Source organism: Cimex lectularius, unplaced genomic scaffold (assembly GCF_000648675.2).
Source record: "Cimex lectularius strain Harlan isolate CLEC.00 unplaced genomic scaffold, Clec_2.1 scaffold341, whole genome shotgun sequence".
In the NCBI taxonomy this organism is placed as follows: domain Eukaryota; kingdom Metazoa; phylum Arthropoda; class Insecta; order Hemiptera; family Cimicidae; genus Cimex; species Cimex lectularius.
The window spans coordinates 1-140888 of record NW_019393064.1 but is presented as its reverse complement, the minus strand read 5'-3'; the positions used below and the strand labels follow the sequence as shown (position 1 = coordinate 140888).

Here is a 140888-nt window from a genome sequence, read left to right as displayed (position 1 = left end):
ATTTCCAAGTAGCGGAATGCTACAGAGGTAAACAAACAATATCATTTGGAAGAGGATTAATAAGTGTTGACATTCATACAAATGAGTAATCCTGTAAACGTAAACAGAATATTTTATATAGATTTTTTTTAATGAAAACTTAAAATCCTGCATTATTTTCCGGACAACCCAATACTTCGAACCTATATGAGAAACAAATATTAATTTAAATGTAAATAATTATACCATTTAGAGAATATTAGGCCTATTTATCTGACAATATTTAATTTAATCCTATGCATAAATTATTTGATACATTGAATTGCAGGGGCGTTTGAATTAGGCGTTGACACGGCGCCCATCACTATAAGGTACAGGTCCCGGGTTCGAATCCCTGCGTTCGAACCCGACATACTTACAAATGGGCTTTTTTTTTAAAACACCGGCAACCCGAATGTTTATATGACCTCTGCTGTTGCGAACCCTCGTAAAAAAAAATGTATATAAAAGAATGTAAAAAAAAATATAAAAAATTGCAACTGATGTATTGCTGTAGGTTAATAGGAGAGTAGAAATTCCAAATGTTCTAAGTGCCTTCGGTTTTTTTGGGTTTTTTTTTCCAGGAAAGCAACAAAACTACCTAAGTCGAATGGTAACTCAAAAACTTTATTGAAATATAGGAGTATATTATTTCGCAGCTAGTAGAGAAAAAAAATTAAGAAACGTTCTACGTACCGTGGTACATAGAACTCTGAATGAAAAAAATTTTTTTTCTTACTGGGACTTCCGACATCTAGGTCATTTCAGCCCCCAACTAAGTCTATATTCTATTTACCCTACACATAAATACATCCATACAGTACACTCATTCCGTTTGGTCGGTGGAGTACTTGATATTCCTCCACCGACCTATACTCAAACTAATCTAGATCGATGGAGTACTTTTATAAATATTCCGCCATCGACCCCGAACACACACTCATTCGTTCCAGGGGTGATGATGACGTTATATTTCACCCTCACCCCTCGCCATTCACGCTAATAAATACTATAGCTAATAGACAAAACCTATAGGCACACAACACATAAGACATATTACATACAATAAAAAAAACCAATTTCCCCTAAAAAGCGGACCCAGAAACCCGCTGCAGTGCTCGAGTACCATTCTCAGATTGGATGGCATGCTTACACGCTCCCTGTAGGGAGCCAAGGCATGACATTTTTCCAGTATGTGGGACACATCGAGCAATGAAAACTATATTGATACATAGAACATGGTAAACCTAAATAATCCAATAGATGAAATTAACGTATAAAGATAAATTAAATTTTTAATTATTTAGCATGCTTTGATAATAGTTTTTAGCAGTTTCTGGCAAAAAATCCAAGGCAGAAATATATTTTTTCTTACCACCGACAGGAATTGCTTCTGACACAAACATTTTTAATATAATCAGGTTTAACCCTTTTTTTTAGTAAATTAACACGATTCCACAAGTCTGTAGCATTGAATATGGACTTATACTGGATAAAATCAGGATCATCATTGGAAACTTTTATCATAGTAGCCTTTGAAATTGGAAAATTTATTTTTAATATAGAGTCACAGGCGTGTTTTAAGTCTAGAAAGTACGAATGTTTCATGTTAACTAGCTGATACGCCATGGCACATAGCCTGGAAAAATCATGTCCCAAACTTAGACCAGGACCATCATTCAGGACCGTAACAAACCACTTTTAAAAAAGTTTAAAGTATGACACTTAGAACAGTATTAAGGTTATTGGCGATGGTACACAGAACATATTAAGAAAAAAACCTGTTTTGAAAAAATTGGCAGTTAGAACGTTTGGAATTTCTACTCTTCAATAGATCAGTAAGGTTCATCAGACTTAATACTTAATTTAATTTCTGCAAATATCAGCTTTTATGGAGAAAAATATACGGTGATAAAAACAGTTTCTCGAGATTTCTGCAGTGAATCGTTTCTCGCTATAGGGAAACCTTAAAAGGAGGATAAACAGAGTGTGAGTGAGTGCAAGGATAGACCAACGGGTGGAGGGAAGTGAGAGAAGCCCTTCAATAGACATATTGATTTACGTTGAAACCCCTGTCATAAGTTAAAAGTTACTGAATATTTTTTTGACGAGGGTTGGGGTGGGAAGTGAAAAAATTTACAACCAGATCGACCAATCGGATTACTTTGCCATGTATGTTTATTGGTGATTCGCCGATTAATTGGCATTCAAATTAAATTTGTGTATGTTTTTCCTACTACAATAAAAATTAAATCTAGACTTGAGATCCTTCGGAAAAACGTATAATTTTCTTTTAAAAAAAAAACATATTGTAACCTTATTTTCTACTAATTCAGCTCTAGGAAGATATTGAAATACATAATTTGTAACAATTTGTAGCAAAGTAACCAAAATATTTTTTAGGGAAAAAAGTTGATATTTGTTTTTACCTCGCTACAAACTTCTGAACATAAGTGTTTGTAAAAAATTCCCTCAACTTGTTCTCCTTTCGATTATTGTCGAAAATTAAAAAAAAAAAAAAAATGACGAAATGACTCCATCTATCGACCATAAACTTCACAGGAATTTTGAATCATGTTATCTATTCGTAATGATACAATTTTATCCGTAAATAATATAAAGATAGAAAATGAAACTTATGAGATATTTTTGTTTATGTCATCCTCATTATTCTCATTTACAATGATTAATGGCATAATTTAAACATTCTTGACATAACCCGATGGTAGAAAAATCCATCTTCCTAACGGTTGTCACGACTAATCTTTTTATGTAAGGTTTTGGTTAAAATGAAAAAGTTAGTGCCACGAGCGGGATTCGAACCCACGACCTTCGGCTAAATACGTCCCTGCTCTGCCACTTGAGCTATCGTGACTTCTATTCACTCGGAGTCCAGCTTTCCATCTCAATCTACAACCTTTCTAATTTTCCCTCCTTTTTGACATTTTTCAAATGTCTTGTAATCAGGATTCGATTTTCGGCGACATATGAAGTGGCGACGGGGAACTGTTAGAGATGATATACTTCGTTTTACATATGAAATCCATTATATTTCGTGGTCCGATTGACCAAATAACTTCTTTCAATTAATTAATCTTTATGTAAGGTATTGATTGAAATGAAAAAGCTAGTGTCACGAGCGGGATTCGAACCCACGACCTTCGTCTACATACGTCGCTGCTTTAACCACTTGAGCTATCTTGTCATCTATCCACTCGGACACCAGCTCTCCATTTCAATCTACAACCTTTCGAATTTTCCCTCCTTTTTGCCATTTTTCAAATGTCTTGTAATTAGGATTCGATTCTCGGTCAGTCACTAAACGTTTGCTAACTACGTAGTTCCTGTCCTTTGACTTGATCGTCTCTAACCACCGCAAAAGGACTTCCTAGACAATAGAAAGCGCCCTTTTTCCGATATATATGAGCACTGAAAAGAGCTTAACACAAATCTGCATTGGTTTTCAAAAACAATTTTTTTGCCGTCTTTACTGGAAGCGTCCTTTCGTTTTATACATTTGTGTCAGGAAGTCTTCATACGTCAATATGCCAATTGTAAGAGCTGCGTGCCAGAGAGAGAAACAATTAAATTTTTCCAAGCAAGTTAAGTGGAGGCTCCAACCTTGAGTGCTGGAAGGGTCATTAATGATTACTCACTATTGAACTATAATCTAAAATTGTATTTATTGCAATAAAGCCATAACAAGTTGTATTTCGGTTTTATTTCAATTTGTTTTTAATAAAGGTTTGTTTTCTTTTGAGGGTCGTTGTATTTTCATGACCCTTAAAGATTACTTAGCAGTTCATTTTTATTTAATTTTCCCAGCGATGGCGTAATCTTGACCAAAACGTAAGATATTCTTAATTTTGAGGATTATCGCCCAGAAATGTCTAATATATCTAATCTGATTTAATAAGATATGTTCTTTTTCTAGGTAAAACAAAAACGGATCACCTTGAAATGGGCATCAAAGGCAGAGAACAATATTTACAAAATGTGTTTGTATTTTTTATTGAAATCCGTGGTTCAACGTCCAAAGCCAACCTTTGTGTTAATGAATCACGACGGCAATAACAAAGCAAGATAAATTTAAAAATTGTCGATACAAATGTTCATAAAAGCAACGAAGACACCATAGAAATTATATAAATCCAATGATAGAACTAGTTTTAACAATGAAATCTTTTATTCGTTGTTGTCTTTCGCGACGTCTGGGGGTATTGTTTGGATGTGTGGATGACATCAATGACAGGCATCTAGCAAAGCACAAGAGCAGCACTCCTCAAGAGAAGATATTGGGCTGGTGCAAAAATAATGCAGATTTTGTAAAACCAGTCGAAACTATTTTTAATTTTTATATAATAAAGAAAATTTATTCGAAATATTTTCCAACACAATCTATACATCTTTGCCAACGTGTAATAACTGTTTTTATTCCCCTGACATAAAAACCTTTAATTCGAAGGAGTTTTCGGCTTCACCGGGTTCTCTCAAAATTTTATCCCTCTAGAAGTGATCAAAATGCTAAAAAAAAAGTGAAGTCTATAGGCGGAGGTCGGATGAATATGGATGATGCGATAAGTCCTAAATCCTTTTGCTTCCGCATGGTTGGCATTGCGACATATAGCCTGGCGTTATCGTGAAGAAGAATCGGCCTCTTACCGTTTACCAATGCTGGACAAAGACGTTGCAGTTTTCCCAGCATTTTGTTAATTTCTTGGCAGTTGTGATAGTTTCACCATAATTCAGGAAATTATAGTGAACAACCCAGTACACTACCAAACATTCACCATAATCATTTCTGGGTGCAGATTTGGTTTCAAGAAGTTTATTGGCACTTCATCCTTGTCCAACCACTGACCCAGTACGCCTCCTGTTATCGTACAATCGCTATGATTCGATTGAGAAATGCATCGTTGTAGTGGCATCAGAAGAGACATGCAAATTTCAAAGCGTCGAATTCTTTTGGCTTCGGTTAGTTTGTGCAGTACCACTTGTCGAGCTTCTTTCCTTTGTGCACCAGTTTGCTCCATATAGCGAACAACGGTTGAGTGGTCGACACTAAGTTCCTCTGCAAATTCCTTGGCAATATTTTTCTGCTGAGATAGCTTCAACATAATTCAAGAAATTATAGTGAACAACCCCAATTCACCATAAACATTTTTGGGTGCAGGTTTGGTTTCAGGAAGTGTATTGGCGCTTCATCCTCGTCCAACCACTGACCTGCACGCCTCCTGTTATCGCACGATCGCGATGATTCGATCGAGAGATGGATCATTTTGGAGGCGCAACAGAAAATTGTTATTTTTATTGGTGGCTCTTGAGAGAAGTCAACCTGCATTAATTTGCACCATCGCAACATTTTCTCGAGAAATGGATTTTTGTAAATAGCCCAGCAGGAACTAGAGGCAAAACGACTGCTAAAATGTAACCAGCCCTATCACATATCGGTCGTAAATCTAAAAGTTTGATGGGAAATAGCATTCTTCGCGACTAGGAAAACAACATATGGAGGGTGAAGGAAATAAAGGAAATTGCCTTCATTACTTTTTACCGGGGACAAGGGTGGCTACAGGATGGCGAGGGGGGCGAAGAATGGGGCAGAGTTAAAAGGAGAAGCAGTTCCCGGTAAACGTAATGATCCAGTAATTCCTAATAACATCCTTGATCTGTTGAATGTAAAGTGTGGGCAGGTTTACGTTCTGTTATTATAGTGGGCCGGCGCAACGGCGAGGACGGCGCGTAGAGGGGCAGGCCAGGGCGCCCTTGAACTTGGCCAGGAGAGAGACGGAAAATGAAACGGGGAAACGCAACGCAGTTCGGAGGGGGATTGATAAAAGCTGTGGAAGGTGGGATAGCAGTTACGTCGAGGGGAGTCTGGTGGGAGATCGTCGAGATGTTGCGTAACTACGCAAAACGCGGCACGGTGTCGGTGTTCGTTCGTTGAGCATCTCCCCGACCCGATCGATCACTGAGAATAGTCCCCGAGGGATGTATACAAACAAAACGAGCAGGCGGACTACACGCGATTATGCCTTCGCTAGACCCAATTTCAAAATAAAGAACCCTTTTCGAAAAGTCACTTACAAAATAACATCCCAATAAAAAAGTAAAAGCCAGCTAGACACTTGGCCGATATTGTATAATTCATCGACTTTTCGATGCATAAATCATCATCCCCTTCGTGACCTCAAACAATGTTGCGTAATTTCGCAAAACTTTGCCCCACGTAACGTCTTATACGACAATAGATATGGAGAATTTATGCACTGGGATATACTTGCTTAAAACTCATACAATTTATTATATATAACTCTGTATTTCTGTCTTGTAGCTTTCTTTATCACGCCCTCTCTGTTTCTGTCTCTCTCTCTCTCTCTCTCTCTCCCCCTGTTTCTCTCTCTCCCTCCCTTCCTCTCACACTCTCTCTCTCTCTCTCTCTTTTTCTCTTTTACACATTTCTTACACTCTCTATGTATCGTTCTATCTACCTCAATGTCTACAAGGCTTAAAAGGAAAATAATATATTGAGCTGTTCTTTGTACAATAACGATTCTAACAGAGTATGTGTTAGAAAATAATAAAATAACCGTTCAAAAAAACCTTTATAGCGTACATTTTTTGAAAGACATATCGAGTTTTTCTGTTGTTTGTTTTGCTTTAGGGATGATCAAATCAAACAATCGTCAACAATTCGGCTCGACGGTTGTTTAAGCCTGCAAATTAATTTTCTGTATTACACCGTTTCGAAAAAAAAATAAAAAGGCATAGGGAAAAGCTTTCAAACATTATCTAAATATATAACTTTTTCAAGACAAGATATTTTTATTGACAAAGTTTTTGTTATTTGTTATGTTTTAGCGATGATCCAACAGCAATTCGGCTCGCCGGTAGTTTAAATCTGCAAATTAATTGTCTATATTATACCGTTTCGAAAAATATAAAAAGGAGACGGGAAAGCTTTCAAACCATAGCTAAATATATAATTTTTTAAGGGCAAGATTTTCGGTTTTTGGTATTTGTTGTGTTTTAGCAATGATCCAACAATTTCAAACAGTAATAAAAAATATAATTTTTTAAAGACAAGATATTGAGTTTTTAGTTATATGGTGTGTTTTAGTGATGATCCAACAATTTAAAACAGTAACAAAAATATAATTTTTTAAAGACACGATCTTGCGTTTTTAGTTATTTGTTTTGTTTTAGCGATGATCCAACAATTTCAAACAGTAACAAAAAATATAATTTTTTTAAAGACAAGATATTGAGTTTTTAATTATTTGTTGTGTTTAGCGATGATCCAACTTTTCAAACAGTAACTAAAAATATAATTTTTTAAAGACACGATCTTGAGTTTTTAATTATATGGTGTGTTTTAGCGATGATCCAAAAATTTAAAACAGTAACTAAAATATAATTTTTTAAAGACAAGATATTGAGTTTTTAATTATTTGTTGTGTTTATCGATGATCCAACTTTTCAAACAGTAACTGAAAATATAATTTTTTAAAGACACGATCTTGAGTTTTTAGTTATTTGTTTTGTTTTAGCGATGATCCAACAATTTCAAACAGTAACAAAAAATATAATTTTTTAAAGACAAGATATTGAGTTTTTTTGTTAATTGTTGTGTTTTAGCGATGATCCAAAGCAATTCGGCTCGTCCGTGTGTTTAAGTCAACGTATTAATTTGTTTATAATATCACTAGAAAACATTAAAAATAACTATGAAAAGGCTCTTTCATAGCCTACATTTTTAAAAGACAAAATATTGAGTTTTTGTGTTGTTTGTTGTGCTATAGCGATGATGGAATCAAATGACCGTCGGCAATCGTGTATAAGTCTACAGATGAATTTGTAGATACATACTTTTATCTACAATAATGTACAATTAAAAAAAAAAAAAAGAAAGTATAAAGAAATGGATAAAATCTATCTGCCAGAGGTCGTTTCAATAGACAAAAAGAAATAGAGAAAAATGTTGCTTAACTTTAACCATAAAATATGCCATACATAACAAATTAACCTAATGCCCCTAAAAATCAGAAGACAATAAAATCACTAACCGGATTAACCTATTAACAAATGAAACGAGAAATTGGAGGCGACGCGGACGCTGAGAACAAACAGCCGAGAGCAATTGGACTTATCGGTGTGTTAAGTCTTCTAACTAATTGTCTTTATTAAAGCTATTGGAAAATTTAAAAAAAAAGTAGAAAAGCAATCAAATCGTAGTTTGACATATTTTTTTAAAATTTTTCTGTCGTGTCTTGTATTTCAGCGATGCTCAGATCAAAGAAACCGTCAGATTCGGTTCGACAATGTGTTAAGTGTACGAATTAATTATTATTATTATTATTTATTTATTTTTTTTTTATTTTTTTTTTTTGAAAGGCCAGAGATTGTGTTGTAAGTAGCAGGTTGGTTTGTCGGTCTGTTTAACATTTTTAAGATTGATTGAAATATATTGAATCAGTCGCTAGAAATTTGTGAAATTGTTATTGTAATTCAAAAAATCAAATTTTTTGAAAGACAAGATATTGAGTTTTTCGGTTGTTTTTTGTGGTTGATCAATAAGCATTCTTACCCAAATGTGAGCTCAGATCAAACTTCTTACTGTGACCTAAAGCATCGACGTTTCGTGTTTTAAGTCTAATAAGTAATTTGTTTATATTACTTGGTGAGATATTAATAAAAAGAAGTTCCAAAATCCTAAAATTCATCGAAAAATTTTTAAAAAATAAATGATTGGAGATTTTATGTTCGTCGTTTCAGCGATGCACAGATCCGTAAACAAGTCGGTTCGTCGATGTTTAAGTTTAAAAGTTCAAATTCACCAGATCAACATATTTTGAAAGACAAGATATATTGTTTTTCGGTTGGTTGGTATGGTTGAACGATAAAGATTCTAACCAAAATAAGCTAGTGTCAGCCAATCATAGACGCGTAGTTGTGTTTAAGCCTACATATTTTTGTATTTTACTGTGTGGTGATTAGTGACCGTTAGTCGATGATTATTCAGAAATCATGAGATGCGGTCTGGTGTGATGTAGGTTTCAAACAAACATTTTCTTTATCGTGCCAACGTTTCGATCTTTATTGAGATCATCTTCAGGGCTCAAAGTGTTTGTCTTCTGTGTAATTGTGCCATTCTTGCATATCCTATTGAGAGTGGGCACTACATCGATTACATTACATTTTATTTTTGAAAAGAAGTATTTTGTGGTGTTTTAAAATGTAGGGGCGAAAACGCTACCCTGAGGAATCAACACGAATACGGTAATATCCGGACGTACGATGTAAAACACTACACCATCAAGTGCGTATATTTTTATTAATAAAAATATATCTGGTGGTTTGACACTGCCATTTGTATGGCAATAAATGGGAAACTCCAATAGCGATTTAGTAAACAGGTCTTAACATTTTGTTTCAAAATTCCATTAATTAAACTGTGTTGAATAAACAAATTCTGTCCTAAAATCTCACACCACTTATAAATAATACTCTTCGGTATAAAAAGACTTAAAATACTGCGCAATTCGGCAAAACCGACCACGACCCGATCATGTTCAGGCCACTTGTGAAGAACGATTGATTCCACTGTTCCATTCCTTAAAAAATTCGTAAAATTTTAAATTACAATATATATTTCAAGATTTAAGATAGCAATCTCGAAAAAAATCAGGTTCCACAAATTAAATGTTAAACGCACCTGAATTTATTAAACTAGACGATAAACTACCTGGAAAAGCCACGATATGAATATTTAGTCGGAATTGTGCTAGTTCCGGTATGTCACGATTGATCATGTTATCGATGAACGTTACAGTATTCGTGGAAATGCATCTTCGTGTCTTCAAAACCCTATGCCGGTTTTATTTCGAACAAAACTATGTGAAAAACAGCGAAGCTCGTCGGCCAACGACCCTTTCTTATATGAATTGCATCATTTGAAATAAATAAATTTTTTCTTCGTGAATTAATTTAACGAGGTGGTAAGGAATAACAATACAGAAACATTGATCCTAAGGTATATTTAAATAAAACGTTTAATCCTACAAAAATAATTAATAAAGCTTAAAATAGCATGAAGGGAATTTATACAGATAAATTTTTAGATTGCATACAGAACCACATAACTTATTGATAATACTAACATTTCTATAAGTTGTAGTTTGATAAAATCCACATTATTATGTTAGTTTACAGAATTAATTTTAGTTGAAAAATTCACTAGTTTTCGTGGTCCGCTTGACCAATCAATATCTTTCAATTTATTAAGGTTCTTAGTTGGGATAAAAAGTCAGTGTCAAGAGCGGGATTCGAACCCGCGACCTTCGGCTTGATACGCCGCTGCTCTACCACTTGAGCTATGTGACTTCCATCCACTCGGACACTAACTTCCCATCTCAACCCCACCTTTTGGATTTTCCCTCCTTTTTGCCATTTTTCAAATGTCGTGTAATCTATTTGATTCTCGGCGACAAATGAAATGGCCATTGAGAGCTTTAGTGAGTAAAGCTTATTAAATTCACTAGTTTTCGTGGTCCGCTTGACCAATCCGCCGAAGGACGTGGGTTCGAATCCCGCTCGTGACACTGACTTTTTATTTCAACTAAAAACCTTAATTAATTGAGAAAGTTGAGGAGAGCGTAAGAGCAGACTTTTCAGCCAAAATAGATAAAATATATTTAAAAAGGAATATCACAGTTTACTTCTTTGATTTATAAATTGTATTTTGCTGTCTGATTTTTTGAAAAACCCAAGTGACATATCAGACATCCAGAACCGGAAAGCTGTTTTCTTGGGGAAGGAAAATCTTGAGAAATATAGATCAATCGAGCCGGTCTTGGTTAAAGTATATAATGGTTTTTATGGAAACGAAGGAATTGAAGCTTATACAAAGAAAGTATCTTTGGATGAAAATGAAACGATTGTTTACATACAAGTACCGGTGTCATAATAGAAACACGAAATAAGAAGGAAAGCAATAAAAGAATACGAACAAGAATGGACCAAAGTTACCAAAAGCTTATCGACAAAAAAGACTTACATAATGTGTCTGTCGATTAAGGACTTCCTTGACTCACAAAAGAAAAACTACAAAAGCAACCTGAACACAGTGAATTTAAGCCCCTACCTTGGTTGATTTAAAATTAAATGCAACTACCACCAAATACAAATCGTGGAAAGTCAAAAATAAAAAAATAAAAAATCCAGCGTACATAAACATAAAACAGCAATATCTCACTGGCACTCTCAACACGACATGAAGAATGGCACAATTACGCAGAAAACAAACACTTTGAGTGAGTAGAAATGCTTCGATTGAATACAAGAAATTTTTTTTTCATTGTATAAATTCTCTTTTTCCACATCCTACAAGTATTTGTTAAATGTAAACAATGTTTGTAAATCCCAGGCCCTGAAGATGATCTCAATAAAGATCGAAACGTTGGCACGATAAGGAAAATGTTTTTCTGAAGCCTACATCAACCAGTCCGCATCTCACGATTTCTGAATAATTAAATAAAAAAAGAACAATCACAAAATACTAGCAAATATTTGTCAGATTTTTAGACAGCATTGCTTGATATGTATTAATACAGTTATAAATATTTATGTATAGAATGTTTGCTGAAAAATCATACACATATACAAGCGATCTTAATGTCAGTTTGGTGGTGTAGAAGTGATACGAAACTTTTTTTCACTGAATGAAGTATGAATAAAATACAATGTAAAATATATGAAGTGAAAATTAATGATAATAACTAGAATTAAAGCATGTATCTGTAATCTTATAAGGAAAACAGAGAAAATATCTAAAAAAAATAAAATGATATTTTATTTGGTAAATCTGCTACAAACCGCGTATTGGTTACAACATTATCGATGCATTTTCGTGTACAGTAATGTTTTAATAATAATTAAATAATTAAGCTTTTTACTTTTCTGTTTTTACTGAATTATTTGCTTATAATGCTTAAACCTATCGGGATGGCCGTGATCGTCTAGTGATTATAATGCTTAAACGTTTCCTTTCACAAATACATGCCGTAATGTCGTTTTGACTATTATTACCCAAAGTTATTTTGAAAATATAAATGTCGTGCAACATGGTCAAACAAGGAATAATTTAAAAAGGCAATCAATAAACCTTTAGCAACGCGGGAAATTCCTCTGTAGTGTCTCGCAAAAATAAAGTAAAACGATTCTTAACAGAGCTATTTATAAATTATAACATCTCAGCATATAAAATTTAGGCCGAATAAGCACCTATGTATTCTTCTCGATTTTTAATTCCTTATATTTGAAATTTTAAAAAACATCGATTTATTGGCATTAATGAATCTCAATTGTTGTCCTGCAATTTCTTTCTAGGAAATGGGGAATTATTAATTTTCCAAGACGATTTTGGTTTTATCACGCTAATGCATAAAGTGTTAGCGTTAATTGTTAAAGTGTTAAAATGTGAACGGGTTTTTCCGTTTGTTTTCAGAGATTTTAACGAGATCTAAATTTTGTTTTAGCTCAAATCCAATCAATGGGCAGTGATCACATAAGGTTAAAAATATTGAGTTTAATATTACGTGAATACCACTTTATTTAATAGTTCGTTGTTCGAACTTCTCACGTTGGTATGATCAATAAAGCATACGGACAACTTGCGAAAAACAAAACGGATTTAAAAGTTTGGAAAAAGTTATACCTTTTATAAACGTTTTATGTCTATTTTTAATTTCTCTTTAAACCTGCCTTAACTAAATAACTTTCCATTTATGCAGTAATTTAATACCCTGACTTTATTTTTTTTATTGTTGAAACGAAGTAAAGTTGAATTCCATCAAATTTCCAGTCGAGTATAATTTATTAAAAGGAAAAATTAAATATTAGCACCAATAACACAAATATTTCCTAACCTTAATGTTACACTTTTACCCTTATAGCATAATATGTATTTTGTCAAAACCGAACCTCAATTACAGAATTTCATTATACATAAAAAATACATGTCTGCATAAATAATTCGGGCTGACAATGAAACAACTCCCATTTGTAAATCAACTAGAACGCTTGCAATATACACTGTTCACACGTTTGTAAAACTGTATGGCTTAAATTACCACACACTGATCGAACGCCTACCTTTCCTCAGTTATACATGGAATTAATAAAGATTGGATTAAGCCGAACCGATTAATCAAAATGCAGCAGCAACGGGATCGTTAAAAGAAAAATCCTGGCCGGTGTGGGCCGTCGAAATTTTGACACGCCATAAAACTGTTTTATTTCTAGGTTTATAAATATTTTCAATTTAAATGTCCCTGCACTTGTTTTCTAAATCTTACGTCTGATTTATGCCTTTTCGGTCGAACGACAAATATTAACGTAAGACGTTTCGTCGGATTATTTTAACTGAGCTTGTCTGACTAAAACTGCAATAGGTTTGGAATTAGTCTTGTAAGATTTTCTTGGGAGATTGAATAGAAAGAATGTGAAACAATTTGTGAAATGTTTCCGTGTTGGCTGCGGGGTATTAAATATAAAATTTGGTCATTACTGATCATTTTGGTCTGCCTGCCTTCGTTCGATTGGTATATCAGGATAGAAGACCAAAACGATCGGTAACGATCAAACTTCCCTTCATTCACCTAACCTTGAAATAGGCAATGAGATAGGACATAGACAACAAAAACTATCGGCAACAACCAAACTTCAGGTACAACAGTTTGTTTTGGCAGTTTTTTCTAGAAATAACGAATATATTTGTATCTTGTAATTAATTATCCTTATTAAATATTGTGCTAATAAAGGGGAGATAGAGAAAGAGAGAGTGAGAGAGATGGGGCGAGAGGGGGAGAGGGTGGAAGGGGGGAGAGAGATGGATAGATAGATAGATAGAGAGAGTGTGGGAGGGGGAGAGAGAGAGAGAGATAGAGAGAGTGAGGGAGGGGGAGAGAGAGAGAGAGAGAGAGAAGAGAGAGGAGAGAGAAGAGAGAAGATAGAGCCGTTATAAATGGACAATGGCTTAGTATCACACGTTAAAAACAACCAGGAAATGAAATCTACAAGATCGTGTAGAGAGAGAGAGGGAGAAGAAAAGAGTGAGGGGAGGGGGAGGGAGAGAGAAAGAGAAAGAGAGATAGAAAAAATATTAAAGTACCTATATGTTTTGACCATAAAAACTGGTAATGCTTTAAAATTGATTTCAGAAGATATGTGAAAATTGAATAATACGATAACAAATCTGCTTGATTTTATTATATACCTTTTTTCAGTCATATGAAACTTTTTTCAACCAAATGAAACTTTTTTTCAATCAAATGAAACTTTTTTCAACCAAATGAAACTTTTTTTTCCAATCAAATCAAACTTTTTTCCAACCAAATGAAATATTTTTTCAATCAAATGAAACCTTTTTTCAATCAAATGAAACCATTTTTCAAGCAAATGAAACCTAAAACCTAAAGGGTTTCTACAAACACCTCTCTCGACATGAATTGCAAAAGTGAACCCGCTGATACCCCCGCCAACGCGAAAACGCCCTTCAACCTGATGATGAGCTAAAGGGCTCGAAATCCGGATTGTTGCGAAACAACATACTGTTATCTTTTTAAAAAGAATTGAACTCCACACCCACTCCATCATTCATAATTTCTATCATAGAAAGCTGTTGCTCGCTCAAAAACAGTTTTCTATCGTACTTAATTAAACTTCGACGGGGTGTATGTAGAAAAGTTTGATGAATACGGATTTTCACAAGAAACGTTCTTGTACCTAACCCTTACGATTCAATTATTGTAATATTAATATTCTATCATCATAAAAATTATTGTTACTATAATGTCATTTATTTATTCCTCTATATAATTATTATCATTAGATTTAGGTTTCATTTGCTTGAAAAAAGGTTTCATTTGCTTGAAAAATGGTTTCATTTGATTGAAAAAGATTTCATTTGATTGAAAAAAGTTTCATTTGATCGAAAAAAGTTTCATTTGATTGAAAAAAGTCTCATTTGGTTGAAAAAAAGTTCCATTTGGTTGAAAAAAAGTTTAATTTGACGGAAAAATACTATATAAAAAGATTGCGGGCAGTGGTAAATTTTAAAATAAATATAAAGCCTTTAATAGAGAGTAAATTTTCGTTTTAGTAACATAAGCAGAATTTGAAAATGATGGAATTTTTCCTGATTTGATAGGATTTCGGAAAAAATATCTATTAGACTAAATTCACGAATGTGCATAAAACAGGAAGGAAAAATTGTGAAATATTTTTAAAATTATACGACGTGTTGAAAAAATTAATTTCCATTTCAAGCTTGCAAAGGCCGTCGACCAGCTCGAGAATCTGTCGTGAAAAGGAAACGCAGGGAAACAATTGAGATTCACTATTGACCTTAAAAGAAAAGCCAATTAAAAAAAAATATGCAGTGATGCTTATTTTGACCAATCAATTTGCATTACACGATTACATTAAAATGACGTTAAAAAGGAGAAAATTCATAGGACAATTATTTTACTTTCTGTTGTTTGAGTATATTATTTATGCCAAAAACCATGGGTGGAAAACGGTTTTGATAGAAGTTCGATAATGACGCACAACATATTACATATTTATTGTATAACACTTATTTAATAGATATAATTATTTGAAAAGATTGTATGGCAATTTTTGTCGATCCACCATTAATAAACAAATGATAGGGGCGTCGGTGGCCGCAACGGTTTAGGCGTTGACACGGCGCTCATCACTGTAAGGTAAAGGTCCCGGGTTCGAATCCAGCGGCCCTGCATTCCAACCCGACATACTTCAAAATGGGCGTTTTTTTTTTCAAAAGCACCGGCACCCCGAGGGTTGATATAACCTCTGCTGTTGCGAACCCTCGTAAAAAAAAAATTTTTTAAAAATAAAATTAGAACAAATATAAAAGAAATAAAAAAAGTCATACAAATCTTAATAAAACCTTACAATATATTTTTCAATTATAAATCTTCTTTTTATCGTGATTCGCAACTTATCTTTATCCCTTGAGGCTACGCATTACAATTTGAGATATAATACGAGGCTAATTTCTTCTTATTCTTTGACTCGCACATATTTTCCTCCAGCTCTGTTTCACAGTGTCGCATCGCCCATTGATTTAATTTGAGAAAACATCTGTAAAGAATTACGATCTCCCCCGTCCTTGACTAGTAAGACGGTCATAAAGTTTTGTTGAACACAGAAATTACGTCCAATTAATGTAGTCCGGATGGGTTGGCGTGTTCTCCGCCTTCTTCTGCTCTCCGTACAACCTTGTTTGTTTTCTATCTCCACACATCTAAACCAAATTGCCAAGAATCCTAAACTAACAATAAAATATCCTAAGCAGTGTTTCGATTTGTGCGGCAAACTTCGTGCAGCACTGGACCCGAACTTTCTTCCCTCGATCGATGTATGATGACACTTCAATAGTACCAAGAACTGGTTATAACAAAATTACATCCTGTAACTATTATAAAAATCAGGACATCATCATAATTATAGTTTTAAATTTCGTCTAGTTTTTCTAAAGCAAACAAACGGTTAGCAACTGAGAGAAGTATTCGACGACAAATTAACTACTTTCTTATCTAAAAATCTGAAATAGCTGGAATTTTAGAGTAATACGATCAATTTAGACGATAATAAACGAACTTAGGGTGTTGAACATTTGTTACTCCTTAAATGAAAATTTATTATTTTTTTAATGATTAGAGATCGTGAGATGCGGTCTGGTGTGATGTAGGTTTAGAAAAACATTTATTTTATCGTGCCAACGTTTCGATCTTTATTGCGATCATCTTCATTCAGGGCCTGAGATTTATAAACATAATTTAAGTTATACAAATACATGTAAGATGTGAAAATGAATTTATACAATTATGTACACAATGCAGATATTTTAGGTTTAGTCAAAGTATTTGTACTCACTCAAAGCTTGTGATTTCCGTGTAAATGTGTCAATGTTGTCATGTGTGTTTTATGTGTAGACACACTGTGACACATCTACACAAAAAATACACTTCGAGATGCTTTCATTAAACCCAAATTTTCTCTATATTGTATACACCATAGTATAAATTCATATTCATATGTTTTACATTATATACATAATACATATATACATTTTACATATAAACATGTTTTAATGCACAAATATATAACTATTCGGAAATCGTGAGATTCGGTCTGGTGTGACGTAGGTTTCAGAAAAACATTTTCTTTATCGTGCCGACGTTTCGATATTTATTGAGATCATCTTCAGGGCCTGTGATTTACAAACATTGTTTACATTAAACAAATACATGTACGATGAGAATAAAATTGAATTTATACAATGCAAAAAAAAATATACGCAGAAAACAAACACTTCGAGTGAGTAGAAATACATTGATTGAACATAAAAAATACTTTTTTGCATTGTATAATTTCATTTTTTTTCCACATCCTACGTGTATTTGTAGAATTTAAACAATGTTTGTAAATTCCAGGCCCTGAAGAAGATGTCAATAAAGATCGAAACGTTGGCACGATAAAGAAAATGTTTTTCTAAATCTACATCACACCAGACCACATCTCACGATCTCTAAATATATATTGATTAACGGTCACTAAATTTTACACTCATTTATTTAATGTAGTCAGCTTTAAAGAAATATTTAAAAATAAATAAATAAACATAAACCGTTTATAAAAAGTATAACTTTTCAAAAATTTTAAATCTGTTTCGTATCTGGCAGGTTGTTTCATTTATGTTTTATAAATAATTACAACGAAATAGGTTCAAACGATAAAACGTTCAATAAAGCTGTATTTGCATAATATCAAATTTAATTACACATTTTAGGAATTTTTCTAAGTGGTCGGGTTTCGGGTTAAAACAACAATTTATCATCGTTAAATTTACAAAAACAAACAGTTTAAATCATATGAACCAGACAAAACCAAAACCTTTGTAGTAAATTATTAATTTATGTATTTTGTAAAGGATATTAAAAGAGATGATCCACTGATTTCAGTCAATAAATCAATAGGCATTTTGTTTTGACAATATAAGCATTTTAAAAATAAGGAAAAAAATCAGAGCTCCTCATCGTGACAGTATTATGTGGTCTCATGTAATTTATTTAATTATGAATAGCACAGCGTCAACGAATCTTTTTACATTCTTTTATTGGATTTATTATTTTTCGCGAGAAACCACGGAATAGGAAATAGGACTTTGCCGTGTTCGTTGATGTTTATTGATTGACCTTCTCAATTATTCTTTGTTCGACGATACTGCACGACATATATTTTTGAAATTGCGCGGGGTTATTACTATCTTAATGATAGTCAATATTGGTTCATATCAAATATTTGTCAATGGAAACGAATAGAAAAGTTTCAGCATTGTAAACAAATTCAGAACAATGGGAAATGAAAACGCAGACATTTTTAAAAATAAGTCAGGAATTAATCAGTTAATAATTATCTTTTACAAATCAATCGATTTTTTAGTATAAACCAATAAGGCTTTTTAATTTATAAAATGTTACCCAGTTTTTCAAACGTAAACCAAGAAGAAGGTGCTTATGTTGTAAGTATTTACCAGAGAAACTAGAAAAAAAGAGTCAGGGCTTAATATAAAAATGAGATTTCAGCAAGGCAAAGTCAGTGTAAAATGCTTAATAATGAACAATCAATCTAACAATTCAATATATCAATCGCGCTCTCATTTTTTCAGCTTATTAACCTTATTATAACTTATAAAAAAGGATTGGGCCAGGTGTTACATCATAGATAAATCGATTCGGTGTAACAATTATAGTTTAAATTGTAAAAGGTTGCTGGAATACCGCAAGAATGCATCGCCGGTCCATTCCTATATTTTGTATATATTACCGATGCTATCTCGAACAGTACTGCCCCAACTCAAAGGTGGAGTAGATAATGTCTTCGACAAGATGGAGGATAGATTGCGAAAACCAAATTAAAGGTCAGTAATTATATGTTGAGAATTTAAGATTGGAATAATTCTTTTTAATATGAGATTTGGGAAATTTTACCCAAAATGGGCAGTGGACATATCGGCATATATATGACATATGGCCTATGAAGTAGTAAATTTGCTGTTTTGGTTTATGGAACATTTGGATGTAGAAGTGTTTCCAAGCTATAGGAAAGTTAATATGCAATGATTGTGATGGCCTTATTGAGAAGGTAATGGAAGAGTTTAGGAAGTTTTTTTTATTATTTTAATATATTAGTACGTACTATAAATGTGATCATAAAATTTTTTCACACGGTCACAGCACTAACTTTAATGCAAGCTCTGTAGCCGGAAGAGCCATGAAAAACAAGCCAATAGTGGCATCCAGTGTGAGGTATTAAGGGACAAGGTCTCGAGGCCATCGTCGATTATGGCGAGATGTGTTGTAGGGAATGTGCAGAGAGGGCTCGAGTAGTAGGGTAGGGATGGATCAGGAGATTGGTGTGAAACTTTTGGGATCGAGATCGGATCAGTTATCGTCAAAAGGAGGTCATTGCGAATAGTGAGGTTAGTAGTTAGGAGCTTTGACGATTTTTCTAAGTACTTTTGATTAGAACGATTGGATGCGCTGGATGTCAGATGGATAGGCAGAACCCACAGTTTCTCTCCGTACGCTATTGTGGTCACAGTAAAGTCTTACAAGGTTAGCTTAGTGTAGACGGCAAAGACAGATCTCGGTCCTTGAAGACTTCCTAGTTGTCCAAGTATTCTGTTAAGTTCTTGCCTCTTAAGTCTTGTATGAGGATTCCACGTCAGTCTACGTATAGTCCTTAGTATTTGACACGAATGGAAATCGGTATATATTTGTCGTTGATGTATAGTGAAGGGAAAAACTATTTTTTTTCAATGTGAACGTACATTGAATAGATTTTTATTCATTCACTCTTCTCCTGCTCTTTTTGCACCAGTCTCTGATAAGGTCAAGGTGTTCTTGGATTTAGGAGGTAGATTAAATAAGATGAGTTAGAGGACAAGTGCAATAATTAAGTTAATAATTCATTAAAAATAAAGAATGAGGAATAAATAAGGATAAAGCCTGGAACATTTTTTATTTGAGACTTTAACGTCAGAAAGTAAAAGTTTTAAAAGGGTGGAATAATGAAAAAAAAATGTTAAAATTTAATTTCTGAAAAATCTAAGAATTTTTGAGTTTTATGTGGTGATGATCTCAATAAAGATCGAAACGTTGGCACGATAAAGAAAATGTTTTTCTGAAACCTACATCACACCTCACGATTTCTGAATAATCATTTTTGAGTTTATCAAAACTGTAATTATTTATGATTTTTCCTTCTTGAAAGTGGGATAATAGGCCATCTCAAAAAAACCACAACCATTTTTTATCCACAACATTTCGGATTTATTTTAATCCTTCCTCAGGTGAGTTAACGCCTGTACACAGAACAAATATTTTTTACATTTTTAGATCAAAATGGTTATCATTGTTTCTTCACTACTTACAAAATTGTAAGTTGTTGACCTATTATCCCACCTTCAAGAAGGAAAAATCATAAGATTAACTGTTGAGGCCGAATATAAGAAAACGTTACTTTAATCATGTAATTATTTCTAAAATATCAGACCAAATATTGTGTATAGAAAAAAAAACACAACTATACACGTTTGCATAGTTAATCAGATAAAAAGAAAGAAATGACTTAGTAAAAATAACTTCCATATGTCGACGTGCGAAGGACTCTAAAGAAGGACCTGCGAAGGAACAAGTGAGGTTCACTGACTTGGGCAATGAACAAATTCAATGATTGAAGGCAGCGGGCCAATCCAGACTTTCAATCAATCCCATCTTTAAAAAAAACACCTCGTAGGCCTTTCCTGCCTATAATTTTAAGTTACTCGTTAATGAAAGCAGACAAATAAATAATACAAGATGACTTTCATAGATTGACTAATGAATAAATGAATGATAAATCGAGAAAGGTGAGCTCGATCCCGGATCATCCTGAATTCTATCTAGTTATTGTGAATTGATATAATAGAATCGACTGACAATAGCGATATTCCACGGCTGGAAGGTAAAGGTAAAAACTTGAAATCAATTGTATCTGTACGTGAACTTCGTCCGACAAGCAATATTCGCTGGTTGTGGACTTTCATGAAGGTTGTAATTAAAATTAAAAGATTAATTATTAAATCTAATGATAACTTAGGGCATGACTATCTACAGGGAAACTCCTAATTGACTAAACCTACATTGCTGCCCACATAGCTGCATATAATAGAAGTAGCAATTTAAACAAAAAAGCCATACAAACTCTCTTATATACAATAGAGAACTTACAAAGCAACCTTTGAAATTGTGATAAAGAGTTAAATAAAAGTTTCCCTCGTATTTTCATAAATAAAATATCCAGATAGAGTTTGAACAATTAATTGAATCTACCCGACCTTTTTAAAAATATAACGTAATTTATGAATACAAAAAGGCTTTGACCGTCGAAATATACAATGTCAATTATATAATTCGTCCAAGTCAACAAACCTTACAGTGCATGTTAAACCAGAGCCGGTGTCCCCATTAGTAACCAACGCTGTCCCGCGTACGTACAACAGTCCTAACGAACCGTTTTTACGAGCCCGTTCCTTTCGGAATTGACCTCTGACAAAATAACACTTAAGAAAGTCAGTCAGCATCACTTCTGGCCATGTAGCATGTACATGGTTCTTAAAACCTTTATTAAAAGAAAGAATTTTATAGATTTAACTGGAAGGAGGGACCATCTGCTTTCTATTAGGGTGGAGCAGCTGCGTGAGATTATCGTCTGGTATCTTTATTTAAAAAAAAATAAAATAACTAATAATGCATAGTTCTAACAAAAAATGTTTCATCGGAGAGATCAAATGGTTTAATTAATACTGTTCAATATGCTTGATTTCTTAACATTTGTGATGATAATGAATCAACTTGCAACTTTCGCTCGCGCGCTTTTGTTTGTGTGCATGTGTACTGATTTGATGGCATTTTAGGTCTGGAAAATAAACAGAAACCACTACCCAGGTGTAATAAAAAAATTTCAAATCTGAAATATCCACGGCGAAATTGAATAATAGACTCATTTGAAAAAATTAAAAAAAAAACAGTTGGCACAATACAAAAATTGTACGGAAAATTTCGGTTATCAAGTCGTGAAAATAGTTACTACCCGATACATACTACCGGCTGGAGAAGTTTTTTGTCAGCTTTAAGGAGCGAACTCGGTAGTACACAGCATCTCAGCGGGTGTTCCTCAAGGAAGTGTTCCGGGACCCCTCCTTTACATTCTATACATGACTTTCCAGCAGATAGCAACATCGAAATAGCCCAATTTGCCGATGACAAAGCTGTAATCGCTCAGTGATGCAGAAACGAAGATTGATGATTGGGCATCCAAGTGGAAAGTTAAGCTGAATGCAACTAAGTCCAAACTCATCAACGTCACTTATAAGAAGACCTCAAGGCCTTCACACATCGTACTCGATGGAACTAATGTACCTCAAGCGGACTCGTATAAAAAAAACAGGGCTGCACTTGGACTTAATCTCACCTGGAATGACCACATATCCTCATGTGTATCGAGAATTCGCTTGCGTATTCGCAGTATCAAGCCAATCCTCTCTAGCAATTCGGTCCAAATTCCACTTAAGCGACTCCTTTATCTAAGCCTAATAAAACCAATAAGGTTTTATGGCTCGCCCAACTGGTGTTATGCATCCGCCTCGCAAATAAAAAGGATAAAACGCTGCAGAACCGTGCGTTACGGTTAATAACAAACGCGCCCTGGTTCGTAAGGAATGAACAGTTCCACAATAAAATATTGTTGACATCGGTAGAAAACGAACTAAAGAAGAGATACCTGATACTGGTTGCCAAAGCTGACTCCAATCCGAATCCGGCAAATGCACAAATTCCAGCGGATATGCCTCCACCCCGCCAACAAAGACGGGGGACAACAGATTGTAAATATGTGTTAATGTAACCGCGGTAGCCGAGTGGTTAAGGCGTCAGACTCTCGGCTAGTAGATCCCGCGGTCGTGGGTTCGATCCCCACCGACGCCTCTGGACTTTTTCTGACGCCTAAGGGGACTGGTGGCCGCGATTGAAAGAAATTGACACGGCACTCATCAATAGAAGGGGCGGGATCGGATCTCAGCGACCCTGAATTTGGTCCCAACTCCCTTCAAAAATGAGTTTCTTCGATGGAAGAACACCGGCACAACGGGGGCTCAAGTTNATATATATATATAAACAAAAAATTAGGTTAATTTATTTATTAATTCTCAAATTATTATATTCCAGTGAATTATTGTGTAGACTGCCAAAGGACAGGACCCCACCCTCAAATGCCATGTTAATCACACTTTTTGAGTGTGCTGTATATCAGTATGTATTAGCAAAACATAATGTGTATGTACACAAAAGTTAAATAAAATAATTTTTAAAAAAGTCGTAAAAATAAATCAGAGAAAATAGGAAAAATAATGAAATTCTTAGTAAATAATATATACATCTTCACATTTTACAGATTCTTTATTTTTTTATTTAATATATTTTTTGTAAAATGTATGTATACATATGTATATTTTTTCCTCCTTTCTTTATATACCTATAAAAACAGACAGAAAAACTAGATCGAGACGCTCAAATGACTGCAGACTCTGAAAAATAAGCATGGACCGCAGCTGTTTATCGACCAATAAACTATCCATTTTATATTTATAAACTAAAAAGAATAAATGAAAATGAGACGTACATAAGAAGTCATCACGTAAATAACAATTTTTAACATTCTGGCAATGGGTCCCTTCTGTGTACGTTTATTTGTGTTTGATTTATTTATTTACTTTTCAATTTTTTAACAGCAGTTCAAATTAACCCCCTGCGTGCCGGTAGTTTTGAGAAAAATCCTGTTTGTAAGTATCTGTGGTTCGAAAGCAAGGCCGCTAGATTATTCGAATCCAGAACTTTTACCTTCAGTGATGAGCGCCGTGTCGACCGTTGGGTCCGTCTATTCTCGCGTGTTTCAACTTTGCACCATCTTCAGTATAAAAAACCAACTAAGTCGCAAAATGTTCACTGATGATGGCTCGACATGTGTACACCGATCAACAACAGCTTCAATTTTTAACTTGTCAAACGGTAACCGTTTTCATTTTTCTTGTTGAAAAAACAAACACTTCAATATTTTGACAAGAAATGTAGTCGGAACAATAGAAAATTGGACAAAAAATTTCTTGTCAAAACGGGGAACTTTGTCCTTTTTCTTATTGGTTTAGAGTTTTGAAATTTAAGAGAGATTATAGATTTTGACTACTTAATTACTGAACTTTGGCGTACCGCAGGGCAGTGTGCTAGGACCAATCCTCTATATCTTTATAGTGCAGATGTCCCCAACTGACCCAACGACACTTTTATTCATCTCAATTGATTAAGAAAATACACGCTGTCCACTGAGTCCTAATAATCATATCATAATAATCAGTCAGAATAATCCTTCTCTCAAGTTTCCATTTTTATTCTTTTATTTATTTTTTTAAGGTTTTTTATTAGTATGAATAAAGAAACAAAATGGCTAAAATTAATAATAAACAATGTACTGTTTAGACGTCACACTATTATAGACATTAAAATCTAATCTATACACGAAATCATTTTAAAATTGATAAATGCAAAAAACGAGTTTGCAAATTGATAACTTAACCAGGTGTATCTGTAGATTAGATTGAAGGATCTCTCTTGAGAAGGATTTACAAGGGATCAATTAAAGCTGCGAACGTGGCAAACTTAATGCCGAACTTTCAAGATAAAGAGCTTGGTGTGGCAAAAAATAATATGCAGTTTGTTCTCATGTGTCATGCGCACTGATGACGACGGAATTTATGACTCGCACATTGAATAGAGGGTGTTTTTTTTCAACGTATCATTTTCTTTAGATACCACTGAGAAAAGAGAAGTTTATTGATTCGCTTTCTCAATTATTAACTAATTCGATAACATTTTCAGATTTGTTTTTGTCGTGGGTTATTTCGGTGGGAGGTTTTGGTTTGTATTTCTACCGATATTTTATAGTATTTACGGCGAAAATAATGTATTATTTAGTAATTAATAACCAATTTAAAATAGTTGTCAATATCTTGATTTGGCCAGTGTTTTCGAAACTTTACCTGCATATTCTGAATATATAAAAACGGTGAATTTAACCTTTCAAAAAAATTCAGTAATAAATATTAAATGTTAAGTACATAATGGTCGTTGTACTTGATAATATTGTTTAAGGAAAGTAAAATGGGCCATTTTGAAAAAATTCTGCGAGGGATCGTAAAACACCCCTCTGCGACAACACGACGGCAAATCTATCCATAGGACGTCCAAATAACTAAAGTAACTGATAACTGCTTACTTTCGGGAGGAAACTAGAATCAGTAGAGAACATTGGAAGCATAATAATGTCATTGATTAAAATCCATTATATTTAGTGGTCTATTGATCAAATTACTTCTTTCAATTAATTAATCTTTTTACGTGAGGTTTTGGTTGAAATTAAAAAGTTAGTATCACGAGCGGGATTCGAACCCACGACCTTCGGCTAAATACACCGCTGCTCTACCACTTGACTATCGTGTCTTCGAATCCCGCTCGTGGCACTAACTTTTTCATTTCAACCAAAACCTTACATAAAAAGATTAATTAATTTATTAAAATTTTGAATGCACAGAAAAAAACAAGACGCCTCTCTGACTCATCATTACTCCTAATAAAAATAAATAGGTCATTAACATTTTTAATAAGTAAATTAATTCTAACGCCACTAGAATCTGCATAATTTAAAACGGAAAGTAACAAAATTTTGTATATCAATTTATTTTACTTATGATTAATTAACGTGTATGTTAAACTTGTCTATGTATCCCGGTTTTATAGAATTTCATCTAGACTTAAGTTACTACAAATATCACTAATTTTTAATCATGACTAGATGAAAAGGAAAATTGCTATATTTTAAGCCTATTATAAGAAAAACGGGTGGCAAAATAATTTATGCCCATTCTGTGTGATGATGAATGAGCTGTGAAGATATATTCGTTGATGTCTTTATTATTTCTAAAAAATTAAATTCGCCGTTGGTCTGAGCGATAAATCAGAAATATAGAGTAATTTAGAAGCTGTCTATGCATAAAAAGTTTATTTAAGTACGTTGTTTATAAGTTAAAGCTTATAACTGTTGAATAAACATTAGTTGGACGTGAAACGCTTCGACTAATAGTAAGTAATAAAGCTCACTGAGCTCGATTTTATAACAGTACAATACTTTGTTCTGAATACGAGAAACCCGACTCGAGATAAAAAGCTCGAGGTGTAATCAAAAATTTATCTGCAGGAGAGCGCATGGTAAGGACGCATTTGAAACTTCCAGCGATGATAACGACTCGATAACAATTCCATGGAGGAAGTGGGAGGAGAGAAAAAAGTTAAATTAAAGCACGTACAGTTAATAATTTTCTACTCTACTGAGAATGAAAGCGAACAAACATTGCTGGCAATTTATGTTGAACGAGGTTCACCATCTGTCGGAGCCTTTTCAGAGAGACTTATCATAAGTCGTAGTAAAGGGGGAAAGGGAAAACAGAATAAGTGATGCCATATGTCCATTATATGTTTCAAATGGGATTGTTTGCTCTTTCTTGTTTATTGCCGTGTAAAATGAATCTTTGAAAGCGACGAGTGACGATAAATAACAAACCTTATCTCAGAATGAAATCTTCTTCAGGCTTTTCTTTAATACCTGGAGTGCAATGGGTGTATTGGCAAGAATTAATGACAAAATATATTATACGTTACATATTTGTCCTTGTTTTTAACGTATATACTTAAAACCAGAACCAGAGTGGGCGCTTTTGAGAGCGAGAGAGACAACATGCAGGACGTTCACAACATCCAGCCTATCTTCACGTTAAGAATAATAAGCTTGATATTTATGAGAGTCTGGATAGAAGAGAATAAGAAACCTGAGTAGAGCGAGAAAAAGAGGGACATTCACTGACGTAGGCACATTTCAAACAAAACCCGAGCTAGAATGAAAAATATGCGTAGAGCGAGAAATTGAAAGCGAACACGAGAGAGGCGCACAATAAAACAGGAACAATATTTAAAGAAGTTCCCTTTTTTCAGACTTGGATACACTTATTATCAATATTGACAAGAATTACTGAAGAAAAATCTGCAAGATATGTGAGGCGACTTGAGGGCTTCTGCGTGTGAGAACACACAGACGTTCACTGAAACAGATCTTACGCCAAAAAAACATCCAGCGTATTGCGAATAATAAACTTGATGTTAATGAATCTCTAAGCAGAGGAGGGCGGAGGAGGGGGAGGAGGAGAGGGAGAGGGAGAGGGAGAGAGAGAGAGAGAGGAAATAAAGAAAGAGAGAGAGAGAGAGAGAGAGAGATGGANAACAATGTTTGTAAATCCCAGGCCCTGAAGATGATCTCAATAAAGATCGAAACGTTGGCACGACAAAGAAAATGTTTTTCTGAAACCTACATCACACCACACCGCATCTCACGATTTCTGAATAACTTATTTTTTTAAATCAAATTGTTTTTTAACCAACAAGTCTTGAGAGTGTGTGAGAGAATGTGTGTAAAAGAGATAGAGAGGGGGAGAGACAAAATTCCAAGATGGTTCACTTCTTCCTAGGGTGAACTTGCACAATGTTGGCACTGACAAAAATATACACAAGTTATGTGGGCTTGATTTGGGTAGGCGCATATTCCATTAAAAGCCAAACTTATCACAGGCTGACTTTCTCTTTTTTATTAAAATTATTTGATACCCTTGCGAACTTGGACGAGGCCTACTTTAATATTTAATTTTTTAATTTTTGGTTTTTTAAATAGTAGGCAGAATTTGAGATGTATGAATTTTATATATACATAGTTGATAGAAGGTCTATAAATTTGGCAATGTTTTATTGCCATTATTACGACGTCCAGTTTTTTGATATTAACACGGTCCCAATAGACACTGTGAATTTATTTTAAAAATATGAGTCGTAAAAGTAATAATATGATTATCATCAAAATTGATATGCCAGTTTGTCAGAACCAATAAATATCGCTTCGTGGTGAGCGTTTGACTCCGGTAGTGCGACGAAGAAGTATTCTGGGCACGTATTAATCAAGCTTTTTGGGATTAGAAAGAAGTTGAGGAAATAGGCTTTCCAGCATCGAAAAAAAGCTTTGAAAACGGTTTTAAACTGGCGAAAGTCCTTCGTTCTGGGCGGGTCAAAAGACAGCTGAAATCCTCTGCCTGTTTTTACACAACGGAGGTATAACTTCTGAATCCGACAACGTCCTCGATGCCGTATAATTCAATTTATTTTCCATTTCGCGTGGAAACTGATTTCGTATAATATCGATTCCTGTTGAGTCACCTTAAATTCGAGGAAAGAGTACAATTATAACATAATTGAGGCAAAATGCGCCGACCTGCCTACGTTTTGAAGACTTAAGAGCTCCGACAACACCATTAATATTGTCAAGGCTTACAACTAAGGTGTGGCATGGAAAACAAATTAAACCGCAAAAATTTGCAAACAGGATATGCAATAAGTTACACTTAAAAAAAGAGTAAAAATCAGGCTTTGAAACATTTTAAGATTCCAGCGGAGCAATAAAAAGTAAGCAAAGCTTTTGGAGCTTGCAAATCCTTTTGAAAATATGTAAAATAACGGTTTCTTTTTTGTCAGTCAACTTATAAAATACATAATTGGTAAATACATAATTGTTTGGGATGTTAATTTAGTATATTTGCAAAAAATTCCTTGCTACCAACTTGAAAGTGAAAATTGTAATATTTACTTTCCGTTTGCCTAGACGTTATTGTATAGAGTGTGGAGAGAAACAACATGCAGACAACCATAAAATCAAGCCCATTCCAAAAACCCATCCGGTCAGAGGGAACAAATGAGAGACAGAAGAGGAGAACAAGAAAGTGAGTGTGAGCGAGAAAGAGCTAAAGAAAAAGAGAGAGTTAGTATAGGGGGCGGGAAAGAAAGAGGGAGAGGGAAGGAACGAGAGAGGAAAATAATGAAAAGAAAGAGAGAGAGAGAGAGAGAGAGAGAGAGAGAGAGAGAGAGAGAGAGAGAGAAGAGGGAGCGAGTAAGATCGAGAAAGGGAGGGAAAATGAAGGACAGGAAGAAAGAGAAAGAGAGAGAGAGATAGGTGACGGGTAACGGGAAAGAGAGAGGGATGGAGGGGGAGATTGAGAGAGAGATTTAGAGAGGGGGGAAGAAAAGCTAAAAAAAGAAAAAGAGCTATATAGGAGGGAAGAACAAAAACAGGGAGGGAAAGAAAGAAAGAGAGGGTAAACGAGGAAGGGAGAGAAAAAGAGATAGAGAGAAAGAAAAAGAGAGAGTGAGAGAGTAACAGACAGATACATTTCAACATGGCACGCAATTTAGGCGAGATGCACACTAGTGTGAGAGGCAACATACAGACATTCACTGAAGCTAACACAGGGTAAATACGATCTCTCTCTCTCTCTCTCTCTCTCTCTCTCTCTCTCTCTCTCTCTCTCTCTCCCTCTATCTCTCTGTATTTACTTATTTTTATTTATATTTCTCTCTCTACTTAGGTATGCATAAACAGCACGTTGTATTCTCAATGTTTATGTAAGCTCGAGTGTTTTGTGAGGTTTTGAGCGGTTGTGCAGTTTATTTAATACTGACCCGAGTTTAGGGAAAGTAGAGTACTCACGAACATAATTATAAATAAAAATGCCCGTTCGAAATAAATAATAATGTAACTCAAATTTCCTTTCTTATTTTGATATTTAGGAAAGGAGCACTGGATTAAAATATTTCAAATGAAACAGCTACGATAAAAAAGAAGCGGGAAAAAAGATGAAAATGCGAGAAACTGTTTTAAATGGACAGGAGGGCTGGGGGAATTTCCTTTAAGAAAAATGCGTTAAATTGGATCCAATCTGTTTTATATTTACATTCGCAAAATATCAACTTCGCCGTATTCTTTCTTTTCTAAAGCAGGGGAGGGAAGAAAATGAGTACGAGGAACAATAGACACGGTGGGAGGGCAATGTTTTATGCAGGGCATTATGCATAGTCCATTTCTTCCTGAAAAACATCCAAGGTCCTCGACTTTCCTCCCTTGTTCGCATTAGAACGTTTTTATAATTGTCGCGGATAAATAGCATTTTTCTAAAATAAATTCACAAAATAAAAATAAATAAAGATCAAGTCCACCGTCGTGACTTTTTCTTCTCAAGCGTTCCCTTTGAAACGAGCCTAATAACATAAAAATTGCTGGCTTAAAAGGGTTTCGAGTGAACGCGAGATGCGAACATTAATTTTGTGCGTGTGCAAGGCTTTCTAAGAGGACTTGTTGGTCAGATAAGTCCTTTTCCCATGTCCTTCTAACCTCTATTAATACATTTTAAAATTCCAAGGTTTGATTTTTATCTTAATTACTGCCCTTTGGAAGAGTAATATTTTGCGATTCGGCCTCTGCTTGAAAACAGCGCAACATTTCACTCTCTTTCCCACACTTTGCAATTTAAAAAAAAAATTATTAAATCAAAACCCGTTTAAACTATAATTTAAACTAATGCTCTGTGAAATGTCTAACTATCGTACGATAATTTGACCGATTGTTCCCAATAAGGTGCTAGCTGCCAGATACCCAGAAGGTACCAGTTGAGCTTCGATTTGAAAGTGTTTCACTTCATTTTCTACTTGTTACGTCTGTCACGTTTTTTCTCTCTGGAAAGATACCCGGAAGTCCACAAGAGTCGCAAGGTCCGCGCTATATAACGAAAGAGAAAGACGAGAATACTGAACTCTTCAGTTTTTTTAATAAGGGAGTTATGAGACAGTGAGGTGTCTGCAGAGTGAAGAACATGCAGTTCGTTCGTTTCCGAGCAGTTCGGCTTATAACCCAACCTATCAATGTCATTTACATATTAGAAGTTTACTTTGAAATTTTAGATGTTTCTTATCAATGTCATTTACATATTAGAAGTTTACTTTGAAATTTTAGATGTTTCTTTATGAAGATACCTACCAAAATAAAAGTAACTACAAACTACAAATTGCAAAATTGTAAGATATTTCCTTGGGGATATACAGGATAAAGAAACCGTACTTTGTTAGTTTCACCTTATTTATGCTAATCTTCATGATTTTTGTCTGTTAAACGCGTTTCGGCTCCTAACCTGATATAAATTAACAATCTTTAATGTTACCTACATATCAAAAGTTTATCTTTAAATTTAAACTACCAAAATAGGAAAAAACAACACATTACAAATTGTGAAGTTTCGAGATTTCCCCTTGGGGGTCTACAGTATAAGAACATGCCTGCTTATTTTTGCCTGCTAATCTTCACTGTTTTGCCTGTTAAACGTGTTTCGTCTTCTTTCATCATTTAAATTGACCGTGTTATTTATATATTAAAAGTTTATCTTATTTTTTTTTCTTTGTTAAGATGTCGAAGATGGTCAATTTATGTCTGGGGTTGATGGACCTTTGGTAGTTTCAGATCTTTTCAACCCATCCTCGTTTTTCAAGTTCAGCCATAATAGTTGACAATGTTATTTATATATTAGATGCACTAAAGGCGATGGATGTCGAGAGTCGGGTGCCTGTCAGACATTGGGGGAATAAACAAAATTACAATTGTTTGGCTACACAGGGGGCAACAAGAAAGCGGAAAATTGGCCAAGAAAGGTACGATGAGGACATCTATCGGCCCTGAATCCTTTTGCGGCATATCAAATCGTCAAATATGAAAATCCGTCAGATAATAGGTTAAAAGTAAGTCCTTGCTTCGATCGTATTGTACTGCATGACAGAGGGGCATGGGAAAAAGTTCATCGTAGAAACTAACGGCAGAATTATTTACTAAACAGAATAAAGAAAGGACTGCTAATTAGGCACCGCACACTCCGAAGGCATATGAATAAACTCGGAGGAGTAGAAATCAACCTATGCAGATGTAAGCTAGAAGAAGATTCGAGAAATGATAAAAAGTCTTAACGTTAACGAAGAAATCTAGATACTAATTGAGATTACTCAACAGACCTATATTGGTCGCTGGGCGTAAAGGCCAACTCCGTTTAACTTGAAGAAAATAATAAACAAGTCCGACATGCCAAAATGATCGGAAACGACCAAATTACAAATAAGAAAGTGCCTTGTTGAAATCACACTCGCTTTCCATTCGCAGAAAATGATACAGATAAATAAAACTCACATGGAAGAGAATCGTTCCGAAAGGTCTTTTTCAATGAACTCACAATGAATTAATAGTAAACCATCGTTTAAGTCCAAAACATTTTTGATTTTAAAGAATCCACGATGAACATCCTGCCAACTTGTAACTCGAGCTAGGCGGACTTGGTAAAATCCCCTTTCACGTTTACAGACTTATTTGACGGCTGGGGATTTATTAACAGGCCCGGACGAAACATAATTGCCTGTAAAGATATGCAGAGAAAGCACCGACTTTATTCATGGGAAACTATCGATTTTACATGGCCACAAACACAATCAGCAATAATAAATGAATATGTATAAATAGAAGCATCAACATGAAAAAATGAAGCTAGTAAATTATTAGCCTAAACTAGTAAATTATTTTTTAAAAACACACGCAGAAGACATAGAAAAATTGAAAGCCCAACAAGAAAAAATCAACTTTCACAATAGACACAAGAAAATATAAGGATTTACCCACCCCCGCCTGGAAAACAGTTGCAAAAACGAACAACTATCAATTTGGCCACACCCATTTATTAAAGCAGCCAACTAAACCACTCCCATCCAGTGAATTAAACCAACTTTGTCGACTTTTAAACATTCATTTGAAGAAGATCAACAGAAAACACGATATCAGTAATACTGAAACTTTAGTGATTTAAACAGTTAAAAACGAAAGTGAGTTTGAGGCCCTGAAATTTTTTATGGTCACAAGTAATGGAACTTTTTTTTATTAACTAATGTAAGATGTTCAAATGTTACAATCTACATTGAACCTAAAATTAGAGCGTTCTAGCCGACATTCGACGATGGACGTGCGACAACTATAGTTGAAATATTTCTCCACCTACTGCAATAATTTTCTAACTTATCACTAATTTTAAGTTCAACTATGAGGAAGGTTACACCGAGAAAGAGATTCTACAACCATACCTACAAATATAAGGCGGAAAGATCCTGCCAAAAAGAAATGTGTAAAGCACGTCTCACGATTTAGAGAAAAACAAAAAAGTCACTTTTTGCTTTTTAGTCCTATTCACTTCGCTCAGCTCAGGTTTTCACATGTATCATTCGCTAGGAAATTCTTTTATGTGCAAGCAATTCGATTCGCTGGATATCGGCCAACAACCCATTGATGAGTTCATCGCCCCAAAGGATGACAGGATTCAAGGAAATAAGGAAATAGAAAACAAAAGGGAAAGTGGCACAATATGAATGCAACGTATTGAGATGTAGTATAGCAAGAGTAAAGCAGGTGGTACTAATCTGTTTAGGCGTGTTAAAGACAAGAAGTTTTGTGACTCTCGACACTAAATAAGTGTTCACAAAAATTGAATCAAAAAGGTGTTCAAAGCAGGAAAAAATTTAATTTTATCAAACGATTTCCATATAGGCCCTTTTAAACAGATAATCCTGTTACTCTTGCTTTGTGGTCTTCATTGTCTAAATCTTCGATATTAAATAAATAAAAACAAATTTCCTAAAACCTACGAATAACCTACCTGGACAAGATACCACACTGATCACGTGAAAATCTCAAAATATCGTTCATGTATATTCGTACTTAATATGCACGACATATTTACACACGGTTTCATGAATAGCCTAAATATATCACAGATAAAGACAATTAAGAAAAATGTAGACCATTAAACTTTAGAGACATAAATTACAATGCCTGGCCTGATTGTAAATGAATACACAAGTTCTAAATTTAGTTTCGAAGGGACAGAAGTAGATCGATCACGTTTCGGCTTCTTACCATCTTCAGCGTTCAGTACTCTATATGTTAGTGTCGAATCGAAAATTTCAGTGAACTGTAACCGGGTAATTAAGTCGTGGTCCGGAGTTGGTGTGGATGTTGTTGGCTCGGACGCTTTGAACTTTGGATGGACCTGGAGCGGGCGGAGAGGAAGCCAAATCAGCACGGTCAGGATTCCACGAATCGTCCTACGAGCGTGTTCGAAGATTTTTCATCTACCGGACTATCGTTTCCTTTCTCGTCACCGGATACCGTCTCGTGTCTGTCTCAGAGAAGATAAAGAGTGAGTGCTCACTTCAGACATTTTATTGCATGTTAAAGGCCTAAATGTTATGTTTGTAGTTTAAGTTCAGTTAGGATAAGTACCTTAATTTCTTTTCGTTATGTGTAAATATATTTAGTTAACCATCACACTTTTATTTCTTTGTGTTTTCTTTAATTTCTTTACTTAACAAATAGTCAGGTCCATTGCGAATCCACCCGTCTCACGCGGAGCTATCTCCTGGCCGCCAACATTTGTTCCCACCCCCCTTGATAGTTAAAAGACTATCTGGCGCCCGTACAAAATTTTCTTTTGGTCTGGACAAACCAGACCTGGGGTTACAGAACAAAGTGAATTTTAAAGATAGTTCATTTAAGAAATCATCGCTGTTTTCGTCTGCCTGGTATTTCAGCTCACTTGAAAAAGTGAGCTGAAATACCAGGCAGACGAAAACAGCGATGATAGTGAGACCAAAATATCAACATGATCGGTAAAGAACAAATTACAGAATTTTTATTTTTCTCTTCTTTCTTCTTGGTTGTTCACTTGTTTTAAGATCTTTTTAGGCGTGTTTTCAGGGACTTACAACCATTTCAAAATATCCTTTTGCCCCCGAAATATATATGGACATAATGCAAGGATATTTTGAAATAGTTGTAAGTTCCTGAAAAAAACACCTAAAAAGATCTTAAAATTACAGATTCGTCACCCCGCAGGCAATAGGAAGAAATATAATTTTTATTAATTATTTGTGTGTGATATAATGCTTTTATTTATTTATTATCTTACCTTTGTTTAACAAAAAATATCTTTTGTAAACAACAAAAATAAAAAATTCCCGAGGTTAAAAATAAAGATGGTTAATATACCCGAGTGTATTGGGTAGCATTTATAAAAATTTTAGGTCCGATATCCATCAGGATTGACAGAGTTGTCGGAGCCAGAGTAATAAATGTCCTTGGGGCCCAAGGGCAGGGAGATAGATGCCCCAACAGCCCTTTTTGGTGAATGATAACCCAGTAGAATTTAAACTATGTAACTTTATTTTTATTGCTGGAAAGGCGACCTGTTTCATGTTGATTTCAATCATTTTTAATTAAATTAAATTCATTAATCAAGATTGTCATTACAAAAGTGATAAGTGTTTCGAAACAGAATTACAATACACATGAAACATGTCATAGGTAAAACAAGGACTAGAGAGCAATTATTAGGTCTATTAAAATTATTTTGAAATGTGTAATATTTAGTGACCGTTAATTAATGATTATTTGGAGATCGTGAGATGCGTCTTGTGTGATGTAGGTATAGAAAAACATTCTCTTTATTGTGTCAACGTTTCGATCTTTATTTAGATCATCTTCAGGGCCTGGGATTTGCGTGAGTACAAATACTTTGAATAAACCTAAAATTTCTATATTGCGTACATCATTGTATAATTCATTTTTACATCTTACGTGTATTTGTATAACAACCCACCTGTTTGTAAATCCCAGGCCCTGAAGATGGTGGAAATAAAGATCGAAACGAAAAAGAAAATGTTTTTCTAAACCTACATCACACAAGACCCATCTCACGATCTTCAAATAATCACTAACTGCAATGAATAAAGGAGTTTGAAATAAAACGAAAATAAGTGAAATATGGAAATATAAATAAAAATTAAGAAAAAATATTGAAATCGATGTATAAATAACCAGACAAAAGCTCGGTGAGCTATATCATTGGTTTGTAAATTAAGTTCCTAGCGTTTTTCAATAGATTTTATCCCTTTTGGGTTCTGAAACAATTTTTGTCATTACATTCTCTGAAAAGCGATTAATTAAGGTGTTTTATTCGTCAGTTTCATATTTTTACTAGGTGTTTTGCTAATTAAAATAGATGAAAAAATAAAACAAGCTCAGAATACTAGGAAAATCTGTCCTTGCTACTCAGACAAAAAAGGGGAAATTTTGGAATAGATGTGTCTTCTAAGCTGCCGTCATGTGTCGACAGGAGATCATCATCACTAGGTGACCGTGTCAAGGATGGTAGTGTTGATGTTAATAACGCCTTTTCTTTTTGGATTTCTTCAATCTAGCCCATTAATAAGGCTTCTTCGTCATCGGGCTTTGAAATAACTAACTCCTCAGGTGTAAATATCTTTGAACTACGAATAGATGACAAACGGTATGTCGCTGTATGGCATGCGGTGTCCACTGTGTCGATATCAGCCAGTGTTGAACGAACTCTAGGCAACCGTTCAGATATTATGACCTCAATGCAAGCTGTTTGTCTACTTATATTATGTAGCGAATCTTGCGCTGGTACTACTTTATTAGTCCTGAGACTACAGGGGGCAAAAACAATTGCCAAAGCGTTTGAACTCATTCTATTGACATCTTCACGAAGTGCCACTCTGGCAAAGTGAAATATCAATCTTTCCATCAAATCAAAATTGAAAGATGGCAGCTTTTTCAAAAAGGTGAACATTGTTGACATACTGTTCACTGTTAGATTTGCAGCTCTTAAAATATATTCGTAACAGTCAAAAGTAAGTAGAGGTTCTGGCATTTCTCTTAAAAAGCTCTTCAAAACACTTGCCAAAACATGTACCTGGTATTGTTCAAACTGGACCTTTTCAATTTCCCTCTCTTCCATTATAGTTTTCAATTAAGCTTACTCCTGAATTTCTATATATGCCTTCTGTATAAAGACCATACATTTCAATGGTTGTGATAAGTCGATCGACAACGACTGGTATTTTTTCTTCTCCAGGTGTCAATTGATAAAGAGGAACTCCGAAGACTGGATTAGGGCACTGTTTAGGTACAGTCACTTCTTTACTACACATCACTATGACTTTTATGTAACACTTTTTGTGACAAGTGAGTTTGCAATTATGGCATACTAAGCCTCTTTCTAAAGGCCATATGAAAAAAGAATTGCAAATTTCACAGGCAGTCGAGATGTTAGTGATTGTTAGCACAAAATTATGCCCAGCGTGTTTGATAGGATCTTCTGTCTTTCGCTTTTTTCCTTTTTTCCTTTTCAACTTCCTTGGTTTCTCTTGATCCATTCTTGTTTTCGCCATGAATTCATTCATAAATCCTCTGAAAGCGTGGATTTCCAGGGTCACAGGGAAATCCTCTGCTCTCATGTCCTCCTGTTGCCTTACAGCATCCATTACATGTCAGAAGTTAGCAATCAAGTCTTTATATTTTATATTCAATGCTACTGGTCCTTGCTTATTGACTACGCTATATGTTGCTATAAGATTATCCTTGAATTCTTTTAAAGCTTGTTTAAACACCATATCTGCTTTGGAAGGTGTCTTTCTCCCTCTGTTGATTCTATTTTATAGATCTTTTTTGTAATGAAATTTTGCATTTGTTCCTTTATACCAGAAATAATTTTTTCAGTGCTGTCAGTGAACTCTGATGTTCCTTGCAGGCTGAATTTGGCTTGGGATTGTTGTAGGCGACCTGATTTTTTTTCAGACTGTTGTACTCTCTATGATTTCCGTGATTGTTTTCCTTTCCTTGCACTGCCCGAATACTAATGACAAGGAAGCCTGAGTACACCTACCAAAACGCTTTGGATAGACGATATAAACTTCTTTCTTGACTTTTACACAAATTATCCCTTAACAGTAAAAGACGAATCACCGGCATGGACTTACTGTATGGAAATACGTGGCTCAACCAAAGTATCCACCTATCGAATCCAATCCTTCCAGTATTGCAATTACTTATATTATTATTACTACCCTCCGTATTACAAATGCACCTTTCTATGTGTCCAATCGTACCCTTCAACATGATATCAACATCCCTTATGTTTCACACAGTATCAAATCAAGGTACAACAAATTCCACTCCTCCCTCACATGTCATCCCAATAACCCAACTTTCCTCTACCACACTTTCATATACTCCACACCGCAGACTGAAATGCCGAAGGCCTCGTGATATTAACTCAAGTGTTAGCGAGTGGCAAGAGTTTACATAGGTTTATCTATGTCCGAGTGTCACTACTGAGTTACTCGGCTCATCACAATACAAGTCAATTTTTTTTTTCAACATGATATTTGCTTGCTATAGTTAATTCTACAATTCACTAATTTCGTGGACCGCATGACCAATTAATATATTACAATTAATTAAGGTTTTTTTAGTTGAGATAAAAAAGTCCATGGCACGAGCGGGATTCGAACCCACGATCTTCGGCTAGATACGCCGCTGCTCTAACACTTGAGCTATCGTGACCTCGATCCACTCGGACACTAACTTCCCATCTCAACCCCACCTTTTGAATTTTCCCTCCTTTTTGCCATTTTTCAATTAGAATTCAATTAATTCTACAGTTGGAAATTTCAAATAAAACGAAAGAAAAGGAAGACGTAAAGCGCTCCCCGGTTGTCTTTTAACCGTTGATGATGACCTTTTGTCACAAATAACCTCTCAACAACACGCAACATTGCAGAGTTACTTAACATAGCTCATATAATAAGCCTTTGAAAGCATCTGATAGCAGCTGGATATGTTTGTTGGAACATAGATTCCTCCCACGTTAACTAAGAATCTCAATCATCTGCTACTTCCTTATATATCGCAATGTAAACCCATTTTTAAAAAGATTAATGACGGGATGAAAATCTGCTCCTTTACATCAATATTAAGAGAAGAAAATCCGGTGAAATACGCAGCGAACCTCTGTTAAAAACTCCAAAAGCCGGATTCTGAAGAAGGTGATGTATATTTGATGGGATTTGAAGGGGGTGCTTTATTACGAGCTTTATCCACCCAGCAAAACCGTTAATTCTAGTATATACTGCCCACAATTGGAGGAATTAAAGTCAATAATTTACAACAAAAAAAGTGTCTGGATACGCTCCAGAAATTGTTGGAGTTTGGCTGGGACTTGCTACCCCGTCCGCCTTTTTCATCTGACATAGCCCTTTATGATTTTTACTTATTCCGGGCTCTGCAAATCTCTATTAATGGGAAAACTTTACTTCACTCGGGGACCGGAGAAAATACACCGAGTTCATCGTTCAAAAACTTGAGAAATTCTGTGAGGATGGAAAACACGGAAAATGGCAACAGGTAGCGTAATGAAATGGTTCATATTAATTTTCATAGAATTTACCACCAAAAAACACCATGGACTTATTTTTCGACCCGGGCTCGTAACTACATTTCATCCCATCGGGCGAACATAATCATAAGCCAAAAAACTTGTTTTTTTATAATTGAAAAAAAAAAAAAATTATAAAAGCAATAAATTATCTAACTGAAAATGAGAAATGCGATGTATTTCATATTGTTTATGAGATGTATGTAATCAACCATGACAAGTAATGTTACGGCATTCTATCCTCAACCTTGAACACAAATTTTCTATCAATTAAATTTGAATAAATAAGGTTAATAAGGTTTAAGAATTCAATTACTATTGGCTTGAATTTTTATTATGCCCCAGGCCCAGGAGGTAGAAAATAGTACTCAATGAAACAGTAAAAGTGATGATTTTATTTTATTCCCTGGTACAATACTAAGTAAATCAAATAGCTAAACTCTGTCTGATAGTAAACTCAAGAAAAAATATCCAGCCACTACTGGTAAAATCGAAGTCAGTGCTTCATGGTCGCAGTCAATAAAAATATTACTAGTCCAGCCGTTGTGTATGGAGAAAAAGTGTGTAGCTAGCGTGAACCGAACCGCAGGTAGGGGCGAGCAAGAAGGCAAGGTCAACTCCTATTTATGCCCCATTGTGTCCCAACAGCCACTTCTACCTCAAATGCTAGATTACGGCCGCTTTTCGCATTTCGTCTTCTACTTCTTCTTTTTTCCCCCGGCAAGTATACCCGTTAAAAGCCAGTGGGATTTAAATTTGACTCCGACAAAAGGCGAATCCCGTATAAATGAGATGTTAGGATTTTTCTCTTTTAATCCACTCGTACAAAAAGAAAGTATATTAACCTTGAAATTTGATTTACAAGACGATCAAACACATCGTAAAATAAATTGGCAGTGATAAGATTCCGTTTGTAAGTAACTAATTGTAAAAGGGCATAAATGACTAGTAGAACAATTTAAATACACTGTATACAACGTGTGGTGAATAGTGACCGTTAATCGATAATTATTCAGAAATCGTGAGATGCGGTCTGGTATGATGTAGGTTTCAGAAAAACATTTTCTTTATCGTGCCAACGTTTCGACCTTTATTGAGATCATCTTCAGAGCATGGGATTTACAAACATTGTTTACATTTAGGATGTGGAAAAGTGAATTTATTCAATGCAAAATATATTTTTTATATTCAATCAAAGTATTTCTACTCACTCAAAGGTTTGCAACATCAGAAGTAATATCAACTCTCAGAGTGTCTGTGTTTAAAAACAAATAAAATAAAATAAAACTTTATAGTAGTTAACATTAATAAAAATATTAAAATATTATAAAAATATTAACATTAATAAATAATTAAAAATTAATATGCAAAAATGAAAACTATGTCGGGTTCGAATGCAGGGCCGCTGGATATAAATATTGATATACATACTTAAACTGTTACGGCCACCGACGCCCTCATTCTTAATAACTTTTTTGTTAATTTTTAATATAATAATAATAAAATTTCATTAAAATTTACACTTATTACAATTTATAATTTTTTAAGCAATTCTTAGCCGTCTGCTGAGTTTGTTGCAACTTAAACAAAAAGTAAAAACTATATAAAAGCGCAAAACTAAAAAGAAAATTGGTCTTAATTAGAGGATATTACCAGATTGATTTAATTTTTTTTAAATTTATTATACATGAACAGCAAAGCAGGGATTATTTAAAACAAAGTCAATGCAAGGATGTTACATATCTTATATCCTTACATATCTGATAACTACTCAAATCTCACTCTCCAGGAGATTAATTAAGGGGCAAACATCAGTCTCTGCCCAGTTAGAAACGAGAGACTATCTTCCCTCAGTTTTTCTTGCCAAAATAAGAAGCTCTTACTTCACTGAGTTGTAGGCATACACCCAAGAAATAGTGTGTTTAGTTAAAAAAAAAAAAAAAACATCTTTCTAGATTTAAAATATTTTTACCACCAAATTAAGTCTAAATTATATAAAAAATAATTGAATTACACAGCAAGCATATTTCAACAATTGAGTCCTTTTTTTAGTAATAGTTCATTCAGGTGGATTAATTCACCCCGGTGTTTAAGAAACCATTTTAACTCAACTAGAACCAGGTTCTCTTTTACCACTGGCTTGTGATGAACTAATTATAAATTATAATCATAATGTCTTATACAATGTGAACTGATCAGAAGTAAATTGTTTCGGCACGCTGCATACCTTCTTCATCATAAATGGTACCTATTTTAGATAGAAGCAGTAATAATTGAGCGAGCACCTCAAAAAGACATTTGTTCTGAAGTACTTAAGAAATTGTAACAATGGTTTTGGGACAGTAGTTCTCTAGTACTCAAAGAGCAGTTATTTTAAGGGAAACGGAAATCTGGAAGAGATAGACTTTTTTACGAGGGTATTTCACCTATGAGTGTTAATCCTTGGGGTGCCAGTGTTTTTGTAAAAAAGTAATTTGTCAGTATGGTATGGTATGGTAGAAAAGGATACTAGGAAGGGGAGTTTGTACTGTACCCAGACACTGCAGCCTTCTGGCTTATCGTACCTTCCTAGTTCCTTAGTTCAGTCAATAGACTCAATCCTTATTCTTAGAAGAATCAGGTCATTGACTGTTGCTGCTGCAATTTGATTCCCTAAGCCTTTTCCGTACGTTAGCTTAAACCTCGATTGAGCTGTTGCTTCGCATTCGAAGATGATATGAGTGGCTGTTTCCTCCTCCTCATTACATAATCTGCAAATGGGATCATCGTTGTATATACGTATGTTGTGTAGATGTTTTCTCAGATGCCAGTGACCGGTTAGTAGTCCTACCACTCCTCTGAGTTGGCCCTCTCCAATTGCAGCAGTGTTTTTGCCAGTCGCGGTGAGGGTTGTTTCATCATAGGTTTACTATATCTAGCACCGCTAGAGTTTATCCACTTCTCCTTTTGTATTGCTTCGATCCATTCTGCGATGGAGGATTCTATATTTGTTCTTGTTTTCCCAAGAATAGGTATGGGGCCTATGTATGGTCTTGTAGTTCCTCCTCTGGCCAGTCTGTCTGCTTTCTCGTTACCCAAAATTACCCTGTGCCCTGGCATCCAAGATATCATCAGGTTGTTGTGTTTCCCCAGGTTTTGGAGATTTTGGATGCATTCACTGACTCGTTTTGATGTGATTCTTTTACATGCTAATGCTTTAATAGCTGCTTGACTGTCTGATCTTATGAGGATTTTTTATAATAGTGATAACAGTGAGCCTGATGTCTGTAAATGGATGATCGAACTTAATAAGTGGTTCATTCAGATGTTTGTAAAAGAAAGATAGTCCCAATTTGTTTTGCACTTTTATCTTGTTCCTAAATGGCATGATTTTATACTCGCTTTCTTTATCGTTTGACCGGGTGTAATGAAAATTGAGCCAGTCAGTCATTCCATGCTTATACCCTGATTTAGGGTCAATTATGAAATTTGCCGGTCAATGGCACCAGACACAAAGGCTTGCACGTTGAATTCAACGATGATGTTCACATGGTTCGAATCTGACATTGGCGAAATTCGTAGAAAAAGAATAGCACCTCGCCTCTCCATGCTTATAACACTGACCATTTATGGTTTTATACGGTCAATGGAACCAATGTTGGAAAATGTGATATAAAAATTATTTTTGTCAAATGTTTGTCATGGTTGGAAGAGAAGATCGTTTACACTTTTATGTTGTTCCAAGATGGCAAGATTTCATACACAACAATTTTATCGGCGAACTAAATAGTTTGGACTTGCGAGAATAAATGCATATCCTACTTAAAGAGAAAAAAAAAGAACCCAAACGGCAAATAATTAGCCCTTCGTGGCCTAAAATTTGTCGACATCATTTGTCATTAAAGTTGGGTAAACATTGGTTAGAAGAAATATGACTATCAGAAACATAAATACCCAGAAATATCAAGAACTCTGGAGTAGCGTGATTGAAGTCTGATGTGCGAATATAATTTATTAGCGCGAATGGAGGGGCTGACACCTAATTACCTCGAGGAATATTGAATACTCTAGGATAGTGTGAACGAAGTCTGGTGTATAAATGTAATTTATTAGTGCGACTGGAGGGATTATCCTAAATTACCATGAGGATTATAGATTACTCTGGGGTAGTGAGAATGATAATCAGACTGGTTTCTGTTTCATGTATACATATACTTGTTATTTGTGTTATTTTATCCAAAATTGGCGAATTACAGAGAAGCTAGCGACAGGATACAGGAAAGACAGTAGGTCTGAACATAACTTGAGAGCAGAAAGAAAAGAAATTAGTTGGATTAATACGCAAGAAAGACAAGAAAAGAAAACCAAATAAGAGGGCTGTCAATGACAAATGTAGTTTACCTAAAACATTTTTAAAATCTGTTTTTGTTTCTCTTCAACTGATTGACAGAATTTGACAAAATTGGGCAAAATTACTGAAACAGTTCGGCTTCAAAGTAAAATCGAAAATTTCACAAATTTATTTGACCTCTGGGCCTGAATATCTTTTGATTTTATGACGACCCGTTGATGCAATGATCACCTTAGCCTATAATAGCTTTATGATTCGAAAGACCCTCATCGTTCAACATTTCGATAACAGGGACAAGAGGGCTCCGGCATGCTAATCCCGGAAGAGCGTCACTAATCTTATCAGTGAAGATACGTCCTTTAAAAGGGAGAAAAAGAAAGAAAATAAATAACTGAGATCCGTTCACACCTCAATACACATCGAATCGGGCTTTAACTCGATGTAGACGATCAATAGGGTTTTCGAGTAGAACGGACTGATTGATCGATAACAAACACCGACGAAAACCGGCCTGCTGTCCGATTCTCATGGTTTATCAATTTATTATCAAACTCCTTGGATAAACACTGCACTTAATTTGAGTGGACGTAAAGTTTGTTTTCGTCTCTCGGTCAATATAAAGCGCGAATAATCCCACGGAATAATAAAGTGAAGAAAATATTTTAATATTAGTTGGGTAAACTGTTCTTTAATGTCAAAGATAAATGTAATTATTTTTTATTTATTTTATTATTACATGAATATTTTCATTTACTTCATTATTTCCATCTACGAATCAACAAGTCGATTTTGAAGTATTATTATTTTTTGAATAAAGTGGGTTATTTTTATTATTTGGAGATCGTGAGATGCAGTCTGGTGTGACGTAGGTTTTAGAAAAACATTTTCTTTTTCGTGCCAACGACGTTTCGGACTTTATTGAGATCATCTTCAGGGCTCAAAGTGTTTGTTTTCCCTGTAGATGTGTCATTATTACGTGTCGTGTTGAGAGTGCCAGTGAGATATTCTAAATATCAAGCCGATATCATTAATCTGTCCAAGGTTTTAATACTTTTTAATTCTATTTTATAGTTAGCGGGAGTTAATGGGAGTTTTAACATAAGGTCTATGAGCCAAATGAAACCAGCAGCTTTTTGGGTCCGTGGGTGAGAAGAATCCGCTGGTATCATAGTGTCTGTAGTTGTGTTTTTAAAAAGAATAATTTAATTAAAACGTGTTTTGATTAAAACTTTTTCCCACTGTTAAGGAAAATAACAGATCACAGAACGGAATTGGTTTCATGACCATTCATAGATGGATGAAAAAAAGATTTTTTTTCTTGAAATAAAGTTTTTTTATATATGTTATATTATTGTTGTTATATTATTATTGTTATGTCATTATATGTTATATATATATANATATATATATATATATATGGGATGATGACGTGAGAGTGCGATTGGGGGGGACGTGTTGTGATGGATGAGAAAGACTGGAAGGAAGGTTATAGACAGTAGAAAAAAGAAGAAGAGCTGAAAGACGGAAAAGACGTGTAAAGTTTAAGTTGTTTAAAATTAGAGAATCTTGGAGATACTAAATTGTGGTACATTTGTTTATGTTTTAATAAAAGCAAAGTTTAAACTTAACGTCCTTTGCACAGTCCCCAAACACAAACACACACTCACACACGCACACGCACATACACACACACGTTTTCTTATATTTCAACCTCAACAGTTTAACTTATGATTTACGACTTATGATATGTGACGACCTATTATCCCACCTTCAAGAAGGAAAAATCATGTATATGTGTATATATATTTTTTTAAATTATTTTTTAAAATTGTAATTATTTATTTTTTTATATTAATATTAATATATAATGGGCACTCTCAACACGACACGCAAGAATGGCACACTTACGCAGAAAACAAACACTTTGAGCCCTGAAGATGATCTCAATAAAGATCGAAACGTTGGAACAATAAAGAAAATGTTTTTCTAAAACCTACGTCACACCAGACCTCGCATCACACCGCATCTCACGATCTCCGAATAATCAATAACTAACGGTCACTAAACACCACACGTTATTTTTATTTGCAATACAATACGGATTTTCCAAATGGTGGAGAAGTTATCGGCAAGTGTTACGTTTTCAAAAAATTTATGGTTACTGATGTTACTTAGAATATAATCTTGGCAAACTTCTCAAGTTTCAATAGCTGGACGTGGCGCTAATTTTAGATATTCAGGAGCCGTTCAAAATGTTAATTGTTTAATTTTGGAGACCTGTTTCTTTTTAAATGACCTCAAGCCGATTCAGTTATGAATTGGAAATTCTGTATAATTAAATCAGATTTAATTGAGTAACCCTTCCCCCCTTGCGAAAGGTTCTTAGAAATTAACCTCACTTTAAACGGGCTGGCGTTTTGAGAAAGAATTTTGAAGATAAGATTATATTTTACTCATTTATTTTATTTTATTAATTATTTAATTAATTTTTTCTTTGATTCTGACAGATAATAAACTTCTTCTGCCCTGGCAGTGGGCGTCGTAGGCGAGCAGGAAGCTTTTCCGCGTCCCAAAGCGGTTCAGACCCGAGTGAAAGTCAAAGTGCTTTCACCTTCACAACACCAGATCTTGCCGGCCGGGTCGATAAATTACGATTAATCGGCAGAAAGAGAAAAAGAAATATCATGTTCAAAGATAAGAAATCCAAAACATGCGCTCCTTGTTCAAGGACGGCTATTATTGGGTATGAAACATTCCCGAGGGATCGGACGCGTTGGAAAGGGAAGAAGCTAATTTCTTTTTATTCTATCATCAACCGTTTGGCGATCGATTCTCAGCCTACTTGCCTTTCTACATATTTTAAAAGTCACGCGACTCAAATCGTTATGCCCAAGCTCCAGTTTTTCTGTCGAGCTCACCAGAGGCAATTAAAATCATCATGGTAAAACACATATGGCGAATAAAAATAAATAAAGGACCGCCTTATCCTTAGCGCGACTTCCAAGGACGGGGAATGTCTATCAATAATAAACACTTTCTTGTACAGTAGTATCTAATATTTTTAATAAAATTTCATCTTACTTAATAAAGCATTAGTTCAATTATTTGAAGATTTACTCTTGGGGTCTGTGCGGTGACAAACCTATAGATTTTGTCGATCGGTTTGGTCTGCAAGGCACGTACCACTACGATAAACCTAGCCAAGAACCAGGTTTGAACGAAGATGACAAAAAAAAAAAAATTATGCATCTCTTAACTAATTTCAACGTCGTTTATATTTATCGAACAATAATTTTAAACGCAAATCGACCAAAGATCCCAACGACACAGCAAAACTAAAAACAATTTCACCATCATTTTACCGATACCGATTATTACATTATCTACAGGTTGAAAACTACAAGAGTATGAAAATAAAAAAAATTCAAATTTAAATGTTTATCAACTGGAATTCAACAATAATGGAATAATACACTTATCTTTATGGTGTTACATACAGGGTATAATGGAAATAGAAAGAATCAACGCTTCGCCTCTCCCTGCTTATAACCCTGATATCACATTACTTAGTCCAATGGCAGCGGCAAAATACGATGAACATTGAAAACAACAAGGGAATGAAATTTACACGATGATACTTGACATTGCGAAATTCGCAAAAAAAGAATGTCAGTGTCTCGCCTCTCCCTGCTTATAACCCTGACATCGTGTTACTCATGGGCTTTTCAGCTCTAGTGCACCGTCAAATAGCATTGAACATTAAGGACGATGTGAAAATTTTGGTTTGATAAACAGTGTGTCCAATCTCTGGACAAATAGATGACCAAACTTAATCCAACCAAATGTTTGTCATGGATGGAGAGTATGAAGATTTTTTTTTTCATTCTCTAAACATATTCCTAGATAGCACGGCTTTATGCTGAAACGTTTGGGCGGTAAAATAGTAATAATAAATTCATCAAACAATACTCGAATCACGTTTTACGTAGGTGCAATTCGCCGAAATCGATTATCTTTGCTCTCCCTGTTTATATCCCTAACCTCGCGCCATCTATCGTGTCAATTACACCGGCTAAATATGAATGAACTTTGACAACTTGCGAGGATGTAAAATTCACATGATTCGAGTTCGACAGGGGCTAATTTCACTGAAAAAGAAGGTTTCAGAGTTTCGTCTCTCTCTGCTTGAACCCTGATGTTATGTTCTTTTTCACTCGATGGCACGGGAAACGCACGTTGAAAATAACTAAGATGCGAAATCCACATAATCTCGTTTGACATTTGCTAAATTCACAAAAATAGAAAGATCAACATTGGCGAAATTTGCAGAAAATGTGCTCTCCCTGCTTATAACCCTGACATCCTTACAGTCTTCAGTTCAATAACACAAAACATAGGTTGATCATCGAAAAAATGATGTGAATCATGGTCGTGTTTGTCATTGGTTAAATTAACCGAAAAAAATTATGTTAGCTCTCGACACTCCCTGGTTATACCCTAATGTTGCACTAATTATAATATCCGCCGATCAATAGCTCCCAATAAACTGCTTACTTATTAATAATTTAAAATAAGGGGAAGATTAATTTCTGTACATAATAAATGCTCAGTATTGAATTTCTCCGAAATTTTGAAACCCCATTTACTTACCGATTTAATTTTGATTATTTTGAAAAATAATTTATAATTTTATATTAATGATGGTTTAAGAACAAGGCCTGACGCTAAGAGATACTAGTCCACAGATAATACCATGCACATGATTTATGATCAACGGATCAAACTTGAGTCAACTTGTTTTGTAGCGGTGCCGCCACCGTGTCTCGCCGTTTTACACTATACGCGAAATACTTTCACTGTGACAGTGTCGTAATTAAAAAACACGACATCGAAGTGCGAAGTGTTGCTCAATAAAAGGCAGATTTAACTCAAGATCAACGGTTAAGCGCTTTTTAAAATAGGATTTTATATTCGGTTTTTGATCCGTTCTTATGATCCGAAGAATTACTCAACCGGCGTTTCAATCCTTGAATGGAAAATTGATAAAGAAATTATCGCACTAAATACAGAATAATAATTATAACGTAAAAACATAATTGTAGTTGTTGTGTTGTAATTATTTGATCGTTACCAACCATTTTGGTCTATCCCCGGTGGGTTCGGCTGTCAGACTTGTATCGACTTCTCGCCACCTTCAGAGTTACGTTATTTTTATAAGTTTGTGGTACCCTCTCAAGAAGGCAAAACAATCAAAGCACCTGACAGGACAATCCAGGCAGACTGAAATGATCGATAACGGCCAAATTTCAGGTTTATCACCCCGCAAGCAACAAAGAAATATCACAATTATCTGTCTGTCTGTACTTTGTGAGTTGTAAAATTTACCATAAATTTGTCTAGATATGTCAGTAACACCTGAACATTGTGGTCTCCCTATTCTCGCTCATTTTTATGGGCCAGAACGATTAAAAAATATAAACTAGGCGGATGTAGCACAAATATATATGAATATACTAAAGTAGTTCAATAAAAATAAATAAACAAAAAATAAGATCGTGCTCGATTAATTGAAAACGAAAAGTCATTTTAGTAATTATGAATTGAAAATAATAAAATCACTTACCTAGTAACGATTCGAAATTCAAAATCAACCCATCTAAAGGTAGGGTGGCGGTTTTAAATTCCGCCACTCCTAGTTTCCTCCTCGCTGCTCCACCATGAAACCTAAATCAAAATAGACAAGAATAAATACAAAAAAAATATACACAGGATATATAAGAGTTATATACCACAAAAAACTTATATATAGGGTGTTCGGCTACTCGTGTTACAAATTTTGCCAGTACATTCTATATTTAAAATAGAACCAAAAAGTCCTAACAGTGGTCCGAATCTCAACAGTTTCGGAGTTATTCCCCTTTTTCTGATTTTTTAAGATTTCAAGACCTTGCATCAAATAAACAATGATAACGCCAAAGCAGAAAGGTTTTGGGCAAATAAAGGAAAAGAAAAAACGTGGTTGAAGGTTGGTAAGGTGGAAAGATTTTTAAAAAAAATGAAAACCTTAAGAAAATTATGAATGAATTTATTAAACTTTTTTAATTTTGGTTCGAAACCGAAATTGTGCAATTTTTTACTTATTTACCAAGACGATTCCAACCTTGATTAAAGGATAATTGTATTATTGTATTATTATTCCCCGGAATAAAAGAGTTTTAAGATTCAAAACCTGTTTAGTTCATTCATCCAAAATTTCCTTAAGTTTTTTATTATTTATTATTATTAATCTTTCCACCTTACCAATCTGTCAAACACGGTTTTTTCCTTCCCTTCAACAATTTCTTCATCTTTGAAAAAGTAATTAAAAAGCAATTACACCACTAAAAAGGATATTAAATGGAGTATGTTTTCTGAAATTTGCTGATCTCTATGTTTGGAAATAGTGGTTTAAAATCACTTTAGTAAGTTTTTCAACTTTGAAAAAAAAAACTTTTTTTCGAAGTTTTGGCTACTAAAACGCTTATTTCACCAACGTTTAGAGTTTAGTATTGATCACATCTTATTGAAAATTTAACGTAGTTTTCAATGGTATCAACGGATTTGTCCAAAACCTTTTCGTTTTGGAGTTATCGTTGTTTATTTGAAGCAAGGTCGTGAAATCTTAAAAAATCAGAAAAAATGGAATCACTCCAAAACTGTTGAAATTCGGACCATAGATAATTAGGACTTTTTGGTTCCATTTTGAATGTAGAAGAATCTACTGGCAAAGTTTGTAACACGAGTAGCCCTATATAAAAAACAATACACTAGAGGTTAAGATTGTATCGTACTAACGAACAAATTAAAGTACATTCCTAAGCATTCTTTCGTCAGAAGATCAACATGTTTTTTATAATAATATAAATACGAGAGATATTTTATAATTTTCACAACACATAGGACACCGGAAGACGATGAGCTCACGTGATGAAAGGGTTAGCCTTGTTTTGGGTCACATGAGGAGTTACGCCTGGTTAAATATGCAAGAGCTGCTATTTTCGGTACAACTACGTATTCCCTGGTAGGAGAAGGACAAAATAATACTGGCCGACTCGAACCGCAGTAATGAGCGGTTTCCCGTATATTATTTACCCTCGTTCTTTCTGAAAATAACATTTACCATTTCCATTGATCCGTCAAGCCGGCCGTGAAAATTGATGCCATCGTTGATATTTATTCACCGGGAGCAACTGGTCTTTTTTTCTCCAGAGAAAATATCGTTACGGGCGTTTATAGTTTCAGGTCCCTGGGCAGGTTGTTGAGGGACTTAACAAATGACGGCCAATAGGAAATAACGATGAAACGTTAATCACTCCTAGACATTTTTTCAATGTTTGAATTGAAAGAAATCTCATTTTGTAAGAGGTAATAAACAAGGAGAAAAATCTTCCATCACTAGACAAAAAAAATCATATCAATCTGGAGATCATTATATTGAAATCGCCAACAGGTTTCTTGGGAGCACCTGCCGCGCGCCATGACATCAACCGCTTCCTCTTTCGTCTCAACATTCATTGCCATTATTACGCCGTGGTAAAAATATAAAATTCACAACAGTTGGCTGATCCGGTAAAGTTTTATTTATTAATACCAGAGATAGTAAACAATACTATTTTGTAGAAAGCTCCAACCTCAATGTAACAAATTCCCTCATAAGTGTCCGCAGCTTGTGTGCGCTTTAAAAAATGCTTCATTGCTAAGGACAAAGTAATTTTAGTCAAACCTTTTATGAATATAAATATATGAACCAAGAGGGTTCAACCGATCATGACTAGTATTTAATATGGTCCGTCTACTATCGATGTTGTTCTCTTAAATGTTTCAGGCTGACCAAACCACAGCGAAAACATGCGGGCCAGAGAGATCGGGACATTAACAGACCAACCGAAAAAGTTTTACTTGAGCTCAACTTTTTAACATTCAACTCATTCCCACCATTTTGTATACTATATTCATTAAAGAAACCAGAAAGAATTAAAGAAACCAATTTGATGTAATGAAACGCGTCAGGCAAAGCGAATACAGCGAGATTAGACGGGCCAGAAATATGAAGGTCGATGATGGTGTCTAATGTATCAAATCATACTAAGAATAAAATAAAAGTAACAACTAGCCTTCTTTACCTAAATGTACGATTTTTTTAAGAGTTCTGTCAGGGCTGTGATTTTTATCAAACGTTTTGTGGAAAAACGCCACGAGGGTTTTTCACTCAAAACCATGTAAAAAAATCTAATCTGTCCAATTTTGTTGGAACGCCAGGAAATTAAATTTTAGCTTATAAAATCACGTGATGGATAATTTCGGAAATACATTTATGAAGTTTGTCGTAGGGCGAGTTAATGAACACTTTTTATAGTTTGTTCGGCCGTAAACGTTTGGTCCGTCTTGTCTCACTATGTTTTCGATTCACGTTCAGTCCTTTTCGAAAGAACGCGAGTAGCCGAGAACCACAATTGCACAAGTTGAGCTTCTTTCTTCTTACAAATAATAACGTTTTTGATTTAGCTTCTTGATGTAACTTGAATTGATGTAAGAAAATATAGCGATGGGTCAGGTTGACCAAAAGCTTATTTATTAAATTTTTTCGAATTTTGTTTTTTTTAATCATTTGGATTTAATTTAGTGGTAAATATTTTAAATCAAGAATGTTGGTTATTTATTTGAACAAAACATAACATTTATTTTTTTTATGCAATATTGCAATGTAATAGTTGCTAATGCATTTCGGACCACGTCCCTGGTCCCTCTTCAGAGCTTCTATTAGCTATTATATTATAATAAATAAACACTTGTTTTTATATTTAAAAAAAAAAGTAGGAAATCTTTGTTTTTTACATACCTCGCTATATAATTGAGTTCGATATAGCTAAATAGCGAGGTGAGTACATAAAAAAAGGTTAATTCTTTTATTAATTATTTGGAAAACGTGAAATGTGGTCTGGTGTGACATAGGTTTTAGAAAAACATTTTCTTTATAGTGCCAACGTTTCGATCTTTATTGAGATCATCTTCAAGGCTCAAAGTGTTTGTTTTCCGTGTAGATGTGTCATTCTTGTCTATAGTGTTGAGAGTGTCCGAGTGTGGACAAGAATGACACATCTACTCGGAAAACAAACACTTTGAATCCTGAAGATGATCTCAATAAAGCTCGAAACGTGGCACGATAAAAAAATGTTTTTCTAAAACCTACGTCACACCAGATCGCATTTCACGATTTTCAAATAATCATTAACTGTGTCACTAAACATTACACACGTTCATTTTTTTTTACAAAAAGAAATGTTTATTCATTATAATATAATATTGTAGCTGGAGGTATCAGGGACGTGGCCCGAAAAGCATTAACAACTGAAATATATTGCATAGCAAATAAATGGTGTGTTTAGTTCAAATAAATAACCACCATTCTCGATTTAATATATTTTTTAATTATAGTATATACTTTATTGCACCAAAATTAAATTCTAGTTTTTCTAAATTTACAATAAGCAGGATGCTCATGTTACGTGTGACATGATGTGGTATTATGTCCGATGACAGAGCCACCTTTTTTACCATTATAGGAGCATGTACATATTAATTTACAAATTATATAGGAAAATAAAAACACTTGATATTTTATTACACTTTTGAATATTGGGAATAAATTAATCAAAATAGAATGATCCTCGTGTTTTTTTTCTTAACAAATTGACTGGCTTTGAAAGATAAGGGAATTTATTGATTTGTCTCTTTAAGAAATGATTAAAAATTACATAATCACCTAGTTAATATCAGCTTTTTCATTTAGTCCTAAATTGTAATCTTCAAAATCATACGAGTCGACGGGCCGAAACTTTTGAAGACCCGCAACAGCTGTTTTCTATTTAAAGTCGTCCTATTTTTATGTTATACCAATACAGGCACTTTTTGGCACCCCGGTTCATTTTTAACCGGCTAGGGGACAGCGGTATTAAGTCCGTCGTCGGGGGGGGAGCATTTCGTAACCAGGCTTTAATTTCGTTTTCAAAAAGGATAAGACATCTGCAGGAGTTATTCACGTTTAAAGCCACCTGGCCTGTTTAAAGGGTTGATGGAATTTGCTAATAACCTCTGCGTCATCACTGACAAATCCAGGGGGAGAAAATATCTACAAATTTCTTTCCCAAACAATTGTACCTATTTGGATTCAACTTTTATTTCAAAAAGCCATAAGGGTCGTTTTCCTGAAAGAATAAATTTTCATTAGTGTAAGGTGTTGTCAAAAAGAGTAAACTCGGATCACGTTATTACTATCTATGATGCTGACCGCAACTTCCGATTTTCCTCGTTTAATATTCTTCCCGATGAATAATTGAGGAAATTCTTGATTAACCCCCGCCGACCTTGGTTGATGAAATTGCTATTTTGCTACCTTTGAGGCCACCAATGTCATGAATAAATTTATTAACGATCCGAGCTGATTTTCGGAATGGTTTGATGTACGAATCAACTTGCCGTTTTATTACTGAAGGACCCACCTCCCGCCCGTGAAAGTTTTCTCGTTTATCTTATCAACTGATCAATTAATTGTGGAATTTTGATTAAATCTACTTTGTAAATACTACAGAGCCTTGACGTGGCGAAGTTGGAGTGGCGTAGTTCGACAGGCAAACAGCGAGGGTTGACGGACCGAAAACGGACAATATCGATCAAACCTATCTCAACTACTGTTATATTCTTAAATAGCATGCCAAAAGATTGTGCCACGTGGCAATTCCTATATAAAAAACAAAAACAAATGTATATTTTTAATATCAGAAAGTAACGAAGAACAGAAAACTCGAGGATAATAAATAATATTGAATTTACAAGGGAGAGGGAGTGGGAGAGGGAGGGAGAGAGAGAGAGAGAGAGAGAGGGAGAGAGGGTGAAAGGGAGGGAGGGAGAGAGAGAGAGAGAGAGAGNAGAGACAGAGAGAGCGAGAGAGATAGAGAGAGAGAGAAAGTGGGAGGGAGGGAGGGAGGGAGCACTTACTACAGACAAATTTTATTGGACAAATCATAATTAATTTGACATTCATTTTTTAAAATCAAATTGTTTTTTAATCAGAAAGGTCTTGCGAGTGTGTGAGAGAATGTGTGTAAAAGAGAGAGAGAGAGAGAGAGAGAGTGAGAAGAGTTGTAAGTTTAACGAAACCATAAATTTTAGCTTTTGTAAATTATTTTATAAGAATCAAAGTTTTCCATAGTATCAAAGAACTTTTGAAGATTTTTTGATTTAAGATTAATTATAATATCACCATATTGAATAGCAAGAACCGCATAATGACTATAAATCGTTAAAAAAATTCTTTAAAGAAATCTTAAATTTAACATTTCATAATTTTAAAAAAATGCAAAGAAAAATTCCTACGCATAGGAAACATGAATATAGGAAAGTCACCCAAATACCTACTAGGAAAAACAAGTCGAATAAAGTCGGTTTTGTGTGGGGCGAATAAAATTTTATATCGAGTGATAGTTTACGGAATGAATTGAGTTAAAAAATCCTGTTGGTGAACCTGCATGTTGTTCAATGACAAATAATGCATCGATGTTTTTTTTTACATCCTATCCTAAAGAATCTGCATTTATAATCTGCCCGATCGAGCCTTTATCTCGCCACATGATCCGATGTGAATGTATTTTTTTTAATGTATACTTGAATAAATTAAAACGGATATTACTACGGTTTCAAATTTATGTGGTTTTTTCTCACTAAAACGATATTTTTTCACATTTTGTACGAAAACAAGTGAGGTGATCAAACGAGCTTACTCGACTGTACAATGATACTTTTTAAACGAAATAAAACGTTGTAAGTAATACAAATGAAAATATTCCATTCAGCACGTTTAACATTTATTACAAGATAAAAAACATGACCTATCACTTTGCTAACTTTTGCTTAACACATTGGCAAAAACGGTTATACAAGTGCGTATTTAATTTCTTAAAAATGGAAATGACTTACTTAATTGAGCTTCAGAAACGTGTAAACATCTGAGAGATAAATGGAAACGATTTTTCCCCAAGGCCATGTAGAAAATTTGCTAGCATGGTTAAGTTTATTTTGTGATATGGATCACAAAGAGAAGAAAAAAATATTTGTTATACTGATTATTGCAGTTTCGCTTTGGATTTTTAATTTAAGTTTTCCTTAGTTATCCACTTTTTTTTTTTTTTTTTTTTNTGTAGGTGAGATCCACAAATGCCGTGATTTGTTCTTAAGCGCGTTGAGGCAGAAAAAAATTTTTTGCTTCCGTACTCTGTCGAAAACCATGGAGCGATATTTATTTCCGGAAACGCTTATGGGAGAATAAATTAAAAGTTCCTTTCTTTTCAACGACACTCGAGCTTTCTGGATGAATAGCGCAGATGGAAGGGGCTTCGCTCAGCAGTAGTCCATGGCCAACGACTCGAAAGCATTCTTCGAACCATTTACCGGCGATGGATTATCCTTTTATGTTTCAATGACCGGAAGCAGGGCATGCAGATGGGGAATATAAAACGTATTGATGACGTTCACATTACAAGGATTTCCCTTCAAGGTTGAAAAACATAAGCAGGGAATAATTCGCCTCCTGAATTTATTCCAGACCGGGTTTTTAAGACGAAATGGAAACCGTGGTAAAATGCCGGAAACGGAGCAAGCCCTGAATTTAGAAGAGTTCTTTTTAAGCGACCCACATCAAACGATTCCTTTTTCGGCCCAGGCAAAGACCTAAGTCGGTTCAAACATACCGCTAATTCTTCTTTATTACTTTACAGCTTGAAAAGGTGGACAGCCTCCGGGCAAAAAATGGTTTCCCCTGTGCCCAAAGAGTGTAATACTCTTACTTATAGGATATATAGCACAGTCATATATATGGTGATTAGTGACCGTTAGTCGATGATTATTCAGAAATCGTGAGATGCGGTCTGGTGTGATGTAGGTTTCAGAAAAACATTTTAAAATGTAGGGACGAGAACGCTACCCTGAGGAATCAACACGTATACGGTAATATCCGGACGTAAGATGTAAAGATGTATTTTGTGTATTACTGTGTGGTGATTAGTGACCGTTAGTCGATAATTATTATTCAAAAATCGTGAGATGCGGTCTGGTGTGATGTAGGATTCAGAAAACATTTTCTTTATTGTGCCAACGTTTCGATCTTTATTGAGATCATCTTAAGTCCCTGGGATTACAAACATTGTAACGCCTAAACCGTTGCGGCCACCGACGCCCCCGTACATTGTTTAAATTTAACAAATACATGTAGAATGTGGAAAAAAGTGAATTTATACATGCGAAATATATTTTTTATATTCAATCAAAGTATTTCTACTCGCTCAGTGTTTGTTTTCTGCGTAAATGTGCCATTCTTGCGTGTCGTGTGTTGAGAGTGCCAGTGAGATATTGCTGTTTTATGTTTATATACGTTGGATTTTGAAGGGGTGGGAAAGTCGGTATAGAAAGGCATTTTTGTATAAGGAGTCGATGTCTTTAAGGTGAAAAGAGCCGATGAAGGGAGGGGAAAAAATATATATATATTCTTCTTCTCTTATCTAGTGGCAGTCTATTTTCAAGCACAGTCATTCGTCATTATATAATATATTAAATATATTACATACAAAAAAGCATAAAGTAGTTTTATCAGTCCAAGTCTATCCATTTTTTTACTTACTTACAAACTGAACACTATTTGAATAAATCATAAATATTTAGGAATTCCGGTTTACGGGATAATTATATGTTCCTGTGTTAAGAAATAAACTACAGTAAAGCCGGGAACACACTTACCCGATGCTACGCCATGCGACGCTACCCGATGCTACCCGACGCCTTGCCACGTTTTGGTGGGGTGTGCACATCTATCCGACGCAAGCACACGTCGCGTACAGTCCACAGCGTTTATCACAATAATCACTATCACAATCGCANGAGAGAGAGAGAGAGAGAGAGAGAGAGAGAGAGAGAGAGAGAGAGAGAGAGAGAGAGAGAGAGAGAGAGAGAGAGAGAGAGAGAGAGAGAGAGAGAGAGAGAGAGAGAGAGAGAGAGAGAGAGAGAGAGAGAGAGAGAGAGAGAGAGAGAGAAAGAGAGAGAGAGAGAGAGAGAGAGAGAGAGAGAGAGAGAGAGAGGGAGAGCGAGATAGAGATCCGTTATAAATGGACAATGGCTTAGTATCACACGTTAAAAACAACCAGGAAATGAAATCTACAACATCGTGTTTAACATACATATGCGAAATTTGCTAAGCTGCTGAAAAAGTATGAGTCAGCGTTTGGCCTAGCTTCTCCCCGCTTATAACAATGAAGTCGTGCCATTGTCGTCTTATTCTGCAAGTTCGGACTGTACGTAACAAAAAAAAGAGGATTTGAAATGCCTATGATTCGAGTTTGGCAAGGTTAAAATTCACAGTAGTAGAGTTTATTGAGCTTGCTTCACCCAGCATACAACACTGCTGCATCGTGCCATTCGATTAGCTTTTCCAATTGTTAATCTAATTCATTAGAATTCATGGTCCAATTGACCAAATGGCAAAAAGGATGGAAAATTCGAATGGTTGGGTTAAGGTGGGAGGTTAGTGTCAGAGTGGATAGAAATCAAGATAGCTCAAGTGGTAGAGCAGCTGGAGGTCGTGGGTTCGATTCCCGCTCGTGACGCTGACTTTTTTATCTCAACCCATACCCTACATGAAGATTAATTAAAAGATGTTAATCTAATGCTAATCTGAACAGAAAATTCAAATGTTGGCTAAAAAAAGGTGAACTTGATGGTAAAACAAGAGGTTTATTAAGACAATATTCCATTGTACTGCTAATATAAGTATTTTAATTGGAGTATGATTCTGTATGTTTTGATTTTTATCCCGTTATTATATTAAATATGTCAATATTATTTTCATAAATACTATCATTCAATAACGACCAATGGTGTTCATAAAGTGTACAGGAGATAGTTGTAAGTGTTTCTCGCATCTCATTGTCGCTCCGACAAGAAGTCCAAACCGCAAATAAAAAGACAGTCATCATATAAAACACATAACACACGACAAGCACTGTACTTATCTTATATGCGATTATTAAGTTTGAAAAAATTCTGTATTTTCCTGCGTACTTTGTTACATATAGAATCATAGAAATAGACACTTCATTAATGATTGAACCTTTTATTGTTGTAAAAATTCAGACTTTAAAAGTGATTTTTTTGTTTTGAATAACAACCTTTTTGTCAAGAAATTTTAGCAAGTTGGGGCGCATCGATTGTTTAAATAGGTTATCACCCTTATCTTCAAGTTAAAAGGGTCTCCGCTCTTGTGTCGCTCACGGCTGCCTACGCATTTTATCCTTCTGAGCACCACCATTTCCCAGTTTGATCAACTTAATGTATGAAATGCCAAATATTTTATAATATTTAAATTAATGATGTATAGAAAATAGTATTGTATTGTAAGTATAGTTCCAAATGTCTTTCAGAAGAGGCTTTTGGAACATTTTGTACACCATGGAACGAGAATGGTTTGAAATAACCGGCCGAGAAAATTGCACTACCATCTAGACTTACGATCAGAAACGATTAATTGGGATTTCGTGATTGGGTAGGTGCACTGGACAAACTAATAACCGGTTTCTTCGGCCGGTGTACGGTGTGTTTTTGATATTGTACCCATCGAATAAAACGATTACCGTACTGTTCAACAAATTTCAAAAGGAAAATACACCAAACACGGTGAGAATTTGTACAAATTCAATTAAAAATGAACACCGTATACGCCAAGGTTTGTTTATGTCATAAACCTTCCTTTATAAGCTACTGTATTTTCCGTTCTTTTATGAATTTCACATTTTTCCTGATGCCAGGGGCAGTATTTTCAACACACATGAATCGGACAAAAAATACGATAGATAGCATGGGTATAAGTAAATTGACAAAAACAAATAAGCCCAGCGTCTGTCGGTCCGAAACTTTTAACCATATTTCCATGTCACGCGAAAAAAAAGTAAAAAAAATCATAATTCATAAAATATGGATTCAAGTACTAACCAATACTATAACAAAAAAAAAGGCATTGCCTACAAAAACATTATTAAATTCTTAGTAACCATATTATCTTTTGTTCCTCACGTTTTTCTGCTGGTGGTAAAAATAAGGTGCAGCTGATTTCTGGGAACAAGACTCTTTAAGATGGTGTACATGGTCGCTGAATTGCCCGAGAGATTGTCCCGCCTGGATCATGCTAACACTCGCAGATTATGTCTTCAAAATCAACACATAACATCGTTTGGACAAGAATCATACAAGAAATGAAAAGTGGTTATTTATTACCGTAATAAAACGAGGTTGTTAGAAAAGAACGCTCATCAGCACCGTTTGTGTTTGATTCATGTAAAACCTATATGAAATGAGTAAAGTATCACCTTGTTTATAACCCTGTCGTTATGTATGGTGTTCAATTCTATGATACGTGTACGAGTACGAAATTGTGAAACTCGCGCGCTAACGTTTGAGAAAAGCAAAAATCGAATCGAATGAACCTTGCCTCTCCCTGTTTATAACCCTGTGACACACGTCATGGAGTTTTTACGTTAAACTCACTGATTGGATTGTCAAAAAATGCTGACTTTTGAATAAGTCAACGTTGTCTCGCCCTACTTATACGTCGCCTGCTATGAAGTTTCTCTGTCAAACTCACTTTAGATCTTGAAAAAACATAATATTTAACATAATATTTAAAGTAAATATAACATTGCCATACCCTGCTTATACCCCAGCTTTTTCAGATCTATGTATTGGCAAGGTAGGACTCAACTTCTCAGATTACAAGATTGCTAAATTCACGTGATCGCGTTTGATACAGGCTACATGAATTAACCCCGCCTCTCCCCCTGCTTATCCCTAATTCTCGCCATCTGGCTATTGTCGATTTCGATCTTGGGACTTTTATTTATATAATACGAGGATGTAAAATTGTGAAATATTATGCAATTATGTTTGCCAAACCCGAAAAAAGTAATATTTCTCGTAACCAAATTCAAATCCTGGACGAAAAATACAAAAATGGTATAAATATACATTCATGTATATAAAATATTATCCATTTATCTAAATACGCGGCGTCCGCGTAATTCAGTCGCTGAGAATCCAATCCTGATTACAGGACATTTAAAAATGGCAAAAAGAGGGAAAATTCGAAGTGACGATAGCTCAAGTGATAGAGTAGCAGCGTATTTAGCCGAAGGTCGTGGGTTCGAATCCTGCTCGTGACACTGACTTTTTTATCTCAACCAAGACCTCACATAGAATATACAATATATATTGAATTTGTATATGTGGGATTATTTACGTCTCGTATAGTTAAATTAAATACATATAGTTTTTCTTCATGTGTATGGGAGTTGTTTTATATAAGTTTTTATTATATATTTCAGACTTTTAAAAACTTTTTAATAAAACTTTTATTCTTCTGTCCTTGTCGAATGCTGGATTTGGATTGTTTGGCCGGAAAGCCACGTTGATGAGAGTATGTGTTGAATATTCAAATCTGCAGAATGGGACCCATGCTCTATAACTATGTCTATGCCTGTACCGTGTTTAATTTGGTGAATTCGCCCGTTCTCATTGCAGAACTTCTAAGCCATGAAGAATCTCATAGATTTTTTAATTGTCACAAATACCAATGGAGCACAAAAAATTCTTGTATGATTGCTGAAACTGCCAACTTATCATGATGAATGATTTTCTTTTTAATTTCTTCCCATCAAAGAAATCACTCATTTTAAGGAAAAACTAGAAATAAATTTAATTGAGTATACAATTTTAAAGACCTTTCTATGTATAAGACAACAATGAGACGCCATTGTACAAACATTCCACTGTTCATCATTAAAACTTTAAACGAATAAAACACCACCTCAACAGTAAAAATAACAGCCGGTCATTAGGGAGATAAAGAGCACTAATTGTTACTGATACGACCGATAAATCAGATAAGGGGGAAAACTGCAGTTGAACATCGCACAAAAATTTGCCGATCAAGCCCTCCGGAAAATGAAGATATTACGAAGTAATGTGTAGTATTTAGTGAGAGTTAATTAATGATTATTTAAAGTTCGTAAGATGGGTCTTCGTGATGTAGGTTTAGAAAAGCAATTTCTTTATTGGGCCAACGTTTCGATCTTTATGTAGGTCATCTTCAGGTTGTAACAACACAAACAATCAACACAAAAAACACACATTTTGAACCCTGAAGATGATCTAAACAAAAGATCGAAACGTTGGCAAAATGAAGAAAATGTTTTTCTAAACCTTCATCCCACAAGACCGCATCTCACGAACTCCGCATAATCATGGTAGTCCATTATATTTAGTGGCCTGACTGGCCAAATTACGTCTTTCAATTAATTATTCTTTTATGTAAGGTCTTGGTTGAAATGAAAAAGTTAATGTCACGAGCGAGATTTGAACCCAAGTTCTTCGGCTCAATACGCCGCTGCTCTAACCACCAGCTATCGTGACTTCGATCCACTCGATCGAATGGGTTTGAATCCCGCTCGTGACACTAACTTTTTCATTTCAACCAAGAAAGAAGTAATTTGGTATAATCAGACCACTAAATATAATAGATTTAATAATTAAAAGTATAACTTCACTAACATCCCTCCGTGGCCACTTCATATGTCGCCGAGAATCGAATCCTGATTACAAGACATTTGAAAAATGGCAAAAAGGAAGGAAAATCCGAAATATAGGTCGTTGGTGTCCAATTGGATCGAAATAACGATAGTTCAAGTGGTTATAACATAGGCGTATTGAGCCGAAGGTCGTGGGTTCGAATCCCGCGACACTAAATTTTTCATTTCAACCAAGGCCTTACATACATTAGGTTGTGTTGAAAGCTTTAAAATGTAATTAATCAAATCGTATGCGAAGAAGAAAAACTGTCGGCATCAAATAATACCATGAAGTCCTATCAGCAAAATTCTGAAAAAAAAGAAACGGGGAAAAATTGAAACTTTAATTAAAAGATGAAGAATTTAAGTATTAGCTAATGATCTAAGCTGACCGATTTATAATCGATAACAGATTAACCAGACATATTTTTTTTTAAAGGGTGTAAATTAGAAGTTACAATAGAGAAGATATAAATAAACCGTATCAACAATACAAAATAACTAACTGCAAAGTTAAGGGTTTAGTTCATATTTTAACCACAAAAGTACGGTAACAGTTAAAATAAATTTGATGGATGAGTTAATAGCAAGAAAAAAAATTTCATTACGCACATATCCGAGGAACTTCTCAACTTCATGATATATAGCAAGGGCTGGCGCATAACTAAAACTTTGTTGAGATTTTTTCTTCTTTAAATGTACAAGCTTTTAATTCAAACTTGAAAAACATATTAATCAAATATATATATTCAGCCAGACACATAAAGTATCTTACTATGTTTATATTGATTTTAATCGAAAAAACATCCTTCGGTAGGTCAAAAAAATGTTCTGCCTAAATAATTATATGTTTTAACACTGATCAAAGGAATTGAATAGTCTACGCGCAAGGTGAATTAACCAGAAGGCAAAGATTCCGAGAGGAGGCCGCGTAACGATCCCCAGTTATTAAAGTACACATAATAGGCACCATTACTGACCGTGGGGCGTATACATGTAAAACAAAAATCATTAACAGGTAGAAATTAATTGATAATAATGATGGGTTTTGCACCCGTGGGGCGAAAGGGGCGAGCAACATAATACTATTACAACGCGCGTATCCTCTTTATAATGTCGTGCTTCTTGGAAGTCTTTCTAGTGACGGACGTCCTTTGTTCTCGTCTGTTCTCCGTCGGGAGTAATGGCAAACCTGATGCAACGATTGTTAGATGAACAATCGGAGCGAGATGAATTGGAAAAAAAGAAAAAAAAAATCAGCTGTTCACTGCAGCGCAGAGAGAAGAAAAGAGCAGAGAAGCGCAAATCGAAAGAAGGATATATATTTTTTCGTCTGTCTGTTCGAAAGATTGAATACGCACTCGAAATACCGACTGAGGAAGAATAATACATACATAAATCAGGAAAACATTGTACCAGGAAGAAGGAAACAATTATGTAGATATAAAGGAGTGTCAGAAGAGATTAAGACATTAAAATACGAGAAGAACGATGTTAGTTAAATAAATGAATAAGCAAAAAGAGAGGAAGAGTGACTATTTTGTGTGAGTGTGAAAAATAGTGTACTAAAAAAATAGAGAGAAAAGAAAGACAACACGAAAAAAGACAGAAGAAAAAGAAAAACAACAACAAAATTAGAGAAAGTGAGAGACAGAGGGAGAGAAAGAGGAGAAAGAAAGAGAAAGCGAAAAAACAGAGAAGCAAAAAATAGAATGCGGAAGTAGAGAAAAAGAAAGAAAGAGAGAAAGAAAAAAGAAAAAGGAATAATTAACAAAAACAAAAAAAGAGTGCGAGGAAAGAGAAAAAAGAGAAAGGGAAAAAGAGTGATCCTGGGTATACTTTTGTTCCTTTAATATTTAATGGATGGAAACTAACGAGAAGGCCAGTAAATGCAGGAGATAGAAGAAGTAAAGCGAAAGATTTAAGGTAAATCGATAACCCCGCGACTGAAAAATAGAGGGAGATTAGGTTTACTTACTTATTTACTTATTATTGACATTTTAAGAGATATTAAAATTGAATTCGTAGTACCAAAAAACGTTTATTACACTCCCTCGGTGAAAACAACGAATCCCGCGACATTTTATTCTATCATAAATTATTCTTTTTATGTAAGGTCTTGGTTGAGTTGAAAAAGTTAGTGTCACTAGCGGGATTCGAACCCACTCGATCGAATGGGTTCGAATCCCGCTTGTCACACTAACTTTTTCATCTCAATCAAGATCTTACATAAAACGAATAATTTATTGAAAGAGGTAGTTTGGTCAATTAGGCCACTAAATATAAATGGATTAATATTTTATTCTATAATATACACAATTAAATAATAACCGGTCAGAACAAAACGTTCAAGGATTCAACATTTCAAATCCGAAAATATAATTTGTTTAAATTTTAAAAAACATGAATCCGTCTCTCTCGCTCTTAGCGGTTTCAGCTAAAAGCACAAATGCCCGACGGTCAATCATCTCAAGAGGTCACGTCTCTTCCGAGACATCGGACCTAGCTCATAAAGCTAACAAGGAGCTGACCCAAGATTAAAATTCTTACAATACTACCTAGGATTTCCTATCTAACTAATCTACAAAGCCTGTACCTTCTGTAAGCATTTTTGTGTATATATATANTTTTTTTTAAAGAAAATGTGAGAACGTGTAGAATTTTTGTACAAGTAAATTTGATCACGTGTATTGTCACCATATTACGTGAATATGTATTTATTGTCCGGCTGTCCTATCAGGGCCTATGAATTTGCAAGGTTTTGCAGCCTGCCATTTATCAAACTGTGTTCTGTGCTTGTTTTATCCACATAGAAAATAAACATTTCATTGGCTTAATTTTCGCATTTCAATATTGGCATCCAAAACAAAACATTTAAAGCAAAAATAACATTTTCCCCCATAGGAGGAAAAAATGGGGGAAGTGTAAAGTATACAATATATGAAAATTTAATATGCTGCATGCTCTAAGCAGGCGATTTATTATTTGAATAAAAAGTACTACCTCTCCACCATACGTTTATTGTCCCAACAATTTATCTTAATTTTCGCATTTCAATAATGAAACTGTATGTTGGCGGCCAAAAACAAAACATTTAAAGCAAAAATAACATTTTCCCCCATAGAAGACGATATAAGTGAATAGTTGATGACATTTAGCAGTAGAAATTGCTGCTGTTTTGTTTATTCTGGTTTATAAATAGACTCGGCAAATTCCAAAACAAACGGATTTAGCGTCTACAAACTTTTTATAAATCAGTTTAGCCATAAAATAACTAAAAGGATAAGAGCATCGCATGATTACATTATACTATTACCATTTCGAAAAAAAGTACTTGTAAAATATTTAATAATTAATTAACTGGTGTTGCGATGCGGTGTAGATTTCGAAGAAATAATAAATTAAAGTTTTTAATTCGTTTCAAAGCAAGGTTAATCCTTCCAGTGTTTATATACATTTTGTTTACACCCACAACGTTCAGTTTAAACTGATCCGTTAAGGGAATTTGATCAAATGTTCCAAGAATCTGTCGCTTCTTGGGGAAGATTTGATTGAGTTTGGGGTCACAAGTTACAGAATTACAAAGGTGGAAACGTCAATACTTGCCCAGGAAAACGGAAAAATTTGAACACTAAAACAAACAATATTCCTTTTTAAAAATCTCACTTTGGATACGAACTTAATCTCGAATTGATTTATAACACTGTGCTAAAATCCTGCATCCTTTTCCAAAATAGCATAACTTAAACAAGTCATTAACGTCTTCGTTCCGGCCCAAAGAGAATCCTAAGCGGGCTTATTTTGAGAAACGGGACATCGAACATTTTAAACAAACTGTTCGACAAAGAGAATTGTTAAGGCCGCCCTAATGTTATTACTAGTTACTCCACCGCACGGACGACAGTCTTTACTTTCATTGGTAGGCACGCTAATTCAACAGGCGCGGACTGGGTAATGTCTTTTGGAAAATTCTCTCAATGTTGAAACTTTTTATTTCTCTTATAAAAGGAGAAAATCCCAACTTTGGAATCCCTCTGCCAAGAGGTAATTAAGTCGGCGGAACATATCCTAGACGCCCTGAATGAAAAACTAAAAGTGATAAAACCGACAGTCAAACCTTGGGTCCCTGAAATTTTCAGAAAGAAAGAATTGTACTTACACGATTAAGGATAGGCCATACCCGCCTAAAACATGGACCGAGGAAATGCCCCATGTGCGGCGCAATTGTAACATTAAGGCATATTTTAGAAGAATGCGAACAACTAGAGCCGCACAGAGCATGGTGTGGCCTTCCCAATAACATAACAAAAGTACTTAAGCACAACAGTAATTATAAACGAAAGGTCATTGATTACCTAAAATTAATCAATGCGTATGGCTATATATAGCCCACCACACGTGGTATAGCCCCCCCCTATTTGTATGAATGTATTTATTTGCATGGGTACATGTATAATGTCGAAGTATGCATGGGTGTGGCTGTGACGGAATATCAAGTACTCACAGGCCAACCAAATTAGTACAGGTATGTTATCTATTTGTAGTATGATGTGAGGGACGGGTCATTGGCATTTCGTTGGTACTATACTTCCGAAGTGTAGTAGCTTGTCCAGAATGAATATCGAGTACTCTACAGGCCCGTCAAACAATTTAGATTAGGATAGTTTAGTGTACGAGTGGAATTTGTAAATACCGTTTGAATGTATTTATTAGTGTGAAAGAAAGGAGACCGCAAGATCACGATAATCTTCCGACCTCCAATTTAGTTGTAGTGTAGGTTAGTAAATTAGTATGAATGTGAATTTATGAAAATGTGTATAAATATTATCTCTATGTATTTTAATTTATCACGTGTGGGAGGGTAACAACAAACAAAATAACGAATCTCCTATTAGGTGAATGAATCGGAAGGCAACAGTCATTTAGTTGAGGCATAAGAAGACTCAGGAAAGAATGTTCACATAAGATATCTAAGAAGACAAATGTGAGAAGGTTTTATATGTGGGGCGCCGGCGAAGGCCCTGGTAGTTAGCCGGCAAAAAAAAAAAGACTATTCAGAACCATGGAAAATTTCAGAAACTTCATTTTATTAATTGATTTCTTGTCTGGTAGTTATTTACTAAGGTAAAACTATTGAAAATACCATCGGATCTTTGAAAAAAAGTTAGGGTTTATTTAATTTTAATTTGAAAACATGATGTCAACTATGCATAAATAATCTATTTGATATCAGATACGCAATCAGTTTCTGTCAATTATTGATGTATTGCTCCGCAAAATAAAATATAGATGGAATTCTAATTTATACAATATGTAAATCTGTATTGAAGCTCCGAGAGCCCAGAGGATAACGACTTTAAAAGAAAAGCCCCGGGCAGCTGTAGATTATTCACTCCTCGAAATATAACAATATTATTTAATATATAAATGCGGAAAAAACGCAAAAATTAAAAACTCGTTTACGTTAAGTGCGTCGCCACGGTTCCTGGTCTTAATCAAGGATTTAAAAGATGTGGTCAGGCGAAACATAAACGAACCGCGAAACCTTTAATAAAAGGGTTGGAGGAAAAATGGGCTAATATATGCATTAATGCAGCATAAACTGAACCGCAATTTCTCCTATGGTCATCTTTTATGTTCTAATTTAGTGTAAGCATTAAATATGGCCGACTTGGGTTTCCTTAGGACTAGCTTGCACGAAAATTCCTCGTTTTTAAATTCTTTTACCAAACACAAAAGCTAATCCTGGAAAGGTATACCGGTAATTTATTGTAGAAAACATGACGTTTAATCATTGAATCTTTGTAATACCACTGATTTTATTTACAGGGTTTTATCATTATTATTTAGAAGAACGTGAAGAATTTTAAATTTAAAATTGTTATAATTTTAAATTAAATATTTAAAAGTTTTAATTAAGGTTTTCAAGTTGTAAAGTCTATATCTTGTTACAACTAATTAATACCACAACACAGAGAAACTTGAACATTTAATTGACAACAGAATTACAAAGTAATTAAAATTAAAGATATGTGGTTCTCTCAAGATATTGAAAGAAAAAATCAGTGTTTACACTTTTGTTTAGAGTCTAACGTTTAAATATGATTCCAAGGCAAACAAGAGTGTCTGGTCACTATTATCTCCTTAATTCTACAAACTGTGAATTAATTAAACAAGAATACCGCGAAGAATGAAACGTCCTCCTATCACATTTACCATCATCATCAATTTTCTGACTCCTGATCTCCTTCTTTTTGAACGGATTTTTTTAATAATTAAAAATGACTTAGAAAGCTTGTGCTAAAATTAATCCAGTTTAAATATAGACCCGGCAATTTATTATGCCGTATATAATAAATGCGTCATCCGCGAAAATTTCCGGCACGCTAAACAAACGCAAAAGCCGGTGTGCTTGTGGGAAAATAAATATGTCAATCTGTTATAAATAACAGCATGGTGGAATTATGATACATTTCTGAACTTTTCCCATACAGTTGCAGTTATGCTAATTAGTATGAGACGGGTCATATATACAAAATGTCGCATTACATCAAAGTTTCCTAGGACGGAACGCTCTTTAGCCCAGAATTAATGCTTTAAGATCCTTGATCCTCTTTAAAATTTACTAATTATTCAGAAATCGTGAGATGCGATCTGGTGTGATGTTCAGAAAAACATTTTCTTTATCGTGCCAATATTTCGATCTTTATTGAGATCATCTACAGGGCCTGGGATTTACAAACATGGTTTACATTTAACAAATACATGTAGGATGTACAAAAAAAGTATTTGTTAAATGTAAACAATGTTTGTAAATCCCGGGCCCTGAAGATGATCTCAATAAAGATCGAAACGTTGGCACGATAAAGAAAATGTTTTTCTGAAACCTACAACACACCAGACCGCATCTCGCGATTTCTGAGTAATTATCGATTAACGGTCACTAACTACCACACATTTAAAATTTATTTAAAACTTGTTAAAAAGAGAATTTTATTAAAATAAATATTAGTAAACCCGTAAGGAATTTTATACAATCGTACGTACGAAATACCTGTCTTAACAATTTAAAATATATTACGAAAGTTTAGCCTCTAATATTTTGTTGTTTTTGAGAAAAATAACGAACGAGATGTTTATGAAAAAATATTTTCGTATATATAATTTGTTATTAAATTTTTGTTCTTTCACCTTTCTTTACCTAGAAAAGTAAAAACTATTGGAAAATCACAGAAGACACAGTCACACTATTGGCACACTTACACAGAAGACAAACACTTTGAGTGAGTAGAAATACTTTGTTTGAATATAAAATATATTTTGCATTGTATAAATTCACTTATCCACATCCTAAATGTATTTGTTAAATGTAAACATTGTTTGTAAATCCCAGGCCCTGAAGATGATCTCAATAAAAGATCGAAACGTTGGCACGATAAAGAAAATGTTTTTCTGAAACCTACATCACTCCCGACCGCATCTCACGATATCTGAATAACTATCGATTAACGGTCACTAATCTCTACACATTGGAAAATCATTTTGCCAGTTCAATTTTGTTATTATTTCCATTATATTTAGTGGCCTGATTGACCAAATTACTTCTTTCAATTAATTAATCTTTTTGTGTAAGGTTTTGGTTGAAATGAAAAAGTTAGTGTCACGAGCGGGATTGTTATTATTGTATATCGTCTGTTTCCCCATTTTCCCGATCTGATGAAAGGAAAAAGTTAATAGAAAAATTTAATCCAGGAAGAAAAATTGTTATGTACACATCGATTGTACATGTTACAGAAAAAATATTTTTTTAAACGTCTGTATGATTTATTAGCCCAAATATCGTCTATAATGTTTAACTTTTCCTTTTAATCTTGTTGTTAGCAATGTTGTTCCTGAAATAAAAATAAGACTGGTCACGTATATACAGAATGTGCCGAACGGGCTGGACTGGAATTGTCCGTAGGCCTCAACAGCGCGGACAATCATCGCCCCAGGGGTGGTTTTAGATGTTATATTACATAGATTTTATTTACAACTTGTCAAAGGAAAGACTTAGTAAGTTAATAATTAGAAAGTCGGAAATTCATTATTATTTTTAAAATATTTCCGTAAAAAAGCGACTTGGTGTGTTGAATGACGGTTTTTTGAAGATTTGGCTTATATTTATCTATTTATTTTTGTTTAGAATATTTTGTTTCTAGTTTCCAAATAAAGAAGAAAAGTTGCATTTGTACGTGGGGAAAACTAAGAGTTTATTTTTTTAATACGTACATGTTATCGTTTACGTTTCTAAGTTGCCGCCTAGTGTGGAAAAGACATTTATTTCCCACCCACCAACTTATTTCTTATATTAACTTTAAAACAATTTATTTGTATATTTTGGTTTTTATTTACTAATCTATTTTCCGGTCATATTTTTTGCTCTGCCCCTCACCACTTTCTACGTTAAGTTTTATTAATTATTCAGAAATCGTGAGATGCAGTCTGGTGTGACTTTTTTTTATTGAGCCCTGAATATGATCTCAATAAAGATCGAAACGTGGGCACGATAAAGAAAATGTTTTTCTGAAACCTGCATCACACCAGACCGCATCTCACGCTTTCTGAATAATTATCGATTAACGGTCACTAATCACCACACGTTAAATTTTATCTTGATCGTTTCTTCTGTTCTTCTCTACGGTGTATATCCCTTTCTTGTTTCTCTTTTCCTCTTCTTTGGTTGTTTTCTAAAAATAGACATATATTTCCTGAATGTTCGCTAGGAATTACCAAAATATAAAAATAAATTGGTTATAAGTTCATTTAAAAAACCAAATAAGTTGCATAAAGGAAATAACCCAACAAGAGAAAAGAAACGAACAAATATCTGCTAATTAAATAAATAATTTTAATCAAATATTGATTGATTAGTTCCGTGTGTTTAATTTAAAAAAAGACTAATAAAACAGAAACAAACAAACTGCGAAAGGGTGCTCGTTGTGTTCCGCTTTGTCTAGCTGCATATAGACCGTGTAGGATACCGCCCGATAGGAGAATTGCGCTTAAGCACGGCAGCTAGTATTTGGGGACATGTTTGGACTTTGTTCCGATTTTTCAAGTGAACAGAGCTGATTTATTGTATGTATTACTGATAGAAATCGCGTTTTGTGTTCACTTTTGTGTACATTGAGTGAATTTATTACCGTGAATGTATAGAGTGAGAAGGCCTATGGTGAAATGTTGACTACACCATCATTCATCAATTAGATTTATAGGATAATATACAAGAATGTATTTAAGAAAAAGTAAACCTGGGAGTGTGTATATGCTTAAAAAGTGCTTGAGTTGTGGACTGTAAAGTCGTAATTATACATATTATACGTAAATTATACAAAAACAATTCCGGAAGGTGTTATTTATAGGTTCGCGTGTGTATGTAGTGCAGAGGCTTGTGTAAATTATTAATCAGCAATAAGAAACAAGTTAATAAAAAAGTCTTCGCTAAAAGCGACGTTTAGAAGAATTGTGAAATTTTGTCATAAAAATCTAATTTCTCTAAGTCCTTGACGTGTAAGTCCTTGATTCCCTTAGCTTGAAAATGGGAAGAACACAATTTCAGAGATGAGAATGAAACATTGTTATGTTCCGGTGATCACGAGATGTTGCGTCATCCTATGTTTATTTAATAGAGCCGGCCCTATACATTTTTTGTTACTTTTACCCCTCGATCTTTTGTTATGGAAATCAGAATGTGTTAAGTCGTGTATACACAAAATTTCGAGCGCGAAACCTACTGGGCGGACTTTGGTTTATATCGGTTTAGTTGTATATATTCTGTAGATTTGAAATTTAAAAAATAAATAAACAAACTAGAACCAAGACTTAAACTTATTAGCTGAGAGAAAGATCTTGGCCTATCTTTTAGTTCAAAGCTAAAGCAGGAGGAAACCAAGACTTTCTCTAATTAATCATTTTTGTCTGTGCTGTTGTGCATTGTGCTTGCATTTTTACCAATTCCACCTTTGGTCTAAGAGAATAATTGTTACGATAAATAATATAATGCTCTATAGTTTGAATTAACAAGTTTGGTGGAAGTAAACACAATTTTTAACCCTTTCTGAATAAACTAGGAGGGAGAAAGGTAAAATATAAGTTATCCAGAAAAATAACTGATATGGTAAATTTTTTTAGGTGAGTGTAACTAATTTCGTTAGGTTATTAGTAAAATCGGTTTATTAGGTTTCATTTATAGTTAGGACTAATACGGCGCTTGAAGTCACGATAGCTCAAGTGGTTAGAGCAGCGGCGTATTCAGCCGAAGGTCGAAGGTTCGAATCCACTCGTGACACTAACTTTTTCATTTCTACCAATACCTTACATAAAAAGATTAATTAATTGAAAGCAGTTATTTGGTCAATCGAACCGCGAAATATAATGTATTTAATATGGCGTAATGTTAAATTTTCCTGGGCCGCAGGCCTCCTTCAAATATACTTTCAGCCCTGAACAAGGTTTTATTTCTATATTTTATTCAGAAACAGTTACAACACCGCTCTTTAATGAATTTTGAAAGTGGGAAATTTATTTGCTCGTGTTCCAATGGAGTATCGAAATCGAACAATCGAAATCCAAACATGATCGACAAGGACAAATTAACAGATATGATTTTGTTTTTACAAGCAGCTACTATCGAATAACAGGCGGCATGATTGAAAATGTTTATTACGAAAGACGTTTCCGTTTGGAGGTTGACGATTTTACGATTTTTCAGAGGATAAACCAATAGAAACAGGATTTGTCGTTATACAATTTGACTTAAAAAAAGATGACAAACGAAGTAGAATTATCCTGCCATATTCTGATAATATCGTGTACTTTTTTGTAACAGCAGAGGTACATTTTCAAATAAGTTATTTGTGAAGCTTGTAGATTATAATTTTACCAAACAGTTAGTTGGTTTGTGTTTGGAGGTTGACGATTTTACGATTTTTCAGAGGATAAACCAATAGAAACAGGATTTGTCGTTATACAATTTGACTTAAAAAAAGATGAGAAACGAAGTAGAATTATCCTGCCAAATTTTGCTAATATTGTGTACTTTTTGTAACAGCAGGGGTACATTTGCAAATAAGTTATTTGTGAAACTTGTAGATTATAATTTTACCAAACAGTTAGTTGGTTTGTGTTTGGAGGTTGACGATTTTACGATTTTTCAGAGGATAAACCAATAGAAACAGGATTTGTCGTTGTACAAGTTGACTTGAAATAAGATTAAAAACTTTATAGAATTATCCTGCCATATTTTGCTAATATTGTGTACTTATTTGTAATAGCAGGGGTACATTTCAAATAAGTTATTTGTGAAACTTGTTGATTCTAATTTTACGAAAAAGTTTGAGTTAGGAGGTTGATTTTGCCAGTGTAATGTTATTGTGTATATTAGTATAGTACAGTATTCTTTTTTTTATAATCTGAAATACGTGGGGCAAGCTCGGAAACTTAAGAAATCCTAGGAAGAAATAAAGGTTGGTATTTTTCCAATTTATCAATAATAATAGAGTTGAATCTATAAAATATTCTAATTTATGAACTTTTAACCCATGATCTGTGTAATTAAAAGGTATATTTGATCAAGCGTATAGCGACTGTAGCATAAGCCAAAAGCCAGAAAGTATTCGATCCCGTAGGCCTCACGAATGCTAAACAGACTTGGCCCCAAAACGAGTTATCGGCTCTAAATTCTCACAATTGTGTTTAGTCCAAAGACTTCGTAAGTTTTTCCAACTTTTTATTTTAAAGCTTGCTAAGTCTTCGTAATCCAGATTCTCATCCATATCCAAGCAAAAGAAAAGTAAGAAATTTATTTTACTGTTTACAAAGCGACAAGTAAAGACTGCGAGTGAGTGGTTGTTTTTTGCCGTCAAATATTTTTATATATTTTTGTATGGTGGTGTATTTGTTCGTTTTTTACCAGATCGGGTAAATTTTTAGATCTTCGCAGAAAAAAAATGTTCATCGCGACATTATTAGAAAAAAAATGACTCTTTGACAATTTAACCATATTAATAAAGTTAACACTATTAAATCTTATAATTTTGAACTTTCACTCATCGATCTATTATTAGGTGTGTAAAAAACGTAGAGTACGGGAGCGAAGCCAGAAAGTTTCCGATGCCGAAGTCCTCACTTATGCAAAAGGGATTCAGTCCAGAACGAGTTTTCGTCTCTAGATTATCAAAATTGTATTTTACAACTTGTAAATGGCTGGAAATTTACGGTTTTAAACTAGTGAGAAGTGCGAGTTTGCCAAAATGTTTTAGAAAAGTGGGAAAATTTTAAGATCACTCAGAAAAATTGTTTATACTCATATGTGCATATGTCACGTGTATGTTGGCACATGGCACAGAAAAAAATGAAACTTTCAAATGTGTCCGTGTTAATAGAGTTAACACTCGATCTGGGTTTAATATGGTAATTAATACGTGCATATAATAATGACCAGACACATACAGAACGTCGCACAAGGGGCCGAACATGAAAGTTTTCAGTTCCGCAGGCCTCAGTAATGCAAAGTCAAGAATGAGTTTTCCTCTCTAAATTCTCAACTTTGTATTTCTAACATGTAAAGGAGATTTTTCAGTAAATAAATCTCAGAAAGGCAGGAAATTTCAGTTTATAATGCCCCAAGTAAGGAATGCGCGCATGCCAGTTGATTTGCCCGTCAAATATTGTTTATTGTTGTATATTTTTACAAAACATTACATTTTTTTTCCATTTGTCCCATCGGTAAAATGTTTACGAAGAGTAGGAAAGTTTTAAGATTCGTGTAGATTTCTTATTTTAATACTCATGTGTATTGTCGGTAACCTGTAAATTGACTTATATTCAATTAGCAGTAAAAATAGAGTTAACACATTAAAACCTTTTAATTTGTAAACTGTTACCACTCGATCTGCGTCTAATATGATAATCAAAAGTAGTATTGTCTTAAGTATTTAAAATTTAAGATACTGGCCCGAAGTTTCCGATTCCGTAGGCTTCACTGATGCAAAACAAACTTAGTCCAGCGCAAGTTTTCAGCTATGGATTATCAAAATTGTGATTACTCTCTAAATGAATTTCTCAGCCAATAAATTATCAAGCGATGCAGGACATTTACAATTTATAAAACCGCAAGTAAGAAATGCGAATTTGCGGTTGATTTTTCCGTCAAATAAAGTTTTTTCTTGTATATTTTGTGTTTTTCTATTTGCCCGATCAGGAAAATCTGTAAGACGAGTGAAAAAAATTTCAGATCTACACAGAAAAAATGTTATGCACGTATGAATTTAAAGCATTTAAAACGTGTATGATATTATGATGAGGTGTATACGGAATGTAACGTATTGGTCCGAAGTATGAAACTTTCCAATTCCGCAGGCCTCAGTAATGCAAAGCCAAAAATGAATTTTCTGTATTTACAACTTGTAAAAGGAGTTAAAAATCCCAAGTAAGGAATGCGATTTTGCCAGTTGATTTTGCACTTCAAATATGGTTTATTTTCGAACAGCACAGAACCAGTTTTCGGCTCTAAATTCTCAAAATGTATTTTACAATTTGTTAATTAAATTACCATAAAGACTGAAAATTCACAGTTTTTAAAGCAGCAAGTAAGGACTGCGAGTTTGCAGTTGATTTTGACCGTCAAATATTGTTATTTTTGTATGTTTTTCCATAGTTAGTCTATTTTGTTTGTTTTTTCGTTCTCCCAATCGGAAAATGTATAAGAAAAATGGGAAAATTTTAAGATCCACGCAAAAAAGGTTTTTACATACATTATATATGAATACATAATTGGAACCTGTTACAAAAAAAATCTATTTTTATTTATTCTTATTAAATACTAGCATTAACACTATAAATTTTTTTTATTTTTTGAGTTAATTTTGCCCATCAAATATGCTTTACTGTTGAAGAGCACAAAATGAGTTTTCGGCACTACTTTCTCAAAATTGTATTTTACAAGTTGTAAGAGAAATTTTGTCAGCCAATAAATTATCAAAAGGACTAGAAATTTACAGTTTTTATAGCCACAAGTAAGGAATCCGAGTTTACCAGTTTATTTTGCCCGTCAAATATTGTTATTGTCATATATTTTTGCGTTTGTTAGGACATTTTGTTTGTTTTTCCGTTTCCCAGCCCGGGAATAGGGATAAGAAAAATGAGAAAATTTTAAGATTCAGGCAACTAATAAATTATAAGAAAGAAAGGAAATTTACAATATTTAAAGCCACAAATAAAGAATCCGAGTTTACCAGTGTATTTTGCCCGTCAAATATTGTTATTTTCGTATATTTTTGCATGGTTAATATATTATTTTTTTATATTATTTTTCCGTTTACTCGAACGGATAAAATGAATAAGACATTTGGGAGAAACTTTAAGATCAAGGGAGATAAAATGATTGAAGATTTCTCAGCCGATAAATTTATCAGGTGAAGCTGGAAATCTACACTTTGTAAAGCCCACAAGTAAGGAATGCGAGTTTCCCACTTGATTTTTCCCTTCATATATTGTTGTTCCGTCTTTGTATATTTTTCATGACCGTATATTTTGTTGGTCTTTTCCGTGAGGCCGATCAGGAAAGATGTATAGTAATAGTTGACAAATTGTATGATCTCACAAAAAACTGACTCAGTAAAGCACAGCCAAGAACTAGTTTTCGACTCTGAATTCTGATGTATTTACAACTTGTAAAAGGAAGTTGCTCAGCCAACAAATATTATCACAAAATCTGTAAATTACAGTTTATAATGCACAAGAATGCGAGTTTGCCATCAAATAAGGTTGAACATTGTTAAACAGCAAAAAAAACGAGTTTTCGGTTCTAGATTCTCAAAATTGTATTTTACAACGTGTAAAAGGGATTTTCTCAGTTAATAAATTATCAGAAAGACAAGAAATTTACAGTTTTTAAAGCCGCAAGTAAGGAATGCGAGTTTACCAGTGTATTTTGCCCGTCAAATATTGTTATTGTCACATATTTTTGCGTAATAGGACATTTTGTTTATATTTCCCTTATCCCAATCGGGAAAACATATAAGAAAAATGTGAAAATTTTAAGATCCACGTATAAAAATTGTTTATGTATATAGATATGCACATAGTTGGTCCCTTTTACAGACTTATTCAATAACATTAACCCTATAAAATCTGCTAATTTTTCAATGTTTAACCCTCGAATTGTGTCTATTATGTACTTTAAAACGTATACAAGTCACGTCTCACGTATATACAAAATGTCGCGTACGGCCCCGAAGCCTGAGAAGTTTCCGATGCCGTGGGCCTCGCTAATGCGGAACGGTCTACGACCAGAACTGCCGGTCAAAAGCGGTCCAACTTAGAAAAAAAACTTAACGTTCACTTTTTCCATTTTTATTTTCGTTAATTCATGCAAGACTCGGATGTGTTGCGGGACGCTGTTTCTTGTTCGCGGGTCGATCCGTAACAATTTTTACACTGAGAAAAATTAATTTAGTTAAAAAAAGGTGGTTTAAATCATAACAAAAGTTAAAATAAAATCTTTGTTTAATCGTGATTTGCAATGATATTTTATAATAAATGGATTGAAATTTTTTATATTTTTTTTAAGATATTGTCTGCTATTTCTCAATCGAAACACTTGAAAACACGAGGTTCGATGGTACATGAATAATTTAAACGATTGTGTGATGTTATGTAATAAATAATCAATACGAAATAACTCTTTTTCTTCATTTCTTGCTCAGTTTTGGCCGAGTAAGATGTATTAAAACTATGAAATCTAAATTGACTTAGGGGAATATTTTTTATATTAAATAATTTTTGGGAGATTTGTTTTTAACTGGTAAAATGGGTAGAAAAGACAGGAATGAAATTTTAAATTATCTCCTATTTAGTGAAGTGTTGAAAAATTACCTAGCTATTGCCGGCACTCCGTCCGTTTGTGTACCCGCTGCTTCACCAAAATCCGTCCTCCGTCTCCTGTCACTTTCGCCTTTTGAAAAGAAGGCCTTTATACGACGGCCACAACACTTGACGCGAACCGATTTCGGCAAATTGTACGCACGGGGACTTTGCCAATGACGGAAATCCACAACCGGTCCTGGACTTAGAGAAGTTCGGCGAACTTCCTACACTCAACGATAGCTGACGCCGTTCTGGCGTTGAGAAGGGCCTAGGCTTCGAGCGGTGGGGGGAGGAAGCGCCCCCCCTCCACACAAGCGGTTCCCCTCTCTCGTCAAACTCCACCCCGCATTTACAAGCGCCACTTTTTCTATCTCTGCCTTCTTTTTTTTCTTTTTCTTTTTTTTTTTTTTTTTTTTTTTTGTATAGTTACATTTCCCTTTTCTTCACGTCCTCATCAAGTTTTGATTAAAAAAACCACTGACCTTTCGTTTTCTTTAAAAGCTCGAGTTTTAATAGCCGTTTAAATTTCAAAAGAGATAAGATTCAACTTCCATGAACTTTACAAAACAATAACAATAGGATTTGGATTTGTATACGCTCAAATCTGCACATACATGTGCAGAGTTGAGCCTAACACTTCTCACAGTCCACCGGCAGCTTTTGTAATTTACGGTAAATTGCTAGCAGGCCTCGAGAATCACCCACCACGGGTCTTACACTCTTCCAGGCATCCAGCTTGGACTCCGGGTGGTGTCAAAGCTAGGCCAATTCATCATGAAGTTCCTAAATCCAAGTCGATTCACATTCTCATTCATTCTTAAGTACAATCTTTCATATTCACATGCAATTCACTCAATTGGTGGTGGAGTATTCGATATTCCTCCATATGCCTTCTCACATCCACGCTAATATATACATTCTCTCTCAACACATGCTAAACTGCTCAAAAATGAATAGGGATATTTTTACTTTAGTCTTATCATATTAATTTTAATTTAATTAAACGACATATTCTTGTCAATTGGATAAAACAAAATAGAAAATACAAACCAAAAGCAAGCAAATGTTAATCATATGTTTCAAAAACGGATTTACATAAGTACAGTAAACATGAAAATTACTCATTTTTATTTTGAGATCGTGAGATGCGGTCTGGTGTGACGTAGGTTTAGAAAAACATTTTCTTTGTCGTGCAACGTTTCGATCTTTATTGAGATCATCTTCAGGGGATGTTTTTCTAAACCTACGTCACACCAGACCGCTTCTCACGATCTCCAAAGAATCATTAATTAACGGTCACTAAACATCACACATTACTCATTTTTTTAACAAACACCTTGTCTCGTCTTTTCTATGTTTTAATTCAGTTATATTCTCTTTAACCATGGAAAGGCAACATCTTGAACCAGAATTTCATAATATTATTCGGAAAATGAAACATCGAGGTCACTGGCAAGAGTGGATATCGCAGAGGCAGTTGGCTTTCGTCAGAGCTTTGTTTCCCGGGCTTTAGCCCGATTCCGAAAGACTGGAAGTGCCATTAGGAGGCCTGGTAGGCCCTCGAGTCTTAATGGAATAAATTTGTTAAACGTTGAAGTAACATCAAAAGTGAAATATCCCGAATACAAATGGTACTCAGACAGTGCACAATAGGAACTTTTTAGACAAAGTCGACTTGTGTGATAACCTCTGGAAGTATGGATGTTTGTTCACGGTGCACCCTTATACTGAAACACGCTTAATTATAATACCAATAAGAAAGAATGAAAAAAAATTCTTTCGTCGAGCATCCCAATTTCAATGTCCTGATAAAGTGAATGTATTTTTTTATCAGGACTGTAAAGCATCATAAGAAAAATAGGAAAGGGGGCGTCGGTGGCCGCAACGGTTTAGGCGTTGACACGGCGCTCATCACTGTAAGGTAAAGGTCCCGGGTTCGAATCCAGTGGCCCTGCATTCGAACCCGACATACTTAGAAATGGGCTTTTTTCAAAAACATCGGCACCCGAGGGTTGATATAACCTCTGCTGTTGCGAACCCTCGCATAAAAAAAAATTAGGTACGAAATATGAACATCTAAACTGCGTAAAGATTGAATAGGGATATTTGTAATTTAAATTAAATTAACCGATATATTCTATTTAATCGGATAAAACAAAATTGAAAATATAAGCCAAAAATTAGTTAATCCTGATTTTTAACAGCGGTTTTACTCAAGAATAGAAAACTTATAAAATTACTCATTTTATAAACCAACACCTTTCCTCGTCTTTTCTCCATTTTAATCCAGTTGTATTCACTTTAACCATCTTGAACCAGAAGTTCGTAATATTATTGTGAGAATGAGTCATCGAGGTCACCGGCAGTTGGATTTCGCAGAGGCAGTTGGCTTTTGTCTGAGGGTGGTCTCCCGGGCTTTAGCCCGATTCCGAGAGACTGGAAGTGCCATTAGTAAGGAGGCCGGATAGTGGAACTCAGCGCATTACGACGCTAAGGGAGGACAGAAATATTGTAATTGCTGCAAGAAGGAACCCTTTCGATAGTGCCCCGCCAGATCATAAATGAAGTACAAGACGTTTTGGCAAGGCAGCAATTCGTAATCGTTTGTGAGAGACGACCTGTAGCAACAGCCCGCCATCAGCAACTCAGAAGAATATGGTGCAGCTATATAGTGATAGCAGGCGCCGAAGAGTCTACCGGAAACGGGGATAAGTACAATGCCCCAGTTCGTGCTCCCTTCAGTGCAGTTTGTAGGAGGCGGTGTAATGGTCTGGGCTGGGATTTACACTGGAGGACGAACTGGACTCCGTATTGTTGAAGGCAACCTCACAGCAGTCACAGAGTAAACTTCTGACACCTAATTCTGGTTTTCAGACAATACAGCACGAGCTACTTCACGCGTTAATTTAATTTATTATTATACTCGACAAATATTTTATTTCTTAGCTAATAATCCTCATATTAAAGCCTGCAGCAACATGTTTAATCTGTTTTTCTTGTACAAAAACTACCATTATCTTCACACTTGGTTCTCTTCGAATATTTATTATGATTCAATGATCAACCACATCCGCTTTTCTAGACTCCCAGATATATTTTTTAAACCTGATTTATCTCGTTTGTGAGAAAACTAAACAGCGAGGATAAGTACACCATAATCGGTAACGACCAAATTTCAGGTTCAACAACCCACAAACCACGTGGAGAAATCTCAGCATTTATTAACCTAAACAAACCTAAAAATTAACCTATAACAAACCTTTTACTTTAGTTGTTGTAATTAAAGATTTATGTGTTAGGTTAATTTATTTTTATAACATAACAATTAATATTCGTTAGTTGATACCTCCATATAAATTGAAGATTTAGGAATTGAGTTATCTGTTAAATTGCATACATCAACAATCTGTACTAAAGCTTTGAAAACGTTTGGATTTTTAAATCGGTACACGAAATCTTTTAGAAATATTGAAATAATGAATCGTCGTTCCCACTTGAATTTATTTTCTATTGTCTGGATTCCTCTCAAATCCGAAATATTGAAACGATTCAGCACCGCTTTCTTTGGTACTGTAACTGGTTCATGAACCACTTCTTCCACTGTGATTAAAACTATGATATTTGTTCTGAAGAATACACAAGAAAGGAGGGCTAAATTTGACTTAGTTTTTAGCAGGTCTTTAAACAATTTGATCTCCTACTATAAACTGCTTTCCTCCATAAAATCCACTGAATACATAATATTTGACAGTATTCTTTATTACCGATCATTTCGGTCTGCCAATCCTCGCTGAGTTGGGCTGCGCATTTCGGCATCTTCAGTGCTGAGTCAGTGTGATATTTCGTTTATATTGCGTTTGAAAAACAAACTGGCGTTACTATTCTGAGAGACCAAAACAGTGAGTATAGGTAGTACGAAATTATCGAAAACCTCAACAAAACAACAAACCACAAAATTATAAAAAAATATTAGGACTAACACCAATTTTGACATCCCCCACCAATTTCTAGCGTTTTCCGATATAAAAGGATGGATAAATTCAAAACTTAGTTAACTACATGTGTGTGGTGTTTAGTGACCGTTAGCCAATGATTATTTGTAGTTCATGAGGTGGGGTCTGGTGTGACGTAGGTTTTTAGAAAAAGATTTTCTTTATCATGCCAACGTTTCGATCTTTATTGAGATCATCTTCTGGGCGCAATGGGTTTGTTTTCTGTGTAGATGTGTCATTCTCAACACATGCCCTGAAGATGATCTCAATAAAGATCGAAACATTGGCTCGATAAAGAAAATGTTTTTTTTTTAACCTACGTCACACCAGACCGCACCTCACTATCTCCAAATAATCATTAATTAACTACCTTGACGAGATCGTTTTTACTGAGAAAAAAAATCTAGAATAAACAGACCAGAGATGGCTAAGTATCGATCAAACTGCTGACATAGATAAATCAACCGGCAGAACACAGCGTAATTTCCCAATAGGTGTTTTGCTTGGTCAACCAGTTGAACAATCTACACGCACTCGTGCAATGGTTAATTTGACAAATAAATTATTCACTTTTCCTGGTTTTCATTTAGTGTGCAAAAGTAATACAAGTATCTTTTTTCATTCGAGTTGAGCTATAATTTAACAATAATCCTGAATAAATTTCGATACTGTCTCCTTTGGATCAGTATTGATTATTAACGCAGGCTAATAAAACGAGTGTAGTTTCGCTTCCATCCAATTCAAAAGCGCTTCAGCGTAATGGCTGTAATAAATTGTTATTAAGATCGTAGAAAAACAGTAAAAGACATTGGAAACACTATTTAATAGCACATTGTAAGACTTCTAAGACATTGGTGATGCTCTGAATGCTTCCTTTTATTTCCTTTATTACGAGCATTCTTTTAACGACAAACCGACGGGGTTTTTTTTTATCATTGGATATTGAATATTGTAACAAGAAAATTAATATCAATATTATATTGTTTTTTCGATATCAGCTTTAAATTAATTAAGTTTGTCAAACTCAGTTTTTAATTTGTATTGGATGCTTTAAATACAATTATTCACTTTCAAGAGACAAATAAAAATCCTTGATATATATAAATCAACAAACAAATATCTATGTACAATAGTGAGTGTATACAGCTTTTAACACTTATAAGAAAGCGTAAAAAAAACCTGTGAAGCTTTCTGCTAGTGTTTTATATAAGTAAACATATCGTGTGTGTGTGTGTGTGTGTGTGTGTGTGTGTGTGTGTGTGTGTATATATCAACTCTCACACTATCTCTCTCACACATACACTCACTCACTCTCTCGCTCACTAACTCTCACATATTTATTAATAAATCACAATTCTACGTAGGATCATTTTTTCTTTAGAGTTATAAGGCTTTATCTCTCTCTCTGTCTCTCTCTCTCTCCCTCCCTCTCACACCCTCACTCGCTCTTCCTCGCCCCTTCCCTCCCTCCCTTTATCCCTCCCTCNCTAACTCCCTCTCTCACACTCAATCACTCACTCTCTCTCACTCACTCACTCACTCACTAACTCCCTCTCTCACACTCAATCACTAACTCTCTCTCTCACACTCATTCACTCTCTCTTACTCACTAACTCTCTCTTCTCTCTCACACACACACACTCACACTCACTCACTCACTCTCTCACACTCACTCATTAACTCTCACTCTCTCTTACACACTCACTCACACTATCTCTCTCACACATACACTCACTCACTCTCTCGCTCACTAACTCTCACTCTCTCTCCCCCTCTCTCTCACCCCCTCTCACTCTCTGCTCAGCACTGTCTCAGTGGGTCCGCCACCTAGGTACCATCATCGGGCAGCTATCGATTTATTCTTCTCTTCTCCAATTAAGATATTGTTTCTTTCTTCGAACAATTAAAATTCACGTGTTCCTTTCATTGTTCTTCCTCTTCTTATTATTATTTTGTACTATAATTAGTGTTATTATCTTCCGTTATACCAGCTTTCCGTTAATTTTATTTACTTTTAGAAGAGTTTGATTATTTTTACCTTGTAGTTTTCACAATAGAGGTGATCTTGATGTTATGCCGATTGTGTATTTTACTAATCACCTGTCCTTTCCTAATTTGTCCCAATTCCGCCATATCGTTTTTATTTAATTTTATTTCATTTTGTTTTTATCTTCATTTTGGGGTGTTTATTGGGCACACTCCAACAATTTTCGTCTCCTCACAAAAGAGTAGTTGATATATATAGGTAAAGAGGGAATGAAAGACGGTTCCAACTGCAAATGAATTTATTTATTATTAGCTTCCGGTGATTGCATCACTGAGATGTACAATATTTAATTAATTAATTTGTTTTATTTACAATATACAATTATATACATTCTGGTACAATATACAATTACAAAATTAATACATTATTTGCCATAAATATGTAATTTTCATTCTATATCTTACTTTACAATTTTTTTAAAATAATAATTTACATGTACATATGTACATATAAATCCTATATTTCTACACAAAGAATAAATGTGGTCGTTACTGATCATTCTGGACTGCCTATCCTCATTCGTTTGGTCTGTCGGACGGATTTCGGCTTTTCGTAATCTTCAGCGTTGAGTCGCTTTTATATGTTTGTGTCACCCAGCCCTGATGTTGCTGAAAGGCCGAAACGCGTTTTTCAGACCAACGTTTTAGCCTTCTTTTATAATTTGGTCGTTTAGGATCATTTTGATCTGCCCAAACTCTCTGTTTATGTCTCTCAGACTTAGCTTCGTCTATTTGTTTTTAAACGCAACATAACCTAAATATCTCAGATTCACCGCTGAAAATGGCGAGGAGCCGAAGTAATTCTGACAGAAACAAACCAGCGAGGATAGGCAACCCAAAATAATCGGTAACGGCCACCAATTAAATGTTTATCACCACTCAAACCATATCTTTATTCATATGTACATAGATAACATTATTATTCTTTATTCTTCGTTCTTTCAATGTAAAAGTACATGTTTAGTTTCTGTTGCTGTTTTACGGAAATCGAAAAGTTCCACAACTATATTTATATGAAATGTGTTGATTCATTATCCACGACGGCTTAGGTATAATTAATTAATTATTAATATTTTGCGTTATGTGTTATTTATTAGAAGTTTTGTTTTTATGCCAGGTGTTCGGCTACTCGTTTTACAAACTTTGCCCGTAGATTCTACATTCAAAATGGAACCAAAAAGTCCTAATTAACTATGGTTCGAATCTCAACAGTTTCAGAGTTATTCAATTTTTTCTGATTTTTTAAGATTTCACGACCTTGCTTCAAATAAACAAAGATAACTCCAAAACTGTTTTGGACACATCCGTTGATACCATTGAAACTGAGTTAAATTTCAAATAAGATGTGATCAATACTAAACTTTTAAACGTTCGGGAAATAAGGGTTTTCGTAGCGAGAACTTTGAAAAAAAAAATTTTTTTAAGTTGAAAAACTTACTTAAGTGATTCTAAACTATTTCCAAACCTAGAAACCAGAAAATATCAGAAAACGTAAAACGTACTCCATTTAATATCCTTTTTAGTACTGTAGTTTCTTTTTCAATTACTTTTTTCAAAAATGAAGAAATTGATGAAGGAAAAGAAAAAGCCGTGGTTGAAGGTTGGTAAGGTGGAAAGATTAATAATAATAAAAAATAAAAACTTAAGGAAATTTGAATGAATTTATTCAACATTTTTTAATTTTGATTTAACGTTTAATAAATTCATTCAAAATTTTCTTGTTTTTTTTGTTTTTTTTCCACCTTACCTACCTTCAACCACGGTTTTTTCTTTTCCTTCATCAATTTCTTCATCTTTGAAAAAAGTAATTAAAAAGCAATTGCACCACTAAAAAGGATATTAAATGGAGTACATTTTCTGAAATTTGCTGGAAGTTTGGAAATAGTTTAGAATCACCATAGTAAGTTTTTCAAATTTGAAAAAAAAATTTTTTTTTCAAAGTTCTCGCTACGAAAACACTTATTTCCGGAACGTTTACAAGTTTAGTATTGATCACATCTTATTTGAAATTTAACTCAGTTTCAATGGTATCAACGGATTTAAACCTTTTAGTTTTGTAGTTATCATTGTTTATTTGAAACAAGGTCGTGAAATCTTAAAAAAAATTAAAAACTAAACTATTGAGTTTAGGACCATAGTTAATTAGGACTTTTGATTACTTTTTGAATATACAATCTACTGGCAAAATTTGTAACACGAGTAGCCGAACACCCTGTATATTTATTCGCATAATCCAAGAAATATTGCTTGAAAAACCGACGCGCTGCCTCTAGATCTCGGTGGATTATATTATCATCATAATCGGGGCTCTACAAACTCCAACTAATGCATTAAATTTATGTTTCATTTTCAAAAGGTCCTCGAGGCTCTTAACATGTGAAATTGTTGATTCCGCATTATGCTGATCCAGGGCTTAGCTATAATTTATTTACCTCTTGATATAAATCATTTCTGTTTCTCAATTTTTTTTCTTCGTGCAAACGTACAATGGATTTTATTCTTTTGCTTTATTCCTCACTGTGAAATTGAAGAATTATATTTAAGACTAGCCTATTTAGGTTTTATCACGGGAATCATAAGCCCCCACAACCAATGTTTAGAATATATGAGTAGAATAATGGGTTCATTCACGTTTCACTGTAGAATTTGGGAGGGGGTTGAATAAATAATTTTACAATATTAAAGAGTTTCTCAAACACAAATTATTTTGGTTCATATTACATAGATAATATTGCTTTATTCCTCGTACTTTCAATATGTATCAAGTACGTTTGGTTCTCATGCTACAATTTTATGGATTAAAGCTATTGAAGTAGCATCTTTAAACTTATCCATTTAAGCCTTTTGTGAATCTTAAGGCTCTACTTTTTATAATAATAGAACCATGTACTATCCATGATTGCTTTATCTACTAGATACTAAAAATTAAGAAATAGCATGTTCGTTAAACTTTTTTTCTCTGTTGTTTGATCGTTTTCGTTCTGCCTCTATGAGCTGTTGTCGGTTTGAGGGCTAAATAAGGATGGGCAGACCAAAATGACCAAACTACAGGTTCATCACTCTGCAGACCCCAAGAAAAAATCGCCCAATTTTTTTTTTTCTCAAGAAATGTTCTCTTCTTAATCCGTATTTGACGAATGCCGTGGTACTCCGTCGACCTAGGTGGTCGAAGCGACCTCAGAGGAGACGTGCCAAGACTGGGCCGAGTCGGCACGGCAATGGGTCGGCAGAGGTGGGCATGAGGACCGCCCATTGGGCGGAGTCTCAGCACCGCCACTGCTGCCTGCTTTTTTGCTCCACCAGAAACGCGTACGACAGCTAAACTGTACTCAGCAGACAACTATCGAAACGGTTGAGCTGCTGAGTAGACATAAAACTCTAACCACTAAGCTGTTAGTAAACCGTTTGAACAAAAAAAAAAAAAAATAGTATTTTGTTTTACTTCAGACAGACCTAATATAATATCTTAATTTCATCTTACACTTATAGAAATTCAATGAAAAACACAAATGTTTTATTGGTGAAACGCGCCCGATAAAAAACAGCGAGAATAGGCGGACCAGACTGAATCGACCAAACGTGATCGTTTTGCAGACCTAAAACAATATTTTAAAATTTAATATAAATTCAGCTTGTAGACACGGGTAAAATGCAAATGATTTCTTTCAACAAATTGTTAATTTAACATTTAACAAACAAGTTTATATAAGATAAAGTCTATAAAGTTATAAAATTTAAAAAATATATATATTTTTAAGCATTGACAAAATCAATTTAGTAAGATACTGCAAGAAAAACAATAGGTCAATAATAATACAAATGTATAGTATTTAGTAAACTTTAATTAATGATTATTTAGAGATCTTGAGATGCGGTCTGGTGTGATGTAGGTTTGGAAAAACATTTTCTTTATCGTGCCAACGTTTCGAACTTTATTAAGATCATCTTCAGAGCATTCAACAATTCTTTAAACAAACAATTCTTTAAATTATACAAATACATATAATATGTGAATATGAATTTATACAATGATGTACTCAATATTGAAATTTTAGGTTTAATCAAAGTATTTGGACTCACTCAAAGCGAGTGTTTTCTAAGTAGATGTGTCACTGTTGTGTGTTGTGTTGAGAATAGTAGTGAGATATTAATGTTTTTTGTTTATATATGTTTGATTTTGAAACTAATTCAAAACCACTCCTTACAACTTCAACAAATTATACACATAATAAACTGTATATATACTATACATAATAAATAAATAAAACAGATTCTGGAAGACTCATATCTCAGGCCTGACACTACAGTGCACTGACTACTAACAGTAATAATGCAACGATACGTTTTGTCCAAACTTTCTTCCAGACCTGTTATTCCTGGACCCCTAATATTTATAAAGAAAAGCCTGTAAGGATTCAAAAATGCATTTAATTGGTTTTTTTATTGGAATTAAAACCCTACACAGCACGGCTGCACAAGAACCAAGACAAACATAGAAGAAAAAAAGACATTGTGATCCATCCATTTAAATTTTTTTTCCATTTGAAAATTTTTATTTATCTAACACACAATTAAATGAACTATTAACTAGCTAAAGTTGAAAAAAGAATTAGTTAAATTACTGTTAAACAGATTACACATAACAAATTTTATTATCGAGAAAAGTTAGTTCAAACCAGAAGTAGGTTATTTATCAGTTATTTATTTTTATATCACAATGATGTGATAATTTTGGCCTTGTTCTATACTAAGCAGCTTTTGAAAATTCACGATGCTTCTAAACTTTGCCCTTTTTTCAGCATATTATGTGCATAAAACTAATGAAGCTGGCTAAAGTAAGAAAGTCCCGGGCTCGAATCGAGTGGCCCTGCATTCGAACCCGACATACTTACAAATGGGCTTTTTTTCAAAAACACCGGCAGCCCGAGGGTTGATGTAACCTCTGCTGTTGCGAACCCTTGTAAAAAAATAAAATAAAAAGTAAGGAAGTCATATTATTGAACAGACTATACATAATAAATTTTATGAGTGTAATAAAGGCCTGAAACTATCCATTAGATGAAACCAGAAGCAATTTTTTTGTTATTTATCTGCGCCCTTGGTCAAAACTGGATAACTAAAAAACTAAACTGCCCAGGATTGTGATTTAAAGTTTACACCTTTGATACAAATTCAATTTTTATAGTAACCTTGTTTTATTGTCCTCATATTTCATTAAATTAAATGGCATTGTACATAGGTTTAGTAATTTATTTATTTATAACATGACCAATACTTATCTAGTTATTAACACAAATTTAGGGCAATTACTCATACAGTTTTTCAATTTGTTAGGCAGAAAAAATGGGATTTCAAATTGTATTAACAACTTCCCAATTTTACAAGTGAGATAATAGCACTAATTCTTATTTCACCAACAAAACAAATGCTTTTAATACAAGTATCGAAAAAATATATATATTTGTTGCACCTAGATAATTATTATACATTAGGACATAGAAATACACTTATTCTATTTCAGAATGTCAGATATTCAAGTTTACAAATAGGCAAGATGAAATGTTGACCTAACTTTTTAACTTGCCTAAAAGTTAATAGTTTCCATCTCAACTTAATCATTTATCTCCCAATCTGTCAGGTCTAAAAACTTACTGGAATATGCACTTATCTCATTTGGCCATAAGTCAACTTATCCTGTTTTGCCCTGAGGGTGGATTTATACATCATAATGACAAATGTGATCGTTTTTAGTTCTCATACTAAGCTGGTTTTGAATATTGAATTCAAAGCTGTTTATAGTTTGAAAGCCTTTCTATAATTTTTTAAAAGAGTAATCACAATTTAATTAAAACAGTCTGGGCCATTGTAAAACAAATTATATTTTATTTAGATCTTTAAAGATCTTTAATGATCAATAATAACCAATTTCAGGTTCATCACTTCTCAGACAAAGTTTTTAGGTATTACAATCTAAGAGTTTAACCTATTATTCAGATACCATCCTCTTTCATGATTTGCTCAAAAATGTAGCAAAATTTGTTTAAAAATACTAGCATTATTGGATAAAGAGCGGAAATATCTTGAATAGACAAAAAAAAAGGTGCATAAATAAATTATATGTTACAGTCCTGCTATGATATTTAACATTTAAAAATGAAATAAATAAAACCAATTATGAAAGACTCATATGTCACATGTACCCCTAATATTTTTGAAGAAAAGCCTATGTTTCAAAAATGCATTTAAATGAAAACCATACACAGCATGCCTGAACAAGAACAAAGGTAAATATAGAAGAAATTAATTCAATCCAATTATGCTAAAAAGTTAGACCATATTTTTTACAAAAGGCAAGCAAGCAAACTTAATCGTACACACAATGATATAAGGCAACAAAATGAGTTAGGATAGACTGGGTTTGTCATTGATGACATAAAATTCCATTGTATTTTTCTCTTTCCTTATACACCCATAAAAATAATAATTAATTTTCTTTCTTATTATATTAGAAATGTATTTTCAACTATCGTTTAATATTCTTTTAATTTAAAAAAGCAAAATTAAAAGCTAAATTTGAAAATTTCTCATCTTTAAGTGAACTCTGCAAACATAGAAAGGAAGAAAAATTGAAAAAGAATGAATAAGTGTTAAAGAATAAATATTTACGCAGGCAAATATAGATTTTGCTTTAGTTTTGAAGAAAATGAGAACGAAGGAAAAAATTTGCAATTAATATTTTTAATTGGAATTCACGGACCACGGTAGCCGAATGATCAGCATGTTCCTCTCAGCTAGAAGACCCTGCAGTCGTGGGTTCAATTCCCACTGTTGCCCAGGCTTTTTTTACCACCTTTTTATACCACCCTTCCTCCCAAAAACTATATATCATGAAATATCAACAGAATGTACTCTAGTTAATATGTAAGTCATAAAACCACTTAAAAAATAAATAAATAAAAACTAAAGAAAAAAACTACATAAGTGTGAAAGGGCATTTTATGTTTTAATAGGATGCAGGTACAATATAAATAAAATAAATAATACATTGATATAATACATCACAAAAAGGTTTGTAAAACTGTTGGCATATACATGAATATTTATGAATTCACAGTATTTCAAAAAAGGAAATTAAAGAATGATTAGGCAATTTTTTTTCCATATAATACATTTGGTACTTCGGAAACTTCTTTTAGCTGAGTATTAAACTGAATTTAATTGTAGATTACACGCTGTCCTTCTTTCAGAAGAAGAGTCAAACTGAAATGTTTCTTCACCTACGACTGCAGATGTTGAGCTATTTTTACAATTTCAAAATCCACTTTAATAAATATATTTGTTTTATTTTTTATAATATATAACAAATATAATAATATATTTGTAACACAAATAATAAAAACTGAAATGTCTATTTACCCATACCTTTGGTCTTTTGGCATGCTTAAAAGTTTCATTTAATCTCCATGCTTATGAGTTTGATTTAATCACTCTACAGAGAACTTCTGCCATCTCGTAATTTGTCTGGAATGTAAATATGTGAGCAAATTTACTATCTAGCATCTGCGCATTGACTTCCGGATGATGCAGCCTCATATTTTCAAAATGGTGCGGCTCTGTCCATCCGTCTTTCTGGCCATAGTAAATCCAGATTTTGTTTTTGTTAGTTTCATAAACCTGGAAATAACCAGATCTTGGCAAGTGTTTTAAGATAAGTAAAAATTTAATATTAAAAATTATAAATTACATCATGGTCGAGATCTTTAATCCTAAGCATTTCGTCATGAGCAAGGAAGATGGCTTGTTTTATAACTTGGGGAGAAATTAGTTTTACGATACCATGTATAGCACACGTCGGCATTGAGAAATTAAGTCGTAAGAAATACACTGTCCTAACAAGGCAGAAGCGAATATGGTAGGGCAATTTGTACAGAAGCTGTAAAACAAACAAGCATAAATTCACAGCAAAAATAAAAAAATGTGTTGAACCTACCCAACTAACAAAATTAAGAATAAATAGTATGCGAAGTGTGACATTTTTTAAAAGCCATGCATTATGCGTATCGTCAAAATGCTCAAGCGTGGGGAACAACAAGTGAGCCTGTGTTATTTGTTCATTTATCTGTTCATCTTTTAACAATTCCACCACGACTTTTCCTCCAACAGAATGGCCGATTAAGTAGATATTTTTATCTTTAGGAATATATTTATTTATGAACCATTTCTTATGATCGACCTGACCCTGGAGCGTGTAAAGATTTGTATTCTTTTTAAGAGGCGGCATCTTAAGACCGCAATCATCAGGCGGTAATTGGTGCCCTAAAAACATAATTATTTAAAACAAAAATCAAAAAGAAAAATTCCAAGTACAAATATTAAGTACCTGCATGACAAACAATCCATACTGGGATTTGTAAAATGAAATGGAGCATTGACAAGAACTTCATGTAAAAATCCGAAATACCAGGGTTCCCAGTGATTAGCAGAAGGACTTCCTTAGTTTTTATCTCTTCGTCTATCCATCCTCCCCATGTCCTTACCATAGTCGGTACAGAGTTTATGGGAACCCAGCCTTTCTTGTAAACCATTTCTTTAAAACAAATAATAAAATGAAATATACAGGTATAAAAATTTCATCTATTGGGTTGTCCGGAAAATAATGCAGGATTTTAAGTTTTCATTAAAAAAAATCTATATAAAATATTNGAAATTATTTTGATTAAAGAACATTGCTTTAAAGTAACTAGTTTCTTTTTTTTTGTTTAATACCAAAATCCTGCATTATTTTCCGGACAACCCAATAGTTTCATAGTTAGCATAGAATAAACCTCGGACAAGTTTTGAAAACCAACGCTTTACAGACTCTCAAAGATTTTTAACAGCTTGGTATATTCATAGTTGTAGCTTTATCACCCTTGATCATTCTCAGCTGTCTATTTACCAGGATTATCAGGGAAGATGTTCAACGACACTTCACCATTCACTGACACAATACAGTGGAATTAAGTTTAGTTAGCAAAATATTGGTTTTTATAGCAGTTCTATTTTTGCCACGTTTGCAGTTCTAAGTTCGAATCTCATCACAGCCCATTGCTTTTTAATTGAGAATAGCAGTAAAGAAGTATTGTAAAGTGGTTTGACCTCTTGTCCATTACCCATGGGTAGTTGAACGTTAAGCCCTCCTGCATGACTGTAATTACTTTTTTTTTTAACGGGTTTTTTATATTTTACAGATAAAAATGAATTATATTAAGGGTCAGTTATGCGGCCTTGCACAGTTCAAAGCTACTGTTGTTGATGCACTTTCACCTTTAATTCAGAGATTTCCTCTTGTTGTCTGTGCAGTTATGAACCTGTTTCAGCTGATCGCCATCTTCATTGGTGAACTTTCACTAAAATCATTGTTAAAAGCTTAAGACGGCGAGAAGCCAAATTTGACCAACTGAAATGATCATAAACGGCCAAACTACATATCACCCTTGTCGAGTACAGCTGATTATAAGTGGGTCTTAATAAACCAGACCTTTTTTTACTGTTTTCTGTATAATTGAAGTTATTCTGCTGAATGCTAATCTGAACCGGGATCAGTCCAATTGTTTCCGTCTACAAGGACACTACTGTATTTCACAATATTCAAAATTACTGGTGTCATGAACTACAGGTGGTACAATGTGGTTAAGGTTTGGGGCCCAAGAAAGGTGTACCGTGTCCTCATCCACGTCCCTTTCTCACTCCAGGTTCCTTCATTGTTTCCTGTGACCCCTCCCAACCCTTGTTTACAAGGGGGGGGGGTGTCCGGGCACAAAATAATGGTGTAGCCCTGAGGGCTTGGCAACCTCTCTAAAGCACAAGAGCCTCTCTGTACTCATGTCGACCTCAGGTTGGCATGGGGCGGCGGGTGCCTTATCAGAGACACACGAGGGTTAGGGTACCAGATCCTGTCTGCATAGACAGGGGAGGGTGCATAACCATCATCTGTACTACGGGGTAACAGAAATTTTCCAAGGTTCAGCCCCTGTTACATTGGGAATGGACCAGGTTGGCTGTGGTGAGACTCCTGGTGGGTACTTAGAGAAGAGGCTGCCTTCTAACTGTGACCTTCGCACAAAACTTGCGTATGACCATCGTTATACACCAGACCTCACAGGATACGGCGGATCGGACGGCAGCATATAAGCATTGAGGACGCTATGATTAAGCTGAAAAGTCCCTCGAGTGTGTGAGTAGTGGCGGATGGGAATGGATTGTGAATTGGTTGCTCCTACTCAAGTATGCTTTGCACGTAGGTGTAGGCTGAGCTCGATTGGAGGCTTTTACCACAGGCGGTCTCCTCTAAGGGGTGGGTAGCAATTCCACTTTAAACAAAACCTCAGCCGGACCTAATTCGGTAGTTTCTACACTAGGGAAGCCCCACTACTCTGGGAGGTAGAGCAGCCTTCTCTATCTAGGGAGTGCGCGGGAGACCAGGCTGATGTATTTCGGCTTAGGTAGCCCTTTGCACGCGGCATACGGTTCGATGCTTAATGCGAACCCAACCCCTCGGAATGGGCAAGTGGGGAGCGAGGTTGTCTTGGCCCCTCGGGGCTGAGCTGCCTCTACACCAATGCTGCGGCAGTAACATTCTTCTGTCGTATGCGGAGGTGCGTCAGCTCTCATCTTGAGAATCAAAACGTCCGATAAGGCCAAATAGGCTAGATGCAGACGTTAAAGATCATCATTGTCCTTTTTAGGACGACCGAGTATACGGGAAGCAAAGTCATGAACAACTTCCAATTGACTTGAGCTGAAAAAGTCTTGTTGTTGATTGCACGCCATTGAACAACATTTGACAGAACAAATATTCACCAATTCATCTATTAATATTAACATGTGCCATTTGTAAGTAAAGCCAGATTTTGGAGAACTGACAATTTGTAATTAACATTCAATTGAGATTAAACTGACTCAAAATTAAAATTAAAATGGGTCAACCAAAGTTAAAAACGTTGATACAAAGTAGATTTACCTGCAGTCGAAGAGAAACAATCCACAACCTAATATTTCGCTAAACCATGTTTGATTTTTTTAAACAATTATTTTGACTAGTGACAACATTTTTTCGCATAAAGGTAGAACAATTAATTTGTCATGTTGTCTTTTCCATTCAAGGTTTGAAGATTATGATGAACAGTTATGAAACTAGTGAGAGGTCACGTTCTGTTTGAAACCAAGTTCAAGGATAACCGAGCCGTTTGAACAAGTCAAAACTAATTAAAATAAAATCAATTGAGCCAAATTATATTCTAAACTGTTTTTATTCGTGTCTACCCACATAATCAACACGACAGAGAGTAAATTAACTAAATAAAATAAGAATACTGATAACACAACAACAAAGAAATAAGAACACAGTTATGCGCTGCGTTATGATCAAGTATCAACATTCAACATTACTAAGCCTAACACCGACCATTGAAAGCAGTGCTCGTGCGGAGAACAAAGAAAACTTATTTAACTTAACAGTTATTTAGAAATTTTTAACAACTCACATACCATTTATGTATTCTGATGAAAAGTTATGAAATTAACTGTAAAACACAAATAATGATGTATAAACAGTCTTGATTTTTGATTATCCTGTTGTCAAGTCTATTCGAATAAGAAAAGGATATTCTGATGAAAAAGTTATGAAACTAACGCACAAATAGCCAATAATTTATAAACAGTTTTGATTTTTGATGACTCTATTGTTGAGTCTGGTCAATTGTGGGAAGGTCTGGTGAGAAATTACAAAAGTTAAAACAAAATATTAAGTCTATTAAGTAAAACGAAAATATTAAATAATATACATTTCCTTGGATAAATCAACAAAAGTGTCATTAAATTTTTTTTAGTGCAAATTAACTAGACACAAGAGTTGAGACATTCTACTATGTTTGAAAAGAGAGTAATAGATAAGATATGTATAATAAGAGAGAAATAATTATTACATTTCTTGTGGCAAAGAGATTAATCTGAAGAGGGAGTTTTATGCTGTTACACAGTTCTGAAGAATGATTATTTGGAGATCGTGAGATATGGTCTGGTGTGATGTAGGTTTAGAAAAACGTTTCTTTATCTTGCCAACGTTTCGATCTTTATTGAGATCATCTTCAGGGCCTGGGATTTCTAAAGATTGTTTAAATTATATAAATACATGTAAGATGTGAAAAATAATTTTATACAATGATAGAAATTTTAGAATCAATCAAAGTATTTGTACTCACTCAGAGTGTTTGTTTTCTTTGTAGATGTGTCATTATTGTGCATCGTCTTTAAGTGCCAGTGAGATATTGAAGTTGGATTCCAAAAGAAGTTGATTATGGGAAGGAAGGTAATTTAGTGCATATTTAAGTGTTTTTATTGCATGTAATATTGCATATTTTAGGTTTTTTAATGTATATAATATTGCATATTTGAGGGGGGTTTAGTGCATTTAATATTTCACATTTAAGGGTATTTTAGTGCATATAATATTGCACATTTGAGGGTATTTTAGTGCATGATACTGCATATTTGAGGTGTTTTTTTAGTCCATATGCACTGTATATTTGAGGTTTTAGCGCAAATAATATTGCATATTTGAGGGGGGTTTTAGAGCATATAATATTGTAAATTTGTTTTTTTAGTCCATATGCACTGTATATTTGTGTTTTTAGTGCTGAAATATTGCACATTTGAGGGTATTTTAGCGCATATAATATTGCATATTTGAGGGGTTTTAATGCATTAATATTGCAAATTTGAGAGTATTTTAGTGCATATAATATTTCGTATTTTAGGTTCTTGTGCATGCAATAATGCTTATGTTAGGTTTTTTAATGCATATAATATTGCAAATTTGAGGGGTTTTTAATGTGTACAGTGTTGCATAATTGAGGGCTTTTTGTTGCGGTATATTTGAGGATTTTTTTTAGTGCATATGCATTGTATATTGAGGTTTTTAGTGCATGTAATATTGAATATTTTCGGTTTTTTAATGCATATTTGAGGGTTTTTTTAGAGCATATAATGTTGCATATTTGAGAAGTTTTTTACATCATATAACATGGTATATTTGAAAATTGCTCCATCTTTGGCACTAGAAAACAAGAAGTGCATTTATATGCTGAAAAATTAGTTTAATGGGATGCACTGAGACAATTTACTGTAATTTAAAATTAATTGATATAAAATTATTTACTCTTAAAAATAAAAAAAAGGAGAATAATTTACACTCTATATAAATAAATGTGCAATATAAAACTTTTTAAATGTGAATTAAATTATTCTGTATTTCTATATGGTCTGGAAAAAAATTTAAAGTATCTGCCAAGCTTTTGACCTATTTTACGGTCATTATCAGGACAAAACTGTCTTAAAGATGTCTACAAATTGACATAAATTTGTTTTTAATTGATGGTTTATTTGAAGACCGACTTAGTAAAGAAATTTGAAACCATCTTTCATAAACTTAATTATGTCAAAGTAGACGTCTTTAAGATTATTGTTTTGCCCTGATGATGACCCTAAAATAGGTCGAAACTATGCAGAAAACATTTGAATTTGGTTTCATCCAGACCTTACCAAGATCAAGATTATTCATGAGAAAAAAGTGGTCGATATATCAAACACTTTAAATAAATTATATATAAATATGTATCCATTATACAATAATGATTTAAATATTTAATAATAGTTAAATGAAAAACTAAAATAGTAATAGTTTGTAAAATATTTTAATAAACTAGATTTTTTAGAGTTTTAATAAGTGCCCACTTTTTTCTTTCCATTTGAAATAAATCATAGTCTCCCAACGTCAAGGCAAGAGCTCTCTAGTGGTTAAAGGGGCACCACCACCACGGTAGAATTTGTTTATCTTCGTTCCGAACGATTTTCCCTTCCCAGTTTAGTATTTATTTTTACTAATTATTTAATTAATTACATTGTCTACCCGATTGAAACCCATGCAGAGACCGAGATGAGCTCCAAAGACAAGGAAACGAAAACGATGGACAAACTCCGACAGCTATTTAGAATAAAAGCAGGTCCCCAGGGTAATTACGATTTAAAATAATTCCGAATGCTTACAACTATTTATCGGAGTGATTTTAATTTGACAGGTAGTTTCCGTATTAAAGAGGATTTCATTTTGACGGTGGATATGGAAAAAGACCTATCTTCAGATTCTCCGCTCAACGTCAGAATAAAAACCATCAAAGAATTGACTGATGTTGTACTGAATCAGAGATTGGAAGATGTAAGCCTTGGAAATCATTGTGTTGAGCCCTTTCTCAATACTTGTTTTGTAGAATGCTGCAGAAAGGCTATGGGCATTGCTCAAAGACCTCCTCGCGGAGAACGTCTCCAGAGAGAATCGACACTTGGTGTTCAACTTCTTCCGATCCTTGGTACAAGGACAAAACGAAAGGATCGGGCTGATGAGGGCTGAGTTTTTTAAGTTGATCAAAAATCACAACATACCAGAAGACATCGGACAGAGGTTTGTTATGCCTGTCTCCTTGTTAACGTTCATGTTGTACGATGTAAGATGTAATATTTGGGATGTGTAATACACTTTGAGACCTACTGTATCTTCCGTTTTGTACCTATAACACACCAGTGAGTCCTGGTTCATCAAGAAACTTGATTAGTATGCCTGCTTTCAGAGGTTGAATTTCTTTACAATTTCACTGTACAACCCCAAACACCTCCTCGTACTGGCAAATGTAGCACAGTTTTTGTTAGTAGGTGTATTGGTGCCTCGTCTGCTTCTTTGCAGAATCTGGACACACCATGTTGGATTATCAATCCTTCAAATGCTCATTTAGTCTGCATTGTACATTTAAGAATCCAGTCTGGATTTGAAGTTTTTCCTGCTTTGATCTATTCATGTTTTTTCTTTCCTTTCAAAACTTGCTAGAAGTACATAGAAGTACGCACATGCCTGTACAGATTTTAGCTTATATAAATCAGTAATCAGACTGTGAAAAATATCAAAATATTCTTATAAATTATATCTTGTGAGATTTCTCCATGTGGTCTGTTAGATGATGAATCAGTAGTCTGCCTATCCAAGACCAACATTTTGGTCAACCAAAATTCAATAATGACCAAATTTGTTTTAAAATTTTTACAAAATAGGGGCAGGTGTTTGATCTCATTCAGTGTAACTTAATGATGCTTGAAACTATAAGTTTCACTCCTCCAGCTCCTCAATTTTTGGATTGTTCATTATTTCAGGGATTATGCCTCCATTATGCCATTTTCCTTAATAAGGTTGTAACTCCAATACATGTCTGATGAGGGGGCAAACATAAGTCTTGAAATGCATAACCAAAAATTTAAAAAAAAAACTTATAAAGGTTGGTGCAGTTAAATTTATTGAAGAAACCCTATAAGTTTCAATATATTAAAGTAGATGTTTATATCTTTTAACTTTAGAAGTTATTAATAATTAATTTTAAGGCCCTGATGAAGTGAGGGGATGTACTACTTGAAAGTTTGAGAAAGGAACTGAGTGTTTTCTTTAAAATTGGCCTTATCCATGATTTTTAAAACAAAATTTTAAATAAACTTCTGGTATGGTTTTCAATACATGTCAGACTATCAAATTGCAATAATTAAATCATAAATATAATTGAGTAATTTATTCAAACATACCAGAATTGGTCAAACTTCTGAATGATATAGCTTGATTGTCTCAGATAAATGTTTATAATTTTTTGTTTCCAGGTTAGATTTGCTTCAAAGTTTAACTGACAAAGGCAAATATATTCTCTATATCGAGGAAGAAGTCGGCGGTTTCATGTTGAATTGGATGCCTGCGATAACAGTAGCAAAACGTGAACTCGATTTCCTTAAAATATTGATAAATCTTATTAAATATAATGCATCTTATATTGATGAGGATATCATAACAGGGATAGTTCAGTAAGAATTATTGTACAAGTAATTGATAATTAATAATTATAATTGTTTATTATTTTTATTTTAAGGAGTATATGTTTTCTCTGCTGTCAAAGCGATGATCAAAACGTTGTTTTACAATGTCTTCAAGTTCTCGATACGATCGTCTGCTATACAAATTTACCATGTGAATCACTTCCACCTTTTATAGAAATACTATGTAGGACTGTGAATCTTGAAATATACTGCCCTTCTAGTTGGAAAGTAATACAAAGTTTAATATTTTCCATTACAGAACAAAAACTTAAATATTTTTTTTTAGATCATGCGTAACCTTCTTGGTACACATTTAGGGCATTCATCGTTATACACAATGAGCAAAATATTGAAAAGTGATGCTTCACTAACCGATTGTGGACTTTTGAGGGGTGCAATATTTTACATTAGTATGGCGCTTTGGGGCGATAGAAAAGTTCTTTCATTGAAATGTACTGCGACATCTATTCTACCATCTTTTTACGCTGTATGGATTTTTTTTTAAACCAATTTTTGAAAACAAAAACCTCAATATATAATTTATTTTTCACTAGGCACTCCGATGTAAACATACATTAGTCATGTTTGAAATAATGTTGAGTATACAAAACTTAGTGAACAAACATGGAAATGAGCTACTTGATCCTGCATGGTGTGTTGTATTAGATATAATCAATGATGTAATCGGTCATATTGGTAAATATTTTTTAAATTTAATAAAAATTAGTTATAATACTAATTTTAAATTTGTTATTTTATTTTAGAGGAAACTCCGCCTAGCCAATCTCTAAATCAAGTTAATTGCCATCTCCATGAAACGTTGAATTCAATTGAGCAGTTAATAGAAACAGGGATGTTTAACGGTTGTGTCCGAACAGTTTTTGATATAATCGAAAGATGCTCATCTATTAGACCTGTAAGCGTTAAATCGTGACGTGTTTTAACTATTAACTTTTTTGTTGTATTTTTGAATAGGAAAGCTCAGTACAGAGACTTATTAGTTACTTAGCGGCGACTATCACGCCCGCTCGAAATAAATGGCTCGACCAATTGGATTGCCTTTTGATTAGATTTTACACGCAGGAAAAGAGAACAGTTATTCGTTTGAATGTTTTGAGCATATTAGCGAACGTCGTTGAGACCAATCGGTAAGTTGTCATATTTAAAATATTCAATCAGTGTTATATGGATTTTTATCATTTTTAAAGGCGTCTGTTTGAAAAAGAACTTGTGGCGATTGTGTTAAAGCATTTATACAATGTATCTGACGAAAATGACAGGAGTGTTCGAACGTCTGCTGCGAAACTGCTTGTTGACCTCTTCCTCAACTGTGAACCAAAGAGATCTCTTGAAATTATCGCTGTGCTGGAAAAGGTAAAAATTGGCTTAGCTTTCTCCCCAATATTTTAATTTCTTCCTCTTTTTAATTTAATTTTGTATTTTGGAGTGATGTTTATTAAGTAATTTATTTATTTATGTACACATATATATGGATCAAAGATCCTTTACAAAGAAAAATCGCAAGGTTATAAACAATTTAAGTACTAGATAAACAAAATTTATAAACATTTATAAAACTACAAAAAATATTTATATCAACTATTTATTATCATTTATTTATACCATATATACCATTTATATCAACCACAAAAATTTATAACAACTACAAAACAACAACAAGCATTAATAAACAACAATAATAATAAAAATAAACTATATTTATATATTTTATATAATACAACTGTATTTATTTCAAAACAGTCTATACAATTATTGCCTTTAATTTATGTTTAAATGTATTTATATTTAGATGAAAAAAATCAATAATTGGACATACCTTATGTCCTTCTCTCATTATTCTATTTATTAGTGAATAAGATATGTAATTTGTTGTAAAAAGGGTACTAAACATAGATGAATGCCTGGTAGCATGTTTTGGGTCAATGAAAGTGATACATGAAATGAGGTCAGTGCAATTTAATCGTCCATTGATTATATTGTAAAGAAATAATAGATCAAAAAACGCCTTCTATCAGCTAGTTCTGGAAGATTATATAGAGAAAAAGACAGTTGTAAAAATGAAAGGAGAGGAAACCAAAATGAAGGATTCCATTAACAATTAATTAAGGTTTTTTGCTGAGATAAAAAGTCAATGGCACAAGCGGGAATCGAACCCACGATCTTCGGCTTGATACGCCGCTGGTCTACCACTTGAGCTATCGTGACCTCGATCCACTTGGACACAAACTTCCCATCTCAACAGCACCTTTTTGAATTTTCCCTCCTTTTTGCCATTTTTCAAATGTCGTGTAATCGGGTTCGATTCTCAACGAGTTGGATTCGAATCCCGCTCGTGCCATTGACTTTTTTATCTCAGCTAAAAACCTTAATTAATTGTAATGTATTAATTGGTCAAGCAGACCACGGAATTAGTGAATTTAATGATTCCATTAACTTTATTTTAAACGTTACCTAAAAATTCAGAATGAAAAGAAAAGGGTGGGTTCCATACTACAGTAGGAAATTCAAGGATAGAACGAATGAGAGTTTTGTACAATGTCAATGATGAATTGGGATTATGAAAGTTACGATTGTTTCTCATAACAAAACCAAGAATTTTAAGAGCTTTTTTATTAACACTAATAATATGCTCCTTAAATTCCAACTTGCTATCAACAAGAACCCAAGCCTTTGATGCAGGAAACTCTGTTTAATGTGGTATTATTGGGAGAATAATTATATAGTTGTTGGAAGAACAATGAAAGATTATCAAACTCAAACTTTTGTCAGAAGTAACCCACACTCAATGATCTGAGACATCACAAAGACTCCTAACTGATGTTGTACAAGTGTTTCAATGCAACTGCATGCAGCTGGATATTTTTGTTGGATCAATATCAATATGAGTGCCTCACTTGTATGCTAAGAATTTATTAGACCACATCTCCATCTAGGACTCCCTCTTAAAATGGCCCATTTAAAAAGGAAAAACAGTGGGGAATGAAAATTGTGTCCTTTACAACAATTGTAACAAATTAATTCCATTAATTTTAGAGTTTACTACATGCTATTAGAGAAAAAATCATCAATTGACCAAAAATGATGGGCATCGGCAAATCGTAAAGGAATTGCTTTCCACCAGGATAATTTTTGCCCCAAAGCCTCATTGCCCCTTCAGAATTTACCTTATTCCTGGCTGTGAAAAACTTTATTAATGAGAAAACTTGACTTTACTTGCATAAAAACACATCTGGAAGTTCATCGCTCAAAAACCTGTGAACTTCCAGGTGGACAGAATTATAAATTATTACATGGATGGTTCATACATTGTTGATTAAATTTGTTTACGAATACCTGAAATTTTTATTGAAATTACCATAAATAAAATTTAACAAAAAATGCTACAGATTTATTTTAAAACCTGAAATTACATGATAAAATATTATCAAATCCCTGAATGGTAAAAAAAAATTCATATTGTTTTAGCTTTTAAATCGAGCATTTGATCATGAGGAAAATGCAAAAGGTGAAGAAGATGCTGAAGACATCAAAGTGACTACACACGGCCTGGTTCGAGGTCTGACACATTTCATGTACTTCCATCCTCCAACTCCGGCAATACGAGCTTTCACACTGATAACATCTCATCTGGAAACTCATTATTCAAACCCAGCCCGTTTAAGCAAAGTCACAACAATTCGTAGCATGGTATATTTATTTATTTATTCAACAAATATTTTGAATCCATAGATAATGCTTTATAATATAACAATTAATCAAAAATATATATTATTGATTTTGTAATTTTTTATACTGGTGCTCAGATGCTGGAGTGCCTTTTAAGGCTGAGGGCAGACTCTCATTATAGAGTTGGCCTTGCCGGACACAATCCTCCGTACAGTATGTTTTTAATGGCGCATAATTCAATTACATCCAATATCAACAATACATCAGGAGATCTTCTTTACACACTCCCAATCACATTAGCCATAAAGGCAATAATTAAAGCTTTCCGGCATGAATTGGGTAAATATTAATTTTCAAATATAAATAAAATTTGAATTTTTATTAAACACTATTGCTCCAGATTGGAAGGTAATGTTGTTGCTATTGCAAGAAGTATCGAATCTTTTAAAAAATCGTGCATTGCTCGTGTCAAAACATTCTTCGGATGTTGATATTATCGCTAACGCCCTTTGTGGAATGGTAATTATTCAGTATTTAAGGTTGTATTTTTTATTTTAACTTTTATTTTTAAACCTTGTTTAGGTTTGTGAGAAGAGCCTTAATTTACCTGAGAGGTTGAAAAATACTCCACCAAAATTTACAAGAACGGATTTTCATAATTACGTATTTCCTGTCTTGGCTTCACTAGTCTCTTATCATGCATATTTAGAACCGACATTGCAACAAAGGCTGATTAAATGTCTTGAATTTGGTAAATACAAATTATAAAAGAGTTTTAAATAAAAAAAAGAAAAATTGTATTAAATATATTTGTTTTATAAGGATTGGCATCAAGATCTGCTCGCCAGTGCGTCATCGCTTTGACGATATGCATTTTAGAAATGAGAGATGCCATGGTGAAGTTATTGCCAGAAGTACTTCTTAACCTTTCCAAAATCTCCGCTACTGTCCACATAGCTATACCAATTTTGGAATTTCTCTCAAGTAATTTATAACTGATCTCTTTAACTCAATAAATATTAATTGTTATTACATTTTACAGCTTTGACCCAATTGCCTAAAGTGTTTGCAAACTTTGTCGGTGATCAGTACATGTCTGTGTTTGCGATATCATTGCCTTATACAAATCCATTCCGATATAACCACTACACTGTTTCTTTAGCACATCATGTAATTGCAGCTTGGTTTCTCAAGTGCCGTCTCCCTTTTCGAAGAGATTTTGTCAAGTTCATTACAACAGTAAGTTATTTTTACAAAATTAAACAATTATAGATTGGACTGATTGTTAATAATTTCAGGGTTTAAAAGCCAATTTGATACCGTTTGAAGAAGGTCATTTAACAGCAACAAAACCAGAAATAATAAATGAAGATTCTTCGAATAGGAAGAGGAGTTCTAGCCTTACAGAACAAGTATTTGAAATTATCTATTTGTTGTTTTACTTAATTCAATTTTCTATATTTAAACCAGGGAAGTAGAAAACCAGGCACACCACCTGTTTCTGCAAGGATAGATCTTAAACCACATACAAACAATACACTCACAGGAGCCTTTCATAAAGAACTAACGGAAACATGCCTAGATTTAATGGCAATGTATACATTTTCAACATGTTCCCCTCTTCCTAGAAGGTATATTGTAATGTAAATATCCTTAACGCCTTTAATCAACTTATACTTTATACAGGCAAAGTACAGCAGAATTGTTACTCAATGGAGGGCAGAGTATGAAATGGCTGTTAGGAAATAAATTAATAACAGTTACAACAAGCGGTTGTACACTAAAAGCCTTAAAACATGGATTATGCGACCGCTGTTTTCAAGTCTGTCGGATTCAGACAGGTAAATTTTTCACTTTTTGGAAAAGAGTTCTATTTACAGAATTATTATTATTTTTCTTTTCTTTATTTATTTTTGTGGGAGCTACCAACAGTGAAGTCATTTCACCTCCCACTCACTGTTATGACTGATGGGGTACTCAATATTCAGTCTTATGCTCTACATAAATCACACATTCACAATAATTTAATTATTTACAAATTTATTACAAATAAATATATACAACATGTAATTTATAATTATTTACTAATAAATACACACTTACACATACACACATTATATATACTATAATTGTATGTGAGGACAAATCTCTAAATCTCTCTTAAGAAACTGAACAGGGGGAACAACTCGCCCGCCAGAGTATCTTCTTTTCATAGTTTTCGAACAGATTTGACACACTGACCAACCTTTCTCTTCAAACGGGACACCTGCAAGGGCTTTGACCCAAAAGCAGGAGTCCGTATGTCAGACAGGTATGGCCGATCCTCAATTCTGGTCAACATAATCCTTTCCTTTAGCTTCAAACTTTCAGGAGGCTATCATTCAGTCTGACCAACTGATAATGCCAATGTTCTGTAACAATGTTCTTAACTGCTCGCACCAGGCTAGATCATGGTTCTAATTCTAGAAGTTACTTCTGTGATTAAAACTATCTTTAACAAAAAGTTAATTGCCATACCCACCCCACCTCAAATCATCTGGTGTATTTTTCTCTCACTTTAATTAAATTGTGTAATGAAATAGTTAAATTATATTGTAGAGCCCAGTTTCTCACCGGAAACAGATGACAAGAAGCAGAAAAAGACTGAAAACAAGAGCACAGAGGTAGGTCTTATTTTTAAATACCAGGTTGTAAAACAAATCTGTAGTGTTTTTAATGGTAAATTCAATGAAAATTTCAGGTATTTTGAGATGAACACACTGATACACAATCGGTATCAGTTATATTTTTGCTAATACACTGTAACATGTTTTTATGGTTCACTCTAATTGCTTGCCCATGTACGACTCTCCTCAAGTAGGTCTGACAAGCATCTGATCTAATTTCAAATATTTTTTTTTAAAACAATTAAACAGAAATACTTTCCAACTTGCAAAACAAATTTAATTAACTATAAATATATTTGAACTATTTTATAACATTAAATGTTACGATCTTCTATTTTGTAATTTGGTCCTTCTAGAACTTATCAGAACTGAACTGCTCGATGTGTTTTCTGCAGTTCTTAAGTGAAGCAAAGTTTTTTCCAATAATAGTGTTTTGTAGAGCCTGGAATAAGTGAAAATTTGAAGGAGCAATGTCACGTGGATGACTATGGGTGGAGTAGCTCATTCCCAACCAAGTTCTAACAATGTTGGTGTGTCTCGAAGACACACAGGGGCGAGTGTTATTCTTGGTGAAAAACAATCCCCTTGCGATTAGTCAATGCCTGTTGATTTTGGTCAAGTACTAACTTTAATTAATTAATGCATAACTAACTAAAATTAATGGCATGGTTGGTAGTTGTGCGAAAGATGCTCATAATAAAGCATCTTTACCAATCCCACCAAATGCACCACATAACCTTCTTGGAATGTAATCTGGCATTAACGGTAGGTTGCTGCGCATTTTCTACAGGATTTTCCTCTCTGAACATAAAGGAACCACTTTTCAACCCCTTTTATTAAACTTTTTAAAAATGGAGAAGAGAAACGCAGATGGAGACGGGGTCCAATAATTTCTTCTCATTATACATATGAGGAATCGCTCCTATGAAATAAGTGTCTCTGCAATGTATCGAGTCATTGAGGGTCAGGCATTTATGGCAAAAGCCTGAATTTGGTCGTCATCAATGGTTGAAGGACGACCAGAGCGCTTTGCATCTCCTAAATCGAAATTTCTGCTTTTGAACCTAGCAAACAATTTATGGATGGTGCTTTCTTGTAAAGCATCACAGTGCACATAACAAATTTTCCTAATAGTCTGAGCTGCAGTTTCCCTTTACTGCAATAATAATAATAATAAAACATTAAATCACGAAAATTATTATTTTGTCTCCATTTTAAATTATCAAAACACCTTGTAAAAATACGAGATATCGAACGAAACTGACAAATAAAAACAACACCTTAACATTTCATGTATAAACAATAATTACTAAATAAACATTGCTTCAAAACACAAGAGGAATAAAATCAAATGAAGAAAACTGCTATGGACTTATTTTATAAACTGCTATATTTCTTTTTAAAAAATTTTGTTTTTTATTTAAGAGTATACCTTCAAGCAATTCTACTGCTCCAAATACTCCAGATGAAGAAAAACCTGCCTTTAGCGAATCAGACACAAAAATGGAACATCTCATATATGGTGCGTGCTTAGAACAAAATAATCGTTCTCACAAATTAATTAAATTATTTATTTTCAGGTGCGGAAAAAAATGAAAGGCAAGTTTGTAGTTGTTGGTGCAAAGGATGGGCGGAAATTCATATTCGTAGGCCTACTGGTAATTATTAGAAAATAAAAACAAAAGTAAACGGTATTTATTTTTGTTAAAATATTTTAGGTTCGATGTCTTGGGCTATGAGGCTTCAAAATGAGCCCCATTCTGCGCAGATGAAGGATTTTACAAATTCTGACATATCCACACTTTTCCTACCTTCTTTTGCATCTAAAAATAGCGAAAACCAGGTAAACAGTCATGTTAATATAATGAAAGTAAATTAATTACTCAAAATTCTGTTTATTAACTTTATATTTCTGCACCCTTGCTGCAAAAACTGGTTAAAAAAAACTTGCAGGATTTTACAGTTTAGATCTTTGGTACAAACTCAATTTTTGTAATAACTTTTTTAATGCACTCATATTTCATCAAATTCAATGTAATCCTAGACGGATCTTGATAGGTATCTTTTAAAACCCTTACTCTATTCAGTCACCTTTTTTATTTCATGTTCATAATTTTCAATGATTTTGTTGTTTATTTCTATTAAATATTGGCCCAAACATGTAAGATATGTAAAAGTTATGTTCCTCCAAAATTTTCAGATATGTAAAATAAAGTACGGTTTATTTGCTTCTAAATGGTTATGAAACACAAAATAAAGTTTCAAAAGCCAATTATTTTATATTGCCAAAACTTGATTTACTCTTTTTTGCCTTGAGGGTGCAAATTTATTTTGAAATTAAGAAAGTCATAAATTTTTAAAATGTGCGATTTTCGAACATAGACTGCAAAGCTTTATTTTGATTGGCTCCTTAAATATTCTTAAAGCTCTGTTATTTCATATATACCGGATGTAAAATAAACAATAAGTATTTTAATGTGTGTAAATTGTTTTTGGAAATTGTCGAATCTTTTAGTATCCAAATAATACAATCATATTAACCTGTTAAGTATGCAAGTCTGTAATGGACCATTTTTTTTTGCAAAGATTATAAATTTAACTTCCTCAGATATTTACCATTGAAGTGTAATGAAAGTTCTTTAATTCGGGTAATTTTTGCCAACACCCTTGCAGAAAAATTGACACTCAAGTTTCATTCAAATAGGTATGCATAGGACCTTATATTTGCTATCTTATTCTTTTTGTATTTTTTTAGAAAATGGAAACAAAAATGTAATGTAAAAGTGTGCTTTTTGTGTGTATTTTAAGTAAACAATAATAAAGCATTTTGACATAGGCTGCATTGAAAGCTGGCAAAAGGGTTGGTTCCGAACCCGTCAGCATACCGTGTTCTCCAGTCCGAAGAAATCTACATCAGGAAAATGATGATTTTGGTAAGATCACAAAAAATAAAATAAAACATGCAGCTTTAATTTAAATTGTTGATATTTCTAATATAACCCCTTTCAGACTATATGACAGAAGATGGCACTGGTAGAAGTCGAAATCCTGTGAGACGATCTAATTCAAGCCCGGACATGAGTTCCAATTGGAAAAATCCCATTTTAAGCGTGGATGATTCAGAATTAGGAGAAAATAAAAAGAAGCAGACTTATACTAAAGATATGAGGTGGTATTTTTTAACCCAACAGGTACAAAATTGAAAATTATTTATACTTTTGTATTTGCAGAGTAAATTGTGAAGCCATTCCTGAAGAAATGGGCACTACACCACCTACATCTGATGCTTTACTTCTTGCACAGAGTGATGTGACTGACGCAAAACCTCCTGTTCCTACATCACCAAGAATAATCCCAAGAGTAATTATAAACTATTCATATAATTGATTTTCCAAGATTTTTTTTAGGAAAGTTTTTTCCTTTAGGAAATAGAGCCAAGAGGTGTTGACCCTTCAGGTTTACCCCCACTTGCCTTTCGTGACAGAGGGCACACAATTTCTGTGATGAGTCCTGTAAAGAAGCCAACCCAATGGGATCTTGCACCTAAAAGTCCAAAGCCCAAAAATACACCTCATCATCGATCTGGTGTAAATCCTTCGTAAGTTAAAATTTGGTTCTGAATAAGTAATATATTTGTAATTTTTATTTCTGTACTTTACCAAGGTTCGTCTTCCTTCAACTTTACCATTCAGCTCATTTTGGTGATTCTTATGAAAAACCGCTGCTTGTTACCAATTCTAATTCGGTCCAGTCGACGATGAAGAATCTAGACTGGGTTCCGCCTTATGAAGTGCACAAAGTGAGTTTTATTTGGAAAGATGATTTTATCATTTAACTCGGTTTTTCCTACGCAGGTCGGTGTTCTTTATGTCGGCCCTGGTCAAGCAAATTCTGAAATTGATATACTTAGAAACGAATACGGCTCTCCAAGATATGTTGAATTTCTTCAGGTCAGTAGAATTTACACAGATGAAGTGAGCAAGTACTTAAATACTCAATATTTTCTTAATTTATCAGCGGTTAGGCACTCTTATCGATTTAGCAGAAGCTGATAGACAACAAGTCTTCCTTGGAGGATTGCAGACAGACGGGAAAGATGGAAAATTTGCTTATATCTGGCAAGATGACGTTATGCAGGTAAAGCCCATTCTATAAAAAATCAAAATCAATAAATGAACAATTGTTAAGAAGCTAATCATTGTTAGGTCATATTTCATGTCGCTACCCTGATGCCAAATTCGCCAACTGATCTGAACGCTACTTCAAAGAAACTCCACATAGGAAATAATTTTGTTACCATAGTTTATAATGATAGTGGTGAAGAGTATAACTTCCAAACTGTTAAGGTTTGTAATTTCACATATCTTTTAAATGATGCAAGGTCTAATAATTTTTCAAATTTGCAGGCTCAATTTAATTATGCAGTCGTTGTGGTCGAACCTTTGGAGCATGGGACGAATCAGGTTATTGTCAAAGCGAAAGAAGAAGTGGTTCAGCACATCTGCCATACAGAATATAAAATAATATCGGATCAGAGCGTAGCAATTTTGGCTCGCCAATTGGCACTTCATTCTAACGTAAGTTACTTGAGAAAAAAAAATCTACTTGTCTTTAATTTGAAAAAATAAATTTTTAGTTGGCATCGATGATATCGTCTAAACAGAATTTAGACCCTAGAGAATCCTATGCTTCCAATTGGTTAGAAAGGCTCAGGCTCATTAAAAGGATACACACTAAACTACAACAAGAAGCTGTGATAGGTGAAGACCGTGCTCATTCTAGACACGGGGCAAGGAGAAGTCATTTGGATGATTTTACAGAATATACATAGCCTGTTAAATCATTAAATCGTTCCAATTTTGAAAATTCTTTCGAGAATTTTGTGTCATGAGATTTTACCTAATGTCTTTAATGTTCCATAATGGAAAGTTAACATTTTGTAATATATTAAACTGTTATTTTGATCTTTTTTTTAATAAATGTATATAGTTGAGTGTTAATGAATATTTTTGACCTTTTATTAATCATCAATAATTTTTTTCATGCCCAATTGAGTAAGGATTACTTGTAAAATTCCTTCTAATCTACAAATAAAGTATGATGAGATTTCCTTCTGCGGACAGCAAGGTGATGACCTATAATTTGATCCTTACTGATAGTCTGGGTCTGCCTACCCTCGCTGTGTTGGTCTGTCAGACATGTTTTTCAATATGAGTGTGCAATTTTTGTGAAGCCAAGTCTTTAATGAAACTTTTCCACTGAAGGTGCTGAAATGTGTCAATTGTAGGAAAGCTGTGGGAGGGAGGCATAAACTAGCTGCTGAGTTAGTTTATGACTGAATAATTTCTTTGTGTTATTTCATTTGTCAAAGCATATTTCAAGATGAGCATATGTCATGAAGATAGTCAGTACTGTTATATTGTGGGACATCATTCTTCAGAACAAAACGTTTCAGGACCTTCTAATGTAAGTGTAAAACTAGTATAGTTTACCTTCCTTGAAAGGGCTAGAGATTTTTAACTTACTGGTGATGCCTACTAAGTAACCCTGATTCAGGTTTTTGGTGAAAATAAGGTAATTCTGACAATTTATCAGGCTAGATTCTGATTTTTTTGAATAATGATTATTCATTCTTTTGATGACAATTTTGACAACATAGGGTTTCTATTGGGCTATAAATTTGATACCTTTAAGAAAAATTTGAATAAAGTCATTTGTGGCAACAAATAATTTGTGTTTCTATTGTTTCTATTTTGCATTATATTGCTTTATGTACTAGATTTACTTTTAACTTTGCACTTGGCATAGTTTATGCTGCTTATAAATTTTATACACAATTTTTACTACTTACTAGTACTCATATAAATATAAATCTAAAACTAGATTTGGGATTTTTTTTTACTTTTGGGGATTTCTTGGGAATTTTTTCATAATGTACTTAATTAAAAAGCATAAAGGTAATATGATAGTGTAAAATTTCTTCATCTGTGAGGCAAACCAAAATGATTGGTAATGACCAAATTATAAATTCAAGTAGTTACAGTAATCAAAAAAATTAAAGAAAAAATATATTACTATTGAAAATTAATAACTAAAATAAAACTTTTGAATAAGGATATTAATTATTTTCTTGAGGCAATTAATTCAGAATGATGAAGATAATTAGGAGGAATTTATGGAATGAAGAAAATGGAAAAAATTCTTTGATTATAGAATGGAACGTGGAAATTTAAGTGAGAAAGTAATAAAAGACAATTGATCCTATTATTTATTAATTTATAAATAAACACAAATCAAAATCAATCTGACAATATTCTAATGAAGGTGAGTAGTTTGGAGATAGGGAATATTAAGTGAACTGTACAAAATATTTAATATGAAGGAAATGAATTTAAAGAATTTACTTTGAATATCTAAGGAATGTTTTTGATAGAGAAGATCCTTATCCTTATAAGACCAGAGAGGAGAAGAAAATTCAAGATTAAAACGGACAAGAGCAGAATAGAGTTACTTATATTATTGATGATACTAAAAAATGTGTGTGAATTAACACAATTTTGTGTTGATAGATGGTCTCAAATTTCTTTGAAGTTTCACTATCCTTGACAATGTTGGGACTGAGGTCTACAAAGAAATTTGAATCCATCTATTAAAAAATTCAATTATGGCAATTTATAGACATAATTAGATTGTTTTGCACTGATGATGACCTTAAAATAGTCGAAAGCTTAGCTGATAACAATTGAATATTTTTCATCCAGACCATACCGAGATCCAGATTATTCAAATATACATGTAGTGAATCTTCCTCAGTCATTAAACATATCCTGTTCTATGCAAGCAATTAGCAACATGCCTGAAACATGTCTATCGTTATGTACTGAAATCTGTTTCATATTTGAATAATTGCGGTAGAGTTTGTACTAAGTGTGGGAGGCCAAAAAAGGTTCCGACTTCTCAGGTTGTTCACATTTAATTACTAATATGGTACTATAGTACTTGTGAGGTGTTATCCAATGGTTTCAACGTATAATTAAAGTTCCAATGGTTATTGATCTAGAATGACGTCCGTCAACGATGACATACCATTCGAACACGTACTGTTATTTATTTTATCATTTATTATTTGGATTGAGCTCATCTTTTGTTATATTGTTTTAGTTTAATGCTTAGCATGTTATAAGGATCGTTATGACGTTGCACATAGCACACAACTTCATACTAACATTTGTGTATATGTTTAAATTTAAATAATCGTAGATTGTAACTAAATAATTAAATAAGTAATTAGTTTAAGTTGTCAATATTTTTATAAATAAACTTAGAAACCGTATATTTTATATTATCATAACAATTCAGGGAAAGCAGTAGAAAGAATATTTTCGATGAATCCCATTCTTGACTGGACTTGGCTCTATTGAAAGGCAATATTTAATTTTTTTATTGTTTGTAATTGTTTAAAAATTAACTCCTTAGAAGCTAAATATTGTCACATTGAATTTTCAAAATTTGCCTAAGTCGTCACTTATTTTAACGGGCAACATTTGGTTATTACTCATTATGTGTCTGGAGAGTAAAAGTGACAATGGATGGGGCGAGGCCTGACTTGTACGTTTGTATCGAGTGTTGTGTTTATGTTGATTTATTGTAATTTATTAGCATGAAAGGAAAGGGTTGTTTAATTCCACCCTGAGGAATTTCGAGCATTCTGAGGTGAGCGATACATTCAGAGAGTAAAAGTAAGTGATTAGCGAGAACGGGTTCAACCCTGCCTCGAGGAATATCTAGTAATGAGGATGCTGGGGTGAATGTGACCAGACTTCTTTGTTTATGGTGATGTATGTATATGTATAGTGTTTTATTTTGTTTATTTTGACAAACTGAGGTACAAGAAGCTAGCATTTTAAGATATCAACTTAGTTTTCGTGCAAAAGCATAGAGTCAGTAACAGATCGAGATGCTCAAATGGTTGCAGGTTGAAAAATACATGTCAAAGACCAGGAAAAGGAGTACAAACATACAGAGGGATGGCGACCTTAGCTGTTTGTCAGTCCCTAAACTTCCCACATTATTATTGCTCTTTTCGGTGCAACAAACTTAAATGTTATAGCCTTGGTTTATTCAAGTGGAAATTAGTGTTTGTGGCAGAAGGCTGAATTTGATCAAAACCAATTGTACAAACAATCAAAATTTTCACTGTTCCATAATTCACTGAGGAAAGACACGCATTTTTTTTAGAAAACTTCTTGCATTAACATATAACATTGTAGCTTTAGTTTATCAATGAAAAAAAATCCTAGTTGATATTTTTTATTCATCAAATCAGACAAAAAGCTGTATAGATTAAAAGTAATTTTTTAAATATTGAGAAATTTGAATAGAATTTTTTGTGGTTTAGAACAGCAAGGTTTTTAACCCATGTTTTCTTTGTTGTGCTTTAATATTTGGTGCTTAAATATGTTTTTAGATGAAATAAGCAAGTAAAAAAAGTAGTGTATTTATTTAATCAAACAAGTATAAATGAATGTTTCTTGAAAAAACTAGTATTATTTTGTTATTGACTAAAGCTAATTTTTGTTTGCTTTAGAAGTCTAAATATTCCTGTCTTTACTTGTTTTTTTCTCCTTGGTTGTGTTTTTCATTAAGTATGTGGTAGGAAGTAGGCTTATTGAACTTTCAACAATCATATTACTTAAAACAATTTATTTTAAACTTTTCGGGACTGCATCATACTCAGACATTTTTCATACATAGTGCTATTGGAAATTCTTGGATTTAGAACTGGAGCGTTTTCACATGAATAGAATCGCTGAGGATGAGACAGGTGTGTTTCCAAAAAGGTTTATAATAAATTGTTTAAAAAAAAAGGCTGTTAAAAGTTCAAGAAGCTTACTTTTGAGTCTTTTTTCAATGCCTGCAGCAAAACCCCATCTCCAAAAATAATCCAATATTTCTTTGAGTTGTCAGTATATCAGAAAGATTCTTCCTTATAACAATTGAAAGAAAGTGTGCTGGGCCCATAATCCAGATGTCCATGGATAAAAAAAAAATTTTGAAATGTTTTGTGGTTTAGAAAAGCAAGGTTTTTACCCCTTGTTTTCTTAGTTGTGCTTTAAAGTTTGATGGTTTGGTTTTTAGATAAAATATGCATGTGGAAAGTAATGTATTTAATCGGACAAATTTGAATGAACGTTGTTTTGATAATAAAGTAAGTAAAGATTCTTGTAAAAACTAGTTTTATTTTTAATAATCTAAAGCTAATTTTTGTCTGTTTTAGAAGAATAATTTTTTTTGCTACCATTATTTATAGGAGATGGTTAAATGTGAACGCAAAATAATAAATACAAAATTGAAAAAAAATACTCAGCATTGTTGAGATTTTTGAACAAAAAATACATTTATAATTATTAAAAAAAGGCTAGGAAGCTGAAAAATAAATAAATAAATAAATTTTTTATTAAAGTGTTATCATTATCCACCATTTTTGTACTCACAAATAATCTGGATCTGGATCAGTTGTCATCTGTCAAACTTTCAACGTATTTTAAGGACATCATCAGGACAAAGCTTTCTTTCTTAAAGATGCCAACAAATTGACATAATTAAGTTTTTAATGGATGGTTTCTAATTTCTTTGAAGACTTGAAGATTGCCAAGGATGATGGTATTGTTGGACTTAAAAGAAAGAATTTATTTTTTCATCCAGGCCATATTGAGATCCAGTTATGCATGAAAAATGTGTAAACAAATCCATTCCAGAGTTTAGTAGTCCAAATTAGTAGATGCCAGTTGTCCTAATCCTTTCCTTCCAAGATTGTACTGGTTTGATGGCATCATAGTGGATGCCAAGATCATAGTGGTATTTTATTTATGGCAAGAAACCTCTCTTGAAGAAGAGATGTTGAGTTGTACAAATTAGTTGATGACATGTCCAAAATAGCACATGGTGCCAGTTGTAAGAAAAGATCATACACTTTGGAATCCCGAACTTGTTTTCACTCAGAGACCTTCTCTCTTCGATAGTGTCAGGAATCAGATTTATAGACCAATAAGCCTCTTTCCTATTTTATCCAAAATATTCTAATTTAATTAAAAGATTTAATGCTCATAGTCTACTCAAAACAATTAATTCTTAATCATAAATCATTTCAATTAATTATTCTTCTGAGAACCCACGACCTTCGGCTATCCCGCTCGAGACCCATTTTATTAAGAGGCCAAACTTTTTCATCTCAACCAAGACTTTACATAAAAAGAATAATAAATTGAAATAATTAATATGGCCAATTATGACTGCTAAACAAATATGATGTAATGATATATTTGGTTCCTTCCATTCTACAGTTCAGCAGGGCTAAATAGTCAATAAGATATTCTCAGCTCCAGAAAACAAGCAATATTGCTCAGCTGTATTTATAAACATTAAGGAAGCAGCGAGTGTGGCACTCCGGTGTCCTTTTCAAATTAAAAAATATCTTTCCACACCTACTATCTCATACTGAAGTCCTTCTTTTGGATCACTGGTTTAAAGTGAGAATCGGCTCTGATTTTTCCATCATCAAGTAATCAAAGCTGGCATTTTGCAAGGATCCTAGGGTCAGTCCTCTACACAATTTACACTGATGACATACATTCATTTCTTGATTCCCACCATTATAATCCTCCACTGTTTTAGGTGGTGATGCCTTCATGACTTCCTACCTTGGCATTATCCTAGCCCCAAATGTACACTTGACATCGCCAAAAGACTTATTTGGAACTTCCTCACTCGACTCAAAAGACTATTTGATAATAAATAAAAAATCTCACTTCAAAACAAATGCTTAATTTACAAATTACTATTACAACCAATCTAGATGTGGGTAATATTCGTACCTCCAAAGAATCCAGTCACTACAGTCCAAAATCGTTCCAACCATTGCCCAAGCTTACTATCAACACCGCAAGAAATTGGTACTGATGTCGCCATAAATCCTTGGACTAGCATGCCAACACCTATCCTCTAAGATGCTTAAAGTGGCAATGGCCTAGCAATTTCTTCCCTAGTGAGTTAAGTGGATAGTGCTTTGTAGTAATGTCATGGATTACTTCTCCCACCCTTATAATATTATAATTTGAAATTCATAAATATAACAGTTACTTGTAGCACTCTAGAACTTTTGTTTCATAATAATAATCATAAAAAAAATAAAAAATTTTTTATGCTTTTTAGGTTAAAACTGTAGTGGTCTTCCCAATGATAGTGGTTTAGTTTAAAGAAAACCCAGAAATTATTGTTTTGAACTTTATATATTTCACTTGATCTGCCTTTAAATTATAATTGTTTTGTTTTTTCAGCCGACGGGTTTGGGACCGTCTTCAAATCGACAGTCACCTGTCAAATCAAATGCCATTGTTATGTACTCAGCGATCACGAATCCAGTCAGTTTTGCTACTCTACAGTCCAACACGGATATCAAACTTCCGCCTTCAAACTGGCTGAAAAGTTATGCTGACTCTTATGGCCTTAACTACTCCCTGCCGAGGACTACTGGATTCACTAGGTGAATTTGAATTGAAATGTTATGCAATGATAAAAAGCAATAATTATTGCTTCCAGTTTGACCTGATTTATATGTTACGAAACAGTTTTCCAATTGAAGGTTTTGTAATAATTGTTTTCTTTCAAGTTTTCACATGGCAAATATGTTTCCCGATTGCGTCGGGGAAGTGGATGTAGTCTCAGATGCTGAAAATATAAAAAAACTGTTGAAGATCCCTTACAGCGACAGCACGGTAATCTTAATTATATAAAAATATGCTTGGATATTCTATCACTTGCTTGTTTAAATTTTTTATTTTATTTTTTTAGGTGAGCATGATGGTTCATAGAGTGGAAAATACTTTGCTGATCGACGAATTTGATATACATAAACATCTATTATCTAGGGCTGAAAATGACTGGACTTGGCTCAGGAAATTTTTCTTCGATCACATCATTGAAACTCTGAGTGCCAAAGTAAATAATTAATAATACAGTAATTTACTGTAGTTCTCAGGGTAAAACATTAACTTATTATTTTTGCATAAAGGATAAAAGCATTTCATTACGAGAGAAAAGTAGGTATGCTCTACAACAAAAATCGTTGGTGTCTAAATTTCTCCACTACAGTCTTGTGGAGCCAGAAGAAGAAGTTGAGACAAATGATCTACCTTTGAATACCCCATCTTTACCTTTAACAGTGAATTTTTAAATATATTTTTTACATATAATTATTCAATGAATTATAATTTAATATTTTCCAAGAGAGAGCCAGCTCTCCCGGAGCCACCCCTCGAAGAAGGGTTACCAGATTCATCAAATTACAAGTACATTCGTAATGTTGTGTGGTCCTTTGAGGATATCCAGATGCTTCTTGGGACAGATATGCCAATATTTGGAGGGCCGACAAGACCTTGTATAAGTCTGAGATTACGGTATTTTCACTTTTTAATATAAAAATTATAATTAAACGGTGAGTTGTTAAGTATTGATTATTCCAATTATTTTTAGAGATGCGACAAAACCAATTAGTGTTTTAACCGGTATCGATTATTGGTTGGATAATTTAATGTCAAATGTACCAGAAGTGGTTATGTGCTACCATTTAGATGGGATTGTTCAAAAGTATGAGCTGATCAAGACAGAGGACCTACCTCATCTTGCTGAGTCCAGATTTTCGCCAAAACTCATTAGAGATGTAGCTCAAAACATTTTATCATTTTTAAAATCAAATGCGACAAAGGCTGGTCATACCTACTGGCTGTTCAAAGGCATGTAACATTTTAATAATATGGAAATCAGAAATATTCACGAAAGTTATTTTTTTAGGAACAAATGATGATGCTGTTAAACTTTATGATTTAACATCTCTCTGTTCGGATACGTTGGAAGAAAAGGGGCAGAATCCATTCACAGTCCCAGTTGGGATGCTCTTGTACAGGGTTGCCAGGAATATGAAGGCAAACGGTGGTGAAGGCCAATTGGCCACGATACGGATTTTGCTGAAAAATTGCCTTTCACTTCTTGATAAAGAGAAATACCCTCATATTGTCACTTCAGCACATTTTATTCTTTCAGATGTTTATGTCCCTTGTGATACTGATCCATCATCACCTGAATTGCTGGTACTTCCCGAATCAGGAGAAGATGTTGATGAAGGGGAAGACGACAGCGATTCAGGTATTTTAAGGTCCGTTCCCGTTACAGATCTTTGTGTTTCGAATTATACAAGCATCAGTAAGTTTTTGCAAAAATATATACTTTGTAAAATATATTAAATTTTTAATGATTATTTATGTTTGTACTTAGACAATAAATACAGCCCACCACCGATGACAGGCGGGCTTGAAGAAAGATGTAATTTAGCTCTTCAGCATGTCAGCGAAGGCTTAGATTGCCTTCAATACTTTGAGAAATCTAATTTCGTATGTGATAAAAATTTAATCATTCATAAAAAATAATTATTTAATTGAAAACTAATTTAAAACATTTTAGAAGCCACAGGAAAAAATAAAAAAAGAAGAAGAGGAACCAAAAATGGCCAAACCTTTTGAAGCGATTCCTATGCCATATTCAAAATTGGACCAAAAAGAAAAAAATAAAAAGAAGAGGAACAACTCAGAAAAAGAAAATGACTCAGAACAAGATGATGGGTATTTTTTTGACACTAAAAGAAAAAACTAAATTAAAAAGATTTTATTATACATATTTTTAATTTTAGGGAGAGCAAATCTTTAAAAACACTTCTTTGTCGCACCTCACATGAAACAATGCCAACATGGCAGAAATCAGATAAATCTGATATTAATTCCTGGAAATATCATTTGAGCTGTTTATTGACAAAAAAGGCTTGCCTTGTTTATTCAATTCTCATAGAAAAAGAAATTTTAATGGAAAGGTAATTTTGTTAGCCGTTTGGTATAATTTATAAAATTCAAATTTATTTTTAAAATTTCAGATACCATTTAGCGCTGAAACACATCCAAGGCGTGCTTAGGTGCTGTGGCAAAAATAAAGATCTTGTAGGTTTAATGTTAAATAGAGCTGGCGACTGTTTTTTTAACTCTGCAAACAAACCAGAATTGTGTCAAACAGAGGCTGACAAATATCCCACAGTAGAACGACCTGGGCAGTCTCTTTATGAAAAAGGTGAAATTTATAATTTAATATTAGAAAATAGAACAAAATGATCATGAAAATGTACGCTATGATTAATTATTAATTTGAGGCCAGCTGCTCTTGGATTTTGGAACATAATCACGATCAATAGTTAATCAAAGTTGAGCAGATCATATGCAGTTTTATAAATGTACACCATTTAACTGTTTAATACAGTCGAACTCCCCAAATGGACATTTCTAATAACTGGACAATTTTATTTTTCTTGGCATTATTCCATTTACTTTACGTAAACTTAAAAGTTAATAAAATAGAAAATAAACCTTTAATTTTCAAATTTATTTAAAATAACATACGCTTTTAAATTTTCATAAATAAAAATGTATCTTTCTTATGCTATTCTCACCAAAATGATATGAAACGACCAATATTTGCAATGTTACATATATGAATTTTCCTCCAGAACTTGAAATGATTTCAAAAACTTACGATGGGCCGGAAGATCTTTTAAATGCGAGCATTGCTTGCTATACAAGATCTTTGGAGCTGTATTATTCAATCGATACCATGAGAAAAACTGGAAATGCTTGCAATGTACTCAACACTTTTTATACAAACCGAGCTGCAGGTATTTTGCTTATTAAATAATACAAACAATACTTAATTTTTAATGTGTATTTTTAAAAATTTTAGGACTACTTCAAGAAAACAGGGATAAATTTGATGAAGCCGAGTTTGAAAAGTGTGTGACCAACGCTCATAAACTTTTGGCCCTTGGGCTCAAAAACTTCGAAGCTGTTGGTGATAAAACCAACTGTTCTCTACTCATGTGCAACATGGGAAGGCTGCATCGTTTGAAGGCTCATTCGCCTTCAGTAAATGCATCGACTCACTTATCACCCCAACAGAAACATTTTTATAATAAGGTTATTTATTTAATAAAAAATAAAAAATAACACATCTTATAATTATTATTGTACTTCAGGCACTTGAGAGCTATACAGCTGGCTTACAATACTTAGGGACGAGAAAAACTAACCCTCAAATTTGGGAGGTTGTACATTGGGAATTATCATCGGCTTTGTTCACATTTGCGACAATAACTCAAGATAATCAACCTCCTACGGTTGATAAGGTAAGGAAATCCATGTGTTTTAGATTTATTTTGACTAGTTTTCGGTTGTGTTAACAATTTTTATTTAAAGACATACAACGATGTTGAAAGAGAAGTTATTGATTTGCTTCAGCGTGCTCTTAAACATTGTGACACTACATCGAATAGTCCGTACCAATTGCTTTATCAGTATCGTGCGGCTAAATTGCACCATCGGCTCGCATCTTTGTATTATAATTCATACCGGTAAGAATAATTTGGAATAATTTGACAAGTAAATGGAATTTTTAATAAATAATTTTGCATTTAGATTTCATAGTTGTGACACTTCTAAGAAACGAGCACTTCTTCATCTTCTTGAGGTTCACTATTCGACAGCCTATTCACACTTTACACTTTTAGAAAATCCAGTCGACATGCTTAGAGTCCAGTTAGAAAGAGAGTCATTAGAAGAATATATGGCGGAAGGTAGATTTTTTAAAAGATAAAAAGTTTACAAATTATAATTATTTTGTATATTTGTAGAAGGTAAAAGCCAAAAATTAAAAAAGAAACACTACCTCAACGCTTTGAAATTGGCATCTCAGTGTAAAGAAGCCATTCAAATCATAGAGGAGTCTAATGCTGCAAAATTGGATAAAGGTTTGGCACTGATTTTTCATAATACATTTCAAAAAGTAAAGAAATAATTTTTTTAGAAAAGGAAGTCGAAGAAACAGAAGAATCCGAAGAGGAAGAAACGTTGATTACACTTTTACTTCAAAGAATCCAGTTCCTACTTAAATCTTTAATCAAATTAATTTCTGCTGACAAGTAAACATAAAATTTATAAATTTTATATCTCTAGAAAAAAATAATGAATTTTTGTTTATATATTTCAGACAGTCTGGCCCAATTGAAAAATTCAAGATGGCATATGCAGCATCATTGAAAAAAGAAGCATCAGACTCAAAAATTATTCATTTGAACAAAGTTTTAGACCTGATACAAAAAGAATGCTTAGTTTTATAAAAAGAAAAAAGAAAAACACACTGTGTTTCAAACTGGAAGACTGCTTTATCAATCTTAATATTATACATAATTTGGAAGACTGATTTATTTGTGAAGATATTAGAAGTGCCTTAATTCAAAGAAAATTGGAATCTGTATATATAATTTTTTTTCTGTATAAACTTTTACTTCAAGCTGTAGAAAAAAAGTACAATTTTTCGTTAATGTTTTTTAAAAAAATTCCCTGTGATGTTTATTGTTAATTAAAAAAAGAAATGTTAGTATTGTGATGTATACTGTTTTTAAGCTGTTGTGTTTTGGTTTTTATGCTTTTTCTTTGTTACAAGATTCTGTTCAATGTCTGTAATTGTACATTTGTGACTAAAGTAATAAGGATATTAAGTTTTGTATTTCTCCAATTTTTTCTTTTTAGTTTCTCTGTTCTAAATACATTTTTTAAAAATTTTATACACTTTTTTTAAACAAAATAAATGTGCTTAAAACTATGCTACTTATGGTAAGTCTACACAAAAATTTCAGTTTTATATTTAAAAAATCTCTTGAATAAGGTTTTTCTTCCCAATAATGTTTTGTAACAGAACTGTATTAAGTTTTGTTTTAGAAAATATATTTCAATAAAAAATAGGTTCTAATTTTTACATTAACACTTTCCTGTCTATGTTTCTTTTTCTCCAGCAAATGTTTGGCAGTTGGCAGATTTCTGTTTCAGTTTGTCCCATTTTTTTTGGGTCGTAATTAAATGGGTAGTGGCTAGTCTAAAGACCTATTATTTTCCCTATTATAGTAACTGCTTACTAGAGAGAGGTAGACTTTTGTATTCCTGGTTGAGATGTTGAGGAACTTCTGTTTACTTTTGTAAATGATGGTTCTAAACAGAACCATAAAAAACTCCTAATTTACAAAAAGTGAATCTACATACTCACTCCACCTTTATCATTTATACTTCTTTGTTTACGTTGAAACTGGTGAATTTATCCAGTGTGTGGCTCTTTCTTTCTCAGTTCATTTGTTTAGTTCTGCTCTTAGCATGCTTTGAGGTGTGCCAATTTGCAGTTCCAATGGGTGTGAGCTTCTCCTGCTTTTGCTAGCTTGTAAACCTGTTCATTTCTTATAATCCCCTCTAGCCTTGGCACCTACATTAGGGTTACCTGATTACATTTTCCCAGGAGCTGGTGATACGTTAGGCATTCCCAGATCAGCTTTGAATTGAAGGTGGGGGAACAGTGCTGCATGACTATGTGAGAATATGTATATCTACGCGTCTTTTTTAAGTATTAAAGACAGAGTTCTATTGTAAGGATCTTTCTTGGAAAATTGATGGGGTGGGTGCAAAGTTTTGCTAGGTTAAATTTGAACCAATGACTCTTGCTGTCAATTCATGTTCCACTTAATCCCATCTATATATGATAATAATTATTAGACCATGATGTCTTTTCGTTCATGAGTTTTGAGTCTATCATGATGAGTCTACCAGGATTTGTGAAAATAGTTGAAATATTAAATTGTTGATGGGTGTTGTTCTGGGTGTCAATGAAGATGTATCGAATCTGGATCCGTCTATGCTTGCAGGTTTTTGATGCTACTTGTGAGAAAAACTCAGAAATTTCCATTTCATGTGCAAAGGACCAGCATGATGAAAATATCTTTGTACGCCGCTAAACGTAGATTTGCAGGTCATTTTGAATATCCAATCAAATAATTATCTAATTGGAAAATACTAAGAGATGGGAAAATGTCAAGTTGACGAATATTCGATCAGGACAGGAGTTTACAAAGTGGGCGGTATCACCTCCAGGGGGCACAGAAACCTTTCGAAACGTAGGATGAGGCTCTGAGGCAATTTGGAGATATTGAATAATAAAGAAAGTAAGGGGCGGTTTTAATATCATGTTGAATATAATAAATTTGATTAGCATCACGAATCAACTTGTTTAGAATGCAGATTTAATTACAAAAGGTAGATGACCACCTTTTTAAAAGGATTGTTAGGCGGTGACACGGCAAAAACCTATTTTCGAATGTTTGGTGAACCAGACCATGAGTAGATTCTCTTGTCATTATTTACTCTCTCTGATCGGCCTATTCTCGCTTTCTTTTTCAACACATTTCGTTATAACTGTATTCTCGTGTACCAAACCGCTTTACATCTAACCTCGTACTTCTTGTTCTTCATTGAAGTAAAGAAACACATCTGACCAAAGTAACGTGTTTCTTCATTTGGAGATGTGAAAATGTAAACAGATCGATATTTTTAATAATAAAACAAAGATTTGAGTTTCAGTGATGCTGTCCGCAAAGGAAATTCAAGGGTCAAATTTGCTTTTTACCACTAATTTAACATCTCAGAACGACACTGTTGGCTTGATTATATTGCCATAATATTAAGATATAAATACCAAATTGTGCCGTCAAAGAACCCACAAATAATTCAAATAACAAAATGTATAATAAAGATGTACGTCAAAATGAGAACCAATTCTATATTTGTTTTATTCCAAAGATTTATTCCAATAATATTGAATTCGAATATTCTTAAAAAGCCTCAATTTAGGTATGTACATAGTTTTATATCGTTTAAACGAATTTTAACAGCTATAAAGCGATTTGTTGTTTTGAAAACAAGTAAAACGGATAATAACAAAATTAAAAAACAAGCAAAAACTGGTGAAAATTAATATAATTAACGATTTGGATAAATCAATAAATAATGTAAACATAATACCAACATCATACAAAATATATATAAAAAATAATTTTAAAAAAAATTAATTAATAAAATTANAAACAAGCTAAAACTGGTGAAAATTAATATAATTAACAATTTGGATAAATTAATAAATAATGTAAACATAATACCAACATCATACAAAATATAAAAATAATAATATTAATAATTTAAGAAAAATTAATTAATAAAATTATAAAACAAAAATAAAATTACATATAAATAAATTAACGAATAAACTCTTATAATAATTCTTTAATTCCATAAAAATGTCTATACTACAGTGGAATTTAAATGGCCTTAACTTCCGCCGAAATGAGATACAATATTTAATTTCAAAACTAGACTGCTCAATACTTTGTTTACAGGAAACCAACTTAAAACCTACTGATGATACCAGTTTTCGGGGTTTTTCACTTCTGAGAAAGGACTTTACTGATGGACAAATTGCATGTGGCGGTGTGTGCATTCTGATTAAGAATAACATACCGTACAAAAGTATAAACATAACCCCAATTTACAAATAGTGGCGGCAAGAATAATGCAGCCTCCACACTTCACTATTTGTTCTGTGTACCTTTCACCTAACCAATCAATCTCATTTGAGGAGTTAGAAATAGCATTCAACCAGCTGCCACGGCCACTGATTGTCCTCGGAGATTGATAACGCCCATAATCAGTTGTGGGGGGGGGAGATAGGTAAATGGCGGGGAAGAATGGTTGAATTATTAATTGAACGATTCGGCCTGAATATTTTGAATGATACTTCCCCCACATTTCTGCGCTCGGTCCGGTAAACCCTCTATAATTAAGATCTATTATTGTGACTTTGTGAGCCCAACGATGCACCCTCATTTGACCTGGTACTCTGAAGGATGCCCATGGCAGTGACCATTTTCCAATTGTGATTTGCATATTGCCCCAGAGGCAACAAACTGTTAACCATCCATGTGCATGGAAAATCAAAAAAGCAAACTGGTCACTATATCAACAGACAGTTCATCTTGGTAATTTAGATACAGAAAGCATTGATATAGATAGATTGATCGAAAACCTAAATAAGAAACTAACAGAAGGTGCACAAGTAGCCGTCCCGAGATCGGCACCCTCTGAAAGGAATCGACGAAAAAATGTCCTTTGGTGGAATGAGGAGTGTAAACGAGTAGTGAAAGAGAAAAAGATGTCTAAGTGTATTTCTTCGCAGGCCATCTAGCTTTAATCTAAATAAATACATTATAGCTAGGAAGCATGCTAGATACACAATTAGAAATAGTAAAAGAGAATCTTGGAAGAAATTTCTTGAAAGTACCACCTCTAGCACACCAGTTTCAGTTTTTTGGGATACCATACGTAAATAAGGGGTTGTGGTAACACTACAACAATTACGTACATCGAATTAAGCGATGGACGGTGCATTGCGGATTCCAAAACCATAGCTGAGACTTTTGCCGAACATTATCAAAATGTCTCTTCTTCAGCAAATTTTGACGATTCGTTCATCACCATAAAAAACAATCGAGAAATGTCACCCATAATCGTCACACCAAACTCCTCCGACCCACTAAATTACCCTTTCACACCTGTGGAATTCGCAGTGGCCCATAGTTCTAGTAGCGATACGTCCCCGGGACCCGACTATTTGTATTAGCTTCATTAAGAACTTGAAAGGAACTGATAAAATGGTCATTCTTAAAATAATTAACAGGATTTATTTAACTGGGGAATTCCCGAATATTTGGAAAATGGCAATTACCATACCATTACTAAAAGCAGATAAGCCAGAACACGAAGTTAAAAGCTATCGCCCTATACCTTAACATCTGAGTCCTCTGTTCCGATTTTTGTAGGAAACAGGGTAGTTTTATGTTATACAGTAACGATAATTTTTCGATGGCAGAATATTAAGTACCTAATCGATCATCAATTAATGTAATTATATAGTATGTGTAAAAGGTGATGGAGGAATATCGAGTACTCCACCATGTTAATTGAATGAATTGTATATAAATAGGAGAGAATGCATTTAAGAATGAACTTGAGTATAAACATGTTTGGAACTGCATGCGTTGAATGCTGAATTGATCTAGCTGTTGAAACAACAGACATAAACCCCGTAGGCTGGACGGATAATACCGAGGTCTACCCCCCGACTGTCAACACCTGGAGTTGATGATTCTCAAAGTAGCCGGCAATTTATTAATAAACTGCAAAAGCTGGATTGTGGACTGCGAGAAGCAATAGACTCAACTCTGCAAATATTTATGTATACATACATGTATAGGGTTGTCCGTTTCCAAGTTGAAGGTTTTTAGTAAATTTATTATACAAAAACAAAATCATTTTATTCTAAGTATTTTTTACATATTTTGACCAACGCGTGAACAACTTTTTAAAGCCGGAACTGAAGAATTCTGAGCTTTGAAATGAAAGAAAGTCTGTAAACGCTGTTTGGACTCGAACATCATTTTTAAAACGTTTTCCTTTGACGAAGTTGTTTAAATTCCTAAACAGGTGAAAATCTGTTGGAGACAAGTCTGGAGAATTTGTGTCGATTTACGGTGTAGGGTAAATCCGTACGTACCTAATGTCCGACAATGCGCGAACTGCCTTTGTTTCAACCATTTTAAAGATCAATGCCGAGCAAAAAGCAGATGCGATGTTTGCGGGCTTACACACATAGACAATGTAGAATGTACACGCACATTATTTTCAGTTACGGCTGAGTTATCGAAAACAAACAAACAGATACAACCCCAAAACGCGAATATTACTCAAGCAATAAATCATTTGCAGGAATCATTCACACAACTAAATTTGGCCCTTAGAACAAAAGAAAATATTGTTCCTCAAGAAAATAACCCGCGGCTGGGGACGCCAGCGGTGACAGAGCGCGATGAGGCTTCAGACGACAAAAACATTCACGAAAATAGTAATTCCGAGCCAAAAAAACAATGAAGTAGAGTCGTCTGCACTTCAAAAGCCTAATAAGTTACCACTATATTTAGAAGAGTAATAAACAAAATCCCGAAATTTGTTACAAACAACCCGTGGTCTATTTTGTCCTTCCTAGAGAAATTATATGAAGTAAACATGACGACTCCAGAATGATTTAACGAAATATTCAAAAGAATTGTCATTGCCCAGACAAACCCAATTTTAAGCGTAATTTTGAGCTGAAACACAAAACAAATCACCACCTTTGAACATGTGAAACAATTACTTCATTAATGAACTAATAGATGTTCGTACCAAAACATTTTTAATTTCTCGGAAACTGTTGCGTTCACAAAATGTCGGCGAACCTTTCAGGCACTACGTAACTGAACTTAAACGACATTTCTCTCAGGCCGGGGGTTGTCTTGGATTCTAGAAAAACAAGGGTCTTCTATCGTTCAGGGCCCGAACGGTATCAGGCTCTAAAATCGAAGATAGACCACTTGCGCTTGAAGAAGGTATAATAGAGCCGGTCGAGCCACCATATGCATCGCCCTGTTTCCTCATCCCAAAGAAAAATAATGAAAACAAAAGGAACTACAGATTGGTAATCGATTATACAGATTTAAACTCAAAAATAAACTATGCCACTGAGCAAACCCCAACAATAGAAGAAGCTCTAATGCACTTACGATCTGGACGCATATTTTCGGTTTTCGATTTAAATTCTGCGTACCATCAAATACCTTTGTCTGGTGAATAAAAAGAACTTATTTCCTTTGAATAATGGAATGGGGATGTTTTGCATATCGTAAAATACCTTTCGGATTAGCAACCGGGGACCAGACTGGAAAAAATATTTGGAGATTTGGTTTTTAAATTCGTTTTTTATTTGACGATATTGTAATTTATTCAGAAAATCAAGAACAACATATTTAACGCTTTGTACAGCATTACTAAAGGAAGTATTTGACGCTTAAGAAAGGTAAACTTAACAGTTAATACAAAGAAAATACAAATCGCCAGAAAACATATAACCTTCTTGGGTCATGAAATCGGAAATGGTCAAGTATCAATGTCAGGTGCGCATCCGTGCAGTGTTAGACTTACCACAATCGAGAAACCCCAAATAGGTAGCACAATTCATGGGCACAGTTAATTTCTTTGGCCGATTCATTCTGGATCTCGCCAAAAGTGTTTACCTACTAAATGAACTACAAAAGCAAGACTCCCCAATGATATGGACACATCAATGTCAAAAAGCTTGGGAAAAGTTGAAAGAAAAAATAACGACTCCACCGGTGCTTCAAAGGGGTTTTACCGTGTATACAGATGACAGTAAATTCGGAGTGTCCGCTTGTTTGGCACAGGAAGTCGTAGGGGCATTTAAGTAAATAGCCTTCGCCTCACATAAACTAAAGCGTTTGAAGAAAATTACTCAGCCTACGATCTGTAAGCTCTAGCGATAAGTTTTGCGTTAGATAAATATAGAATTTACCTTGAAAGCCAATAATTTACATTGTTTACTGATCATAAAGCGCTGACCAGCATCATCAGTATGCAGGACCAGGGCGGTCGGTATGCAAGGTTCGCAACAAGGTTGATGTCATTCCGTTATAGAGTACGCCATATAAAAGGCAAATTAAACAACATAGCGGATTACCTAGCAAATGAAGCCTGTCGACTTGTTCAACTTGATCTTGCGTATCAATCTTGTTAAAATTTGGTCAAAATATCTAGAAAAACTTTCTAAAACTAAGGAAATATCAAAAATCTAAAAAAAACATAGTCAAAGAATGTTTTTATCCGGTTTTTCGATTTTGAACTACGGGTTGTCGAGAGTTGCGAGTTAGCAAATGAAGCCTGTTGACTAGTTCAACTTGATCTCGTGTATCAATCTTGTTAAAAATTGGTCAAAATATATAGAAAAACATTCTAAAACTCAGGAAATATAAAAAATCTAAAAAAACATAGTAAAAGAATGTTTTTATCCGGTTTTTCGATTTTGAACTACCGGTTGAGTCGAGAGTTGCGAGTCAGCGAATGAAGTCTGTCAACTAGTTCAACTTGATCTCGTGTATTATCTTGTTACAAATTGGTCAAAATATATAGAAAAACTTTCTAAATCTAAGGAAATATCAAAAGTCTAAAAAAACTGTAAAAGTATGTTTTTTGCCGGTTTTTCGTTTTTGAACTACCGGTTGATTCGAAAGTTGCGAGGAACTAAGGAAATATCAAAAGTCTAAAAAAACTTTGAAACATGGAGTCTGTTGTCTAGGCTATGCGGATGACCATGCCATAATGGTAAAGTGCTGCCATGTGAACATCGTGATGGATCGTATACAATAAGCCCTCAATCTGGTGGACAGGTGGTGAAAAAGGGAGGAGCTATCTATTAACCCCCACAAAACCATAATGATTCCATTCACAAGGAAGAGGACAATAGGAACCTGAAACCTCCAAGTCTAAACGGGTCCCCGATCCCTTTTTCAAGGATGTCAAGGGAGGAGATACATGCAGATGCTTGGAGAAAAACTTATCCCCGCTCACACGTCATCAAAATCAGATAGGCAACACACCTTCTCCAAATTAAGCGGAATTGCAAAAGCGACAGGGGAATGAGCCCAAAAGCCCTGCCGATTGCATATAAGAGCGTATATCTACCGATAGCGACAGATAGAGGTACAGCTTGGTCATAAAAGTTACAAAGTTGGAGCAAAAGTATCCTAGAAGCACCAAGCATTGAGGAGAGGGCACGAGAGAAGTGGGTATCTCCGAATTTCCGGGCCACGCAAACCTTGTTTGGTCGTGTCAACTTCTTGGCATACCTCTTTATATTCAAAAGGTCCAACAGCCCTTTTTGCCCCGAATGCGCCACAAAATTCTCTCTTGTGGATTTTTTGAAGGGGAAAGAAAAGGCCTAAAAGCCCTCTTCATCAATAGTTGTCCCCAACTTTAAGCAAACTTATTCAGGACCAAAATCGCTTCCAGGCACTCAACACATTAAGCCTGAAAATTCTTGGCTGTCAAATTTGGAGCTCATATTTATTTATTCATTCATATATCTATATATTTATTAAATTAACGGTAAATACGCTTTAATAGGCTCATTAGGTTAGTACGGGCTGGTTTACCCTCTTCAAATTTGTAAACATACTGGTCAACTTATTAGTCAAGATCGTCCCAAAAAATATAAATATATATAAATTATTTAAACATTAATTTGTATGTGTTCTCTTTTTAAAATAAAAAGAATTTCAATCAATTTAACTCAGTTTTATTTACAAAGAAAAGAAAAAAAAAGTCTTTATTGTATTTATTTATTTATTTTTTTTTAAACGAGGGTTCGCAACAGCAGAGATTATATCAACCCTGCTGGTGTTTTTGAAAAAAAAGCCCATTATAAGTATGTCGGGTTCGAATGCAGGGCCGCTGGATTCGAGCCCGGGACCTTTACCTTACAGTGATGAGCGCCGTGTCAACGCTTAAACCGTTGCGGCCACCGACGCCTACAGAAAATGTCTTTAGACACTATAGATCAACCATAACGCACAATTGATCGGTATTGATGGTTTAGTATATATAAAAATATTCATAGCCTGCCTTGCATGGAGCTACATTCCAAAAAAATGATAAAATAAGAGCATTATGGGTGGATTGAAAGGGAGCACAAAGCAATGAACAGTAATCTAAAACTGGTCTTACAGCGAAAGTGTTTAACATTTTAAGTGTATCTAGATCATGGAAATGTTTAGTATGACGTGTAATAAATCCTAAAGTTTTTTTTTTTGCATTAGCAATAGTTTTATTAATGTGTGTGTGAAAGTTTATCTGACTGTCAATAATGATGCCAAGGTCTTTGACAATTTCACATCTAATTAGGAGCGAGTCTGATAGAACGTACTTAAATTTGATAGGATATTTTATTTTATGTTAAGTCATAACTGAAGACTTATCAGAAGTTAAAAGAATATTATTAGTTGAACACCAATTATGTTTTACTAAGGCATGTTGAAGTTGTAACCAGTCAGAAACAGAATAAATTTTTAGGAATATTTTTATATCATCTGCAAAAAGTAAGGTGATGACAGATGAAAGAGAATCAGAGACATAGATTTTAAACAGAAAAGGCCCTAAGTGTGACCTATGAGGAACTTCAGAAGTAGCTAGAAAACTATGTGATAATACCGATTTTAATTTTATTTTAAGCATTCGACCTTCTAAATAGGATGGAAACAAACGTAATAAGTTACCATATGCCTAATTTTTCTAATTTCTATATAGAATCGTACGATAAACACTACCAAAAGCTTTTGAAAAGTCAGTTTAAATACAATCAACTTGTAGTTCTTAGGAAAAAGATTGTGATATATAATCTTGAAATATAAGTAAGTTTGTTAATCTAGATCTTTGCGGATGAAAACCATGTTGATTTGGGATAATAACTTTTTTAAATATTGGGTCTACAGAATTTAATATGATACTTTCAAAAACTTTGCCTACAGCAGGTGTGTACAAATTGGCCCTATAATTACAAACATTACTTTTATTACCACTTTTAAAAGCTGGAACTATACAACTGCTTTTAAGGGCATAAGAAAAAAATCCTGTAGATAGGGAAACTAAAATGGGAGCAATAGCAAGTTTGCTTCTAAATAGTTCTACAATTTATTTATTCTATGTGTATTTCTAATAGATTTTTCAACATTATTGATATAGTCTGAATGCACTTGATTTGTTAAGCATTTACACTTCATTCTTAGATCCAAAAATACCCGCTTATAGTCACTAGAACTTAGTGTAAATTTATAAAGACTATGAGCTGCACTTTTAGCAATACCAACATCTTTGTCATGAGTGAACCAGATAGGAAAGTTAGAATCACAAATTATTTTTGTTGGCAAGTATATATCAATTTGTGATTGTAGAAAACTGAAAAAAGACAAGAAATCATCAGTTGATAAAATTCTAAACTGAGAATCGACTGCACATAGATCGAAAGATATTGCACTAAAATCATGTATATGTCTTTTATTACTAGTAGATCAATCCTTATGTACGGGAAATAGTAATTCTAAAGGTGGATGGTATTGTTCTGTCTTTACTAATTTATCACAAGCTTTTTTGACTAAGTCAGGTTTGCTTTAGACGATGTATTCATAAATTGTTCAGAAGATAAACCGTCGGCCCAGTTTACATACATGAGTACTATAATCTCCAAGGATGATTACATTTTTGAAGGTGAAATCTTTTTGTAGCATTTCTTCTATTTTAGAGCAGTGGTTTTTGTACAGGTGAAGAGGAAGTATTGGAGTGTTAGTGGCGATTGCCCTGAACATAATCTCACCTATTTTCCATGTTCCTCGTAAAGACTTTGAAGTTTTCTTCTTATCTGTCTTTAAATAATCATTAATTAATAATTGGGTGTATTTTCCTTCTTATACTAATGTGCATATGTTTTGGTGTTAATAGCTCGGGGAATTTTAAGTTTATAAGCCGCATATCTTAGAAATTTATTCTGAACCCTCTCTTCGATTTGTTTATTGTAATGTGTGGACCAAATAACACTTGTATAATCAAGATGGGATCTAACAAAGGAAAAGTAAAGAATTTTGAGGGTTTTTCAAGTCAGTAAATCCACTGGGCAGTATGAACACGTTCCTGACAGCTCGATAAAATGTATTTGAGAATTGAAATTGAGCTTGTTATCGAAAAAGACACAGACATCTTTAATTTCAGAGAGTTTTGCGAAAGGAGCATTATCCATAGTATAATCATAATTAATGAGGTAGGTTTTACAAGTGTAAGTGGGAACATTGCAGAGAGAGTCAGGTCAGACTGGAGACTATCAAGACCTATCTCAAATATATTATCCTAATAGTTACTCTAAGTATTATGAGGTACGAGTCTACCCAGGCATTTAACCCCTCAGGTCTTGGTCGCCCGCCCTGTGTAATATATAGTTACTGTAAGAAAAATATTTTCAAAATTAGGGATTAATTTGTAAGTTGAATACTATTTAATTATAAGTTTAAAATTTGGAGTAAATCAAAATTTTGGAATTTTTAATCTTTTTCCAATGTAAAATGTAGTTTTCCACATGGCAGGAGGGGTCAGCCAATGAAAAAAATGTATTCCCATTGTTTCTCACAGTATCAATTTATACAGTCTACAAATAATCAGATATAAGTTAGGAATCATCTAGATTGCAAACACTTTTTTCACCTCGATTTTGCAGCTTTAATTTTTAATTTTTTGATATTCAATTAAAACCACACTGTATAGGCAGTTGGAATATATTAATAATCAAACTGTTTTAAATTTCTCAGTGTTGTGGAATAATTAAAAAAAAAGAAGGAAAATAATTTTTTTGAGTCAAACTGTAAATAGAGGTGTTAAGGATGATGAAGTACCTGTTATAAAATGTTTACTCCAAGGATCTTATTTAAATTTTTTTTTTTAACATTTCACCAAAGTTGATCAAGTGTTAGTGGTGGTGAAAAGTTACAATTATGAAACCAGTGTTTATTAATCAGCGTGTTCATTCATCTATGTGAGATGTTCATCTTATTTGTATGCTAAATAAGAAGAGTTTATAACAAACGGATTAAGTAAAGGAATTTAGAATGATCAAAAAAGGAAAAAGTGGCAAATGTTTTTCATTTTCCTTTACTTTTACAACCTTTCGCCCCTTGTCAAATTGTGTTAAGTAGTTGGAAAATCTATAAGAGCTTCAAAAGAAGTCCTCTGTGCCAGACGCAGTGAAAAGTTTTCACCACATTAATAATAAAATTAAAAAAAAAAGAAAAATTCTTTCATCCTTTTTGCTATTAAAATATGGAGATTGTCATCAACAACTTGTGAACAGGCTTAATTGGGATGGCATGGAAGTACTACTTTGAGGGCTAAGGAGTGAGATGCTGTTTGATCTTTGTTAACTAAACTAACAACTAACAATTTTTAACTTAAAATAAGTTAAAATTTGAGAATAGAAGACAAGGTATTTATAAAAAATAGATGTTACATAAAAAATATTTACCCTCTGAAGGCAACAATCCACGCCTTAAAACAGCTTCGATAAACCAGCTACCTACACTGTTCAACACTCACGGAACAACTTAACGCACTGTTTAAATGGCACTTTATAAAAAAGTAAAAAAAATGTCAAAATGGCTCAACATCCTTGGAAAAAGAAAACAGAAATGTATAAAGCCTACACTAAATTAAATGTAGTTTACCCATAAAAGTTATTTATAAGATCATAATTATATCAGCTTCTGGCACAATAATCAAATATTTATAATAACATGCTCACTTACCTGACTGCCGGCAGAGAGAGTTGATTTACCATTTGTAAATTCCTCCTGGGGAAAGAAAAAATTCAGTTAAAATCAAAGAATGGAAGATAAGATACATATAAAAAATAGATGTCATATAAATAAAATTTACCCTCTGAAGGCAATAATCCTCGACTTAGAACAGCTTCGATGAACCAGCTAACTACACACTGTTCTACACTCGCGGAACAACTTAACGCACTGTTTAAATAGCACTTTATAAAAAAGAAAAAAAAAGTAAAAATGGCTCAACATCCGTGGAAAAAGAAAACAGAAATGTATAAAGCCTACACTAAATTAAATGTAGTTTCCCCACAAAAGTTATTTATGAGATCATAATTATATCAGCTTCTGGCACAATAATCAAATATTAATAATAACATGCTCACTAACCTGACTGCAAGCAGAGAGAATTGTTTTACCATTTGTAAATCCCTCCTGGGAAAAGAAAAAATACAGTTAAAATCAAAGAATGGAAGATAAAGAAAATATAACAAATAAATACAATTTACCCTCTGAAGGCCACAATCCTCGCCTTAAAACAGCTTCAATGAACCGGCTAACTATGCACTGTTCTACACTCATGCAAAAACTTAACGTACCTTTTAAATAGCACTTTTTGAAAATGTAGCAAAAGGCAAAACGGCACACCACCACCTAGAAAAGAAGACCACATAAATATATAAAACCTGCTATAAAAGAATACAGTTTACAGCGACAAATTTTTTATCAGATTACATTAAAAATCGTATTAAATTTAACAGTCACTTACAAATTGGGAAGAATATGATTTAATGTACAAATCATAAACAGAATCTCCATATAATTAATTTTAATAAATCTTATGTAATTTTTATTTTTACCATCAACAACAATTTTATTAACCAATAACCAATAAAATATGACCTTCTTTTAGAAATAAATGCGAAAACCCGAAAACGTTCATTGTCTTTTTGGATTTTTATTTAGTAATCGATTAACGGTCACTGATCACCACACACGTCTTTTTGAATATAGAACGACCTGCTGGATTGATAGGACGAAAGATTAAGCTCGTAAAGCTCTTAGTTTTGAAAATAACGGGAATAGCGTATAAAAAAGGAAACATTTTCCCTTTTCTTTTGCTGTGTAAAACGACCTGCAGGTTTGGTTAAAGGAAAAAGTATGGAGTACTGTCATTGTTGTAGTAGAACATCACCTAATAGTGTTGGTAATAACCCCCCTCAAAAAATTGAGGAACTGAGGGCCTTTTAAATTATTTTCGTAGAAATAAGACTCAATTAATTTGTTTCTGAGAAGTCCACACCATAAGATACTGTGATGACAAGTCGAAATTCTCGGATTTTCCTCTACCCACCTTCGAAAAATTCCATCCGTTTAGTATGCCATTGTAGATGAACTCGGATACATGTGTCCTTGGAAGAATTTTTTCTTCACTCTCACAAATCGACATTTGTGCAAGGAACGTTAGATCCCCAATATAATCAAGAGTCCCGAAGTCCCTGTACGAGATACGATATGATCCTGCTTAAAATTATAAGTCCGGCGTACATCTTACCCTTTTCTTACATCTAACCCTTCCGACATTTCGGAGAGAGGATGTGAGATTTTCGAGAACATACAGTAATCTGTAAAATATTCACCCCCTCATGGAAATTACGTTGCCGGTTTCTTTTTGTCATTTTTTGACCAATTTAAAATTAAATTGCACCATTGTTTTCAGTGTAAAATATCCTTTAAAATGGTGTCAGGATGTATAGGGTCATATTTGAAATTTTAAAGTTGAACTTTGTTGAGGTACCCTGTGTAATCTTCTCCAAAAAGGTAAAATTTGAAACTAACTAAAAGATATTAAACACTTTTTTTTAATAGCACCCTGTATATATACTGCATCGGGTAATAAAATCCTGGAAAATTCTAGCGTATCGTGGGGTCAGAATATATCGGTCAATTTAATTAAAATGAACAGAATAAGAATAAATTACAAATATCCCTATTCGTTTTTGAACAGTTTATTTGGAATAAATTTGCTTTATTTTATAAAAATTTCTTTGATTTCATTGCTTTTTGCACCAGCCCAATAAGAAAAAAAACAATACTCGGTTACAATATTCGGTTTATATTATTTTTAAACATTTGCAAATTTTTCTAATTTCAGCTGCAGTAGGTTTTAATTATGTATGATATTTTTTTTCTTTGACGGATAATAAGCACTTTTTTTATAGCACCCTGTACATATAACCGCATCAAGGGTAATAAACTCATGGAAAATTCGACAGTTATCATGATGGAAAATGAGGCATGTACAAACATGTTCGTCCATTTAGAAGGCAGCTCATTCATACTTTTCCGAATATATCGGTCAATTTAATTAAAATTAATGGAATAAATTACAAATTTTCCCTATTCACTTTTGAGCAGTTTATATCGAATAAATTTGCTTTATTTTATAAAACATTAAAAATTTGTTTGACTGCCTTTTCCAAACCAAAGCTGCATTATTTTTGCACCAGCCCAATAAAAACAAAATAAATAAATAAATAAAAACTTACAATATTAGGTTTATATTATTTTTACACATTTTCCAACGTTTATTTTTTTTAATTTAGCCGCAATACGTTTTAATTATACGTAAGATTTTTTTGACGGCCTGTCGTCTGCCATGCTGTTTTTTTTGGGTTTTTTTTTTCTGGCCAGGCATTCGCCAAGTCAACCTTGAAAAGGGATAGACGATTCTAAAAATTTCAATACTAACCCAATTTTTACTTCTATTACAATTTAATTGATTTATAAACTTTAAGACGTGTAATTTGAATGATTCGATCTAGATATAATTAATTGATGACTAAAAGCTGATTCTTGATCTTCTAGCTAACTTAGATATAACTAAATGGCGCTTGAGTTTGCTGCGAATAGAATGTCAGCCTATTTGTTAAATTATATGACAAATTAATTAATTTGCTTAGTATGTCATAATTGATTAATTATTCCAATTAATTATTATTTTTATTTAAGGTTTTTGGTGGTCGCCGGTTCGCATCCCGCTCGTGACACTAATTTTTCACCTCAACCAAAAACCTTAGATAAAAAGAATAATTAATTAGGATTATATTAAAACAAAAAGACGAACAAATTTCTATTTATAAATAAAGAGAAAATACCTTTATTGAGGGGATAAATGAAATTTTAATGTCTTAACCGTTTGAGCCGACTGGAAGAGCCAGTAGCCAAAAAGCTTTTGATCCATAACCCAAAATAAATCAATATCCGAATTATATAATAACTGAAAACCGTTCAATTGACTATTTTCAATGTAATTCATTAAAAACAAAGACCGAGACTTTTTTAAACTAATAAATCTCAAAAATAAAAAATACCTTTTTTGAGGACGAAAATGCGATGTGAATCGATGGCCGCCAGGAGAGAAAGAGAGTGAATGGCGGGAATATTACTTCACAGCCCCCCCCACTACCACATAATTAATCATACATTTCTCTCTAATTAATTTAAACATTGGTAAATGTTTAAAAATAATACAAACCAAAGATTTTAAATAAGTTTTTTTTTAATTACACCCGATTCTTTTAAAAATTAAATCATAATTTTGCACTTTTAGGATATACATTGTTAAGCTGGCAGTGATCTAATAGGCCAACGTTTCTCCGGTTAGAAATTGAATAATTATTTCATTTTAAAAATAAATAATTAATTATTAAATATTCCTTCATTTTTGCTATTATTTTTAGAAAGGATTTTGATTAATGTAATATTTTTATTTACACTGAAGGATCCTTGACTCACCGGCCGTTTCCCGCCATTCCCAAGGACGATTCAGGCTGCAACTGGCGGACGAGACTCGTCTTTTTCACGGTGAGCTTTTATTTGGAAATATTATAATTTTAAATTACATAAAAGCTTCATTTTCGTTGAAATCGTTAATGAAATAATTTATCAATCGTCAGTTTTAAATACTGATTTGTTGGATGTATTATTGTGACACAGCGAGTCAGTCCAACCTCTTCGGATCGCCTGTTGACTTTGGTAAAATTTTCCTCCTGGATCAAATATATTTTCAAGAGGAAAAATACATTTTTATTAATAGCAATATAATTATTTCAATTAATTATACTTTTTGTCTATCGTCTTGGTTGAGATGAAAAGGTAAGTGTAACAAGTGGAATTTGTGCCCAAGACTTTCAGCTCAATAAGCCGCTGCCTAACCACTTGAGGTATCAGTCACTATAGGTCAAGTGGATGGAACAGTGGCATATTGAGCCGAAGGTCGACGGGTTCGAATCCTGCTTGCAACACTAAAAACTTTAATTAATTCAATTATACTTTTTATCTAATATCTTGGTTTAGTTGAAAAATTAGTGTTACATTGTCCAATAGATTCTTGATGATATTGAATGGTTGACATCCTTTGGGTATGTGAAATTCAAGAAACAACAGTAATTTAGTGTTTGGCGAAGGATATTTGACACTTTTTTTCTCCTCATACCTGTCCATTTAAGGTTGAATTACAAGATTTTTAAAAAATTAACACACATTGAATATCCATTTACAAAGTAAGTTAGAAAGTAAAGGAGGTTGTAGTATCAGTAAATAGTTAATTTTATTCCTCTGTGATTTGGGATAATGATACCGAATTTGAACTGAAAACTTCCTTGATGAACTAGGTCTTACCATTGAGTTTTAAGCACAGAATGGGGGGTACAATAAGTCTTAAAAGGCGCAGCATATATCCACCCTGACTAATACATCTATCTATCGAATTTAAAACAGATTATTTCAATGAGTATTTAAAAAAAAAATACGGTTGGTGCTGTTTATTTCAATCACTCTGCACTTTCCATTAAAAACACCAT

General features: G+C 33.8%; 4 protein-coding genes and 1 long non-coding RNA gene across 7 annotated transcripts; 2 read left to right on the top strand and 3 right to left on the bottom strand.

Annotated features, from left to right (window-relative positions):
* Positions 1-36454: 36454 nt before the first annotated feature.
* Positions 36455-37018, bottom strand: LOC106673134 (unconventional myosin-IXa-like). The gene has a single exon (XM_014405132.1). It carries the CDS (start codon positions 37016-37018, stop codon positions 36455-36457), a length of 564 nt encoding a protein of 187 aa, XP_014260618.1.
* A 3713-nt stretch (positions 37019-40731) lies between these two features.
* LOC112128085 lies at positions 40732-78714 on the bottom strand. The gene is made up of 3 exons (XR_002910855.1): positions 78440-78714; positions 49450-49550; positions 40732-40751 (listed from the first exon to the last, which is right to left on the bottom strand). It is a non-coding gene; the product is annotated as an uncharacterized LOC112128085 (long non-coding RNA).
* A 12732-nt stretch (positions 78715-91446) lies between these two features.
* On the bottom strand, positions 91447-95914 carry LOC106673140 (lipid droplet-associated hydrolase). 2 transcript variants are annotated; one of them, XM_014405141.2, is made up of 6 exons: positions 95471-95914; positions 92849-93055; positions 92459-92784; positions 92213-92401; positions 91891-92142; positions 91447-91765 (listed from the first exon to the last, which is right to left on the bottom strand). In XM_014405141.2, exons 2-5 carry the CDS (start codon positions 93051-93053, stop codon positions 91936-91938), a joined length of 927 nt encoding a protein of 308 aa, XP_014260627.1. In that variant the 5' UTR covers positions 93054-93055; positions 95471-95914; the 3' UTR covers positions 91447-91765; positions 91891-91935. The 2 variants fall into 2 exon arrangements, with proteins under 2 accessions (XP_014260627.1, XP_024085638.1); XM_024229870.1 differs by lacking the exon at positions 95471-95914 and adding an exon at positions 93294-93646.
* An 827-nt stretch (positions 95915-96741) lies between these two features.
* LOC106673138 (tuberin) lies at positions 96742-111764 on the top strand. 2 transcript variants are annotated; one of them, XM_014405139.2, is made up of 34 exons: positions 96742-96817; positions 98436-98519; positions 98586-98722; positions 98775-98965; positions 100198-100395; positions 100461-100635; positions 100694-100894; positions 100962-101103; positions 101172-101323; positions 101383-101555; positions 101616-101781; positions 103894-104115; positions 104232-104433; positions 104495-104613; positions 104677-104845; positions 104917-105078; positions 105137-105333; positions 105393-105506; positions 105565-105725; positions 105781-105935; positions 106693-106757; positions 108186-108282; positions 108341-108418; positions 108479-108603; positions 109597-109693; positions 109770-109929; positions 109991-110120; positions 110186-110358; positions 110424-110559; positions 110615-110710; positions 110778-110897; positions 110966-111106; positions 111167-111337; positions 111397-111764. In XM_014405139.2, exons 2-34 carry the CDS (start codon positions 98444-98446, stop codon positions 111589-111591), a joined length of 4896 nt encoding a protein of 1631 aa, XP_014260625.1. In that variant the 5' UTR covers positions 96742-96817; positions 98436-98443; the 3' UTR covers positions 111592-111764. The 2 variants fall into 2 exon arrangements, with proteins under 2 accessions (XP_014260625.1, XP_014260624.1); XM_014405138.2 differs by lacking the exon at positions 96742-96817 and having other exon boundaries at positions 98315-98519.
* A 1964-nt stretch (positions 111765-113728) lies between these two features.
* On the top strand, positions 113729-123471 carry LOC106673139 (erythroid differentiation-related factor 1). The gene is made up of 20 exons (XM_014405140.2): positions 113729-113857; positions 118097-118302; positions 118429-118534; positions 118611-118757; positions 118831-118980; positions 119046-119215; positions 119292-119551; positions 119610-120017; positions 120090-120205; positions 120276-120433; positions 120502-120678; positions 120739-120929; positions 121363-121527; positions 121593-121825; positions 121885-122034; positions 122105-122259; positions 122324-122481; positions 122539-122655; positions 122712-122826; positions 122895-123471. The coding sequence occupies exons 1-20, from the start codon at positions 113822-113824 to the stop codon at positions 123022-123024; spliced, it is 3348 nt and encodes a 1115-aa protein (XP_014260626.1). The 5' UTR covers positions 113729-113821; the 3' UTR covers positions 123025-123471.
* The last annotated feature ends 17417 nt before the right edge of the window (positions 123472-140888 follow it).

Coding starts and splice junctions, on each gene's coding strand:
- LOC106673134 (XM_014405132.1), bottom strand. CDS start 37,018: ATGGAAGAGAGGGAAATTGAAAAGGTCCAGTTTGAACAATACCAGGTA.
- LOC106673140 (XM_014405141.2), bottom strand. CDS start 93,053: ATGGTTTACAAGAAAGGCTGGGTTCCCATAAACTCTGTACCGACTATG. Junction 92,402..92,458: donor TTCTTAATTTTGTTAGTTGG/GTAGGTTCAACA, acceptor TTTGTTTTACAG/CTTCTGTACAAATTGCCCTA. Junction 92,143..92,212: donor TTAAAGATCTCGACCATGAT/GTAATTTATAAT, acceptor GGTTATTTCCAG/GTTTATGAAACTAACAAAAA.
- LOC106673138 (XM_014405139.2), top strand. CDS start 98,444: ATGAGCTCCAAAGACAAGGAAACGAAAACGATGGACAAACTCCGACAG. Junction 98,966..100,197: donor CCAGAAGACATCGGACAGAG/GTTTGTTATGCC, acceptor TTTTGTTTCCAG/GTTAGATTTGCTTCAAAGTT. Junction 110,359..110,423: donor CGATCTGGTGTAAATCCTTC/GTAAGTTAAAAT, acceptor TACTTTACCAAG/GTTCGTCTTCCTTCAACTTT.
- LOC106673139 (XM_014405140.2), top strand. CDS start 113,822: ATGACGTCCGTCAACGATGACATACCATTCGAACAC. Junction 120,206..120,275: donor ACTTTGAGAAATCTAATTTC/GTATGTGATAAA, acceptor AAAACATTTTAG/AAGCCACAGGAAAAAATAAA. Junction 122,827..122,894: donor AAATTAATTTCTGCTGACAA/GTAAACATAAAA, acceptor TATATATTTCAG/ACAGTCTGGCCCAATTGAAA.